Source organism: Manis javanica, chromosome 3 (genome assembly GCF_040802235.1).
Source record: "Manis javanica isolate MJ-LG chromosome 3, MJ_LKY, whole genome shotgun sequence".
Classification (NCBI taxonomy): Eukaryota; Metazoa; Chordata; class Mammalia; order Pholidota; family Manidae; genus Manis; species Manis javanica.
Genome location: NC_133158.1, coordinates 141,058,170 through 141,202,348, shown reverse-complemented (window position 1 = coordinate 141,202,348; position 144,179 = coordinate 141,058,170). Strand labels below are relative to the sequence as shown.

The following is a 144,179-nucleotide window of genomic DNA, read 5'->3' as shown; positions in this document are numbered from 1 at the left end:
TATCTATTCCAGTGAGAGGTATTTTGAACTTCATAAAGTACTGCTACCTCTATGCTGAAATGATCCGATCTGCTACCCAGTGTCTGACTGATTTTTCTACAGGAAGGTGCATATCCAGGAATGAGTGTTGATCTCTGCTGATTCAGCAGGGGTTGTAGCCAGAGAGCTTTCATCAATGGGCTTGGTTATTCCATGGAAAAACTCCATCCTTACCACTATAGCTCCTTCATTCATAAACCCATTGGACAAGGATGAGGTAGGCTGGGAAAGAAATGGACTGATAACCAAGAATGGATATCTTTCCTTATCTTTTTTATCTGGTTATGAAGATTCAAGCTAAAAGGTCTTGGCTATTGTAAGATATGTACTTGCTTTTTGCTATCCCTCTGGAGTTTCACAATATGTATGCACCACTTAAGATTCAAGGTGACCCCTGTGCAGATTTCCGGAGCTCTTTGTCTGCAGAGCTTTCTCCTCTCATGTACTCTTATTCACAAACCCTAGTACCTCCAATTGCTTGAACTCTGACCTCTGTCCCTATAGTGTGTTAGTGTATTCTTGAAAATGCTCACAGGCACAAAAGCTGGTATGGCTCACTTTTTTCCCCTTTCTGTAAAGGATTCAGGGTCACAGTAGGCATATATTACTCATAGAAGAGGAAGTCCCAAATACTGCAAATTTTATACATTTTAAACAATTCCCAATAGCAAATGCATCAGTCATATTTCTATAGTGGTCAAGATGATTAATTTTATGTAGCATTAAGTATACAACTGCACTTATTCACATTTATAAAGTGATACAGATAGTGCCAAGACCTATAAATTATTTTTGAAGTTTTCATTTACAACCAATATCATTAATTCATTAAAACCTTAAACATTTAAAACCTTTCCCCTGGAGTACACATCAAAAAGAAAATAAAACCATGCCCACCAGTTATTTCATGTTAAAAAAAATACCTAATAATAAAGCTGAAAGAGAACTGGAGTTGATCTTGAGTGAATGTTTACATGAGATACAAATATACTGCCTTATCACCAGTTTTCTAATTATCCTCCTTGCAAGTCTCACCATCCAACACAATCCTAGCCATGCCTATGAAAGACAGTGGATTTGAACCTTTTAGTATCTCTTTTTTTCCTGGAAAAATTAATGATCAGGTAAACTATTTAAATTTCCTCCTACTGGTAGAATTTTGTCTCACTGTTGTGCTTCAATGCTCCCCAGAAAAAGGACTGTAATACAGCTATGTATAAACAAGACTGAAATGATTTTCTTTCTTGGTCAAGTGGCAATAGGGAAATCCATATGAGGCCATAAGTCAGGCTTGACAGAAAAGAGCCAATCTAGCATCAGTAGGGGTCATGACATTGGTAACCACTTACTTGTGCAACTTAATGGTGTGTTCAGGTCCTGATTGAGGCCCGTTTTGCGTGTATCATTTTCATATTATTATCACGTATTGCTGTGCATTCCCATCTTTATGACTTGGTGAGTCAGGCAATACCTAGTATGCTTCTGGTAGTTCTGGTTACATGATAGCTTGCCAGTTCATGGTCAAGAATTCAGTCTTTACTAGAGCTCAATGACAAGCCAGAAGTTGTTCACAAAAGAGTATCGAAAAAGCTGAATCTCCAGAATTCTAAAAGAGCTGCATTATGAATCACCTCCAGAGACTAACAGAGGAAAAGTTTAATGCAATGTGATTTAGTGATATGGCATTATCTGAAATTGTATATGATTATAAAGCTCAATTATGCACAGTGTAGTTAATGTCCTATTGTGAGAGTAGTAGAATTCTTAAAAAGTAAAGTAATAGATACAAATAAGTATTTTTAATCATCTCACCAAAGACTTCAAGAGAGCTATTCTGTTAATTTTAACCTGAGTATATTTTAACATAATCAAATTATAAAAATGGATATATTTGGAAAAGCCAGAAGTACCTTTGGGATAAATGAAAAGGTTGATGTTATTTGAACAACTTTGTGATGTTTTCTGTTGTAAGAGTATGTTATGCAAACCTCAATAGTAGTCCATCTGGCAAATTAACACTAGAAATGGAAAATAATATTTGCAGGTCAAAATAAGAGGTAATATATGTCAATATATAAACTCCATTTTGGCACAGTAGGTAAGGGCAAAGCTGTCTGAAGTGTCTGTCATCCTCATGTGTTATTACATATTTCCACTTTTCATAATGTGTTATATATGCAAAATAACCCATGTATTTCTCTAACAGGGTATTCTTGGTTTGATACTACATTCTGATTCCTTAACAACTCCACTGTTGCAGCTGACAAAATATATATGATGAAACACGTTTAGATTCATTAAACATGGTCCTCTCTTGGAGAATTAAAAAGAGACTACAATTTATCCTTTTTGAGGTAAAGGAAATAGAACCAAAGACCATATAGCCAAATAGGTCCATTATATTGTAACTTAACCTGAGAGGTGTGGATGTGTGTCATGTCATATATATATATGATTAGGCCCAAGTCACATTAAAATAAAGTGGTTATTTCAGGTTATTTTTTAATTTCTATGTCTACAAGTGCTACATTCACAAGAAAAACAAGCAGACTTCTATGCACACTAGAGAAATATATTATTTTAAATAGTGTCTATATTTATTAAGAATTTTAAAATTAGAGATACTCAGTTTTCATTGTCAGACAGGCATGTTTTCTTAACATTTAATGTTCTATTTTCTGTGATGACTTGCCTATTTCTTACCCTTTTTATTCTTTCCCCAAATAAAGAGGTTCTTTATTTTTTTATCCACACCACACTCCTAACACTGTTGTTGATAGCAAGAAAAAATTACACACAAAAAAGATATAGTTGATGAGAGAATTATTTTAATTTCAAAATATAGCAATTTAAGACTTTTGTTAATTGTGATATGCAGTTATTATTATTTTTTTATTATGGTATCATTAATATACAATCACATGAGCAACATTGTGGTTACTAGATTCTCCCCATTATCAGGTCCCACACAGTTATTATTTTAAATAATATATTCTTCTAGTGTGCATAGTCTGTTTGTTTTTCTTTTGAATGTAACACTTGTAGGCACAGATATTTTTTAAAATATCCTAAATATGAGAAATACTTGAGAATTAAAGCTTGCTTTATACCAGGCCTGTTTTCCAGTTGGTGTCTGTATCAGTTTTTGGAAACCCATGTCAATATTCCAATACTTTGGTGAAAATGGTGTGTGACTTCAACTGTTCTCATTTTGTGCCTTAATTTAGTGATAGGGATCATATACTGTTTTTGTGAATAAACCTCAGATCAGGAGATGAGATTTGAGAATTACTCTTTCTCTCAGAAAATTAGGCCCTTATCTTTATCCCATGAGAAATATTTAACACTTCATAATCATCAAAAGTCACATCACTTTGGATGTTTGATGTATAGGATGAACTATATTTCTGATGTCAGAAAAAAAATGAAAGTTCAAAATAAGAGTCAATGCATTCTTTCTTCTCTGTTATTCTTTCTCTGAGTCTTTCTGATATCAAAATGGATCTTAAGCCTGCTAACTTACTAGGTTGCAAGCAGTGTAATATCTCTAACTTTCAGAGTCTTGACAAGACATAGTTATAATAACATAAAATATCTAAAATATAGGAAAACATCTTTGTAACCCTGGGTTAAGCAAACAATTTTTTAGATACTGTACATAAAAACAAAATAAAATTTACAATGTCTATATGTATTGATACATTGTTGTATACCTTAAAAAATATAATTTTTTGTGACTATACACCAATGGAGCAGTTTTAAAAAGCATAATAAATTTAAAAATACAATTATTTTAAATTTATCAAAATTAAAAACTTTTGCTCTTGAAAGTCACCATTAAGGAAATGAAAAAACAAACCTCTACTAGACAAAAGTATTTACACAGCATATACTGGTATAAAGATTTGAATCCACAATTCATTTTTTAAAAATCTCAAGACAAATAAAAATAAGCATAGATTCGGAATAAGCAAATGAAAAATAAGCATATGAAAAATCCTTAATGTATTTTAGGAGCACAGTGATATAAATTAATTCATTGCAGTTATGTAGGTTATGCACATTAAAAACATGGACAAAAGCTTAAAGAATAGAAGATGAATGTCTAAGTTGTAAGCTAGTAGAATTGAAAAGAGGAATTAGGAAAAAATAAAACAGACCAAATAAATGCAGGAACTACAAAAAAAATAAAAGGGTGAAAAGTATTCTTTAATGCATACTGTTTGTTCCAACAACAAACAAATAATCTTCATCTTGAATACCCTATTCACTTACAAAATTTTGCTGTCAAATATTTAAGTACTTTCTAAAAAACTAAATACTGTTATTTTTATATTGAATTTGAGAGCCTTTATCTTGATGGTAAACCACTTCAGGTTTGATTTTAAATGTTTAATTTCAATTTTATTTTAGGATAATGATTTTGTAATACTGATATATTTTATTAATTGGGAAAGTGATCAGCCATTACCTCTTCAAATATTGCTTGTATTTCTATTTCTCTAGGTCCTTTATGGGATGGGAATACAAACAATCTATTTTATTACTTTTGCCAGAGACCAACATATTTTTATCGTCTGATATATTTTTTCTTCTTGTTTCTCTCTGTCTTTGGGTTCTCTAACCTCTAATCTTTGGTGTTCTGCTCTATACAGTGTGTTTTGCTGTTACACACAACTTCAGACACTTTTATTTCAGGTATGGTATTTTATTTTCTATTTTAAAGTATATATTTGATTCTTTATGTAGATTCAGGTTTTCTGTTGAAATAATCTTTTTGTCTCTATTGTGCATTTTCCTCTACTTTCACAAAACATTAATCATATGTGAATGTGAAAAATTCCAATATCTAAATCTCCTGTGAATCCATTTATACTTATTGGCTTTCCCTTTGGTTTTTTTTGGTCATAAAGTCCCATTCAATGTCACTAATATTTTTCTAGGAAACCAGAGAATATGAAAGAAAAATAGTAGAGAATATAGATAAGGTTTTTTTTCTTTTCTAAAGCTCAGTTTTCTTCTGGGAGACAAATAGAATACCAGTGATATACTTTGATTTTTTTTGAGACTTCACTGTGGCATTTTGGGGATATGTCTATTTCAACTCTGTGTTTAGTCTTAGGATATATATATAATACTTTCCTATAGAGCATGGTCTATGTTCAATGCCCTATTGCATCATGTTTAAGAAATCTTTGCCTATTCAAAGTCATGAAGACACTACTCTATGGTTTCTTACAAAATATTTAATATTTATTTTTACATGTAGAACTGCAGTTCATCTGGAATTTATTTTGTTTATAGTGATACATCAAGAACTCTAGAAATCAAGAGATCTCTGAAATAAAAGGGTTTATGGAGACTTTACAGATGCTAGCTAGGAAAAGGACTGAGTTCTGGAACAGGAAATTTCTGCCTCATCAGTAGCAAAGCCAGATAACATAAATAAATTGTCCACCAGACTCATGAAACAGGAGACATTTATGAGGGGTCTCAAGGAAAGAATGTTCTTTAAATCCACATTGATTATAGGTAAGAAAGGTGGGTTAATGTTAAGTGGGGAAGTATAGGGATAGGTGGTGAGTCTGTAGAGAAGGCTTGTACATTGTTTGTAGATGATGGTCAGACATTGGTCATGTGCGAGGGGGATCTGGTGGTTCTGGGGACCCTCTAGGTGGTTGTTGAAATAACTTCATTCAGGAACATAGAGTTTCTGGTTAGCTCTGTCTAGGGACTATTGAACAATGACCTTCCTTTTTTCTTTCCCTCTTTCTCTGGCTCCATGTCACTTAATTTAGAACATTTCATTTTTCTTTATCAGTAGTATGAGGGAAGGGCCAAAATACAGTATATTTCTCTTTGGTTATTAGATTGACCCTGCACAATGTTTTGAGAAGAATGTTCTTATTCACTACACTGTGGTGTCCCCTTTATCATATATTAAGTTACCATGTACGTGTGGGTCCTTTAGTGAATGACAGTAAAAGTATGACTATTTCACTGGCTCTTTAACTATCCCTTCTTTTTTGGGGAGAAAAAAATCTATCATGATTCCTTCAGAAAATCAACTGAGTCTCAATGTAACACAATTTTTGAAATGCCTTTTTAAACACTGCATGCACAGCAAACATTATAGTGAACATTAATATTTTTATAACTTCAAGTTCTGACAATTGGGAATTAACTCCATAATCGAATGGCAGTTGACTCAAGGATTACTTTATAAAGTTATTATGTTGTTTGCTCTAAGGAATATCATTATTAACATGTCTTAAACTTGCATTGTCTTTTTGACATACACATTACATTGTTGTCTCAATCAACCTGCAGTCAAGCCAAGTCCCTAAATGATTGCAGGCATTGCTATTACAGGACTTTACCTTTATGTCAATTATGTTTATTTAATTATTTAAATTCTTATGATCTAGCACATCAAGATATTATAAAATGTCAGTTTTGTTTCTGACTCACTGCACTCATTAAAGACAATGACAAAAAATATATTTGCTGTATGTTTACTTTGTAACTTATTTAAATATTGAATAATATGGGACAAATGATAGATTACTATGTTATACCTCAATAATTTGAAACTAGCATTTTTCCATAAAAAGACAATGGTGTCAATACGTTCATCATTATAATAATTTATTTTTCTGTGTTCCAGTTCTCTTCGAAGCATTAGTTAAGGGTTTTTCATTTGTTTATCTTGGTCATTTTTTCCTCAATACTGCATCAATTCTTGAGTATTTCCTCTTTTTTCAGAACCCTGGAATATCACCTCAAGAATTTGATCCACTGCAATAACTAAGACAATGGCAAAAATTTTTGTGATCTTCTTTTTAAATGTTCTGAAGACATTAGATTGAAATTCATGTGGTCATGACATCATGGCCAGACTTAAATTTTCTTTTTCCTTATCTTCACACATATCTTGTTTCAGATGATTTTTAACTTTTCTACTTTTAGATGGTGTGCGTAAAACTGCAGTATTTCCAGAATCTTGCACCTGAACTTAGTGCATCTCCATATCAGTAGGTGTTTCCAAGGGATGGAGATGAGTAGTCCATCTCCATATCAATAGGTGATTACAAAGTGGGTGGAGAGCAAGCAGGCACCTGGACCAGTGAGGTATTTTTGGATTCCTTTTGCAGGTGGGTCAAAAGAAACACAGGTGAGCCGAAGTAGATGACTGCTTATAGGAAATAAGTGGGTTTCTCTCACTTTATTTCTCCCTTTGACTGATTTTGGCTTCAAAGGTTACTTCCCTAGGCTGGGAACATATTTTCCCTCCTGGAGTTAAACCTGGTGGCAGTTGGCAGAACCTCTGAACCTGAGATCTGCCTTCATGGGTGTGACACTTGGGCAGGCTTCCCCTAGCAATGGTGGGGGAAATACCTGGAAACTCCCCATGTGGACGCTGGGGAGACCCCAGTGGCTGCTGCATTAGGGGGTGACAACTTACCCTTACCTCCAGCAGTGGTGGAGGGTGAAGCTTCACCCAAGAACATGCTATCTATGGGACTTCCACTTGGGGAGCCTCTAGTGGGGAATTGGTCTAGGGTAAAGTACCTCCTAGACAGGTGGCCCGTTCCCCAGAATTGGGAAGGGTGGAGACACTGTAAGCTGTGGAATTAGCCCTCCATGAGAAAGAAGACTGCTTAGAGGCCTGGAGTGGCCACATGACAGCCAGGATTATGGGATGTTTGTTTCTCAAGATAGTGGAAAGGGTTACTGAGCAGAGAAACACACTTCAGCTTTGCTTGGAGGAGCTAGGCTATGACCTATGGGAAGCCCTTGAGAAAGAAAGACAGTTATTGAGAAGACAGGTCATGCTCTTGGAAGGTATGTTAGCAGCAAGGGAAGAGGAAGCAGGAGAATCTGTGTTTCAGGAGGCCATAGGGGAGGCAGAGGAAAGAGTGGTGCCTTCAGCTCCAGAGATGGTAGAGGAGATGTTGGGAGAGGATGAGGGGGTGGGGCCAAAGGCCAAGCTGTTGCTGAGGCCCCCTGCCCAAGATACCAGACCCTCCTGTGTTAAGGGCCCACCTGGTTGTAATTAAGAAAATAAAAATGCAATAACCGGGGGCTCTCCTTAGGGAGAGAGCAATCCCTTCCCCAGTTGGTGGAGCTCTCCATGCTCCACCCCTATAATAAGCTGGTGGACATGAGCATCTGGTTTCGGCAGAAGCTGTCAGAACCTCTGCCTACATAGCTTTTGTGTCTTTGGGATATAAGAGTGGAAAACATTGTTATGTTGGGTTCTGAAATGAGTAGACTGGCTTCTCTGATGGATGACTCACCCTTCCCTCCAGATGTGGCTGCAAAGTGCCTGTCCCACCTCAGGGAATCAGGCACTTTTGGATTGGCTGACAGCAGCCATCAGGGCAGTTTGGCCTTATCAGGGTGATTTACCATACTTGCCTAATAGCTGAAACATGTATGCAGAGCTCCGGCAGGTGTTACAGAGCTGGGCATGAAAAATATCATCTATAATATGGACTCAAAGAACCCTGAAAAGGAGCTTTGAGCCCTGTGGATGTACTAATACACACTGCTACCTTTCCTATACAATTGTTTATGCAAACCAGAAAGGAGCCATTAAAATCAGGATATGGCCAACAGAGCATCATCCTACTGCCAGCCCCAGCTGTGTTAAACCCTGGAGACTCTGTTGAGTAGATGTGGCCCTGGAAATTTTGACACATGGACAAGCAATTCCTGGCCCTGCTGGCACCTTGGGGAGAAGGCCTGGAAGCTGGCCTCCTATGTATTTCTAGAGTAACAGCAGAATGGTAAGAATGATCACAGTAGTGTACCCAAACGTCCAGGAGGTAAGGGCATCTTATGGGGAAGTTTTGTTTTATCTTTATGGCCAGTTCATGTACCTCTTGTAGCCCTATATATTAACCCATCTGTAACTCCCACCGAGAGCGAGGTGAAGGTCTGGATGTACTAGACCAAGATGAGATCCCATTCCTGCCACTGTCCTACCACAGGACCACTCTCTTGCATGCATCCTACCTGATGGACAAGATTTGCCTATGCTGGTGTCATTAAAACATGTATCTTATTGCCATTAAGGTTATTTTCTTCTATAGTCCCTGTGGCCTGGACATGCTCCCTGGCTGCAGTTGCCATGTGATGATTGCTCTGAACTCCCTATGGGTTTAGTTGCTAGCCTTTTGTGGAGTGGGCAACCTATGGACTTAATCTGCATAGGACTTTGAACCTAGCTGAATCCTCCAGTTTGGGGCTTATCATGGTTTTATTGCTGTTGCTCTTATCTATTATTAGTGTGGTTACAGTGCTCCAGTTTCTCACACAGGTACCATTGCAGAAGATGGGGAACAAGTAAATTGTGAGGTGAGATTTCTGGAGGGGTGGGCTGTGGGTAAAATTGCAATATTTCCAGAATCTTTCACTTAGACTTAGTGAATCTACATATCAATATGTGTTTCCAAGGGGTGGAGAAAAGTAGTCCATCTCCATATCAATAGGTGATTACAAAGTGGGTAGAGAGCAAGTGGGCACCTGGACCTGAGAGGTATTTTTAGGGTTCTTTTGCAGCTTGGTTGAGAGAGACACGGGGGAGCAGAAGTAGATGTCTCTTTGTAAGCAATAAATGGGTTTCTCCCAGTTTATTTCTCCCTTTGATGATTTGGATTCAAAGGTTATTTGCCCCAGTCTGGGAACATATTTTTCCTCCAGATTTACAGATGGTTGCTTTTGATTAAAAGTATGAAAGGAAAATGACATTTGAGTACTATTTTCTCTGTGTGATATTTTAGTATAATTCTATGAGCTATAGCTGATAGTTTATTTAATGTAATGTCTCTTGGAACTTCTCTAAATCATATAAAATGTTTTGTGGCATTGTTATATGATTCTTTTATTATTGCATTAACTAAAAAGATCCAGTATTTGTATTTTTTTCCAAGTATGAAAAGAGAAGCAACTCTTTGAATTGCAGTTATTTTTAGTAAAGACCTTAAAATATTATAATAACATTATAATCTTGATTATAAAAACATACTTTTATGGATAAAAATAGAAAAATTATATTAGATGAAATACATACATTCTCAAAAGCTTAACCTGATAAGGTCACTGTTAACCATAACTAATACAAAATGCTAATAAACTGTATATTAAAATTTTATAGTGCCAAGGATAAAGAAAATCCTAATGTGTACAGAAGTAGAAACAATTCAGCTTTAAATAATTTTTAATGACTGGAATCTGACATTCTAGAGACTGGATTACTGGAGGATAGTACGGCAATACTTTCAGAATTCTAAAGTAAAGGTACTTTCATTTAAGATTTCTTTAACAAGCCAAATTGCCAATGTGACTTCAGAATTAAAATATTTTGACACATTTCAAAATAAGTTTTATTAGTCAACTTTTGGAACATAACTCAACATAAAGCTACCCCCAAACTGAGAATTGTTCACAAAGTAAGTGTTAAACTCCTAAGCCCTTAGACTTTGTTCCAAGCTACTAACTGTGAACTTCTTGAGGTAATTTGACTGCATAATTATAAATCAGGGTCCATGTTGAAGAGCCTTTACTGGCCATGGCATCTTCTTGTGTTGAAGACTGGAAGCTCCCAGAGACAAGCAGGGATATAATGGCTTTTATGGCTCATATGCAAAAAGCATACTTTCATTTCCACTCACATTCCCATGGTCAAAGCAAGTCACATGGCCAGTCTCAACATCAGTGGAATACAGAAGTAATATCTTTCTATCAGGTTAGTGAAAGAGAAAAAAATCTGTGGGCAAAATTGTTTCCAACAAAGTGTTGCCTTTAGTGAATTTGTTCTACTGAGGAAGTGATAGAGCAAAAGCTGATTGTGAACCAAAATGATAGACTTCATGAATTAGGCATCAGCAGATACAGTCCAAGAGGAGAGTGAATGGAATGAATGCATGAGATTATCTGTATAAACATAGAGACAAAACCATCCAGATTGGAGCAGGAGAATGGAAGACTTCATAGAAAAGGGGTACTTGGTGAAATAAATTTTCTTGGAAATTTCAATGAAAAATATGATACTAGAAAAAGTATAAAATAAAGAAATTAAAATGACAGATAAACAAAAAAACTTAAAAGCTGGGTAAAAAGGCTTAGTGAAATATTTTATTTAGACATACTTTAGTTTATATAGATATGTATGAATATATGTATGAATATATTTATATATAACTACATATAGTTATGTATAAATATATTTAACTTATTTATAGTTATATATAAATATATTTATGTGTATTATTTATACATATGTTCTTTATAGACCCATATATGTAAAGTAAGTCTTTATACATACATATATAAAATCTTTGAATTAACCAAAAGTTTTTGTTTCCAATCCACTGATATTAAATATAAATACTACATCAGTATTTGCATTTTTACTGAATGATACTAATACAGAAAATTTATTTATGTTTCAAATTTTTATTATTACAGTCAATTTGTGGACAAAGTAAAGAATGATGACTTGTGACTGAAGAAGTAATATAAATATCAAGAATGGAGGAAGTTATAGAATTTAGAACATAATGATGAATATGCAGGAATAATGATCAACACTTCTTGTAATATGACTTTCTGCAGAAAAAAGAACTCACTCAGTGAGCACTAAAAAGCATGCAGATCACATTGACTTTGAAATAAAATAATAAATTACTTGTATTAGTAAAAACCAGATGTTAAAATGTGTGTGGAAATAATTTTATTATTGTGAAATAAATAACAATTTTATTCGCAAAAATAATACAAATTTTATTATATACAAAGACCAAAGTTGTTAGTAAACTCAAAATTGAGTATTTGTGTTTGAAACATTTTATTTTTTTAATGTTTGTCCTTATTTTAAAGAAGAATCTCATTAACAGGTGTCATAAAAATTACATAAACTATATAGTCACAATTTCTCATTTTTATATAATTAGAGAAAATTGCTTATAAAAGAAAAATAATTTAGATAGATTCTTAAAAATGTGCATAACATCTAGAAAAATGATTTGGTTTTAGAATGGTCCTTACACTTTTAGTCCAAATTAATGCTCATTTACAAATCTGTGAATAATAAGGAAAACAATAAAATAAAAAATCATCTACTAAGCTCTGGCTGACTGCTGAGATATATAAGTAATCCTACTACATTTTATCACTTAATGTCACTTTACATATAGTCTAGATGTCAGATGTGATTATCATGCTTAATAATAAATCAGAAAAGAGTTAGAGAAAGGTGTAAGACTTAGACAAAATTAAGACCTTTTTAAGTAAAACTATGTTTTCAAACGAAAGATTCTAATCTCATTTTTCTGAGATGCGAACTTGTGTTCTTAATCATAGCAGTCCATTTTCTCTTATTGATTGATTGATTTAGTATTATCTGGACTTTAGACTTGGACTGGAATCTTCACCAATGGCTCTTTGCTCTGAGGTCTTTGAAATTCAACCATCAGCCTTCTGGAATCTCTGGCTTGCAGATGGCAGATCATGGGACTTTCAGACTCAATAATCAGGTGAGCTGATACCTTATAATAAATGTCTTTTATTAGATAATAATATTAATATAATTATAACAATAATTATATAAGAGGATTATATGTAGAAGATCTGTATCTTTTTCTCTGGAGAACCCTGATACATGTTCTTTGCTAATTTAGTCTGGGAGACATGAACACATACATAACTGTAACACAAACAACAATAATTAATAGAGAATATTTATCATCTTTCTTGCTCAATATCACTCTTCTGCCCAAACACACACTTCCACACACACACACACGTGTGTGCATATACTCATGCATTCTTCAAAAAATGGTTTCTTCTTTGTTGAGTTGCCTCTTCGGTTTTACAAAAACAAAGAATAAGGATAATGGATAATCACTGAGAGAAAAAATTGTGATTGAGATACCAGTCTATAGTTTTCTGGGAGCAACACAGCAGAAATGAAATGGTGTGTGTGTATGCTGTGTTTGAAGGAGAAATGTAGAGAAAAGAGATTTAGTCAGAGGTAAGGTGTACAAAAGAGGTATAGAGGTAGAATTTAATGAAAAATTTTGAGGAAGATACAAAGGGATTTTGGGGAGAAGCTTGGAAGGAACGATGCTTGAAGCTACTGTATGTGTGTGAGCCACTATTTACATGTATATCTGCTTAAACTGATTTAAAGATATTTTTCTGTGCAGTTATTCTCCACTTTCTCAATTCCTATGTTGAATGTTTGTTGTTTCACAGTTTGATTATATTGGGTCTCAGAAAGATTCCAGTATATCACAGTTATATGGCAATAATACCTTGTAATTATGAGGTGAGAGGTATAGGCAAATTGAGAAGAATCACAGTGGAGAAAACTGTATGGTAACAAAAGTGTCTGGAACCAAGCCTTTGCACAGATTTTCTGGCTGAGCTGTCCATCTCTTAGGAAATTGCAAGAACCCTTCATTGTGCTAGAGAAAATCTCTCTCTGCATTAAAAGTTGTGAATTTTCCCTATTTCATTTGCTCTTGCTTTATATCAATATTATTACATACATTTTTCATTTTAACCTTGTCAAGTCCACCAATCTTTCCTTGTTTTTAAATTTTCTACCTGAGTTTTTTTCTTCAATTGGTTAACACTCTCCCTCAAATGTTGTTTATATTTGTACTGGGATTTCATTAAATGTAAAGATGAAGATAGGGCAAACAGACATTTTATAGATCTTAATCTTTAAATTCATGGCATTGATATTCCTTTTTAATTGTTCCAGCATTTGTATGTCCCTTGACACTGTAATACAGCTCTTCTCATATACACAGATCTTCCATCTTACTTGATAAAGTTATTTACTTCTAACAACTTTGGTATTTTTGGAAATAGGTTTCTAAATGTGTTTCTTCCAGAATTATATGAGATAATTTGTGTCAAAGATTAGAAGTCAGGAAATCAGCTAGGTGTTTAATGAAATGGTCCAAGAGAAAAATCAGCTACAGAGTGAACAAAAGGGCTTATGTAGGGCACTGACTTGAAAGATAAGTAGTAGTTTCTGTTAGATTAAATTGTTGGCAAATAATTTGGTGTATGAATTGCAGACAGCACATTCAAGGTTGGTGTAAAGCATGGTTTCAGATGCTTAGCCTGGAGGTGAATTCTTCAGCATCTCCTGTGATTCCATGACCTAAGCAAAGTATCTTCATTTTCTGATTGTATTAGTGAGTTATCTTCTATTAATTACAACTAAAAACTCCAACAAATACCCACAATGATAAAGGAAAAATGGGATTGGGATAGGATGAAGGACTGACTCCATGGTAAAGAGACAAAATTCTGAATGAAATTGTCTCATGTATCCTTGACTTTTATTTTTATTTTTATTGGAAGCATTCTTTTTTTTTTTTTTTTGAGAGGGCATCTCTCATATTTATTGATCAAATGGTTGTTAACAACAATAAAATTCTGTATAGGGGAGTCAAAGCTCAATGAACAATCATTAATCCACCCCCAGCCTAATTCTCATCAGTCTCTAATCTTCTGAAGCATAATGAACAAGTTCTTATATGGTGAACAAATTCTTACATAGTGAATAAGTTCTTACATGGTGAACAGTACAAGGGCAGTCATCACAAAAACTTTCGGTTTTGATCACTCATTATGAACTATAAACAATCAGGTCAAATATGAATATTCATTTGATATTTATACTTGATTTATATGTGAATCCCACATTTCTCCCATTATTATTATTATTTTTTTTTAAATAAAATGCTGAAGTGGTAGGTAGAAAACATAGTTTAGTGTTCTAAGAGAGCAAATGTAGATGATCAGGTGTGGGCCTGTAGACTATGTGTTAATCCAAGCTAGAAAAGGGCAATAAAATATCCACGGATGCAGAAGATTTCTCTCAAAACAGGGGGGTGAGGTTCTAAGCCTCACCTCTATTGATCTCCAATTTCTCACCTGATAGCCTCCCTGTGACTGTGCCTGTCTTAGGTTGTTCCTCCCTTGAGGAATCTTACCTGTCTCTGGCTAACCAGTCATGTTCTGGGGCCATACAGGGAAATGTAAATTTGGTGAGAGAGAAGCCATATTGTTTGAAAAGCTTAGCTTTTTACTTCTTTGCATATTTATGCCCTGTGGCTTTTATGCTCAGCATTTGTCTTGAGGTATCTTTACCACTTGGAGGAATTATGATACTCGGTGAATTCGATGTGAGGCACGAATTCTACTTAAGGGTTGTAATTAGGAAGGAATAAGAAAAGCTATAGAGGTAGCAGATGGAAGAAAACATGGGAAGATTGATTATTTCTTTGACATATCTTCTTGTAGAGTAACTTAAGCATGTATAGGTTTTAAACTACTAATTAAATTGCGAACACACATTAACACAATAGAAATACAGTTACATAATCAAAGCAGACCTACAAGTACCAGCCATCTCTAGTGAAGCCAAGAAAACCAGTTAGGTGCCCCAGGCATTTGTGAAAATTTGTCTATGAGATAATAGACATTGTCCAACTGTACTTGAACAGTCTGGAAGAAATCAGACAAATTAAAACAACCCATTCCTTGGAACTGTTCACATCCCATATGTTCTTTTAACAGTAGTCTGTAGTTGTAAGATTTTGGTGTGCTACAACTTGCACTTCTCCTAATTCTTGGTTGAGTTCCAACAGTATAGATCCAGTCAAATTTGTTGTTTTAGTGTACGCACAGGCCAGCTTAGATATCTCCTTCTTCATTCCAATTGCAAGTCCAGGAACCAGTGAGATGAATGCAGCTACAACTGCAGCATCGTCTGGATTCTTGTTGAGGTTTTTTGATGATCATCTTCTGGTATGACTCTTCCAGAGAATGCTGATGTTGGAAGTTCTTCTTCATATTGTATCTTAGTTCATTTTCTGGGTAGCCAAATTAGGCTTTGATCCTCTGTATAAACACAAACAGACCCTTTTCCCACACTTTGATATGCCCTTTACACCATTGTGTAGAACTCATTGGAGGTCACCACACAGGAACTGCTTTTTTTTCTTTTTTTTTAAGAGAAAGGAATATTATCAGAAAAGTATACCTCCATAGCCAATCATCTGACACACTTTAAGTGATCAAAATTAAGGATATTTAAAGCATACAATAATCATTGATTTACAGTTAGTTTGATCCTATCAGGGAGTAATCCCCTTACTCTTTCTTTTTTTTTTGTTATCATTAATCTACACTTACATGAAGAATATTATGTTTACTAGTCTCTCCCTTATACCAGGTCCCCCATATAAACCCCTTTACAGTCACTGTCCATCAGCATAGCAAAATGTTTTAGAATTACTACTTGTCTTCTCCGTGTTGTACAGCCTACCCCTTTCTCCCACCCCCCACATGCATGCTACTCCTAATACCCCTATTTTCTCCCCCAGCTTATCCCTCCCTACCCAACCATCCTCTCCAGTCTCTTTCCCTTTCATACCTGTTAGTCCATTCTTGGGTTCTGTGATTCTGCTGCTGTTTTGTTCCTTCAGTTTTTCCTTTGTTCTTATACTCCACAGATGAGTGAAATCATTTGGTATTTCTCTTTCTCTGCTTGGGTTATTTCACTGAGCATAATACCCTCCAGCTCCATACATGTTGCTGCAAATGGTAGGATTTGCGCTTTTCTTATGGCTGAGTAGTATTCCATTGTGTATATGTACCACATCTTCTTTATCCATTCATCTATCGATGGACATTTAGGTTGCTTCCAATTCTTGGCTATTGTACATAGTGCTGCGATAAACTTAGGGGTGCATCTGTCTTTCTCAAACTTGATTGCTGCATTCTTAGGGTAAACTCCTAGGAGTGGAACTCCTGGGTCAAATGGTAGGTCTGTTTTGAGCATTTTGATGAACCTCCATACTGCTTTCCACAATGGTTGGACTAATTTACATTCCCACCAGCAGTGTAGGAGGGTTCCCCTTTCTCCACAGCCTCGCCAACATTTGTTGTTGTTTCTCTTTTGGATGGCAGCCATCCTTACTGGTGTGCGGTGATACCTTATTGTAGTTTTAATTTGCATTTCTCTGATAATTAGTGATGTGGAGCATCTTTTCAGGTGTCTATTGGTCATCTGTATTTCTTTTTTGGAGAACTGTCTGTTCAGGTCCTCTGCCCAATTTTTAATTGGGTTATATGTTTTTTGTTTGTTGAGGCATGTGAGCTGTTTATATATTCTGGGTGTCAAGCCTTTATCGGATCTGTCATTTTCAAATATATTCTCATACTGTAGGGTTCCTTTTTGTTCTACTGATGGTATCTTTTGCTGTACAGAAGCTTTTTAACTTAATATAGTCCCACTTGTTCATTTTTGCTGTTGTTTTCCTTGCCTGGGGAAATATTTTCAAGAAGAGGTCACTCATGTTTATGTCTAAGATATTTTTGCCTATGTATTTTTCCAAGAGTTTAATGGTTTCATTACTTACATTAAGGTCATTGATCCATTTTGAATTTACTTTTGTATATGGGGTTAGACAATGGTCCAGTTTCATTCTCCTACATGTAGCTGTCCAGTTTTGCCAGCACCATCTGTTGAAGAGACTGTCATTATGCCACTGTATGTCCATGGCTCCTTTATCAAACATTAATTGACCATATATGTCTGGGTTAATGTCTGGAGTCTCTAGTCTGTTCCATTGGTCTGTGGCTCTGTTCTTGTGCCAGTACCAAATTGTCTTGATTACTATGGCTTTGAAGTAGAGCTTGAAGTTGGGGAGTGAGATCCCCCCTACTTTATTCTTCTTTCTCAGGATTGCTTTGGCTATTCGGGGTCTTTGGTGTTTCCATATGAATTTTTGAATTATTTGTTCCAGTTCATTGAAGAATGTTGCTGGTAATTTGGTAAGGATTGCATCAAATCTGTATATTGCTTTGGGCAGGATGGCCATTTTGACGATATTGATTCTTCCTAGCCACGAGCATGGGATGAGTTTCCATTTGTTAGTGTCCCCTTTAATTTCTCTTAAGAGTGACTTGTAGTTTTCAGAGTATAGGTCATTCACTTCTTTGGTTAGATTTATTCCTAGGTATTTTATTCTTTTTGATGCAATTGTGAATGGAATGGTTTTCCTGATTTCTTTTTCTATTGGTTTATTGTTAGTGTATAGGAAAGCTACAGATTTCTGTGTGTTAATTTTGTATCCTGAAACTTTGCTGTATTCTGATATCAGTTCCAGTAGTATTGCAGTGGAGTCTTTAGGGTTTTTTATGTACAATATCATGTCATCTGCAAATAGTGACAGTTTAACTTTTTCTTTACCAATCTGGATTCCTTGTATTTCTTTGTTTGTTTTGTCTGATTGCTGTGGCTAGGACCTCCAGGACTATGTTACAGAACAGTGGGGAGAGTGGGCATCCCTGTCTAGTTCCTGATCTCAGAGGAAAAGCTTTTCAGCTTCTCGCTGTTCAGTATAATGTTGGCTGTGGGTTTATGATATATGGCCTTTATTATGTTGAAGTACTTGCCCTCTATACTTATATTGCTGAGAGTTTTTATCATGAGTGGATGTTGAATTTCTTCAAATGTTTTTTCAACATCTATGCAGATGTTCATGTGGTATTTGACTTTCTTTTTGTCGATGTGGTGGATGATGTTGATGGATTTTCTAATGTTGTTCCATCCTTACATCCCTGGGATGAATCCCACTTGGTCATGGTGTTTGATCCTTTGACATATTTTTGAAATTGGTTTGCTAGTATTTTATTAAGTATTCTTGCATCTACATTCATCAGGGATATTGGTCTGTAATTTTATGTTTTGGTGGGGTCTTTGCCTGGTTTTGGTATTAGGGTGATGTTGGCTTCATAGAATGAGTTTGGGAGTATTCCCTCCTCTTCTACTTTTTGGAAAACTTTAAGGAGAATGTTTAATATGTCTTCCCTGTGTGTCTGATAGAATTCCGAGGTAAGTCCGTCCGGCTCAGGTGCTTTGTTCTTGGGTAATTTTTTGATTACCGTTTCAATTTCTTTGCTCGTAATTGGTTTGTTTAACTTTTGTGTTTATTCCTTGGTCAGTCTTGGAAGGTTGTATTTTTCTAGGAAGTTGTCCTTTTCTTCTAGGTTTTCCAGCTTGTTGGCATATAGGTTTTCATAGTAATCTTTAATAATTCTTTGTATTTCTGTGGAGTCTGTCGTGATTTTTTCATTCTCATTTCTGATTCTGTTGATTTGTGTTAATAAGTTTGGCTAAGGGCCTATGTATTTTGTTTATTTTCTCGAAGAACCTGTTCTTGGTTTCATTGATTTTTGCTATTGTTTTATTCTCAATTTTGTTTATTTCTTCTATGATCTTTATTATGTCCCTCCTTCTGCTGACTTTAGACCTCAATTGATCTTCTTTTTCCAATTTCGATAATTGTGATGTTTGACTATTCATTTCGGATTCTTCTTCCTTCTTCATTTGTGCCTGGATCGCTATATACTTTCCTCTTAGGACTGCTTTTGCTGCGTCCTACAGAATTTGGGACATTGTGTTGTTGTTGTCATTTGTTTCTATATATTCCTTGATCTCTATTTTAATTTCTTCATGATCCATTGATTATTTAGGAGCATATTGTTAAGCCTCCATGTGTTTGTGAGCCTTTTTGTTTTCTTTGTAGAATTTATTTCTACTTTTATACCGTTGTGGTCTGAAATATTGGTTGGTAGAATTTCAATGTTTTGGATTTTTCTCAGGCTCTTTTTGTGGGCTAGTATGTGGTCTATTCTGGAGAATGTTCCATGTGCACTTGAGAAGAATGTATATCCTGTTGCTTTTGGATATATAGTTCTATATGATGTCTATTAGGTCCATCTGTTCTACTGTGTTGTTCAGTGCTTCCTTGTTCTTACTTATTTTTTGCCCGGTGGATCTATCATTTGGGGTGAGTGGCATGTTGACGTCTCCTAAAATGAATGCATTGCAGTCTATTTCCCCCTTTAGTTCTGTTAGTATTTGTTTCACATATGCTGGTGCTCCTGTGTTGGGTGCATATATATTTAGAATGGTTATATCCTCTTGTTGGACTGAGCCCTTTATCATTATGTAGTGTCCTTCTTTATGTCTTGTTACTTTCTTTGTTTTGAAGTCTATTTTGTCTGATATTAGTACTGCAACCCCTGCTTTCTTCTCTCTGTTGTTTGCCTGAAATATGTTTTTCCATCCCTTGACTTTTAGTCTGTGCATGTCTTTGGGTTTGAGGTGAGTTTCTTGTAGCAACATATAGACGGGTCTTGCTTTTTTATCCATTCTATTACTCTATGTCTTTTGATTGGTGCATTCAGTTCATTTACATTTAGGGTGACTATTGAAAGATATGTACTTATTGCCATTGCAGGCTTTAAATTCATGGTTACAAAAGTTTCAAAGTTAGCCTCTTTAGTATCTTACCACTTAACTCAGCTCGCTTATTGAGCTGTTATATAAACTGTCTGTAGATTCTTATTTTCTCTCCCTTCTTATTCCTCCTCCTCCATTCTTCGTATGTTGGGTGTTTTGTTCTGTGCTTTTTGTAGGAGTGCTTCCATCTAGAGCAGTCCCTTTAAGATGCCCTGTAGAGGTGGTTTGTGGGAAGCAAATTCCCTCAGCTTTTGTTTGTCTGGGAATTGTTTAATCCTGCCATCATATTTAAATGATAGTCGTGCTGGATACAGTATCCTTGGTTCAATGCCCTTCTCTTTCATTGCATTAAATATATCATGCCATTCTCTTCTGGCCTGTAGGGTTTCTGTAGAGAAGTCTGGTGTTAGCCTGATTGGTTTTCCTTTATAGGTGACCTTTTTTTCTCTAGCTGCCTTTAAAACTCTTTCCTTGTCCTTGATCCTTGCCATTTTAATTATTATGTGTCTTGGTGTTGTCCTCCTTGGATCCTTTCTGTTGGGTGTTCTGTGTATTTCTGTGGTCTGTTTGATTATTTCCTCCCTGAGTTTGGGGAAGTTTTCAGCAATTATTTCTTCCAAGATACTTTCCATCTCTTTTCCTCTCTCTTCTTCTTCTGGTGCCCCTATAATATGGATATTGTTCCTTTTGGATTGGTCACACAGTTCTCTTAATATTGTTTCATTCCTGGAGATCCTTTTAAGTCTCTCTATGTCAGCTTCTATGCGTTCTTGTTCTCTGGTTTCAATTCCATCAATGACCTATTGCATCTTATCCATTCTGCTTGTAAATCCTTCCAGAGTTTGTTTCCCTTCTGTAATCTCCTTCCGGATTTCTGTAATTTCCCTCCGGACTTCATCCCATTTCTCTTGAGTATTTCTCTGCAGCTCTGTCAGCATGTTTATGATTTTTATTTTGAATTCTTTTTCAGGAATACTCATTAGGTCTGTCTCCTTCTCTGTTATCTCTGTGATCTTGGTTTGCCTGTAATTTTCTCTTTTCATGGTGATAGGAATTGTTTGCAGAGCTGGGACGAGTGATGACTGGAAGAACTTCCCTTCTTGTTTGTTTGTGGCCTTCCTCTCCTGGAAGAATAGCGACCTCTAGTGCCTTGTGCTGGGCAGCTGAGTGCAGACAGGGCTTCTGCTTCCTGCCTGGCTGCTATGGAGTTTATCCCCGCTGTAGCTTTGGGAGTCTCCTGGCACAGGCTGCTGCACCAAATTGGTGGATTTTCTTTGGAGGGGGAGCTGCCGGGAGGCTATTTATCTCCGTAAGGGGCATCCTTGCTCCCTGCAGCCCAGGGGATTAGTGTGCCCAGAGATCCCCAGATTCCCTACCTCTGAACTAAGTGTCCTGGCCTGCCCCTTTAAGACTTCCAAAAAGCACCCCCAAAACAAAACAATGACCACAAAAAAAAATGGCTAATTATTTTTCTTTATTCTCCATCAGCAGCCTCGGGCACCCGCTCTCCGGTCTTGCTGCCCTGTTTCCCATACTTTGTCTTTCAGTTTTTAGGTCACTGATCTGGTTGTGGTTTGCTGTATACACTTCATACTTCACATGTTATGTTATACACTTGAGCCTTTATTCATGCTATTCTATCTTTCAGAAAAACATTCTTTGCCTGTACATTTGAGTACCTTTAGTAAGTCATGTCAGGGACATTTCTCTCAGGTAGATAATCCCCAGGTGGGAATAAGTGCCTTGGTAATCTTCCTACAACACCATATAAAACCTATCATTAATTCCACATTTTGTTATGTACTTTTCATGTGCAAAATATTGGTTTCTTTGATTCCCCAGAATCTGAATGTTTCTGAAGGCAGGAACTGAATCTTATTCATGCCTGGTCTCTAGTGTCTATTAACATTAACATTATGTGGCACATAATAATGCTTAAGAAATGATTATTCTGTAATTGTTGTCAGTGTAGGATACTGATTGGAATATGAAGGTGTAATTAGAAAATGTATTTGAAAGCACATCACGAATTCCAAAGTGTCATCCATACTTTAATTATCATTGTGGTTATCCTTAGGGTACTTTCAATTGTAAAGGGGAGTTACTATTAAAACATACATATTTTTAGGGTTTAATTGTCTATTTTCCACAGTGTAGAAATAAATCTAGTGATTTTACTTACAAAATAATGTACAGTAAAGTTTTATGGAATTTGGCAACTTAATATAGTTATATAATGTATTTAAAATATGAATTTTTTCTTACTTTTTAGTTTATTTTGCTGTAGAAAGAAAAATCATTACAGGATTATTATTTCTTGTTTTTGTCAATTCCCATTACATTTCCATTCAACTTAATAATATTGGAGAGTTTTATTAGAGTTCTATATGTAATAATCATAGTGCAGAAAATATTAAACTTACCAGAATTACAATAGTTTTTGGAAGAATATAATTTTTTGTATGTGTGAATATAAGACACTAAAATAAAACCATACCTCTAAGTTCATATTATATGTCCCCTGGTTTAAACATGAAGAATTGTAAAATCATCTTTTGGCCCATTTTATTAATTGAGAGAAATTAATTACAACACTGATACTCATAATTATAAGTTCATATTTGAATCTCCCACACATAAACACTAATAATTATGTTCTAATACAGGAATTCACAAGGTATAAATTGCAGGAAGTTAAAAGGTACAAATCACTTCTCAGATAATTTTAAGAAAACTGTGTTTTTTATATATATATATATATATATGTATGTATATATATGTAAATATACATATGTATATATTCCCTCATTTCACAGGAAATAATAGCATGCCTATTTTAAACTGTACTTAGTATAACTATGTTATACATTCTTTATTGCATCATAGAAAATTTCATTTTAAGAAATAAATATGGATTTTCTCCATTATTGCAGAAATGTATTCACTTCATTTATGTTAGTACATAATCAACAAATACTATAAATTTTTTAACTTTCATTTAAACAAATGCATCTGGGGTGTGTGCATATTTTGTCATATATTCAATATTGGAAATGGAAATTTAAAATTTTTCAGAGAGTAGATACGTACATACTTATATTGCACATACATAACTACCTAAGAATATGGGAAAAATGCTTCTCTTTATGTAGCTAATATGTTTGATGTATATTTTGTATATAATAGCAGATGGCATTTGAAATAGATATAGATCAAATTAGGCCTTATGCCTCTCTAGTCACTTGTGTTCTATTTTTTCTGACCTTGAATAGTACAAGACTTCCTACTGCTTTACTTAGTTTCCACCCCCTTTTTCTTATTTCAATTTTCTTTGAAACCAAGGTCAGACCTTCTATATCAGTTCCCTACAGTGTAAGAAATGGCTTATGAGAAAGCACAGAAGCTATTTGGGGTTAGAGAGAGAGCTTAAAGGGAAACATCTAAAGACAGAAAAGTTGGAAAGAACCAAAGGTTTCATGTGCAACCCATAAAGGAATAAAAAAAGAAAGGAAGGTCACACAGATACAAAAACTATATGTGAGTTGATTCCAACTTTGATGGAAAGTTCTTTGAGAGCCTGAGTAGAAGAATGATAAGTCATTGCAATTTTAAGAGAGTTCTTGCTTATTGTTACATTGGAACTGTATTATATATTTTACAATATGTAACATTATTGCTTCAGCTGTCCAAGAGTCCAAAATCTGTTTATTTCAACTCTCAGAGAGTCAATGATAACAATTCAATTTGTAAACTTTATTGTTTTTATATGTAGATGAATAAAGGAATGAGAAACAAATCAGTGTTTTTTTGCTTCTGATGACTAATTCTAAAATGAAACATGTTTAAAATACACACACTTTTATAGTTGCACAATTTGACAGTGAAATTAATGGTATGAGAAAAGCAGAAATTGAACATTGTGTCACATGATATTGAAAAAACATATACCAAAATACATCAATGTCTTAGGACTGCCGTAACAAAATGGATGGTTTTAAACTGCAGAAATTTATTTTCACCATTCTGGAGGATAGAAGTCTGTAATGAACATCTCAGTAGGGCCATGCTCTCCCTGCAGTCTCTAGGAAAGAATCTTTCCTTGCCTCTTCCTAGTTTCTGGTTCTTGCTGACAGTCCTTGGCATTCTGAGGCTATTTGCTGCATCACTCCAATGTCTGCCTTTGTCTTCACAAGGCTATTTTCCTGTGTGTGTGTGTGTGTGTGTGTGTGTATCCATGTACACATTTCTGTCTTCTTATAAAGAAATAGGTCATTAGATTTAGGGCTCCCAAGATCCAATATAACTTAATGTTAATTTGATTATATTTGCAAAGACCCAATTTCCAATCAAGTGTATATTCACAGGTTTTGGGGATTAAGATTTGACCATAGGTTTTAGGGAGGAATTCAGCTCAGGACACAGAACCTTACAAGTTTTCTTTCCATTCCATGTATCATCCTTCAATCCCTTCCTTCCCTCTGTAAATATTTGTCTACTATTACATGGACTAACAACTATTTGAAGTTATGATAGAATAAAACAATGCTTTTGCCCTTGAAGAAAATGCAACCTAATTGCAAAAAAGGAGGTGGAGGGGAGGAGATGAAGTAAAATTTCTGTGTAGTTTGTAAGATTTGTGGTAAAAAAAAAAACACCTGAATGTCACGAGAATACAGAGCAAGTGCATTTTAGATAATGAGATGGAGGTCTTCCAATAGGAGGTGATAACTTCCTAGACAAGTTGAGTTTAGAAAAGAAAGGGCAAACAAGTGCCAAGTTATGGTTCAGTTGACTTAAAGCACTAGCTGTATAATCCACTGGTGTAGCCACATCAGCTCCTGTTTCTAGTTTTTACCCTCACCTGAAATTTCTGTATCCTTTATTTTTGACTGTTCATATTCTACTTATTTCAGAACCTCTAACTGTTGTTTTTAAGTGAACTATATTTTATAATAGTTTTACATTTATAGAAGAACTTTCAAAGATAGTCCAAGACAGTTCCCATACACCCTACCACTAGCTTCCCTATATCTTACAATAGTATATTTGTTACAACTAAGGAACCAATGTTGTTACATTTTCATTAGGCAAAGTCCACAAAAAGCAGATTAGCTTATTTTTATCTAGTGCCTTTCTATTCTAGCATCCACTTCAGTATACCACATTGAATTTATTTGTCTTGTCTCCTTAAGCTTCTTGGCTGCTGTGACAGTTTCTCAGACTTTCCTTGTGATGACCTCAGCAGTTTTGAGGAGTACTGGTGAAGCATTTTGCTACATGTCCCTTGATTGGAGTACATCTGAATTTTAAAATCTTATTTCTTAGAGTTAGACTAGAGTTATGTGCTTTGGGGAGGTAAAAATGCCTTTTATGGCATGTCAACATGATGGTACTGGCTCTCAACATGTAATCAATCACTGTTAACCAATCACTGATGTTAACCATGATTACCTGGCTGAGTTAATGGCTGTCAGTGTAACCATGGGAAAGGTGTTATTTTTCCTCTGTTACATACTATATTCATTGAAAACTTATCACTATAAGCAGCTTATCCTTAAATAGTGGGGAATTATATTCCATGAGGGCAAAGTACACAAATTATATGGAATTCTTCAAGAGGGATTTGTCTCTTTTCTCCCATTGATTTATTATCCAATAATTTGTTTATTACAGTATTGACTCTCAGATATTTATTTTGTACTTTGGTATATGATTCTGTATTACTTTATTTATTTTGTTATTCAAACAATTCCATCTTTGGCCATTCAGAATTCTGTCAGCTGGTTCCCGTATGTCTTAGACATATCCTTATCCATCTTCATTTTAGTTTGTCTTTATTTTTGAGCATGATTTATATATTCTGCTGCAGTGCTGGAATCAGCTACCTTTAGGTAGCTATCATGCTTGTTTCTTTTGAGGTGTCTTTGCTTATAGGCCCTCTCAGTTGGCAAAGCCAGTGACATATGTGTGTTTGTGTGTGTGTGTATATGTATAAGGTTATACATATGTATCTACAAATATGTGCAACCATCTCTGTATATATTTAGGTAAACATGAGTTCATATTGATATTTCCAACCCTAGTGCATCAGCGCATGGATCTGTCTAGTTTCCTCGGCTTACTTTTCAATAAAACCCTGCTGCAGCAGTGAGAAAACTGGCTCCCATCATCTGCCATCCATTTACTTAATTGTCCAATTCTAGTACACATCATGCAGTAGTGTCAGAATTGTAGGTATATACCCCATGAGAAAAAATTTTATCAACTAGAACACAGTGCTTATATACAATTTCTTTTGCATTTTGTCATGTGAATATACTCATTTTCCAAGTTAATCAGATCAGCACATCTCCCCACTCCATTTAGTAAAACTGTTTAAAACATTAATAATATAGTTTGTGTTATTCATATTCTTCATTTGATTCTGGACTCATCTGAACTCTTAAAACTATTTTTTAAATGTGCATACTTTAAAGTTTACCCTTTGATCTGTAAAGTTTATGGAATTTTAAAAAATGCATAGTTATGTATCCATCATTATATTACTCCCCTGTAATTGACCTATTTCATCACATACCCCACTTTAAAGCCCTGTGAACTATTGATCCTTTTTCTCTAGAATTTTGTCTTTTCTAGGAGGTCATACAGTTGGAATTATAGCATATGTCAACTTTTCAGACTGGCCTCTTTCACTTATTAATATGCATTTAATATTTATCCATTCTTTTACTTTGCTTAAGAGATCATTTATCTTTATTGCTGAATAATATCCCCTGACTTATATATAACATAGTTTGTATATCCATTCACCCATTGAGGGGTATCTTTTAATCCCAGTTTTTGGCAATTGTAAATAAAACTTCTATAAGTGTTCATGTATAGATTTTTGAGGGAACATAACTTTTCAAAGAAATTGGGTGAATACCAGAGAGTAGAAATGTTATTTTCTTATACAGTTCTTATTGTTAAGACTATGTTTAGCTTTGCAAGAAATACCCAAAGTGTCTTCCATAGTGGCCGTATCATTTTGCATTCTCCTCAGCAATGAATGAGTATTCTTGTTGCTCTTTTTTCTTTTTTTACCCCTCCTCCCCTCCCCTCCCTTCTCCTCTGCTCCCTCCCTCCTTCCCTCCCTTCCTTCCTTCCTTTCTTTATGTATGTGGCTAACCATTATTCCAACACAATTTGTTAAAAAGACTACACTTTCTCCATTGAATTGCCTTTACACCTTTGTTAACGGTGTGTTGTGGGTCTACGTTTAAGCTATCTATTTTGTTTCATTGATCTATATCTACGATCTTGCCTATACCACACTGTCTTGATTATGACAGTTATTGTAAGAATAGCATCTTATAGTGTGGGTTTTTTAACTTAATCCTTCCACAATATTGTGCTATTATAGACCCTTTGCCATCTCATTAAAACTTTAGAATCATATTTTTCAATATTTATTATGGAGAATTTTGAGATATTTTTTATATCTTTGAATGTATAGATCGTTAGGAAAAATTGATATCCTAACATATTGACTTTTCCAATTCAGAATATCTCTTCATGTATTCAGATCCTCACTTATTCTTTTCATATTCATCTCTTATCAGATTTACATTTTGAAAATATTTTCTCCTCTTCTGTGGTTGTTTTTTCACTCTCTTGATAGTGCCTTTGATACACAAAACTTTTTAATTGTGATGCAGTCCAACTTACCTGTTTTTAATTTTGTTCCAGGTGCTTTTAGGGTTTTATTTAAGTAATAATCAAATCCAAAAAGCTTGTCCCCTATGTTTTCTTACTAAGAGTTCTATGGTTTTTAGCTCTGATGTGTAGGTCTTGATCCATTTTGAGTTAATTTTGGTATACTGTAGTCCACCCTTAGCTGTTTTGCTTTCCATAGTTCCAGTGACCTGTGATCAACTGTGGTCCAGAAGCAGATGACACTCCTTCTGAATCTCAGGCCATTAGTAGCCTAATGCTATGTCACAATGCTTATCATTCACCTCACTTCATCTCATCACAAAAGGACATCACATAGGCATTTTTTCATCTCATGTTATCACAAGGAGGAATAGAGTCCAATAAAGTATTTTGAGAGAGAGAGAGAGAAAGAGAAAGAGTGATTTTAATTATACTTTCATAGTTGTTCTATTTTATTATGGGTTATTTTTGTTAGTTTCTTACTATACCTAATTTACAAATTAAAATTTATCATCGGTATGCAGGTATAGGAAAAACCATAGAAATATATAGGGTTTGGTGCTATTTTCAGTCTCAGGCTTCCACTAGGATAGAGTTCTTGTAACATATTCTCTGTGCATTTATCTAGGAATTTATCTGTTTCTTCTAGGTCAGTCAATTTTGTTGGCATATAATTATCCATAGTGGTATTTTATATTTATTTTTATTTTTGCAGCCTCAGTTGTAATATCTCTTTTTCATTTTAGATTTTTGCTATTTAAGTCTCTGCTATTTTTCCTTGGTGTAGTAAAGGTTTTGCTAATTTTGTTGATCCTATCAAAAACCAACTTTGTTAATTTTTTTCTATTCTCTATTTTGTTTATTTCTGCTCAAATATTTATTATTTTCTTCCTTCTCTTAACTTCAGGAAGTTTGTTCATCTTTCTTGTTCCTTTAGGTATAACTTTAGGTTGTTTGAGGTTCTTATTTCTAATGTAGACATTTACCACTATAAACTTCTCTTTAGTACTGCTTCTGCTGCATACTAAAATTTGGTATGTTGTATTTTTGTTTTCATTTGTCTCAAGATATTTTCTAATTTCTCTTGCAATTTCATCCTTGACCAACTGAATATTCAAGCATGTAGTGATTTTCACATGTATGTGAATTTTAGTTTTCTTTTCACTATTGATTTTTCATTTCATTGAGCTTCTTTAAGATGGACATTTTCAATTCTTCGTCAGTTAATTCATTGATCTCTATTTCTTTAGGACCAGTTTCTGATGATTAATTTTTCTTCTTCATTGGGCCACATTTGTCTGTTTCTTCACAGGCCTTGTTATTCTTTGCTGGGATTTGAAGAAAACAGCCCCCCTTCCCCAGTCTTTACAGACTGACTTCACACAGGAGATCTTTGCCAATTAGCATGGGTAAAGATTCTAGGGGCTTCTCAAACCTTTTCTGGAGATGTTTCCTCTGGCCTTTGTTTGCAATTTTCCCAATGAGGAGAGAACTTCTGGTTTCTTTTCCAGGAGCTCATATTCTCTTCCTCCCTCTGGTGTTTGTCTGCGGTACTGCAGTCTGTGGTGACGCAACAAGGGGCTTTCACGCCTGCTGGGCTTCGTAGGTCCACAGGCTTCCCATGAGCACTTGAGCTCGGGCGGGTCGCCCCTGGAAAGCGGAGTACTGGGCTCAGGTCTGCTGTTCTCCTTCCCTCCTGTCGGAGTTGCCGCAAGTTAGTGTTTTCACCAAACGTGCTGAGCTGTGCGATGTTCAGGTAGGAGCCATTTTGGGTAAAATACAACAGCTTTTTTTTTTTTTTTAATGTTTCAGTGCGGCTTTTCTTAAGCTTCCGGGAGGCTTGCACTTGCCTGAGGTACTTGGTGTTCTGAACTAGCTCTGCGGTTCTCATAAGGGCTTTTGGAGTCACGTACAGTTGTCAGGTCAGGTTCTCTGTGGAGGAAGGAGGTCTGGGGCTTCCTGTGCAGCCCCCCTAGCCTCTCCGGCTCGCAGATTGTTTCCTTGCCGCGGCCTCAGGTGGTCCTCGCGCGTCTCTGTTGTGGGTCCTCATCTCCTAAGGTTGTTGGTCATACTGAAGTCACCGTATGACTGCATCTCACCTCAGTTACTTATTTTAAGGGCTTATCTCCAAATAGAGTTCCATTGTGAGAGACTGGCAGTTAGAACTTCCACGTACAGACTGTGGGGGAGCACAATTCAGCCCATAACAAGGAAGAATATAGTTTGAAACAATATGTCTTTGGTAAATGTAAAAATAAGGGGACCAATCACTTGAAGTCTAGTAATCGCCAATAATAAAATATAGGCTTCTGTAACAAATGAAAATAAACATAAGATAGTTAAAAAAGGCAGGTCTCATATCTTATTTAATGTTAAATATACATTAAAATTAATTTTAATGCATGATATATTTTTGAGCTGTGTGACTAACCACAATGCTGTGAAATATTAGCAAAACAAGTAAATTGATCAACTAGAAAAGCTATTTGGAAATGGAAACTCAGGGCCTGCAATTTTGTTTTTGACGTTTGAACCAGGAAGACGTAGCTCTGTAAACATTAGAGCATGTGTTCGCTTTTGATGTCTACTTTAAATCTATAGTTTGATAGAGTATGAGCTTTGAACTAGTGTAACATAGACCCTTCTCATTACTTTAAAGAGAATTTCTCCTTAATATGTTTTATTTAATAGTTGCAGTAAAACTAGAGAATGTAAACATTTTATACTACAGATTATTTGATTTTTAAATGCTCCAGCTTTTTTATTCTTTTTGTTGAACACGAAGTCATTATACAATAAATGATAGAGGAAAATTTCAGGGTTAAATAACAGCGAAACTCAAAAGTCATAAAGCTTAGAAGAAATGAAAGTGGCATTGATGGGCTGGAATAATAATGTTGGACCTTTGGTGAAATTTGAATGAACTATATATCGTATTCCTGAAAATAGAAAATTCCTGAAAAAATTCCCCAGTGACTTAAAAGCATAAACCTCAGTGTGTGTTGCTGTTAGCCAGTTATGACTCTAGCATCTCCCTTTGCAAAGCAGATATGACTATTAAATATTACTCTGGCTAGTGTTGAGCTTTAATCAATTAGTAATATTCCCATTTTAGGGGAAGAACACAGAATAAAGTGCTTTTAGGGTAGATTTGAACTCTTGTACTTACCTTTCCATCTTCAGTCCAGACTTGGATAACATTAATTTCAGTGCACAAATATTTCATTAATGATGAGAAAAGTAATCTGAATTTTAGTTTGAGAGACTCCTTTCCGTTGTTGCATATTGAAAGCAGTCACTCATCTTTAAATAGCAGCTGCGGACTCTAGGGAAGAATTTAGAAAATTTTATTTAGAAACATATGATCAACTTATGTAGGTTGTTTACCTCATTCTTCATTGGGGAGGATATCTGCATAAAAAAGGAGTCCTTTCTCCAGAATTCTTCTGTGATAGTGTTTTGCCACCTGTAATGGTAATTTTCTTTCTGTAGCATCAAAACTGGTGGCTTTGGAAAAACTGGAACTTGCAAAAGTGCTTTCATTTCTGCACAAATAACACATTCTATTTCATCATAGCTACTTTTACGCTCTTCTTTATATTAGTATTTTTATGACACGGTTATAAGATTTTTCAATAATGTTTGAGACACTTTCATATATTTGTTTATTCTCAGTATTCACTAGTGATAGTTTATGCCCATTGTCATTGATGTTTATGATGTATTATCCAATTTTTAACAATATTAAAAAATATATTTGCCATATATCATCTCCTTTGATCTTCTCAGCAACTTTATAAGATTGGTGTTATTTTCATTAGTGATGAAGAGATTAAGGCATTGACATCCAAACCTTGACCTTCTGATAATAAAGTTCAAAATCTGCCAGACATTGCCTCTTCAGGCATTATAGTCAGAAAAATTAAAGAAATGTAATAAAATAAGAGGAGCAATGAAAAAAGGAAAGACTCCTCTCTAGTCATTTTTTTGAGAGAGACTGTTGCATGCTTACTAATGTATCCCCAGCATCAAGCATGCTATTTTTCATTAAATATATATGCAGTAGTTTTCCTACTAGTAATATTTTATTCTAAGTTGAAAATTCAACTTTGAATAAAATAATATTGCTAAATATAAGCTAAACTGAAAATTGTTCTGAAAACTTTGTGACAGATCAGGGCGTATGAATCTATAAAAGTAATTACATTTAACCCAAATGTTGCATCTGATTTTTTCATTTTGTGTAACCTGTTAGGTAACTTATGAGAAAACTGTAATTGTAAAATCATAACAATCTTGTTTTAAAAAACATCTTTAATGGAGATATCCTTAAAAGCAAAAACTAGATGTGTTCTTTTAATCTATGAAATTTGAAAACTTGGATGGTGCTTAGCACAAAGAGCTGGACACACAGAGCAGGTGCTGAGTAACTGTACCGAAGCGGCTGTGTGGTCTTAGACGTCTCTCTGGGATAATGATGCACACAAGGGGGGCACTTCCTTAGTTCTGCTAATGATCTATTTCTTGATTTGGGCGCAGTTTTATTGTGTTAAACTTGTGAAAATTATATGTCCTGTATATTTAGGACTTTGAACATATATGTTGTACATCAATCAAAAATGTGATAAATAAGAATATGTAGAATTTTAAATATTTTCATAGTACTCACATTTGTACCCATTTTTAAAAGCTTCAATAAATAACATGAAAACAACAGAGACATATATCAGATCTATCCCTTAAATCTCTGCAGCATGTCTATGAATTTCTCATTTTTCCCACTTTTTTAACCCAGTCTCCATTAGTGTAAATAATAATATAAAACTAAAGTTAATATACTTATTTGTGAAATGTATTACATTAGCTTCTAATTCTTAATTTAAAAGGCAGATTTATGAATATTTTCCTTTGCTTTAGTTTGTTTCCCTTTTGTAGTCTTGATCTAAATTCTGGAAAGTAGTATATAAAGGGACTCTGGTATAAAGAGAAATAATAGAATTACTCTATCCATTTATGTTGCAATGTAATGAGTGAAACAGGACTGAGGTTGAAGTTTAAACAGGAACATTTTAATTTATTTTCTTGTAAAATGTGTTATTTTATTGGTCTTCTTCATTATGGTCACTTTTAAGGCCTGGTCTGTTTGGTTACATTGAATGAATTAACTTGATGCGCATCATTATAAAAACGTCAGAAATGTCTTTGAGCTGAATATTTCCATGTTAAGCTATTTTTCAGCGTTTAGTGTTCAAACAAAACAAAATGTAAATTAGTTGTCCTTATTTAAAAGTCAAAGGACTTCATATAAATTACTAGATTTATTTTCCCTTAAATACCTGAACCTATATGGATACAATTGCAAAATTTGCTTAACCTTAATTGTGTTTTCTTTGTTCAGTTGCACTGTTCGTCTCTAGTCCATTATAGTGCTCAACCCCTGCACCAGTACCTATTCTATTAACCTCATATTTCCCTTTACTCAATTATATTGCCTCCTTACCTCTAAGCATTTGATGTTGTTTAATGTCATAGGCTATATTGGTAATTGTATGAGTCTGTGAGGGCTGCTGTAGTAAAATACCACACAGACTGGGTGGCTTAAACACAAAAACTGATTTTCTCAGAGTTTTGGCAGCTAGAAATTTATGATCTAGGTGCTGCCCTATTCAGTTTCTGGAGAGATTTCTGCTCCTGGCTTGTAGAAGCCATGTTCTTACTTTGTCCTTATCTAGCCTTTCCCCTGTGTGTGTGAAGGACAGATTTCTGGTGACTCCTCCATTTTATAAAGATGCCAGTTTTATTGGATGCCATATTTATCTTAGGATCTATTTATCCTAATTACTTTGACAAAGCCCTATCTCTAAATGTAATCACATTGGGGATTGAAACTTCATCATAAGAATTTGAAGGGGGCCTCAATTCAGTTAATAATAATACTAATATTTCATTATATATATTATAACAGAACTGATATGCTCACTAACAGTCCTTTTAGCATTGCTTTCCCAGTAATTTCTGTTTAGTAAATTCAATGTTCACTAGCATTTTTATCCTGAATTATCTAGTCATTTTTTAGTCAAATATTTATTGCATTGTTCTATGTCCAAATATTATTCTATGAGTTGGATAAGCCCCTGAATTAGAAAGAAAGAGAGAAAAAAAAGCCTACTGTCAGAGATCTTATGTTCCAATGAGGAGGTGAGACATAATGGACAAAGAAAATAAAATAAATAACATGTCAAAAGGTAGTAAATACTATGGTAATAAGTATATGGAAGAAAAGAAGGAAAAAAGGATAGAGAATAACAATGGCAAAGTTATAGTACAATTTAAAATAGAGTAGTCAGTTATCTTTGGAAAGGTGACATTAAAGAAGATTGAAAGAGGTGAGGCACTGAGTCATGTAGATATTTGAAGGAAGAATATTCTAGACAGGAAACTGCAATGGCAAAAGCTGTAATGCTGGAGCATGCCTGGCATATTCAAAGAACAGAGTTCAGTGTGGCAAGAGGGGAGTGGCTGAGAGAAAGGCAGAGATGTAAGAGGGGCGTCACGGGCCTCATAGGTCGTGTGGACTTTGTCTAAGTTCAGCAGGTCATCTTGCCTTGGAAAGACCTGGGGAAGGTGGTCAGTGGTTCTTGGGTGGTCAAAAAGTCTTTGCCTTGATAATTTTAAAAAAATAATTTTGCCTTGATAATTGACCAAAAAATGTCTGGGTGTAAAATTATTTGGTCACACGTAAGGATGTTTGCCAATGTTCTTAGGTTACATTCCACTGTGGAATTTTTCTATGGAATAGTTTGATCAGTCTCATTTTTCCCCCATTTTTTGAGTGATAGCTTATTTTCCCAATTATTTCTTTTCTTGTGAAACTCATGAACTTTTAAAATACATATAAAATACCAAGTGGTATTTTAAAATATATTAATTGACATTTTGTTAAACTTGGGTAATTAAAAAATTATGTTTAAGTTTATTTTATATTGTTTAGTTTACCTCTTTGGACTATCTCTCATGCATATAATGCATACAGTGGAGCTTCATTTATAAGTTACTGTTGTCTTTCTAATTCTTTTTAACTCCTTATTATATTTTATTTTGTTTAATTTGCCCATTCTCATCTTCTGTATCTTCTCTGTTTGAAGTGGTGCAAGTTATGATTTTACTTCTGTCTAATGACTATAATGCTCTTTTGGAACACTTCTAGTTCACATTTGATTTCCTCTGTTTTTGCCATAGTTTTTGCCAAATGAGCTATCGTAACTCAGCTTTGTATTTGTGCTTCAGAGGCAACTGTGCATATGTGTGCATGTGGGAACAAGGTGTGTAGGTGTGTTTATTATTTTATTTGTGGAGAATTGCTTGGCCATGATTTTCTCAGTCTCCATCTAATTATTTCTCTAGTGATTGTCTTTTCTCTCAAATATTTATATATATTTTTTGCCATTTTTCTTGTTACTATCTTTTATAGGTTCTAATCTGCTTTGCTTTTCCAGAAGAGTTATAGGTAGAATATATTATGTGTAGGTGCCTATAGTAGTAGTTGAGAGCTGTGCAAGATATTCACAGTTATGTAGGAAATTTTCTAAAGCCTCAGAGGTTTGAGTCAGTTTTACCTATTAATTCCTCAACCAAGCATTCAGAGATGTGGGACATTCACAATAAAAAAGTACATCTTATTGTCTCAGCCAACAACTAAGACTCAGCTAACTTTCTGAAAATATGGCTTAGTTCATTATTTACTGAACTCTGAATCCTGTAGTCTTTAGAACAAGGATATTCATTTCCCTCACGTGCAAGTAAGTGATTTTGCTTTGTACTCCTGCAGATGCGAGTTAATTTTGAGATACGTACCTTAGACTTTGATATCTGTAGCTAGCCATGAGTTCTTCTTTATTCTTCTTCCTGAGTTTTCTCCTACTCTGTTTTTATTGCTTTGAGAATTCTGTTTTATAGTTTTCAGTTTAATCTATCAATTTTTCTGTTTTTCTCCTTTTTTGCCAAATATGAAATATTTTTGTTTCTTGTTCTTTCTTGCTTTTGGGTAGTTTTTTTTTTTTTTTTTTTTTTCAGAAGAGAAAGTAAGTGTGGAATGCAATTTCTGATCAGTTAATTTTTTGAAACATTTCTTACTCAATTTTTTACTGTAGTTTCTCCATTCCTCTTTGGGTAATAGAGTTTTGTTCATTACCAGTTTTTTTCTGGAGAGGCACATTATAACAATATTTTCTGAACAATTGCTTTTATTTATTTTATTTATATTTATACTTCCTAAAATATATTTTCTATAAAGTATATTTATCTGTTGCCTTTATATATGAAAAAAGTAAAGGGTTGATAGGAATTTGAAATCTTGAACCTTGATTTTTTTCCCCTAACGACATGGTAGACCTTGCTCCAATATCTCTATACAGTGCATGTCACCATGAAGATGTTTTCCCTAGATTATTGCTGTGTCCTATTCAAGAGCATATCTTTTAATGGATTATATGTCTCATTTTAACCATAAGATACTTGATAGCCCAGAAAAATTAATATGCACAGTCACATGTGGGATAAGTTTAGAAAGCAGAGCTTTAATTTATTGCCAATAACAAAATTCTAAAAATCAACTCCAGAAGGTATCATAATTTATACTATATTATTAAACTAATGGTGTTAGTGCTCAACACTAACAGTGTTTAGCAATAAATGGAGATGGTCCACATTTCATTTAATGGTTGCTTCCACTGTTAAAAAAGAGGAGTTTTCCATAAGAACTCAATGAATGAATTTATCAAGAAGACCATGCTCCTTTTTCAAGGGCTCTCCTTTTCTCAGTTTAGATAAGGAGAGGAAGCAAGGTGGTATATTTGCCTAGTCTCACCAGTATTCTATTAGTAAATAAATTCAAGGACTTAAATGACGGAATCCTGTTAGCCTTTAGCACCAGAAATCACGAAAGGATTGAAGACTAATCTCTTGATTTGTGTGATACATAAACAGTAACCCTAGGAATATCAAATTGATGAAATAAAAAAGAGACATAAAATGTCTCATTGATATTTCCTTTAGCTGTAAATGTCATCTTAAATGGAGTCTACTTCATCAAATGATGGACAAATATGAAAAAAAATAGTCTGCTTTGGCTGGCAGCAATTCAAAGTTTATCACATTCTTCATCCCACACCACCAAGAAAAATTTTGAAAAGCCAATCTACATAAATGCATTTAAAAACACATTTACTAAAAGACATAAAATCTTCCATAAAACAAACATTGACCTGAATGCTATCAGATTAAACAGCAACTTCCTTTTCTGTTTGTTCTTTATTGTTTACTATATGATACTAGACAATACTATGGGCTTTATATGTATTTTGCCCTTTAATTTTTACAATCAAGAGTAAGAATTTGATTATGTTTCACACATATTTTTAAACGTTATTTTTGTAATAATGTGTTACATAGGGTCTTCCTCTGAATATAAAATATGTAACATTAACAAGGTATATTAGTTTTGATGATAAGAAAACTTATAACTTTACTTCAGGCAAAAAGGGAGTAAACCCTTGTTCTGTGATAATGCCTAAAGCAATTTTGATGATACTGAGTACATTTTACATGGCTGGAAAAATGTCTGATAATGCACACAGGATCCATTGTTAGAAATTAGATATTTTCATCCAAAGTACCTGACAATGAGTAAAAAGCTAAAATCATTGTACAGACTAGTGAAATAAAGAAAATGGAAAGCTCAAATCATTGCACAAATTGATGAAATAGAAAAGAAAACAAAAAGCTAAAATTATTGTACACTAAAACATGCTTTCCCATACTGTGCAAACCAAACAAAAATTTCTCTAATTATATATCAAATATTTTGAACATCTGTATTAAACATTATACTACTCTATAATTGATGTATTAATACATTTTAAGTAAAGACATTTTTCATATAGTCCTAAAATTTAAAAGTTTTCTGACCTCTACTTATTTATACCCCATACCCTTATACCATGTAGAAATTCTATTTAGGGTTAAATCATAAATCAAGCTATTATGTTATGTTTTGGCAGATTTCATGTTTACAATTCAGTGGGCATGCACTATGAGAAATCCCAAAATCCAAACATTGAGATTATGCAGCCAGAAAGAATAATTAATAGGGTAAATCATTTAGATACTTCATATCTATCCATTATTTAATCTATTTTCATCTCAGATATCAGTACAGAAGTGTCACTTCTTAACAGAGGATATGAAACATAGTACTCATCATTGCTGAGACAATAGATCAGAAAATATTTATCATTGAACAGGAAGATAGATAAAAAAACAGTCTATGCCATTGGAATGAAGAAGGAGATATCTAAGCTGGCCTGTGCATACAGTAAAACAACAAATTTGACTGGATCTATACTGTTGGAACTCAACCAAGAATTAGGAGAAGTGCAAGTTGTAGTGCTCCAAAATCTTACAACTACAGACGATCTACGGTTAAAAGAACATATGGGATGTGAACAGTTTCCAGAAATGGGTTTTTTTAATGTGTCTGATTTCTCTCAGACTGTTCAAGTACAGTTGGACAATATCCATCATATCATAGACAAATTTTCACAAATGCCTAGGGCGCCTAACTGGTTTTCTTGGCTTCACTGGAGATGGCTGGTAATTGTAGGTCTGCTTTGGTTATGTAACTGTATTCCTATTATGTTAATGTGTGTGTGCAATTTAGTTAGTAGTTTAAAACCTATACATGCTTATGTTACTCTACAAGAAGATATGTCAAAGAAATAATCAATCCTCCCATGTTTTCTTCCATCTGCTACCTCTATAGCTTTTCTTCTTTCTTCCTAATTACAACCGTTAAATAGAATTCATGCCTCATATCGAATTTACCGAGTATCATAATTCCTCCAAGTGGTAAAGATACCTCAAGACAAATGCTGGGCATAGAAGCCACAGGGCATAAATCTGAAAAGAAGTAAAAAGCTAACCTTTTCATACAATATGGCTTCTCTCTCACTTACCAACTTTACATCTCCCTGTATGGCCCCGGAAGATGACTGGTTAGCCAGAGACGGGTAAGATTCCTCAAGGGAGGAACAACCTAAGACAGGCACAGTCGCAGGGGGGCCATCAGGTGAGAAATTGGGGATCAACAGTGGTGAAGCTTAGAACCTCACCACCCCCCTGTTTTGAGAGAAATCTTCTGCATCTGTGGATGTTTTAATGTTTTAATGTCCTTTTCTAGCTTGGATTAACACATAGTCTACAGGCACACACCTGATCATCTACAATTGCTCTCTTACAACACTAAACTATGTTTTCTACCTTTATCTTGCATCTGCCTACCACTTCAGCATTTTATTAAAAATAAAAATAATAATAAAAGGAGAAATGTGGGATCCACATATAAATCAAGTATAAAAATCAAACGATTATTCATATTTGACTTGATTGTTTATATTTCATAATGCGTGATCAAAACTGAAAGTTTCTGTGATGACTGTCCTTGTACTGTTGACCATGTAAGAACTTATTCACTATGCAAGAATTTGTTTACCATATAAGAACTTGTTCGTTATGCTTCAGAAGATTGGAGACTGACAAGAATTAGGCTTGAGGTGGATTAATGATTGTGCATTGAGCATTGACTCCCCTATACAGAATATTATTGTAGTTAACAACCATTTGATCAATAAATATGAGAGATGTCCTCTCAAAAAAAAAAAACAGTCTAAAAGATGTTATTTACAGAGCAGTTCCTAATACCTAAGAGAAAGTAATTCTACAAAGTACACAGGAAAGAAAGAACAACCATCTAAATCAAATATGATCAAAGATACTTTTTATTTAAGAGCTAAAATACAAACAATTGCAGAATATATTAAGAAATTTCTTACAATTTTCATGACACAGGAAAATGAGATGGTGGGAGAGCTAAGCACTGGTTAAAAACCTCATGGAGTATCAGGTGGGAAACAGTAACTTGGACAACATAAAGAGAGGAGAATTTCCAACCTAATTGAATCTAATGTTATTGTGGCTGTTTTTCACCACTTCCTTAGTAATAAGTAACTATATGTATAAAAATATATTTCTAAAACTATTAGTCTTTTTTAAGCAAATTTACTCAGCAAAATTCTCATTCTATGAGATGAGTTTAGTCATCTTCAGAGAATGTTTTAATCTTTATAAAAAATCCTTTCATGGATTCTTTTTTTAAAATTAATTAATTTATTTTTAGTATCATTCATATGCACTTGCATGAACAATATTGTGGTTACTAGATTCTGCCCATTATCAAGTACCCACCACATACCCCATTATAGTCACTGTCCATCAGCATAGTAAGATGCTATAGAATCACTATTGGTCTTCTCTGTAACTTCCCTGTGTCCCCTCCACCCCCCATATTATGTGTACTAAGCATAGTGCCCCTTTTTCCCCTTGTCTTTCCCTTCCCACCCATCCTCCTCAGTCCCTTTTCCTTTGGTAACTGTTACTCCATTTTTGGGTTCTGTGAGTATGCTGCTGTTTTCTTTCTTCAGTTTTTTCTTTGTTCCTTTAGTCCACAGATGAGTGAAATCATTTGATACTTGTCTTTCTCCACCTGGCTTATTTCACTGAGCATAATACCCTCTAGCTCCATCCATGTTGTTGCAAATGGTAGGATTTGTTTTCTTCTTATGGCTGAGTAATATTCCATTGTGTATATGTACCACATATTCTTTATCCATTCATCTACTGATGGACACTTAGGTTGCTTCCAATTCTTTGCTATTGTAAATAGTGGGGCGATAAACATAGGGGTGTGTCTGTCTTTTTCAAACTTGAGTGCTGCATTCTTAGGGTAAATTCCTAGGAGTGGAATTCCTGGGTCAAATGGTAAGTTTATTTTGAGCATTTTGAGGAACCTCCATACTGCTTTCCACAATGGTTGAACTAATTTACATTCCCACCAGCAATGTAGGAGGGTTCCCCTTTCTCCACAGCCTCGCCAACATTTGTTGTTGTTTGTCTTTTGGATGGTAGCCATCCTTACTGGTGTGAGGTGATACCTCATTGTAGTTTTAATTTGCATTTCTCTGATAATTAGCGATGTGGAGCATCTTTGCATGTGTCTTTTGGACTATTTCTTTTTTGGAGAACTGTCTGTTCAGTTCCTCTGCCCATTTTTTAATTGGATTGTTTTTTGTTTGTTGAGGTGGGTGAGCTCTTTATATATTTGGACGTCAGGCCTTTGTCGGAACTGTCATTTTCAAATATATTCTCCCATACTATAGGGTTCCTTTTTGTTCTATTGATGGTGTCTTTTGCTGTACAGAAGCTTTTCAGCTTAATATAGTCCCACTTGTTCATTTTTGCTATTGTTTTGCTTGCCCGGGGAGATATGTTCAAGAAGAGGTCACTCATGTTTATGTCTAAAAGGCTTTTGCCTATGTTTTTTTCTAAGAGTTTTATGCTTTCATGACTTACATTCAGGTCTTTGATCCATTTTGAATTTGCTTTCATGTATGGGGCTAGACAATGGTTCAGTTTCATTCTCCTACATGTAGCTGTCCAGTTTTGCCAGCACCATCTGTTGCAGAGACTGTCATTTACCCATTGTATGTCCATGGCTCCTTTATCAAATATTAATTGACCATATATGTTTGGGTTAATGTCTGGAGTCTCTAATCTGGTCCACTGGTCTGTGGCTCTGTTCTTTTGCCAGTACCAAATTGTCTTGATTACTATGGCTTTGTAGTATAGCTTGAATTTGGGGAGTGAGATCCCCCCTACTTTATTCTTCTTTCTCAGGATTGCTTTGGCTATTCGGGATCTTTGGTGTTTCCATATGAATTTCTGAATTATTTGTTCCAGTTCATTGAAGAATGTTGCTGGTAATTTGATAGGGATTGTGTCAAATCTGTATATTGCTTTGGGCAGGATGGCCATTTTGATGATATTAATTCTTCCTAGCCACGAGCATCGGATGAGTTTCCATTTGTTAGTGTCCCCTTTAATTTCTCTTAAGAGTGACTTGTAGTTTTCAGGGTATAGGTATTTCACTTCTTTGGTTAGGTTTATTCCTAGGTATTTTATTCTTTGTTTTCCTGATTTCTCTTTCTATTGGTTCATTGTTAGTGTATAGGAAAGCCACAGATTTCTGTGTGTTAATTTTGTATCCTACAACTTTGCTGTATTTCGATATCAGTTCTAGTAGTTTTGAAGTGGAGTCTTTAGGGTTTTTTATGTACAATATCATGTCATCTGCAAATAGTGACAGTTTAACTTCTTCTTTACAAATCTGAATTCCTTGTATTTCTTTGTTTTGTCTGATTGCCATGGTTAGGACCTCCAGTACTATGTTAAAGAACAGTGAGGAGAATGGGCATCCCGACCTCAGAGGAAGAGCTTTCAGCTTCTCGCTGTTCAGTATGATGTTGGCTGTGGGTTTATCGCATATGGCCCTTATTATGTTGAAGTACTTGCACTCTATTCCCATTTTTCTGAGAGTTTTTATCATGAATTGATGTTGAATTTTGTCAAATGCTTTTTCAGCATCTATTGAGATGATCATGTGGTTTTTGTCTTTCTTTTTGTTGATGTGATAGATGATGTTGATGGATTTTCGAATGTTGTACCATCCTTGCATCCCTGGGATGAATTCCACTTGGTTATGGTGTATGATCCTTCTGATATATATATTTGAATTCGATTTGCTAATATTTTATTGAGTATTTTTGCTTCTACATTCATAAGGGATATTGGTCTGTAATTTTCTTTTTGGTGGGGTCTTTGCCTGGTTTTGGTATTAGGGTGATGTTGGCTTTATAGAATGAGTTTGGGAGTATTCCCTCCTCTTCTATTTTTTGGAATACTTTAAGGAGAATGGGTATTATGTCTTCTATGTATGTCTGATAAAATTCTGAGTTAAATCCGTCTGGCCCGGGGATTTTGATCTTGGGTAGTTTTTTGATTACCGTTTCAATTTCTTTGCTCGTACTTGGTTTGTTTAACTTTTGTGTTTCTTCGTTGGTCAGTCTTGGAAGGTTGTATTTTTCTAGGAAGTTGTCCATTTCTTCTAGGTTTTCCACCTTGTTAGCATAAAGGTTTTCATAGTAGTCTTTAATAATACTTTGTATTTCTGTGGAGTCTGTCGTGATTTTTCCATTCTCATTTCTGATTCTGTTGATTTGTGTTGATTCTCTTTTTCACTTAGTTTGGCTAGAGGCTTATCTATTTTGTTTATTTTCTCAAAAAACCAGCTCTTGGTTTCATTGATTTTCTCTATTGTTTTATTCTTCTCAATTTTGTTTATTATTTCTCTGTTCTTTATTATGTCCCTCCTTCTGCTGACTTTAGGCCTCATTTGTTCTTCTTTTTCCAGGTTCGATAATTGTGATGTTAGACTATTCATTTGGGATTGTTCTTCCTTCTTTAAGTGCCTGGATCACTATATACTTTCCTCTTAAGGCTGCTTTCGTTGCGTCCCACCGACGTTGGGCCTTTGTGTTGTTGTTGTCATTTGTTTCCATATATTCCTTGATCTCTCTTTTAATTTGTTCGTGATCCATTGATTATTTAGGAGCATATTGTTAAGCCTCCATGTGTTTGTGAGCCTTTTTTTTTCTTTGTAGAATTTATTTCTAGTTTTATACCTTTGCGGTCTGAAAAATTGTTTGGTAGAATTTCAATCTGTTGGAATTTACTGAGGCTCTTTTTGTGACCTAGTATGTGGTCTATTCTGGAGAATGTTTCATGTGCAGTTGAGAAGAATGTATATCCTGTTGCTTTTGGATGTAGAGTTCTATAGATGTCTATTAGGTCCATCTGTTCTAGTGTGTTGTTCAGTGCTTCCATGTCCTTACTTATTTTCTACCCAGTGGTTTTATCCTTTGGGGTGAGTGGCGTGTTGAATTCTCATAAAATGAATGCATTGCATTCCTTTTCCCCCTTTAGTTCTGTTAGTATTTGTTTCACATATGCTGGTGCTCCTGTGTTGGGTGCATATATATTTAGAATGTTTATATCCTCTTGTTGGACTGAGCCCTTTATCATTATGTAATGTCCTTCTTTATTTCTTGTTACTTTCTTTGTTTTGAAGTCTATTTCGTCTCATACTAGTACTGCAACCCCTGCTTTCTTCTCCGTGTTGTTTGCCTGAAATATGCTTTTCCATCCCTTGACTTTTAGTCTGTGTATATCTTTGGGTTTGAGGGGAGTTTCTTGTAAGCAGCATATAGATGGGTCTTGCTTTTTTATTCATTCTATTTCTCTGTGTCTGTTGATTGGTGCATTCAGTCCGTTTATATTTAGGGTGGCTATTGAAAGATATGTACTTATTGCCATTGCAGGCTTTAGATCTGTGGTTACCAAAGGTTCAAGGTTAGCTTCTTTATTATCTTACTGCCTATCTTAGCTCGTTTATTGAGCTGTTATATATACACTGTCTGGACATTCTTTTCTTCTCTCCCTTCTTATTCCTCCTCCTCCATTCTTTATATGTTGGTTGTTTTATTCTGTTCTCTTTCATGTTTCCTTTAACTGCTTTTAGTGGGTAGTTGATTTTATTTTTTGCCTTTAGTTAGTATTTGGTTCATCTGCTTTCTTTGCTATGATTTTATTTTCTCTGGTGACATCTGTTTAGTCTTAGCAGTGCTCCTGTCTAGAACAGTCCTTCTAAGGTACCCTGTAGAGGTGGTTTGTGGGAGGCAAATTCCCTCAACTTTTGCTTGTCTGGGAATTGTTTAATACTTCTGTTGTATTTAAATTGTAATCGTGCTGGTTACAGTATTCTTGCTTCAAGGCCCTTCTGTTTCACTGCATTAAATATATCTTGCCATTATCTTCTGGGCTGTAAGGTTTTTGTTGAGAAGTCTGATGATAGCCTGATTGGTTTTCCTTTATAGGTGACCTTTTTCTCTCTAGCTGCCTTTAAAACTCTTTCCTTGTCCTTGATCTTTGCCATTTTAATTATTACGTGTCTTGGTGTTGTCCTCCTTGGGTCCTTACTGTTGGGAGTTCTGTATATTTCCATGGTCTATTCGATTATTACTTCCCCCAGTTTGGGGAAGTTTTCAGCAATTATTTCTTCAAAGACACTTTTTATGCCTTTTTCTCTCTCTTCTTCTTCTGGTACCCCTATAATATAGTTTTTTTTCCTTTTGGATTGGTCACACAGTTCTCTTAATATTGTTTCATTCCTGGAGATCCTTTTATCTCTCTCTATGTCAGCTTCTATGCGTTCCTGTTCTCTGGTTTCTATTCCACCAATGGCCTCTTGCATATTATCCATTCTGCTTATAAATCCTTCCAGAGTTTGTTTCACTTCTGGAATTTCCTTCCGGACGTCTGTAATCTCCCTCCAGACGTCTGTAATCTCCCTCAGGACTTCATCCCTTAGCTCTTGTATATTTCTCTGCATGTCCGTCAACATGTTTATGATTTTTATTTTGAATTCTTTTTCAGGAATACTCATTAGGTCTGTTTCCTCTGGTGTTGCCTCTGTGATCTTGGTTTGTCTGTAATTTTGCCTTTTCATGGTGATAGTAATAGTTTGCAGAGCTGGGACGAGTGAAGGGTGGAAGAACTTCCCTTCTTTTTGGTTTCTGGCCTTCTTCTCCTGGGAGAACAGCAGCCTCTAGTGGCTTGTGCTTGGCAGCTGTGTGCAGATGGGGCTTCTGATTCTTACCTGGCATCTCTTGAGTTTATCTCCGCTGTTGCTGTGGGTGTGGCCTGCCTTGCACTGCTGCTCTGACATGGTGGAGCCGTGTTCGAGGGGTTACAGCCGGGAGGCTATTTATCTCCATGAGGGTCCTCTGTGCTCCCTGCTGCCTAGGGGGTTAGAGTGCCTAGAGTTCCCCAGATTCCCTGCTGCTGGACTAAGTGTCCCAGGACACTTCCGTCTGGCAGTGGTGTCCCTGTCCCTTTAAGACTTCCAAAAAGCACTCGCCTTTCTTTGTCCCCAGGGTGCTGGCCACAGGGACCCGCTCACAGGTCTTACTGTCCTGTTTCCCTAGTATCCAGGACCCCACGCATGCACTGTGTGTGTCCTTTGGTGCGGATGGCTAGGGCTGGCTATTTAGCAGTCCTGGGCTCCCTCTCCCTCCCCACTCTGACTCCTCTCCTCCCCCCTGGAGCTGGGTTGTGGGGCGCTTGGGTCCCGCCGGGCCGGGGCTTCTTTCTTACCCCCTTCATTAGGCGCTGGGTTCTCGCAGGTGTGGATGTGGTCTGGCTATTGTCCTGTGTCTTCTGGTCTCTCTTTTAGGAAGAGTTGTCTTTGTTGTATTTTCAAAAATATATGTGATTTTGGGAGGAGATTTCCGCTGCTCTATTCATGCCGCCATCTTGGCTCTGCCTCCCAATTTGTAGTTTTTGAGGAACCTCCATACTGCTTTCCACATATGGTTGAACTAATTTACATTACCTCCAGTAGTGTAGGAGGGTTCCCCTTTCTCCTCATCCTTGCCAACACTTGTTTGCGTTTTGGATGGTGGCCATCCATACTGGTGTGAGGTGATATCTCATTGTGGTTTTAATTTGTATTTCTCTGATTAGCAATGTGGAGCATCTTTTCATGTGCCTGTTGGCCATTTGAATTTCTTCTTTGGAGAAATATCTGTTCAGATTCTGTGCCCGTTTTTTAATTGGCTTATTTGCTTTTTGTTTGTTGAGGTGCATGAGCTCTTTGTATATTTTGGATGTCAACCCTGTATTCGATATGTCATTTATGAATATATTCACCTATACTGTAGTATGTCTTTTATTCTACTCATGGTGTCCTTTGCTGTACAGAATCTTTTTAGTTTGATATAGTCCCACTTGCTCATTTTTGCTTTTGTTTCCCTTGCCTGGGGAGATATATTCATGAAGAAGTTGGTCATGTTTATGTCCAAGATATTTTTGCCTATGTTTTTCTCTATGAGTTGTATGGTTTCATGACTTACATTCAGGTCTTTCATCCACTTCGAGTTTACTTTTCTATATGGGGTTAGACAATAATCCAGTTTCATTCTCTTACATGTAGCTGTCCAGTTTTGCCAGCACCAGCTGTTGAAGAGGCTGTCATTTCCCCATTGTATATTCATGGCTCCTTTATCATATATTAATTGACCATATATGCATCGGTTTATATCTGGGCTCTCTAGTCTGTTCCATTGGTCTAGGGGTCTGTTTTTGTGCCAGTACCAAATTGTTTTGATTACTGTAGCTTTGTAGTAGAGCTTGAAGTCAGGGTGCATAATTATCCCTGCTTTATTCTTCCTTCTCAGGATTGCTTTGGCTATTTGGGGATTTTGTGGTTCCATATGAATTTTAGAACTATTTGTTCCAGTTCATTAAAGAATGCTGTTGGTAATTTGATAGGGATTGCATTGAATCTGTAGATTGCTTTCAGCAGGATGGCCATTTTGACAATAGTAATTCTTCCTAGCCAAGAGCATGGGATGAGTTTCCATTTGTTAGTGTCCTCTTTATTTCTCTTAAGAGTGTCTTGTAGTTTTCAGGGTATAGGTCTTTCACTTCCTTGGTTAAGTTTATTTCTAGATATTTTATTCTTCTTGATGCAATTGTGCATGGAATTGTTTTCCTGATTTCTCTTTCTGCTTGTTCATCATTAGTGTATAGGAATGCAACAGATTTCTGTGTATTAATTTTGTATCCTATAATTTTGCTGAATTCAGATATTAATTCTAGTAGTTTTGGAGTGGATTCTTTAAGGTTTTTTATGTACAATATCATGCCATCTGCAAACAGGGACAGTTTGACTTCTTCCTTACCAGTCTGAATGTCTTTTATTTCTTTGTGTTTTATGATTGCCATGGCCCAGGACCTCCAGTACTATGTTGTATAAAAATGGGGAGAGTGGGCATCCTTGTCTTGTTCCAGTTCTTAGATGGAAGCTTTCAGCTTCTCACTGTTAAGTATGATGTTGGCTGTGGGTTTGTCATATATGGCCTTTATTATGTTGAGGTACTTGCCCTCTATACCCATTTTGTTGTTGAGAGTTTTTATCATATAAGGATATTGAATTTTGTTGAATACTTTTCAGCATCTATGGAGATGATCATGTGATTTTTGTCCTTTTTTGTTGATGTGGTGGATGATGTTGATGGATTTTTGAATGTTGTACCATCCTTGCATCTCTGAGATGAATCCCACTTGATCATGGCGTATGATCCTCTTGATGTATTTTTGAATTTGATTTGCTAATATTTTGTTATGTGTTTTGGCATTGAAGTACATTTTGGGTATTGGTCTGTACTTTTCTCTTTTTGTGGGGTCATTGCCTTGTTGTGGTATTAGAGTGATGCTGGCTTCATAGAATATGTTTGGAAGTATTCCCTCCTCTTCTGTTTCTTTGGAAAGCTTTAAGGAGAGTGGGTATTATGTCTTCTCTAAATGTCTGATAAAATTCAGCAGTGAATCCATCTCATCCAGGGGTTTTGTTCTTGAATAGTTTTTTGATTACTGATTCAATTTCATTGCTGGTATTTGATCTGTTTAGATTTTGTTTCTTCCTCTGTCAGTCTTGGAAAGTGTATTTTTCTAGAAAGTTATCCATTTCTTCTAGGTTATCCAGTTTGTTAGTATATAGATTTTCATAGTATTCTCTAATAATTCTTTGTATTTCTGTACTGTCATGATTTTTCCTTTCTCATTTCTGATTCTGTTTGTGCATATAAATTCTCTTTTTCTCTTAATAAGTCTGGCTAGGGGTTTATCTATTTTGTTTATTTTGTCAAAGAACCAGCTCTTGGTTTCATTAATTTTTTCTTTTTCTTTCTTTTTCTTAATTTTTGTTTATTTCTTCCTGTGTTGCATGCATAGAAATTTATAATCATTATATCCTCTTCTGGGACTGACCCCTTTATTATTACATAATGTCCTTCTTTGTTGTGATTTTCTTTGTTTTGTAGTCTATTTTGTCTGATAGGAGTACTGAAACACCTGCTTTTTTCTCCCTATTAGTTGCATGAAATATTTTTTTTCCATCCATTCACTTTTTGTCTGTGTATGTCTTTGGGTTTGAAGTGAGTCTCTTGTAGTCCACGTAAAGGTAAGTCTTGTACTTTTATCCATTTATTGAATCTATGTCTTTTGATTGGTGCATTCAGACCATTTACATGTAGGGTGATTATCGATAGGTACCTACTTATTTCCATTGCAGGCTTTAGATTTGTGGTTACCAAAGGTTCAGGGGTAACTTCCTTACTATGTAAGAGTCTAACTTAACTCACTTAGTATGCTATTACAAACACAATCTAAAGGTCATCTTTTTTTTTTCCTCCTTTTTCTTCCTCCTCCATTCTTGGGTCTATCCCTTGGGTGACATCTCTTTAGCCTTAGGAATACTTCCGTCTATAGGAGTCCCTCCAAAATGCACTGTAGAGGTGGTTTGTGGGAGGTAAATTCTCTCAACTTTTGCTTATTAAATGATAACCTTGCCAGGTAGAATATTCTTGGTTCAAGGCCCTTCTGCTTCATTGCATTAAATATATCATGCCACTCCCTTCTGGCCTGTAAGGTTTCTGCTGAGCAGTGTGATGATAGACTGATGGATTTTCCTTTGTATGTGATCATATTTCTCTCTCTGGCTGCTTTTAATAGTCTGTCCTTACCTTGATCTTTGCCATTTAAATTACTATATGTCTTGTAGTTGTCCTCCTTGGGTTCCTTGTGTTAGGAGATGTGTGCACCTCCATATACTGAGAGACTATCTCCTTCCCCAGATTGGGGAAGTTTTCAGTAATTAGTTCCTCAAAGACACTTCCTATCCCTTTTTCTCTCTCTTCTTCTTCTGGTATGCCTATAATATGAATATTGTTCCATTTGGATTGGTACACAATTCTTTCAGTATTCTTTCATTCTTAGAGATCCTTTTTTCTCTCTGTTCCTCAACTTCTTTGTGTTCCTCTTCCCTAATTTCTATTTCATTTATTATCTCCTCCACCATTTCTAATCTGCTAATACCCTCCATTGTGCTCTTCAACAATTGGATCTCCATCCTAAATTCATTCCTGAGTTCTTGAATATTTTTCTGTACCTCTGTGAGCATGTTAATGATTTTTTTTGAAATCTCTTTCAGGAAGATTCATGAGGTCAATTTCATTTGAATATTTCTCAGGTGTATTCATAATTTTGCTATGAAACAGGTTCCTTTGATGTTTCATAATTTGTCTGTGATGTCTGCTAGTGCTCAGAAGCTCTGCTCTCTGGAGCTGCTCATCCCCTGGAGCAATGTTGGGGTCACAGGGGAGCAGTGTTGGTGCCTGGGGGGAGGAAAGTGCTGTTTCCTGCTTCCAGGCTGCTATGCCTGTCTCCACTGCCAGAACCAGTGGGCCAAACACATAGGTGTAAGCCTCTATGCTTTGTGTTTGTAGCTGCCATTGGTGGGGCTTCCCTCTGGCAGGCCTAACACCAGGGCAAGGGTTGCCCGTCTGTGAGCCTGAGCCATATACATGCTAACTGGGAGGAAGACACAGCAGGCTGCCTATCACGGTGGGGGTCCTTGGAGCTGCATAGACAGCCAGGTGGATGGAATGCCTAAATATCATTTAATTTCCCAAGCTGCTGGGCAGAGTGTACCTGGACAATTTTGTCTACCTGTCCTTTATCATGAACAGTAAGCTCTGTGCAATTCTTGCTGCTTTATCAGCCCTCTTGCTTTTAGGAAGTCTCTCAGACTGCCCACTGTGGTCAGCCAGATATGAATCCCTGTTTTCCACAAGCACCTGGAATCTCCATCTCTCCAGGTATTATTTAGCTTTCCAACCATACTAAATCCCCAGAGCACCATGCAATGTAGGTTCATGCTCTCAGAGCAGATCTCCAGGGCTAGGTGTTCAGCCATCCCAGGCCTCCACTGCCTCCCCGGTCTGTTACTCTTCCTCCTGCTTGGTGAGCTAGGGTGGAGGAAAGGCTTGGGCCCCACAGGATCACAGCTTTGGTACATCACCCTGTTCTGTGAAGTCTGCTCTTTTCTCCAGGTATATGCAGTCTTGTGCAGCTTTCTTTCCTGTTGCTTTTTCAGGATTAGTTGTATTAAATTATATTTTCTTATGATGTGGTTTTATGAGGAGGTCTCTCTCTCACCTCTCATGCCCCCATCTTTAATCCAGTCCTCTAAGGGATACCTGCTTCATGGATTCTTAATGCATGTGTATTTAAATTGGTGGTGATTCTGGGTTTAAAAATGGAAAAATAATTAGGCCAACAGCCTTTCCCAGCATATTTCTAAGATCTATTTAGGGGGGGTGTTGATAGATATATGTAATTTTGGTGAATCAATGTGTTTTTCTTTTCATATTTTAACATAGATACTTAAAAGGGACATATTCTACATATTCACTTTGAAATAATAAAAAACATGTAAAAGCATGAAAACAATGTGAACTCTCAAAATATAAACTGTTAAAATATAAAAATATAGAAACATAAGCAAAAAAGAAATCTGTAATTTACATTTTAATGGCATTTGAACACACACAGAAGCACATGGCATAAGCATTGTATTAATTGTAAAGTGTTGAGGCACATACGTATTTGAATATTCTTTCAAAATTGTGTATATTTCTGAATTTGAGGCTTAGACTACTATTTACTTACAACTAAAAGATCACATTAATATTCTGGTGGCTGCTGAATATCAGTGTGAGACAGACAAAATTCCATCAATTAAGGTTTTGAAAATGTGTAGCAGTTTCTTGTTGAGAATGAGAGGAAATTAATATTTCTAAGTTTTCCACTCTATTCTTTATATCTTTAGAAATCTATGTTGATCACATTTTTCAGTTTTGTTTAATCTCCATTCATCTCTTTACAGGAAAATATATAAAGCCACCAAACAAATACCTGAATTGATTTTTCACCCAGTGGTTTTATAGAAATTTCATGATAGAAAGGCTCACTTGCAGCGTGGAAAGATGTTGGTTGGAAAAGTCAGGATGACTTATTCCAAGGAGAAACATTACAGAGCAGCACATTTGGATTTCCTTGAAATAGACTATGTTACACACTCAAAATTGATTAATTTCATAGGTCATGTTCACTTTAAGCAGGATTGAAAGGTTGAAGGTAACAACAAAATACCAGTCTAGGAGTTTATGATGAGAAATGGTACTATGTTGTAAAGAATATTCAGGTTAATATGACTAGTACATTTTTTGCCTAAAGGGTGATTTATTTAGGGTGCCGAAACATAACATAGAGATTACTCTAGATTACTCTGTAAAGTAATCTGAAAATTATCTGTGTAATTTTATGAATAAATTCTAGATCTACTGTATAATATAGTGCCTGTCATTAGGTATTGTGTACTACAGAATTTGAGAGGGTAGATCTCATGGGTTAAGTGTTCTTGCTGCACAGAAACCCACATAAAGGATACAAGGATACTCTGGGAGGTGTTTGCTATTTCTATTACATTGATCATAGTGATAGTATCATAACTGTTTACAAATGTGCACTTATATTGTATACATTAAATATGTGAAGTTCTTTATATATTAATTACACCTCAACAAAGCTGTTAAACGTTAAAAAAATTACAAGCAAAAAAAAAAATTCTGTGTAATCTACATTTTAGTGGCATTTAACTAGGTGTTTGACTTATTTCTCCCTTGTCAGTGGAAGCAAATTTCTCCAAGCTCTTTCCACTGGATTCCTGTTTTATGATATGACTGGAATGAAAACAGCAGGTTTCTGCCTCATCATTTCATGTTTTTTTCTTGGTGTTTTATTTATTGAAATATAGTTTGTATACAATATTACATTGGTTTTAGATGAACAACTTGGTGGTTCATCAATTATGTACCTTACTAAATGTTCACCATAGGTGCAGTTACTATCTTTCACCATACAAAGATAGTACAATATTATGGGCTGTATTCCCTATGCTATACTTCCATCCCTGTGGCTGAATTATTTTATAATTTGAAGTACTTCTTTATCCCCTTCACCAATTTCAACCATCCTCCCCCAACCATCGCAAGTAATCAACCCTCCCTTCTCTGTTTATAGCTATACTTTCAGGGATATAGTTTCTTACATTAAGGTCTTAACCTTTAATAACTTACACAGTTAATGTGTTTATTCTGGTTAGAATCAAGATTTGAAAATCATTTGGCTTCTGGAGATGATTTTGCCGGTTACTGCCCTTACTCATTTCTGCTGTAGATTTTCAAGTTTATTTTTTGCAGCATTCATGTTTTTCCTACCTTTGTTTTATTGTGGTATGCTCTCCACTGCCAAATGTGGCAATAATTATTCCCAATTAAATACAATCAGAAAAATAAAACTTGAGAGAGCTTCCACTAATGAGTAATTACACCATAGATAAAAATCTCTGATAGAGAGCTATTTAATGGAGTCCTCAAAATCATCAGGTACTGTATTGACAAACTGAAGATTGTGAGAGTTAGCTATATAGATACTGCTACCATTCTCAGTAATACAACTCTAATTAGTTACTCGTCACAAGGGTCACAACACACAACTATTCATTGCTAAATGATGTCTAATCACATTTTGTTGAATCAGCAGTGAGGAATATTAATGTAAATACAAGAGAGGCCACCAATCCCCTATTTCTGTTCATAATGTGGCAAGTGTGAAAACAAATAGCTAAGATTTACTAGTCTTTTATGACATATCATGGAAGGTTTAAATGAAGTGTTCAGTGTAAAAAAAATTATAATTAATGTAAAACAATTAGCGGTTTTAGTAACACTAAATAAGCTGTACCACATACTCAAATGGTTTCTGTCTGTATTTATTTTTCTGAGATTGTTAATCATGTGAGTGGATGTTGAGTTTTTATTAGGCAGTTCTTCTGCTAACACTGGACTGATCCTATGGGTCTTTTTTTTTTTTTTTTAATTTGTTAAGATGGTAAATTATATTAGTTAATTTTCTAATGTTAAACTAACACTGCATTCCTAAGAAAAATTTCAAATGCTTTAATAAAATCTTATTAAATATGTTGAATTGGTTTGCTCATTTTGTTAAGGATATTTATATTTAAATTTTAGTAGAGATTGATCCTTTTCTCCCAGAATCCTTTCTCCCTTCAATGTGCTGCTCTGCCCACATGATGTCCAACCTGATGGAGCTTCAGTGGTGCACTTGGCTACTGAGATAGAAAGCCATGTATTTCAGCCTCCTTTGAAGTTAGAAGTTATCAGTAGAATGTGAACCAAATGATTGTCATTTTCCATGACCCATTCCTAAAGGGAATCTTCTTAATTTATACATTGTTTCCTTTCCTGTGGGCTGTAATAGGAAGATAGGTGTGAGGCCAGTAAGCTCGGTCTATCTGTACTCATGAGATAAGCTTCCTAGGAAGACGGGAGTCTGGGTCCCTGCATCATCTGGAAGGAAAGCTCCTCTTCTATCCACTGCTATAAGATTACATGAGAGACAGATGAAATTCTGTCTTAATGATACCACTGCATTTTAGGGTCTTCTTATAGTACTAGTTTAGTCTTTGTCTTAACTAATACATATTTTATCACATGAGATTAATTTAAAATTTTCTTTTTTCTTATCAGGTAAGTCTAGTTTAGTATCAAGGTTATACTAGCCTCATAAAATAAAACGAAGAGTTACCATCATTTCTATTCTATTCAAGAGTTTAGTTAAGACTGGTATTCCTTTAATATTTGCTTGCATTCACCATTTGAGCTCTCTGGCCCTAGCAATGTAGAGATACTTTTGATTATTATTTCATTTTATTTTATGGTTATAAGATTATTCAGGTAGTTGCTAATTTTGATATGTTTTTAATATAGAAATTTATTTTCTTAGCTAAGTTTTCAAAATATTTTCTTTATTATATCTCTTAATGACTAGACAATCTCTTGCAGTATTAGTACTTATGTAACAGTATCTTTTACTAATGTTCAGTTTTTATCTTCTGCTTTTTTCTTCAAGATTAATCATGCTGCTGAAGGGTTTTCAGTATTACTAATTTTTTAAAAAAATGTTGCATTTTCCTTCAACCCATTTTAGTGGGTATATTTTTTCGTGAATTGACTTCTGTTATTGTTTCTTTATACTTTCTGGTTTATTTGCCTATATTCTTAAATATGATGCTTGGCTGTATATTTTGAACAATTTATCATTGTTAATATAAGCACTTGGAATTATAAATATCAATCCTTTATCACTAGTTGAATCTTGAAGCTTTTAATATCTGAAATAAGTATTTCTTCTTTTATACATTACATGATTTAACATGTGAATTTACATTTTCTTGTGTATAGAGGATGTTTACATTGTCATTAATTTCTAATTTATATTTTGATCTGAGAAAGTAGTATGTATGAAATAAAGTTTTTTGAAATTTTTATGCATAGCGTCTGACCACTTTTGCATAAACCTTACTTTTCTGTTAACAATGAAGATGTTTCCCATTATGGAAACAATTTTACACACGTCTGTTCTTTTGTCATTACACCTTATTCATCAAATTCCTGATCTTTCATTTACTGAGAGATGTATATAAAGTTACCAATTAGCCATATTGTTTTCTATTTTTTATAGTTCTCTCAATTTTTGTGATAAATATTTTTAGTCTCTGTTTACCCTGGAAATGGTATTTCTCCTATGAAATAAATGCTCAATTTTGTTAGGGGTTTTAGAATTAAATACATACTTAGAATGTGTGTATGTGTGTGTATTTTCCTGTTAAACTGCATATTTTATACTTATTTAGTAACCCTTTTTATTCCTGTAATAGTTTAAGAATGTTTGTCAGAAACTATTGTAACTATATCAACATTATATTGCTTAGTATTTGAAAAGTGCATCTTTAAAAAATGCCTTTACTTTCAACACTTCTATGTCCTTATACTTTAGGAATTTCTCTTATAAACATTATATAGCTGGAATTTTGTAATCTAGTCTGATAGTCTTTGTCCTACAACTACAAGTTTTAGTTCTTTACATTTATTGACATTGCTGAATAATTGGACTTATTTCTATCATCTCATTAGGTGCTTTGTTCTCCCAGCTTATAACTTCTGTGAATGTTTTCTTATACTCTAGTAAATGTATATGAAACTGAAAATTTTTTCCTGGAGAGATATTTTTATTGTTGATGGACCATCTTAATCATTAAAAGACTATTAGCTATTGTTTTAGTTGAGCCCATTTTGGCAAATAATATTATTTTCTAGGACAAGGAAGGTATTCATAAAAATTTCATATTTATTTGCCTGATTTTATTTTAAATCTCTTCTTTTTTGTCTTTAATATCTTTGATATTTTCTTTCTAATTTCTGATACTAGTTATTGTTATTTCTCTTCCTCTTTTTCTTTGGATTAGTCTTTCTATTTTATAGCTTAAAAATATAATCTACCTTCTCTAATCCTGCATATTGTATATATGTTAATTCTTAATTATTCTTTTAATTCTCATTAGTTCTTTGGTTCCCTATTCTCATTTTATTATTGTGTTTTTCAACCTTCAGATAACCAGTTACTACAGTGTTTTTATAAGTACTTCAGCTACATTCAAAATAGTATATCTAATGTAACACAAGATATTTAATATAGTGTTTTTATTAAATTAAATATCCTAATCTCTATTACTATTTTTGATCTGCGTGTTATTAAAATAATTTCTTTATTTCAAAAATTATAAGGTATTTGTAGTTATTATTTTATTGTTGATATTTAGCTTATTTCCGTTGGGATTAGGTAATTACTTTATGTTATTTCAGTTCTTTCAAAAGTTTTAAAACTTCTTTAATTAGTTTTAGGGTAAATACTACCTTGTCTGCTAGGAAAGAATGTTTATTGTTCCACTGAAATAGTATTATTAATTTATGGCCATTGGGTCAAATTTGTTTGACCCAGTTTCTTCTATCCTTACTTATCTCACCTATTTCTCTCTCTATGTTCATGATGAAGCAACAATTTCTAGTAATCTATTTAGTTTGAAATTGACATAGCTTTCTGAACATTTTTTGTTTTGGTTTGAATATGTAAGCTATACCTTTTTATTTTATCTATTCTTAAGTTTTTATAATAAATCTTTTATAGCAGACCACCATAGTTGTATTTTTCCCCATTTCAGTTTGACAATTCTTTATTTGTAACTAGATCACATAATATAATTACACTTTTATTAGGATTTAAATTTATAATCCAATTTTGTGTCTTCTAGTTTTCTATATATATTTTTTCTTTGCTTTCTTACCTTCTGCATTTATTTTCTTATTCTATTCCATGTTTTCCTATTATGATTTTAGGAGTTACATCCACTTTTAACTCTTTTATTATTACCATTGAAATAACATTATTAATTATATTCTGCAAATCTAAAATTAATAAAACCTTAGCTCTCCATATGAGTACAAGGATCTCAGCATAGCATAATTAGTTTTATTAGTAATATGATAATAAAATATATACATTATTATAATTGTTTTACATAGTGTTAATTTATAGTTTTCTACTTATTTTTAAAGTTCTTGTTAGTCAGACCTTATATTTGACATAATTTTAATTGTGCTTGAGGTACTTTAAATACTTAAGTACTTTAATGCTTTAATATGTATGTATTCATAGTGAAGTCTCTCAATTTTTCTTCTTTTATCACCCTCCTCCTCCCCCTACACTCCCCTTCTCCCTTCCCCCTTCCCTTTCTTCTTTCTCCTCTTCCTCCTCCATCTTTCTCATGCTTATTGTCATTCTTATTCCTCTTTTCCTAGTTGGTCTGAATATGTCTTCATTTTTAAAGCTATTTTCTCTGGATATAGCATTCTAGATTGGCAGTCAATTTTCTTTTTGAAATTAATATAATTCTATACTCTTCTCTCCATGTTACTGTGAATAATTTAACTGGACACATAAATGCCAGTCTTTAAGGTAATCTGTCTTTTCTCCACATGTGAGAACAGTTGATCCTTGAACAATTTGAGGCTAGGGGCTCAAACCCCATACAGTTGAAAATCCATGTAAAGCTTCTGACTCTCCAAAAACTTAACCACCGATAGCTTACTGTTGACCAGAAACCTTACTGATAGTAAGTCAGCTAACATAGATTTTGTATTTTATATATGTTAGATAGTTCAGTAAACTAGGGAAAAGAAAATCTTTTTTCAAAGTGTTGCAAATCTCCAAAATATTTTCCAACATATTTATTGAAAAAAAATCTACAGATAAGTGGGCCCATGCAGTTCAAACATATTGTTCAAGAATCAACTGTACTTTTAAAATTTCCTCCAATTCCTTGGTTTTTTGAATTCTAACTATAATATTTTACAGTCATCCTGTTCTCAATTAATATGAATTTATGTCTTTCATCATTTAAAAAAATTAACCAATATATCTCCAGATATTTCTGCTCACTCATTAATATCTTGTGTTTTATCTTAGAAATTCTATTAATTGTATGATAAATATACTCAATCTATCTCATATCTCTTGCCCTCTCTTTTTCATCTTCCATCTAGTTTCATCTTTATGTATTCCAGGTAATCTTTTATTTTCTGGTTCACTAATATTCTCTTTAACTATATCTAATTTGCTGTTAAACATATAAACTCAGTTCTTAATTTTTTTATTTCTGTGTTTTATTTCTAGAGATTGTCCAAGTATTTTGTGTTACTATTGATAGTTTCCTATTCTTTTAAAATGTACATTTCAAACTTGGTCTTTCTTTTTTTAAGCATAGTAAGTCAAACTGTTTTGTAGTCTATGTTGAATTATAGAAATTTTACTAGTCTTTTGTTGTTTGTTTTTGACATATCCTTATATATCAGGTTATATTTGATAATGTATTAGTTAAAATAATTAAAATACTACTTTTTAGAAATAATCTGAGATCTAGCATATATACATTTTTATTGAGAGAATATTTTCTTCTGCTCTTAGACAATTAGGATTACTTAAATGTAAGTTCAAATTTTAAGGTAACATGAGCCATCCAGCTGATGTGACTAATAGGTGAAAATTCCTCAGAACAACTCTTTTGCGTTTGGTCTTTCCATCCCTGAGTTTGTAGAACTTTATATTCTCATCTCAGTTTTGAAGGAGAGTGTTTTATTATATTTCCACATCTTGCAGGGTCCTATGCTTTGTTTTCTAAACTCCTTGCATTGATGGGGCTATCAAAATAAATTTAAAGTTGGCAGGAATGGCAAATGTTCTCAAAATAAAAGTGATTAATGCTTCATTTAACTCTCTGAGTTAATTTTCCCTTCATTATTGGCCAAATATTCCATGAATGTCTTTTAATCTAAATATGTTCAAAAACATATTAAGAACAAATATTTCATTAAATATTTTTACATTTTCATTAGAGAAATTTTTTTCTGAATAACCTATTACTAGAAACCAGATATTTCATAGCCTGTTTATTCTGACCTTTCCTCCCTTTCCTTATCTTTAGTGTCTTCTGTAATCTTATTAAGAGTAAATATTACATCTTAATTATCTCCACTTTTGGGAGAATCACTTTATGTGTTCATATAGAAAGACTTACTCGATTTCTCAGTTTGAACATCTTCTAAAATATACATACATACATTAGGATTAGATTTGGTTCCATAAATCTGAAAACCCCAAACTTCAGTATCATAAACCACATACAGATTTATTTTCTCTTAAGTTAAAAAAAAATAGATATTAGTAGCCCAGAGCTATTATGATGCTAAATATATTAACAATAGGCTTTTTTACTTTTTGATGCTCTATATAATGCATATTTATTCATGGAATTATTTCATGATACAAGGTTCCTGGAGTTTCTGCTATCATGTGGGTTTATTGGAAATCAAGTATAACAGACATGGGAAGAGAAAAATGGTAGTATTAGTCTCCATTCCTATATTTCATGAAAGTCCATCACATAAATACTGTCTTGAACTTAATCACCTCGTCATATGGCCTGTGCCAACTATGAAGAATATTAGAAAACAGTAATTAATTGGGTTCACTTCAGCCTCAGTGATACAGTGCTGTTGTTAGAAAATAGGAAAGGAGGACTTAAGGTTGGATAGGTGGCTGGTCATCTCTGCTATCTATGGTCTAGTGAAAATTTTCTGCTTTTCCTAAAAGTAGTGGTGAAAGACTTCAACATTTTGAAATATATTATATATCAGTATTTTTATACAAAATATTTTGAACTATTTATAGGAAGACTTCATGAATAATTAGATTTAATGATTATAGATTAAGGAATTGTGGAGTTAAAAAATGATGGTTAAATTAAAAATCTTCAAACCAGTTTAGATTTTTCACCAAAAGCTCTAATTTGAAATTACTTGCCTTGATAAGTAATGAATAAAATTTTGTTGGAAGCAAATCAGGTGCTGCACTTCTGCATTATTCTGATCTGAACCCTCTCTTTTCCATTAATAATATTATTTCCAAAATGCATCATGGAGTCCTGACAATTTAAAAGGCATTATGTGAGAAAACATCATTCTGCAGCTGAAGAAGCATAATTGCTGTCTTGACTGCAGTGACATTCTCATCAGTGAGGTAATGGTCTGAGTCATGAAAGAAGTTCTTCCTGTTTGCATCATTTTTACTCGCTTTGTTAAAAAAGTCAGTGAGATACAGAAACATCTTAAAAGTAATAGTTGTCTCTTTAACTCCTTTATATTTGTCTTTGATCTAATAACACACCTTAATTGAACATTAAAAGAAGTATAAAAAATTAAATCCCTTCACTGATTATAACTCAGAGCAAACAATTAAACATTCTGGCAGAACTGATCTAACCTTTTGGTGAAGTCATGTTTTATCTTTCTTTTTCTGGTTTTACTGAGATATGACCAACATGTAACATTGTATAAGTTTAAGGTGTGCAACATAATAATTAAACATATGTATTTATTGCAAAATAATTACTGCTGTAAGTTTAGTTAACATCACAACCTCACATAGTTACAATATTTTATCTTTTGTGATGAGAACTTTAAAGATCTACTATCTTAGCAACTTGAAAATATGAGATAGAGTACTGTTAACTATAATCGCCATGCTGAACATTACATTTCTGGAACCTATTTCTTATAACTGGAAATTTTTAACTTTTGACTGCCTTCCCCTGTTTTTCCCATCCCCCACCCCCACCTCTGGCAACCATCAGTTTGTTCCTATGAGTTGGATTTTCTTTCTTTTAGATTACACATGTGAGATCGTATAATATTTGTCTGTCTTTGTCTGACTTATTTTACTTAACATAAACCAAATTTAAGTAAATGTGGAGATCAGGCTAGAGGAGGTAGTAATTCTACTTTCAGGGGAGGCTAAAATCAGGAGGACCATAGGTAAGCATGTCAGGAGCCAGGAGAGATGAGAAAGCAATGAGATAGCTAGGTCTAAAGCAGTTTGAATGTCATAGCAATTTTCAGTAGACAATCTGTGGGTGCATACCTTGCTTTGTTTTGGACTTGTGATCTTTAAGGAAATAGTGGGAGATGGCACTTATTTGATTCAAAACACCTGGACAATTATTTTTTCAAAAGATATTTCTTTATTCCTTTGAATTTAAAGGCCCACAGTGGGGTCTAGGCATTCCAATAACTACTATATCTCATATCTCCCTTTATTTGTTGTATTAAAAGAGATTTAAGGAAGAAAAACAAAAGGAAGCTATGTAGAATTAGCTTTTTTCTTCAGTGAAAAATTGGTTTTAAGTGATAATTCCTGTGTTAACTATGAATCCTATCCAGAAAATACATAGTGGTCTCTATATTTGACCTCAGTGGGGCTAAATCATTGATGACTACTGTAGTACAGGAGCTCAGCTTCTGGCAGGTTCATATACAGGATTCGGTGAGACAGAAAAATGTCCAAGGCCATAGGGTACATCCCAAGTTTTATTCTCCTGTTTGGTGTTCGTATTATATCTGCTGCATCCTCATACAGCAAGCCTATAATCCACAATCCGCATAGAACACTGAGTGGAGGTCCTTATATAGTGATATAGACAATTGTGACCCACTGCTGATAAGTCACCTGAGCCTGCATGTGCTCAATAGACAGGCCTGAGGTCGCTATGCATGCTCACTGTGAGGAGGCATGAGACAGCATAGCATGTGCCAAATGGGCAAGCAGGTCACAGTCAGGGGAGCACCCTGGTGTGGGAACTTCAGTTTTCCCTACAGCTACTTATGGTGACCAGGCATTATGCTTACATTCAGTCCTTGCAGTATCTCTTTGTGTAATAGCCCGTTTTAGCAAATGACCAAGTGAACATAAAAGTTAAGTAACATGATCATAGTCACACAGATGGTAATTGTCAGAATCTGGAGTTGAACATAGTCTGATAGGCTCTACAGTTCATCCTGCTATACAAGATTGAAAAATAAAAATCTTTTAGTACCCAGAGATCTTTAGTTAATATTAGCTTAATTATGATCAAAGCCCATTTAAAACATGGGGTGAAGAAGAAGGAAGTGCGGAAGAGAGAGAAGAGTGAGTCCATTATAATTAAACATGATTTTATTGTTTCACCAAGTCCTTGTAGAACCTAAATTGATAAATTACTTACCTTATATATGACTTGGCACCAAGTGATAGCTTCAAAGGATAAAAAAGTTAAAGGTGTAGAAATTGCCTCATAGGTGTATACAATAATCTCAAAACAAGCCTCAAAACTATTGAAGTAATGGCTTCTTGGTGCTTTCAATTGTGCCGTACCTCACCTTTATATGACTGATAGAGAAAACCCTGTTTTAAATCTGTTGGAAGCATCTTAATTATTATTTAATGTTAACCTATAGATTTACTCTATATGAAATAGATACATAATATATATAATTTATATATATGTGTGTTTTATGTATGTGTTTAATTTATGTATGTATGTGTTTCTCCATCTTAAAATAGATCTCATAATAATACTTAACACAAAATTTACTATGATGATAAAATGAGTAAATATATAAAAACTTAAAACAAGGAGCCAAGATGGTGGCATGAGTAGGGCAGTGAAAATCTCCTCACAAAACCATATATATTTTTGAAAATCCAACAAATACAACTATTCCTAAAGGAGAAATTAGTGGATACAGTACAACAGCCAGGCTACATCTACATCTGCGAGAACTCAGTGCCTCATGAAGGGGGTAAGATACGAGCCATGGGCCAATGGGACCCAAGCATCCCCCACCCCAGCTCCCCGACAGGAGGAAAGGAGTCAGAGTGGGGAGGGAGTGGAAGCCTGGGACTGCTAAATAACCAGCTCTAATAATCTGCACTGGGAGCACAAACACACATTCCATGGTGTTCTGGATATTAGGGAAACAAAAGTAAAATCTGTGAGCAGATCCCTGCAGCAGGCTCCTCTGTGACAAAAGAAAAGCGAGTGCTTTTTGAAAGTCTTAAAAGTACAGGAGGCTCACAGCTGGACTAAAACATCCCGGCACATTCAACCCAGTGGACTGGGAATTCTGAGGAATGTCGGGCGCCTCAGCCACCTGGGTGGCAGTGCACCCCTGAAGCCCCTCACAGCAATAGGTAGCCTTCCAGTCATTCCCCTGGCCAGCACAGCTCAGATACAGCAGCCAAGCAGCCGGAGAGTGGCGCATGTGCCCACGGTAGTGAAGCAGCTAGAGAGTGGCCATGCCCACCCACAGAGGTGGAGCAGTCGGAGAGTGACAGCACCCACAGAAACCACCCAGAATCTCCCCCCAGCGCACAGCCACCCGGGCCAGACCCAGAGGCTGCCGCTGGTGCACGGCTCCCACAGGGCTCTGGGCTACCCTGATGGAGACCCTGCCCACGGCAGCTTAGGGGATTAATTTGGAGGCTGCTTCTGGTGAGCACGTAACCAACTCAGGCAGCGGAGAAGGGCAAACTGACCAACAAGCAGGAAAGGACTTCTTCCCAGCTGATACAAGTGCTACCTGCCTACAGCTACCTCTATCACCATGAAAAGGCAGAAGAATTTGGTCCAGTACAGAATTACCCAGACAACCCCCAAGGGGGGGCATGGGGAGATAGATTTAACCAATCGTCCTGAAAAAGAATTCAAAATAAAGGTCATAACCATTCTGATGGACCTGCAGAGTAATGTGCAAGAGCAAAAGGATCAAGTTGGGAGGAAGAATACAGAAATAAAACAATCTCTGGAAGGACTTAAGAGCAGATTGGATGAGGTGCAAGAGGCCATTAATGGAATAGAAATCAGAGAACAAGAACCCAGAGAAGCTGAAGAATAGAGAGATAAAAGGATCTCCAGGAATGAAAGAATATTAAGAGAACTGTGTGATCAATCCAAACAGAACAATATTCATATTATAGGAGTACCAGAAGAAGAAGAGAGAGAAAAAGGGATAGAAAGTGTTTTTGAAGAAATAATTGCTGAAAACTTCCCCAAACTGGGGGAGGAAATAGCCACTCAGATCACAGAAGCCCACAGAACACCCAACAGAAGGAACCCAAGGAGGACTACACCAAGACACATAATAATTAAAATGGCAAAGATCAAGGACAAGGACAGAGTATTAAAGGCAGCCAGAGAGAGAAAAAAGGTCACCTACAAAGGAAAACCCATCAGGCTATCATCAGACTTCTCATCAGAAGCCTTACAAACCTGAAGAGAATGGCATGATATATTTAATGCAATGAAGCAGAAGGGCCTTGAACCAAGGATACTGTATCCAGCACGATTATCATTTAAATATGAAGGAGGGATTAGACAGTTCCCAGACAAGCAAAAGTTGAGGGAATTTGCCTCCTACAAACCACCTCTACAGGATATTTTAAAGGAACTGCTCTAGATGGAAGCACTCCTAAGGCTAAAAAGATGTTAATAGAGAAAATAAAATCACAACAAAGAAAACAGATGAACCAAATTCTAACTAAAGCCAAAAAATAAAATCAACTACTCACAAAAGCAGTAAAAGGAAGCACAAAAGAGTACAGAATAAAACACAATATATAAAGAATGGAGGAGGAATAAGAAGGGAGAAAAATAAATAATCATCAGACGGTGTTTATAATAGCTTAATAAGATAGTTAAGTTAGATAGTTAGATACTAAAGAACTTACCCTTGAACCTTTCGTAACCACAAATCTAAAGCCTGTAATCGCAATAAGTACATATCTTTCAATAATCACCCTAAATGTAAATGGACTGAATGCACCAATCAAAAGACACAGAGTAATAGAATGGATAAAAAGCAAGACCCATCTATATGCAGCTTACAAGAGGCACACCTCAAACCCAAAGACATGCACAGACTAAAAGTCAAGGGATGGAAAAAGATATTTCATGCAAATAATAGGGAGAAAAAAGCAGGTGTTGCAGTACTAGTATCACACAAAATAGACTTCATAACAAAGAAAGTAACAAGAGATAAAGGACATTACATAATGATAAAGGAGTCAGCCCAACAAGAGGATATAACCATTCTTAATATATATGCACCCAACACAGAAGCACCAGAATATGTGAAACAAATACTAACAGAATTAAAGGAGGAAATAGAATGCAATGCATTCGTTCTAGGAGACATCAACACAGCACTTACTCTAAAGGACAGATCCACCAGACAGAATATAAGTAAGGACACAGAGGCACTGAACAACACACTAGAACAGATGGACTTAACATATCTATAGAACTCTACACCCAAAAGCAGCAGGATACACATTCTTCTCAAGTGCACATGGAACATTTTCCAGAATAGACCACATACTAGGCCACAAAAAGAGCCTCAGTAAATTCAAAAAGATTGAAATTCTACCAACCAACTTCTCAGACCACAAAGGCATAAAATTAGAAATAAATTGTATGAAGAAAACAAGAAAGCTCAAACACACAGAGGCTTAACAACATGCTCCTAAATAATCAGTGGATCAATGACAAAATTAAAACTGAGATCAAGCAATATATGGAGACAAATAACAACAGCACAAAGCCCCAACTTGTGTGGGACACAGCAAAGGCAGTTCTAAGAGGAAAGTGTATAGCAATCCAGGCCTATTTAAAGAAAGAACAATCCAGAATGAATAGTCTAAAGTCAGAATTATTGAAACTGGAAAAAGAAGAACAAATGAGGCCCAAAGTCACCAGAAGGATGAACATAATAAAGATCATAGAAGAAATAAATAAAATAGAGAAGAATAGAACAATAGAAAAAATCCATGAAAGAAAGAGCTGGTTCTTTGACAAAATAAACAAAATAGACAAGCCCCTAGCCAGAGTTATTAGGAGAAAAAGAGAATCTATGCACATCAGCAGAATCAGAAATGAGAAAGGAAGAAATATGATGGACCCCACAGAAATATAAAAAATTATTAGTGTATACTATGAAAATCTATATGCTAACAAGCTGGAAAATGTAGAAGAAACAGACAACTTCCTAGAAAAATACAACCTTCAAAGACCAAGGAAGAAATAGAAAATCTAAACAAACCAATTATGAGCAATGTCATTGAATTGGTAATCAAAAAACTACCCAAGGACAAAGTCCCTGGGCCAGATGGATTCACTGCTGAATTTTATCAGACATATAGAGAAAACATGATACCCATTATTCTTAAAGTTTTCCAAAAAATAAAAGAGTAAGGAATACTTCCAGACTCAATCAATGAAGCCAGCATCACCCTAATACCAAAACCAGGCAAAGACCTCACCAGAAAAGAATATTACATTCCAATAACCCTGATGAACATAGATGCAAAAATACTCAATAAAATATTAGCAAACCGAATATAAAAATATATCAGAAGGATCATACACTGTGACCAAGTGGGATTCATCCCAGGGATGCAAGGATGGTACAACATTCGAAAATCCATCAACATCATCCACCACATCAACAAAAAGAAAGACAAAAACCACATGATCATCTCCATTAGATGGTGAAAAAGCATTCCACAAAATTCAACATCTATTATTGATAAAAACCCTGAACAAAATGGATATAGAGGGCAAGTACCTCAACATAATAAAGGCCATATACAACAAACCCACAGCCAACATAATGCTTAACAGAGAGAAGCTGAAAGCTTTTCCTCTAAGATTGGGAACAGGACAGGGATGCTTACTCTCTCCACTGTTATTCAAAATAGTGCTGAAGGTCTTGGTGGCAGACAAAACAAAGAAATACAAGGAATCCAGATTGGTAAAGAAGTCAAACTGTCACTATTTGCAGATGACATGATATTGTACATAAAAATCCCTAAAGACTCCACTCCAAAACTACTAGAACTAATATCTGAATTCAGCAAAGTTTCAGGATACAAACTTAATACACAGAAATCTGTTGCTTTCCTATACACTAATGATGAACTAGCAGAAAGAGAAATCAGGAAAACAATTCCACTCACAACTGCATCAAAAAGAATAAAATACCTAGGAATAAACCTAACCAATGAAGTGAAAGACCTATACCCTGAAAACTATAAGCCACTCTTAAGAGAAATTAAAGAGGACACTAACAAATGGAAACTCATCCCATGCTCTTGGCTAGAAAGAATTAGTATTGTCAAAATGGCCATCCTGTCTAAAGCAATCTACAAATTCAATGCAATCTTTATCAAAATACCTGCAGCATTCTTCAAGGAACTAGTGCAAATAATTGTAAAATTCATATGGAACCACAAAAGACCCCGAATAGCCAAAGCAATCCTGAGAAGGAAGAATAAATTAGGGGGTATCTCGCCTCCCAACTTCAAACTCTACTACAAAGCCACAGTTATCAAGACAGTTTGGTACTGGCACAAGAACAGACCCACAGACCATTGGAACAGAATAGAGTGTCCAAATATTAACCCAAACATATATGGTCAATTAATATATGATAAAGAAGCCATTTATATACAATGGGGAAATGACGGCCTCTTCAATAGCTGGTGTTGGCAAAACTGGACAGCTACATGTAAGAGAATGAAACTGTCTAACACCACACATAAAAGTAAATTCAAAATGGATCAAAGACCTGTATATAAGTTATGAAACCATAAAACTCTTAGAAAAAAAATAGGCAAAAATCTCTTGGACGTAAACATGAGTGACTTATTCATGAACGTATCTTCCCGGGCAAGGAAAACAAAAGTAAAAATAAACAAGTGGGATTACATCAAGCTGAAAACCTTCTGTACAGCAAAGGTCACCACCGTTAGAACAAAAAGGCATCCTACAGTATGGGAGAATATATTCATAAATGATAGATCTGATAAAGAGTTGAGAGCCAAAATATATAAAAAGCTCATACACCTCAATAAACAAAAAGGAAATAATCCAATCAAAAAATGGTCAGAGGAACTGAACAGACAGTTCTCCAGAGAAGAAATTCAGATGGCCAGCAGACACATGAAAAGATGCTCCACATCACTAGTCATCAGAGAAATGCAAATTAAAACCACAGTGAGGTATCACCTCACTCCAGTAAGTATCACCACCATCCAAAAGACAAACAACAAATATTGGTGAGGATATGGAGAAAGGGGAACTCTCCTACACTGCTGGTGGGAATGTAAGTTAGTTCAACCATTGTGGAAAGCAGTATGGAGGTTCCTCAAAAATCTCAAAATAGAGATACCATTTGACCCAGGAATTCCACTCTTAGGAATTTACCTTAAGAATTCAGCTGCCCAGTTTGAAAAGACATGCATTCCTATGTTTATCGCAGCAGTATTCACAATAGCCAAGAAATGGAAGCAGCCTAATTGTCCATCAGTAGATGAATGGATAAAGAAGATGTGGTTCATATACACAATGGAATATTATTCAGCCATAAGAAGAAAACAAATCCTACCATTTGCAAGAACATGTATGGAGCTAGAGGGTATTATGCTAAGTGAAATAAGCCAAGCAGAGAAAGACAAATACCAAATGATTTTATTTGCACTGTTCTTTGACTTTACTCTTTGAAATTATAGAAATTGTTTGATATATAGAAAATTATAAAGAGATAGATACAACTTTTAAAAACCCAAGACTTTTCAACTGTTTAAATATAAGACAAAAAAACACTATTTACAGTATTGAAATTCCATTTTACAATTCTGCTTATCTTCCACATATATACAGCATATTGAAGACACTTGGTCGAAAGTCTTTTTTGATGCTTTTTCTCCCTGCAACATCCCACACTGAATTTTATCCATAAGTGATATTCACCATATATTTTTGAATTGAATGTAAGAATATCCAGGTAAAATCAGATAGTAATTAAAAATATATCTTTTAGGAACTGAAAAATAAGGCATATGTATCTTTGCTTTTCAAGTTTTTTGTGTAATTTACTGTAACAGTTGATCCTTGGACACCATAGATTTGAACTGCACAGGTCTACTTATACATAGATTATTTTTTGATAAAGATATTGGAAAAATTTTTGGAGATTTTTGGCTGTTTAAGAAAACTTTTCTCTAGCTTACTTTATTGTAAGAGTATAGCATATAGTACACATAACATGCATAATATGTGTTAATCAACTTAATGTTATCAGTAAGGCTTCTTGTCAGTACACTATTCATAGTTGAGCTTTTGGGGAGTCAAAAGTTATATGAGCATTTTTGATTGTGTTGGGGACAGTAGGTCACTGCTACTAACCCCCATGTTCAAAAGTCAACTGTACATCAAATTTCAAATGCTGATAGGTCAGCAGAAAACTTAGGAAAAGCACCTTAATGACAATGAGATGAAAGTATTTAAGCAATTGATGGAAATAATTCCACCTTTTTCATTTAAAGTTTTAAGCCACACATATTCTAATATGTGATTCTAAAGCAGGGAGGTAAGAATGTTAAGAGTTATAAATGCAATTATTAGTAAAGGATAGGCATGGAATTGCTGGTCCTTTTTATGTTGGTTTGGTCATTATTTGAGATATGAAACCCTTTCCATTTGAAAGTCCATGTTATTCTCTGCCCCCTCCACCTTTTCCTTCCTCATCTTTCTCCCCTCTTTTTTTTCTCCTCAGGTTATTCTTTATTGTCAAGGCAGAGCCACTAGAAAGAGAAAAGTAGTTGCTCATAGTTATTAACATATCCTTTCCATCCACAATTAATTAGTGGAGGTATTTTTCTTTTTGTTTTTGTTTTAACTCAGAATTTATAATGCCAGCAGCAAGTTTAATTAAAAATAATTGATTCAGTTTAAGGAAATAGAGAATAATTACATGTTATCACTCATTACAAGAATAATTCCAAACTGTTCTTGTGCTAAGTAAGTTTCCTCAGAAATGCTGTATCTTATATTAGGATCCTGGCTTTATTTCTTTAAAAAAAATTTTCAGTATCTTCATAAAATTAATACATTTGCATAGATTATTATATCAAATAATTTGGCAATTTTACACTAACAGCAACAACAATAATAATAAAAGTGCAGCCTACTATCTGGCTGTCATTGCCACTGCTGAGATACTGGCTTTTTTTAAGCCAGACATTTTTCCTATTTATGGCTGCATAGTGTGGTGTATGGTATGCTTTCATAGCAGTATCTATTGATATGACTGTATGGAATTTGAGGATTTTTACTACTCTAGCCTCATTTTCCCTCCCTCTGCTCTTGGCTTCCTAATAGTGATATAACATTATTTGGTTTAACTTGTGGACTTTGTATTTTACTCTGAATACAAAATGATAAACCAAATTTGTATCATTTTTGTATTATTTTTATTTGTATTTTATAGACTTAATGATCACCTCCTTAATTTATACATTTTATTACTAATTTTCATGCTTAGTAGGTGTACCAAATCCCCAGTGACAAATTTTCAATCTTAAGACACATAATTCTATTTTATTTTTTCTGGTAACCTCCCATGCATCTAGCTTTTTACCATTCTTCTCAGTTCTGTATTGATTGCTGCCTAGACAATTCAAATGTTATAACATCTACCTGCCACTTCTTCAGTGTATACCATTTCTTTTTGTTCCCATGTTATTTTGCTAACATGCATCTTCTGTTAGTGGAAAAAGAAAAAGAAAAAAGGCACATGGTTCTGCCTTCATAGCTTGGTGATCAAGCTGTGTAAGTAGAAAATAAAATATATATAGTCAGAAATATGAAGGCTTGATCTACTGTTTTCTTAAGTTCGATTGCTACTGCTAAGAAGTCTGATACTATAGCATCTCATTCAAGTGCCTATGTGTCTTTTCTCCACCTCTGAAAAATCTTAGCATCTACCTGGAATACATGGGCTTTTTCAGTCTTTTTTATTTATTCTGAAAAAATTTTGGTTCTTCAAATAAAAAATCAATGATCCTTATCCTCTCTCTTGCCTTTTCCTATTATCAAAAACTTTTCATGACAAAATCACTGATTCAAAAGAATATATGTACTTCTATACTTATTACAGCATTATTACAATAGCCAAGATATGGAAGCAACCAGTGTCCATCAGTAGATGAATGCATAAAACTATAATACATGTATACAATGAAATATTCAGTAATGAATAAGAAAGAAATATTGCTATTTGCAACAACATTGTTGCACCTAGAAGTTATTGTTCTAAGTGAAATAAGCCTGGGCAGAGAAGGACAAATACCATTTATTTGATAACACAGATGGAGAAGGACAAATACCGTGTGATTTCACTTATATGTGGAATATAAATAAAACAAAACAAATGAACAAAACAGAAATAGACTCGGACACTGAGAAGTAACTGATGGATACCATGGGGGAGGGTCTGGGATGGTTTTGGCAAAATAGGTGAAGGGGATAAAGAGGCACAAAATCAACCATATGTGAATTAGTTCTGGGGATGAAAGTAGAGCACAGTGAATATTGTCAGTAGTTCTGTAACATCATTCTGTATTCACAGTAACTACATGAGTTAGGGTGAGCATTTAATGATGTACATCACTGTCACATCACTATGTTGTATAGTTGAAAGCAATGTAATAGTGTTTATCAACTATCCTTCAAAAAAAAAAAAAACGAATAGAGTGAGAGAGCCAAAGTGAAAACTGTGGTGGGTCAAATTTTCTTCTGTAATGAAATTACATAAATGGTAAAAATAAATAAATAAATAAATTCATGAGTATTGGGCTCACTGATCATTTAATTTTCTATGTCTTTTACAAAATTTTATATTATTTATCACCTCTTCTCCCCTCTGTATGTTTTCCTTTATTTCCTCTTCTAGTCCACCTGTTGAATTTTTTCAATGTCTTTATCATACTTATACTCCAGATTCTCTTGTTTTTACATTATTTCCATTTCATTGTGACCTGATCTATTTTCTTTTTTCTTGGACACAAACATTCCTTCTTGTTTATTTTTATTGTAGGTTCTATGAAAAAGGAATGTGGCTCTTTCATGTGTATTATTTAAATGTAAGTCTCCTTAATTTTAGTAGATTCATGTTGTTCACCTTCTTGTTAGTCAAAGATCAACTTTGAAATAGCAGGTCTTTCGTGTTGCCTTGTTACCAGAAATATACCTCCTGTGATGTTCTTTGTAAAGTTGTCTGCTATTATGCAACTATTCCAGGAATTATGTGAGCATGGGCAACCTAAAGCTTAATTATTTTTACATACATAATCCTAATTCCAATTATGAAAGGATGGGTGGCCCTTATTTTATTTTTTAAGTCTCTCATTCCCTTTCTCACTCTCTTTTTCTCCTTTCTCTAACTGAAAAAAATAACTTCATAGTTATTTTGATTTTTGTCTTTCTCCTGGATAGAATAGGATTTCAATGTGTAAAAACATGTATTTGGTACAAAAACATCAATAAGAATGACCTTGCCTCTTGTAGGCTGTATATCTTGTTTTGTGAAGCACTTATTAAATTATTTTTATTTTTTATTCATTAATATAGTTTATGACATATTATTTTATAACTAATGTCTGATGTGTGAATCAAATATATTACTTAAACTTTGAATTAGTAGAAGGAGTGTGATTTTTTGGCATAAAACAATATAAATTGAATATGAACATCATAAATTTGTAAAGAAAAATAAATTTTCATTATAGTGTGTCATTTATTTCATCCACAAAGCTGGGTTCTTTTGTTTTATTTCTTTATTTCATTTGTTTTTAGATAATATTTAAAGATAAAATTCCATAAGAATTAGAATTAGAAAAGGAATGGTAATAGATGTTTTAATTTTTTAATTTCTTCATCATTGAATTTTTTTAAATTACAAGATTTGCTTACATTTTGTGTTGTTTTTGCTTTTAAAAAATCTACAAACCATGGCTTGCATCATTCCTGTATCTTCACATCTTGTTTCTTTATTGTTAGTTTCTTTAAAATTTTTTGAGTCAATAGAAAAGAACTTCAAGATCACCAAAAGCCTAGTTGTATCTATATATCTTTTCATAAGAAAGCAGACAGAATTCTGGCTCTTTGAATTTTTTGCCTTTAATGGTCTACTTTATAATCAATGCCTAATTTGGGTTAAAAGTCTCTGGGCATTGTCTTTATGCCCTACATGAGTCATTATCTAAAAATGATCTGCTTAGACCAGATTTCCAGAGAAGATGGTCCTAACATTCTGAATGGATCCTGGACTGGTGAAATGGAAAAATGAGGGAGAGATGCCAACCTGAGTGGAGATTTGATTCTGGGATTAAATTAACTGTGATAGAGAAGATCTTTAGATTGACATCCCTCTGGTATTTAAGGAAGTTATTTTATTGAAAAGGAATTTAAAGAAAAAGTTGAACATTTGCTATGTAAGTGGAAATTATCAATAACTGTATAAGATTTAAAAGGATGGATGGTTACTCTGTGGTAAATAAATAAACTTGGGTTTGAAATTTGGTTTCAACAATACCAGAAATGTGAAAATCACAATTTACTCTAAGCACCTACTTCCCTTTTTATCAGTTAAAAGGGACTCTTGATAGGTATCATGCGTGGTTGTTTTAAATATTAAAGAGACAATAAGTGCAAAAGGATATGGTATGTCTGGCTTAGTAAATTGTAGCTGCTAATGTTTTCTGATCAATGAAAAAAATTATCATGCACAAATGAAACCACATGATGAGATTTTATATTCCGAAAGAGGAGAATGGCAATGTCAGACAACATTTAAAAGATAACACTGAAGGACATGTATTTTTGGTTCTTTTCCTTGACTTACTAGAACTAAGGAGAAGAGTTTCTGGGCCTGTGGACCTACTTAGATACAATCTGGAAATAAATTCCTCTCAGAAAGTATACTGCCTGCCAACAGAAAGAAGTTAGAGAGGAATCATTTGATTTACTTCCTTCAGTGTTGGATTTAAATTGAGACTACTCTTTTTTTTAATTTAGTTTTAAAAATTAATAGTTTACTTAAAAATATGAACATTTAATTCCTCATTCTTTTAGGATCATTATTTATTTTGTTCTAGCAATTTTGAATGATTGCTCTTAAGGATCTATGATTAATAATATTTCCTACTTTCAAGGTTGGGTAAATAAATAATACCTTCAAGTATTTAAAACTGCATTTATCATTTTAGTTGTATTGATTTAGTTTTTAAGTACTTCAGTGATCAAACTGACAGAACTTCTAAGTACCTAACAATTCTATCAAATAATTTAAGTTCATAAATATGGGAATTGACATTCCAATCCTGTATGTAAGCTGAGCAGGCTTAAATGTACTTGTCCTTTTTTAAGTTTGAATTTTAAACTGGAATTGCCAGACTTGAAATAATAGTCCATATTTTCTGAATCTTTACAAATAAATATTCAAATTGGTGTGTTTCTTCACAAATATATTAACACCATGTGATTTGATTCTCTTAAATGTTTCCCTATGGTGGGGTGGAATTCCAGCTTCTTTCTCTGGTCCTGCTGGTATCTTGCTATAGAAAGTAGAGTACTGATGTCTGCCGTTTCCTAATGTGAGTATTCAGGTCACTCATCTCCAAGTTCACTGACAGCTGAGTGGGGAAACCTCACTGGGTCCCTCTTGCATCAGCATAGAGTGCAAGGAAAAGCTGATTGTCATCTAGCTCACATAGCATGATGATGCCAGACAGTAGTGGAGGCTCAGCTCCCTACTGAGCATCATTGACACCAAAGGAAAAGTAGAAATCAAGCATCACTTAGCCTCATGTTCATCTGGCTTGTTATATTTTATTGATTCTGGATAAGGGTAGAGGCTTAGTATGACTCTGAGACCTGCTGACACAGTAGAGAAGGGGAAATGAGAATGCCAAGTACTCTGCTTCCCACTGCCTGATTCACGCTTTTTCCTGCCAATGTTTTGTAGAGGTTGGGCTCTCCACTCTGCTGATACGGAGGTAGGGAGACAGTGGAGTGCTGGCTAACACCAACTGACACACTTTTTTGAATCTTGTTGCTGCTGATCCCTGATGACACTATGCAGGCTTGGGAATCAGAACACTGCCTTGTTCAATCAAGGTGGGGTGGAACATCAGCTTCCCATTGGGTCCTTCCAACACCATGCAACAGAAAATCAAAAATCCATGTTGGGTCCTGAGAGTGAGATGGAAGATCATGGCAAGTGAGGTGGACACATTAGATGGAGAAAGGGAAATACTTCCTCCACTCATATTTGGCTGGAGTAGGATAAGTATTGCTATAATGATTTTATGTTCTGTTAGGCTGCTTTCTGATCCTGTGACTTGTTGCTCTCTGCAACAATGGTGGAAAGGAGATGAACAGGACCAGCCTGTTGCTCCCTGTTGACGACTTGATCCTCCCCCTCCTTCTGAGGCAGGGGGAACACAAACCACACCAAGCCAGGAGATGTGTCAGCCTTGGAGGTGCAGCAAAACTCAGCTTTATTGCATCAGAGGCCCAGTTATATAGGGGAAGATAAGGAATTAGAAAAAACCAATGGGAATTGATTATCTCATCTGTCACTAGGGTCTTATGCAGGTTTTGGGTTAGGTGGGGAGGTGGAGTTAGGGCCAAGAGTGCATGCAGGAAGCTAGTTAGGCCATGAACGCAGAAGAAATGAGGGAGGATAGAAACCTCCCGTCTGCGGCCATCACAGGCCTAAAAGAGGCAAAAGGTCCCAACAATTCCCCCTTTTTGTTTTATAAATACTGTGGGATGTCCCAGCGGGCAAGGCCCCTGTCTTAGGTTGTCCCCCTCTGGGGATTTTACCCATCACTGGGTACCTTGCAGCTCCTCGGTTGTTCCAAGCTTACTCATCCGCCGGGGCCTGTCTTAGGTTGTCTTCACTTTGGAGATCTTACCCATCTTTGGCACACGGGGAGATAGTCAGGGGGAATCAATGGGCATGGCCTCATCATAAGGCTCACAGCGACTGCAGGGGTCACTGGCTTCTGTGGCAAGCCTCTGTTATTGTACTTGCACATTCATCAACTGAATTGATTCAATTCTTTTTTGGAAAAACTGGACAATTTTGTTAATGATGCAGGGCCCAAAAGTGAACAGTAGGAGCAAAAGAAGGATAGGACCAAGGAGGGTCAGAATATAGGGCAACCACCCATGTAACCCTGTCCAAAGAAAATTGGCTTGTAATTCATGTCTGCGTCTCTCGAGGTCTTCTTGAAGTTGTTTGACTTTATTTTGGACTATGCCGGAGCGGTTTGCATAGAAGCAGCATTCTTCTTGTAAAAAGAGACATAAGCCTCCTTTTTCAGCAGTGAGGAGGTCAAGCCCCTTACGGTTCTGTAGGACTACTGCCGCGAGGGAATCTAACTGTGCTTGGAGGTCAAGAATTGTGCTGGCCACAGCTCGTAGGTCAACAATCATCTGTTAAGAAAGGGCTTTATAATATTGTAGGGAGGTCCCTAATCCTGCTGCCTCTGTGGCAGCTCTGGTGGCCACCCCAAGGCCTAAAAGCAGGGGGATAACCTGAATAGCCCTTTTTGATCTACCTCCGATGTGGTCTAAAGCAGGAATAGGAGGCTGTGATTATTAGGGACCACTCCAATGACAGGGAAAATTATAGCTGGAGCACAAAGTCCCACCCAGCCTGTCGGGAGAAAGCCAAACGTGTCTCCCCGACAAATGAAGACTGTTCCATTAGGGAGACAGAGAAGAGTATTGTTCACAGTAATATTTTGTTGGCAAAAGGAATAGCAGATTCTACCTACATCTATCCCACTAGTATTATCAGAATGGGGGTCAGCTTTGAAGCATGGGCCTTTAGGGGAGACAGGGTCTAGATAGACCCCAGAGCTTGAGGGCAATAGTGGGCACTGGGGCTCGGTCTGTGACAGGTTAACAAGAAGAGCATTGACTCGTAATGGTCCTGGCTTCAGACACAGCCAGAAATCTTTAGCTATATCAGGATTGGTTGTGTTGAGTAAGGTAAAAGCAGCCTATATGATTGATTGTGTCTCAGGATCAAGAAGCAATTCTCCCCTGATCTCCTGGAGGCTAAGAGGGTGGTAAATCAGGGGATTTTGGTCTTCAATCAGCCTGTCTATCAGTTTTTTAATTTGGTGCTGTTGAACCTGATTTTGGACTCCACCCCCATCAGAGATGCCTATAGGGGCAACTTGATTCCAGAAGGCATGAGCTCCCCTATTCTCTCGACAGTCAGCATGTTCAGTCTTGCCTTCTGTCACAATTGCATACTAGTATGTTTTGTTCTGTTTAGTGCAGGGGCTAACTTCCTTATAGCATCGAGCCTGAATGGAGGCATGAAAAGTGGTGCAAGGACACTCAAGAGGGGAGTTTCCCTTGGGTGGGTGGATATATTTTTGGGCCCGGCCAACACTTGTGAGTGAGAACTCTTCCAGGGCATCCTTTATGAGTGTGGCTACCCATTGCCCATTAGGGCAGATTTTGATAGAAGTGTAACAGGTTTTGGGAGGAGGAGTTTGGGTGAAAGAGTAGGCCGTGCAGGGGTCTCTGATGGTCTTTCATAGTATGGCTCTTGCTTGACCGGGATCTCCAAATCCTGTCTTAGCTAATGGGAGATTCATCGCTATTAGCAGGAAGACCAGCATCATTGGGTTCACTGTGGACTCTGAAAGAGAGAGAAAAGAGAGAGATCCTCAGGAGGCAAGGGGCCTTCTGGGTCATCACTGACATTAGTGAACTCCCCCTCCATAGGAGGGTAATACTTGAGATCTCTTGCGGGGACCCAGATTGGCCTTTTTTCATTGGTTGGAAAGACACAGCCGAATCCCCTTCCAGCTGTAATGAGGGGGTCTGGGCCTCTCCATTCTCCAGTAAGGGGGTCCTTCCATCTGACTCTAACCATCTGATAAGGAACAGTTGTTGTTCAGTGCTTTTGGAAGGGCAAGAAGTGTTCGCTTTTGGCAAAATTCAAAATATTTAGAGTAAATAATGCCATCTTTAGTTGATCATGGGGGGGGAGTGTTCCCCTTTTTGTTTTATTAATTGACATTTGAGGATATGATTGTGTTTTTCTACAATTGCTTGTCCTTTAGGGTTATAAGGAATTCCAGTGGCATGAGATATTTGCCATTTACTCAAGAATTCAGTAAAAGACCTACTGATAAAGCAGGGACGATTATAGGTTTTGATTTGGTCTGGCAAGCCAAGGACAGCAAAGCACTGGAGAAAATGGCTTATGGCATGTTTGGATTTTTCTCCCATATGGGCTGTGGCTCAACAAGCATGGGAGAAGGTATCAACTGTTAGAAATATGTATTTAAGCTTCCCGAAAGGGGCAAAATGTGTGACATCAGTCTGCCAGAGGTTATTGGGCCTCAGGCCTCTAGGGTTCACTCCGTTCTTTTGAAGCAGAGGAACTTGTAGAAAGGGCTGGCATGACTTACATGTCCTAATGATCTTTTTTAAGTCTTTGATGGGGACTTGAGGGAACTGATGGTGTAGTCCCCTCCAATTAGCATGTGTAAGTTGATGAAAAGAGATGGCTTCCTGTACTGTGTAGGCTGAAGCTAGTCGGTCTGCAAGAGCATTGCCCCTTGACAAAAAGCTTGGCAAGTCCTAATGTCCTCTCAAATGTTGTACAAAAAGGCGAACGAGTCTCTGTTTTAACAAATGGCAGCCTTGAACCATTAAATGAGTGATGGGATTATTGTCAAGTCTGATGTGTGCACCCACAAGATTGGGCAGTAGATTGACAATGTAAAGGCTATCAGAAAACAGATTAAGAGGGCCTTGGATCTCAGACAGAGCTAAAACAACAGCATAAAGCTCTTTAAACTGGGAAGAGCCCTGCACCTCATAAAAGGGGGTTACAGCCAGAGGGCATTCACTTGTGCCCCGGGGGAACATTACTACAGAGGCTCCCTGCTTACCCCCATTGGTAAAAACAGAGGGGAAAGAGGGGTCTGCCTCAGAGAGGAACATTTTAGGCAGCTGCCATGCTAAGTGGCTAAAAGAACTCATCCACTTATAGGGACCATAGTGACAGTCCACTATCCCCCAGAAAGCCTTCCATGGCTATTGCCATTCTGGAATTATTTCTCTGTAGTCATGAGAAATCATTGACCCGAAAAGGGATGATCAAAGAGTGGGGTTCACACCCAAAAAGACGGACAGAAAGATCTCATCCCTTGACAGTGCAGTCGGCCATTTGATCCACTATAGAGTACACTCGGGGTGCCCCTCCCACAAATAGATGTATCCAATGTATGGGATCTCCCTTCTGAGCCAAAAGGGCAGTGAGGAGGGTCTCTCCTGCCATAATATAGAGGATCAGTGGCAAGTTTGGATCATATCTTTTTAAAGCAGTGTTATCAATGGCATGTTGGTCATAGGCACTGACCAACACACTAGAACAGATGGACTTAACAGACATCTACAGAACTCTACACCCAAGCAGCAGGATACCCATTCTTCTCAAGTGCACATGGAACATTTTCCAGAATAGACCACATACTAGGCCACAAAAAGAGCCTCAGTAAATTAAAAAAGATTGAAATTTTACCAACCAACTTCTCAGATCACGAAGGTATAAAATGATAAATAAATTGTGTAAAGAAAACAAAAAGGTTCACACACATATGGAGGCTTAACAACATTCTCCTAAATAATCAATGGATCAATTACCAAATTAAAACAGAGTTCAAGCAATATATGGAGACAAATGAAAACAATGGCACAAATCCCCAACTTCTGTGGGATGCAGTTAAGGCAGTTCTAAGAGGAAAGTGTATAGTAATCAAGGCCTATTTAGAGAAGGAAGAACAATTCCAAGTGAATAGTCTTAAGTCACAATTACTGAAACTGGAAAAAGAAGAACACATGAGGCCAAGGTCAGCAGAAGGAGGGACATAATAAAGATCTGAGAAGAAATAAATAAAATTGAGAAGTATAAACAATAGAAAAAAATCAAAGAAACAAAGAGCTGGTTCTTTGACAAAATAAACAAAATAGATAACCCCCTAGCCAGAACTTATCAAGAGAAAAAGAGAATCTACACACATAAACAATCAGAAATGAGAAAGGAAAAATAATGACGGACCCCCATGAAATGCAAAGAATTATTAGAGAATACTATGAAAATCCATATGCTAAAAAACTGGAAAACCTAGAAGAAATGGATAAATTTATTAGGAAAATAGAACCTTCCAAGATTGACCAAGGAAGAAGTAGAAAATCTGATCAGACCAATTACCAGCAATGGAATTGAATCAGTAATCAAAAAACTACCCAAGAACAAAACCCTGAACCAGATGGATTCAGCACTGAATTTCATGAGACATTTAGAGAAGACATAATATCCATTCTTCTTAAAGTTTTCCAAAGAATAGAAGAGTAGGGAATACTTCCAAACTCATTCTATGAAGCCACCTTCACTTTAATAACAAAAATAGGCAAAGACCCCACAAAAAAAATAGAAAATTACAGACCAATATCCTTGATGAACGTAAATGAAAAATACTAAACAAAATTTTAGCAAACCAAATTCAAAAATACATCAAGAGGAGCATATACCATGATCAAGTGGGATTCATCTCAGGGATGCAAGGATAGTACAACATTTGAAAATGCATTAACATCATCCACCACACCAACAAAAAGGAGGACAAAAAACACATGATCATTTCCATAGATGCTGAAAAAATATTCAACAAATTTCAACATCCATTCATGATAAAACCTCTCAACAAAATGGGTATAGAGGGCAAATACCTCAACATAATAAAGGCCATATATGATAAACCCACAGCCAACATTATACTTAACAGCAAGAAGCTGAATGCCTTTCCTTTAAGATTGGGAACAAGGCAAGGATGCTCACTCTCCCCACTTTTATTCATCATAATTCTGGAGGTCCTAGCCATGGCAATCAGACAAAACAAAGAAAGAAAAAGCATCCAGATTGGTAAGAAAGAAGTCAACCTGTCACTGTTTGCAGATGTACAGATATTGTACGTAAAAATCCCTAAAGAATCCACTCCAAAACTGCTAGAACTAATATCTGAATTCAGCAGAGTTGCAGGATGCAAAATTAATACACAGAAATCTGTTGCATTCCTATACACTAAAGATGAACTAGCAGAAAGAGAAATCAGGAAAACAATTCCATTCACAACTGCATCAGAAAGAATAAAATACCTAGGAATAAGCCTAACCAAGGAAGTGAAAGACCTATTCCCTGAAAACTTGCAAGATGCTCCTAAGAGAAATTAACGAGGATACTAATAAATGGAAATTCATCCCATGCTCTTGGGTAGGAAGAATTAATATTGTTAAAATGGCCATCCTGCCTCAAGCAATCTACAGCTTCAATACAATCCCTATCAAAATATCAACAGCATTCTTCAATGAACTGGAAAAAATAGTTCCATAATTCATAAGGAACCACAAAAAAAACCAAATAGCCAAAGCAATCCTGAGAAGGAAGAATAAAGCACAGGGAATCTTGCTTCCCAACTTCAAGCTCTACTACAAAGCCACAGTAATCAAGACAATTTGATACTGCCACAAGAACAGACCCATAAACCAGTGGAACAGAATAGAGAGTCCATATATTAACCCAAGCATATATGGCCAATTAATATATGGTGAAGGAGCCATGGATATTCAATGGGGTAATGACAGCCTCTTCAACAGCTGGTGTTGGCAATACTGGAGAGCTACATGTAAGAGAATGAAACTGGATTATTGTCTAACCACATACAGAAAAGTAAACTCAGAATGGATCAAAGACCTGAATGTAAGTCATGAAATCATAAAACTCTTAGAGAAAACATAGGCAAAAATCTCTTGGACATAAACATGAGCAACTTCTTCATGATATCTCCCCAGGCAAGGGAAACAAAAGCAATAATGAACAAGTGGGACTATATCCAGCTGAAAAGATTTTGTACAGCAAAGGACACCATCAATACAACAAAAAAGCATTCTACCATATGGGAGAATATATTCATTAATTACAGATCCGATAAAGGGTTGACATCCAAAATATATAAAGAGGTCACACAAACAAAAAAGCAAATAATCCAATTAAAAAATGGGCAGAGGATTTCAACAGACACTTCTCCAAAGAAGAAATTCAGATGGCCAACAGGCACATGAAAAGATGCTTCACATCGCTAATCATCAGAGAAATGCAAATTAAAACCACAATGAGATATCACCTCACACCAGTAAGGAGGGCCACCATCCAAACACAAACAAAAATAAATTTTGGCGAGGATGTGGAAAAAGGGGAACCCTCCTGCACTGCTGGTGGGAATGTAAATTAGTTCAACCATTATAAAAAGCAGTATGGCGATTCCTCAAAAAAGAAAATAGACATACCATTTGACCCAGAAATTCCACTCCTAGGAATTGACCCTAAGAATGCAGGAGCCCAGTTTGGAAAAGACATATGCACCCCTATGTTTATCACAGTGCTATTCATAATAGCCAAGAAATGGAAGCTACCTAAGTATCCATCAGTAGATGAATGGATAAAGAATAGGTGGTACATATACACAATGGAAATTTTATTCAGCCGTAAGAAGAAAACAAATCCTACTATTTGCAACAACATGGATGGAGCTAGAGGGTATTATACTCATGAAATAAGCTATGTAGAGAAACTCAAGTGTCAGATGATTTCACTCATCTGTGGATTATAAGAACAAAGAGAAAACTTAAGGAGCAAAACAGCAGCAGACTCACAGAACCCAAAAATGGACTAACAGTTACCAAAGGGACAGGGACTGTGGAGGAAGGGTGGGAAGGAGGGATAAGGGGGAAAGAGGGGCATTACTATTAGCACACATAATGTGGCGGGGGGGGGGCATGTGTAGAGCAGTATAACACAAAGAAGACAAGTAGTGATTCTATAGCATCTTACTATGCTGCTGGACAGTGACTGAAATGAGGTAGGTGGTGGGGTCTTATTAATGGGGGGAGTCTAGTAACCATAATGTTGCTCATGTAATTGTACATTAATGATACCAAAATAACAAAAAAATGAAATAGATTATTACTATCTCAAAAATTATTTTAATATAGGTAAAATTTAATATGTAATATAGGTAAAAAGTAAAAGCGTTTTTTTTCACTTACTGAAATGGGTATTTCATTTATTGCAATTCACATGTCTAACTAGACCTTAATATTGAAAATGTGAATAATATAATTTTAGCAAGATTACATAAGCATAAAATAACAACAAATTTCAGTCCAGGTTTTGGCACTGAGGTTTTAAGATTTAATTTCTCATTGTTTATATTTTCACATTTTTTTTCAGTAGGTATCTTTTCCTCTCTCTAGACTGCATCTGGGGTGAATTTGTTAGAATTGTACAATTGATCAATTTTATTTTCAACGTGTTAGGTTAGAATTTGTGCAATTTATAATTTTTTAAATTTAAGTAACTTTAAAATTTTTAGTATTTATGACCAAATTTCTTCATGATTTTTCCTTATTAATATTTGTTTTGTTTCATGATATTTGATGTATTTAAACATCCTAAACATAGGTATTATAAAGTTTTCAGAAGATTATTCAAGCAAATCATTGTTATCAAGTGGTATTTAAAAAAATTTCATTGCCTGGTCATATAAATTCTTTATATTTTTTATGACTTTAAAGTCCCATTTTGCACGAGAAGCTTCCCCTCTCTCCCTCCTCCCCTCCCCTCCCCTCCCTTCCCATTTTCTCCCCTCCCTCCTTTCCCCTTGCTTCTCTACCCACCTCACCTCCCATTTCTCTTCTCCCACCCCCATCCCCTCTCCTCTCTTCTTTTTGTGATGACAACCGTAAGTTGTTTTGTGCTGATCTGGTGAAGCTTGGGATGTTGTAGTTCCAGTCACAGAATCTGTTGACTGGTGGACTCAGCTCCTGAATATAAGGTTGGGCCTAGCCCTCCACCTCTGTATTCTGTATTTTCTAGAGACTGTAGAGATTTTATAATTTTCCAGGAAATTTTCAGAGCTTTAGTTTTCAACAACAAAGAGGAGTTGTCAGGGGAGAGTATAATGGGATGTCCCAGCTCCGAATGGCTTATAGAGCTGAGGCCAACTCTCAGATTGAAACATCAGTTTGTCACATGTAGAGTACCACAGAATTTCACCCCTGCTACCAGTTCCAATTCTGGAGACTTACATGTACATGGCTTTAGTTTCTGGTTAAAATACACACACACACACACACACACACACACACATATGCATACAAACACACATATATAAATTAGGTAAATAAGTGTATTTATCTTTATTTGACCTGTTATATATTCATGGTTCTCATAAATTTTATCCATTACATGTGGTAAAGAAGAATAATTTATCAAAGCATAAATTCACTAAACCATCTTAATCTGGAAACATACTTCTTTTTTAATAAGAACCCAGTATGTATATAAAATTACATACATTAAAATTTAAGTATAGATGTTTTAAGATCTCTTAACATTTTATTTGCCATCATATTCTATCTATTCTTAGACATACTTTATGAAGCAAGAAATTCATTGTTTACTTTGGTTGTATAAAAAGTAATTATGTAAATCATCACAGATCTGATAGTTACTCTTAACACATTTGAAGACTCACTTTAACGTTGTATCAAATTATCTACTAAGTCAAAGGATTACATAATATTATTACTATAAATAATATTTTTAGACAATGCTGTGTAAAATCTAAATTTGATAGTCTTGCTATAAAATTTTATTCAATTGAAATATATAAAATGTAACATGAAATTAATTTCATCACAGGATATTTTCCATTAACAGTTAAATTCTGTATAGTATTTCTTCAGCAATAAATATCAAGGAAAAAACCAACATTAGTTTAAATGTAACTATGGTTTTGAAAGTCATACTTTACAGAGTCCAGAACTCAATGAAATAATAGATACTTTAACTTTATTATGAGGACAGTGATTTTTTTTTGCTTTTTGCTCTATTCACTTTAGCATGTTGATTTTTCATTTTCTTGTTTTTTACCCTCATGTACAGAAGTTGGGCTGTTCCATCTTCTAGTGTCAAGGTCAAGTTCATGGATGGCAGAAATGGGAGTAGGTAACCTCTCCGGTTTTCTTTTATCTTGTTTGTCCCATTTATGAAGCACCAAAAGTTAAAATTTGTTTTAGAACACCCTGATTCTTATTCATCAGTACTGTCAAATATCTATATTTGGCTACAAGGGAGACTGAGTTGAGAAATAGCTGGCATTTTCAATTACTATAATAGGAGTATGGTAGAGAAAAAGTAGTTGGGATTTTTCTTTCTTTAGACAACCAAAAATGTATGCCCTAATTCCCACATTAGGTATATGTGAGTCTTCCTTGAGGTAAATATAAAGTGCTCATAAGTGTATTTACGGAGAAAATTTAACTTCGTATTTCCCTTTGCCCTTATATAGTGTCAGGGGAAACTCAAGAGTATTTTAGTTGGTTGATTTTAATCAGGTATTTATTGGGAATGGCCTTATGGAAATTGATATAAAATTGGATTTTTAGAAAACTTTGGTGGAGATTTGTTTCTGTGTACCACAGGTAGCAGAACAGTAAAAATGTCAGCGATTCTGGTCATGAAGGTACGTTAAAGAGTTAATGTGAAATCTTTCAGACATATCTAAATCTCCCTAGTTCAGATACACATTGCCTTATTTTCAAGTTACATATTTGGAGAAACAAGACAGACCAATGACTGAATTGGTAAATAACAAATCAATAAATTCCACATAAGTATGACCTTGGGAAAATATCCAAAGTGTGCACAAAGGATGATATGAGTCATTGTTAACCAGATTTCTGCAGATGTGAAATATAAACTTATTGTGAGAATCAGATTTCTATCCAATAGAAATGGCTCCTCCAACTAATGATTGTCAGAGTCTTGTGGATCATTTGAGAGGCCAGTATCTTCTGGAATTATGCAAACTTTTTTTTAACACTTCAAATATGGTTTTGTGATTTTAACAAATTTTTGGGATTGAAAAGAATACAAATTTTCCAAGCAAACTGATGAAAGATATATAAAGGAATGAAGAGGTTTTTTTAAAATCCCCTTCAGATAGATTGTCAATGACTGTCGGAAAAATAAAAGTAATTTAACTTCTCAAACCCATTGATAAGAGCTTATCAGTGCTATTAATCAGATCATTAAAGTATAAAGTCAAAATTTTAAATTATTCCTTTATAAATAAGATGTAAGATCACATTTCTGAGAGAAAAATTTAAAAACTAGCAATATTGACATATGGATACAATGCTGTATAAGGCATTGAAGATTCAGTGATAATTTTTACCTGATTATGAGATAAATTGGTCAGGATTTTTGGATGATACATTAATAGTGTTTTGAAGTATAGTAGAATTATGATTTTACTACACAAGTATTCATCAGATGGAGCACTGAAGATATGAATCAAATCTAGAGCAAGCAAATTACTAAAAAGATAGCATTTTGTAAACACATACCCAGTTGGGTGCTGATAGTTATTTAGAAATAAACACTAGAAAAAGAAAGGAGGAAAGAAAGAAAAAAGAGAGATATTTTTAAAAGCACTTATACTGACTCCAGTACTTTACATAAGTCATTTGTACATGAAACATACATAAAACATATAAATAAAACACATTAAAAGTTCAATAACAAAAATGAAAATTACTCTAGATATTTTCAGCAGAAAGATAGAGAAGTAAGTGGTTACAAAATTTTTACAAGTGCTTGAGAAACACAAGTTAAGAAAGGATACAGCCTACAAATCTGAAAACTTGAGGAGACTGCAGATGAACCTAGAACTGTCTACATTTCTGGAACTGGAGAATAGAATGGAACATGCAAGCTGAGGAAAATGTGTTTATCCCAGGGAAGCCTGCAACAGTATCTTCAGACCTCACTTAAGTACTTCTTAATTGTGGAATGTAGAGCAGAGCTCTTCTGAGAAGGGATTGCAGAAGATATATTTCAGAATCTTTCTGTCACCTGAATACTACTGGGGATGGAGATGGGGATGGAAATAGGGAACCTTAAGGGCAGTGGGCCATAACTGTTACAAAATCACATCATATTTAAATTCATCAAGATACTGTATGACTTAAAGATCTGCCATGGTATATTATTTTGTATTTTATGAGCTAATTATTCTATTCTAAATTGCTCTATAAAATATTGTTTGGAGTTATAATGCAGAATAGCAAAACAAATGAGTCAAAATAGCTTGAAAAATGTGTACATTTTCTTAAAATGTGTAGCTTATTAATATTATAATTATAGAAATATAACACCTTAAACCTCAGACTTGAAGTAGGATTCATATGTAGGGAATATAATATATTAAGTTGGATTCTAGATGCATGAATTTATCCTTTAATTTTCCAGTTTTATTGATGTATGATTGACAAATGGAATTGTAAAATATTTAAGGTATACAATGTGATGATTTGTTATATGTATTCAGTGTGAAAGAATTCCCACCATTAAGTTAGTTAATTAACATATCCATCACCTCATATACATACCTTTTTTTATGGTGAGAAAACAAGTTCTACTCTCAGCTAATTCAACTATGTTATACTATATATTATATAATACAAATATATAAATATTGTACTGTGTATATTATAATATATATTAAAATGCAATATATATTGTTAATACATATTTTAATAATAATTGTAATAATAAATATCAACTATAGTCACCATATTACATACACATGAGTGAATTCGTCTTATAACTGAAAGTGTGTGCCCTTTTACCAGCCTTTTCTGTTTTCCCCCACCCCTCGGCCACTGGAAACCACCATTCTACTTTATTTTCCTAAGATTTGACTTTTGTTTTTTAGATTGTTCATATAAATGATACTACACAGTATTTATCTTTTCCTGGCTTATTGCAGGTAGCTTAATGCCCTTCAGGTTCATCCATGTTGTTGTAAATGGCAGGGTTTGCCATTTTTAAGGCTGAAAAATATTACATAGTACTTGTACCATGTTTTCTTGAGGCATTTATCTGCTGATGGACACTTAGGTTGTTTCCATGCTTTGGGTATTGTGAAAACTGCTTCAGTGGGAGTACAGATATCTCTTCTAGGTAGTGATTTTATTCCCTCTGGACATACACCAAAAAATGGAATTGCTAGATGATATAGAAATTCTATTTTTGATTTCTTGATGAATCTGCATATTATTATTCTTACAAATTGTACTAATTTACATTCCCACCAACAGTACAAAAAGGTTCACTTTCTACGGATCCTTACCAACACTTACTAATGTCTTTTTGATAATAGATATCCCAACGTGTGAGGCAATATCTCATTGTGGTTTGATTTGCATTTCTCTTATGATTGGTGATGTTGAACACCTTTTTATACACCGCTTGGCCATTTGTATGTTGTCTTTCGAAAATGTTTATTCAGGCTCTTTGCCTGTTTTTTTTTTTGTTGTTGTTTTTTTTTTTGAGAGGGCATCTCATGTTTATTGATCAAATGGTTGCTAACAACAATAAAATTCTGTATAGGGGACTCAATGTAGAATCATTAATCAACCCCAAGCCTAACTTTCAACAGTCTCCAATCTTCTGAAGCATAACAAACAAGTTCTTACATGGTGAACAAGTTCTTACATAGTGAATAAATTCTTACATGGTGAACAGTGCAAGGGCAGTCATATCACAGAAACTTTCGGTTTTGATCACGCATCATGAACTATAAACAATCAAGTCAGATATGATTATTCATTTGATTTTCATACTTGATTTATATGTGAATCCCACATTTCTCCCTTATTTATTTATTTGTTATTTTTTACTTTTTTTAAATAAAATGCTCAAGTGGTAGGTAGATGCAAGATAAAGGTAGAAAACATAATTAAGTGCTGAAAGAGGACAAATGTAGATGATCAGGTCTGTGCCTATAGACTAAGTATTAATCCAAGCTAGACAAGTCTTTGCCTGTTTTTAAAATTGGGTTCTTTGGTTTCTTTGCTGTTGAGTTGCATTAGGTCGTTGTATATTATGGATATAATCCCCTATTAGATACATAGTTTACTAATATTTTCTCTAATCCATAAACTGTCTTTTCATTTTGTTGGTGTTTTCCTTTGCTATACAGAGGCTTTTCAGTTTGATGTAGTCCCACTTGTTTATTTTTGCTTTTGGTTCAAATCAATAAACTCATTGCCAAGATCAAAGTCTAGGAATTTACCCTGCATACATTTTTCTAGGAGTTTTATAATTTCAGGTCTTACTTTCAAATACTTAATTAATTTTGAGTGTTTTTTTTTTGTTATGGTATGAATTGGGCATCCAGTTTCATTCTTTTTCATGTGAATATATGGTTTTCCCAAAACCATTTATTGAAAAGCCTGTCCTTTTCCCATTGTATATCTGGGGCTCCTTTGTCATACATTAATTGGCCCATATACATTAGCTTATTTCTGGGCTCTATTCTGTTCTATTGAGCTATCTATTTTTATTCCAGTATCATACAATTTTAATTACTATAGCTTTTTAATATAGTTTGAAAACAAGAAGTATGATGTGTCTAGCTTAGTTCTTTCAATAATTTTGGCTCTATGCAACTTTAGGTTTTTTTCTTTGAAAAGTATCATTGGAATTTTGATAGAGATATTGCATTGGCTGTGTAGATTGCTTAGAATAGTATGGGCATTTTAATATATTAATTATTCCAATCCATGAACATGGGATATCTTTCTATGTATTTGTGTCTTCTTCAATTTCTTTCAGCCATATCTTACAGTTTTTTAGTGTACAAACCTTTCACCTCCTTGGTTAAATTTATTCCTAATTTTTTAATTGTTTGATGCAATGGTGAATGAGATTGTTTTCTTAATTTCTCTTTCTTATAGATTACGGTTAGTGTATAGAAACACAACTGATTTTGTATTGGTTTCCTATCCTGCAACTTTACTAAAAGTTTTTATTCCAAGAGTTTTATGATGGAGTCTTTAGGGTTATCTATGTTATATTAAATCATATCATCTGCAAATAGAGACAATTTTACTTCTTCCTTTCTTATTTGGATGCATTTTATTTTTTTTCTTGCCTAATTGCTCTGGCTGGGATATGCAACACTGTTTTTATTAAAAATGACCAGAGTGGGCATTCTTGTCTCTTTCCTGATCTTAGAGAAAAAGCATTTCACTGAGTATAATGTTTACTGTGGGCTTATCATATCTGACCTTTATTAAGTTAAGGTATGTTCTCTCTAAACACAGTTGAGTTTTTATGACTAAGGGATGTTGGATTTTGTTGGAGAAATGTTTTTTCTACATCTATTGAGATGATTATATGATTTTTATCCTTCAGTTTGTTAATATGGTGTATCACATTGATTGGTTTATGGGTGATGGCCTATCTTTACATCCCAGGGACAAATTGCACTTGATCATGGTGTATGATCTTTCAAATGCACTGTTGAATTTGGTTTGTTAATATTCTGTTGAGGAGTTGTGTATTTTCATCAGTGATATTAACATGTAACTGTCTTTTTTGTAGTGTTCTTATCTGGCTTTGCCATGAGGGTAAGGCTGGCCTTGTAAAATGAGTTTGGATATATTTCCTCTTCTACTTTTTGGAAGAGTATGAGAAGGATTGGTATTAATTCTTTAATATTTGATAGATTTCACAAGTGATGGCATCTAGTCCTCGGATTTTTATAGTTAATGGGAATTTATTGATTATTGATTTGATTTCCTTACTAGTAATTGATCCATTCAGATTTTCTATTTCTTTATGATTCAGCTTTTGTAGAATGCATATTTATAGGAATTTGTCCATTTCTCTAGGTTATCTAGTTTGTTGGATATAATTATTCACATTAGTTTCTTATTATCGTAGTATTTCTGTGTTATAAGTTGTCTTCTCTTTCTTTTCTGATTTTATTTGAATCTTCTCTTTTTTTTGGTGGTTAGTCTGGCTTAATTGTCCATTTTATTTATCTTTGCAAAAAACAGCTCTTAGGTTCATTGGCCTTTTTCTGTTTTCTTTTATTCTCTAGTTCATTTATTTCCCCTCTGATCTTTATTTCCTTTCTTTACAAATTTTGTGCTCAGTTTGTTCTTTTTTTTAGTGAATTGAGATGTAAATTTAAATTGTTTATTAGAGATCTTTTTTTCTTAATGTAGGTATTTTGCACTATAACCTTGCATTTTAGAAATTCTTTTGCTTCATCTCATAAGTTTTGACATGTATTTCCAAGTCAGTTTTTGATTTTTCTGTTTTGATTTATTTTTTGATCCACTGGTTGTTCAGAAGCATGCTGTTTAGTCTCTACATATTTATGAATTTTTCCATTTTCTTCTTGTAATTAATTTCTCATTTCATACTATTGTAATTGAAAAGATGCTTACTATTATTTCAATCTCAAATTTATTAAGACTTTCTTGGCTGATATATGCTCTAACCTGGAGAATGTTCTATATGCACTTAAGAAGAATATATGTTCTGCTGTTGTGGGATGGAATATTTTGTATATGTCTTTAGATCCATGTGGTCTAACTTGTAGTGCATACATTTTAAGTATAATGTAATTAAGAAGGAGCCTTCTGCAGCTTCAGTACAAAATAATTTTGCCCTGAATTCCTAAGCCCTGTGGAGTTTACCATAAAATGGCTAGGAGCTTGCCCAATGTGAAGTTTTATATTGTTGGGGAAGATAGATGCTATTCCATTAGCCTTGGTCCTTAGTTTTCATTCAAGACTTACTCTCTGTTGAAAGTATATCTCGTCAACCTTAAGAAGGGACATTTGTATTGACTCTCTTTTCAGTGTCAGAAATATTTGAATAATACTGTATACCTTGTAGGGAACATTTTCCCCAGTATTCCGTGTTGAACTGGACACTAATTTAGATGTGAAAGGACAGCTGTGCCAGCAGTTTGGCCATGTGAGCTGTACATCACCAATCCTGATAATGTATCAGCAACCCAACCTAAGAATCCAAGATGCATGAATAAGTAACCATTAAAGTGGAAAATACAGACATTTGCCAAAGAGAGTATTTATTCTCCTATTGCTGTAGATTTTGCATCTTATTCATAAATATTCTTTACAGTCTAATTTATACCCAACTCCCAGAAATTTTATGATCTAGCAATTATGTCAGAAACGCTATGGCCCAGAAATATGCATCCTAGCCATCCTGATTTTGTAGGCATTATTGTAGCTTTTGGTAGAAAATGAGGGGCTTGTGCTCATTTTTATTTACATCTGCGAGATGTATTAATGGTATTATGTTGTTTTCTGGAATGAGACCACACAGACCTGGTTCTACTGTTGCATGCTTGCTACTAGTATAAAAAAGGGTTATTATAAGCCCCTACCAAAAAATCTCACAGAGATGTTTTTCTTAGAAGAAGTCACATGTCCTGACCTTCCCATAACCAAAATGTGTATGCTTCCTACTGAGCATTAGCCAGAAGATCCTAATTTTTAATACCTGCCACACTCACTGGTCATACAAGCAATTATACCACTGTCTCATTAGAACCTGTAATCCTGGGAGCACATGAATATAACTGATTTGAAGCTTCAATGCACTACAGCTAGATAGCCAGTCAATTCCTTTTTCTTCAAAGACTTGAATTTCTTTTTTTTATTGCACTTGGACAAAGAACAAATCTTCTAATTTTTCAGCATCATTAAAATACATGATACACATGAGAGTACATATTCTGGTTTTATAAGGGTCATAATTACATTTTTATACCACAGCAACTCTACTTCTAAAAATAACTGAAGAAAATAATAATGAACATAAAGAATACAAGAGAATATTCAAAAGGGCATTATCTATAATAACATAAAACTACCTAAACCTAAATATTTGATATGTGTAAATGAATTTTTTACTATGATATATAAGCTCAGTGGAAAAAGGCTCAGCAATAAATTATTCTGAAGACTAAAAAATTTCAAAAATTGCCTTACCATTTTAAGTAGAAGCCTTAAGATAAATACTAGCCTTATGTTATTATAAACCTCATGCTTCTTTCAAGTTATATAATCTTATATATTCATATAGACAAAAACTTATTTGTATTACAAGTGGATATGAGTGTGCTAGTTTTGAAAGATTCAGTATGAATTTGTTATCACTATGTTTCTTAATGTGATCTATTATTATTAGGATAAAAGTGAATTTTCAATGTGTGTTTGCTGAAGAAACCAGGTAGACACATTGGTATTATAATCTATCACTAATTCTGATCAAGTTATATTTAATGGTAGATTACCTGTGTTTTAATATTCATTGCTTAAAAAGCAGCATATGAAGTAGGTTCTACATGTTAAGGAATTTAGCATTGGCCACGCACATTGTTAATTCTGGGTGCTTAGGCATATTCATTATTCTTCCCTTTAATTTTAACAAATGTAAAATAAATCTCACTTCCTTCTAGTATTATAGAACATATATATTTGAATATGTGTGGTGTGTATTCGAATATACATATTATGTGTATGTATTTATATATGTGTACATACAGACATGAATCACATGAATTTGCAATTCATTTCACATTTTGCTAGGTATGAAAAATATGTTTACATATGAAAGTTCTACAGATGCATTTGAAGCATTTCTTTTTTTTTATTCAAGGGTAGTTGACACACAGTACTACATTAGTTTCAGGTGTACAACACAGTGATTCAACATTTATGTACATGATAGTTCTAGCTACCAGCTATCACCATACAAAGTTCTTACAATATTTTGACTATATTCCTTATGCTATACATTACATCCCAGTTATTTATTTATTTATTTATTTATTTATTTATTTTTTTTTTTTTTGAGAGGGCATCTCTCATATTTATTGATCAAATGGTTGTTAACAACAATAAAATTCAGTATAGGGGGGTCAATGCTCAATGTACAATCATTAATCCATCTCAAGCCTAATTCTCGTCAGTCTCCAATCTTCTGAAGCATAACGAACAAGTTCTTACATGGTGAACAAATTCTTACAGAGTGAATAAATTCTTACATGGTGAACAGTACAAGGGCATTCATCACAGAAACTTTCGGTTTTGATCATGCAATATGACCTATAAACCATCAGGTCAAATATGAATATTCATTTGATTTTTGTACTTGATTTATATGTTGATCCCACATTTCTCCTATTATTATTATTATTTTTATTTTTAATAAAATGCTGAAGTGGTAGGTAGATGCAAGATATTTATTTATTTTACAATTGGAAGTCTGTACTTTTTTTTTTGTTGTTTGTTTTTTGTTTCTTGAGAGAGCATCTCTCATATTTATTTATCAAATGGTTGTTAACAAGAATAAAATTCTGTATAGGGGGGTCAATGCTCAATGCACAATCATTAATCCACCCCAAGCCTAATTTTCGTCAGTCTCCAATCTTCTGAAGCATAACAAACAAGTTCATACATGGAGAACAAATTCTTACATAGTGAATAAGTTACATGGTGAACAGTACAAGGGCAGTCATCACAGAAACTTTTGGTTTTGATCATGCATTATGAACTATAAACAATCAGTTCAAATATGAATATTCGTTTGATTTTTATACTTGATTTATATGTGGATACCACATTTCTCTCTTTATTATTATTATTTTTAATAAAATGCTGAAGTGGTAGGTAGACGCAAGATAAAGGTAGAAAACATAGTTTAGTGTTGTAAGAGAGCAAATGTAGATGATCAGGTGTGTGCCTGTAGACTAAGTGTTAATCCAAGCTAGACAAGGACAATAAAACATCCACAGATGCAGAAGATTTCTCTCAAAACAGGGGGGGTGAGGTTCTGAGCCTCACCTCTGTTGATCCCCAATTTCTCACCTGATGGCTCCCCTGCAACTGTGCCTGCTTAGGTTGTTCCTCACTTGAGGAATCTTACCCGTCTCTGGCTAACCAGTCATCTTCCGGGGCCATACAGGGAAATGTAAATTGGTAAGTGAGAGAGAAGCCTTATTGTTTGAAAAGATTAGCTTTTTACTTCTTTGCATATTTATGCCCTGTGGCTTCTATGCCCAGCATTTGTGTTGAGGTATCTTTACCACTTGGAAGAATTATGATACTCTGTAAATTCGATAGCATTTGAAGCATTTTTAGATAGAGTTTCTTTTAGTGTGCTGCAGGTAGTCTCAGGAAGCCCAAATGTTCCTATAATGCAGAATAAGCAAACTGAAGTTAATGCTTCCATTTATTTACTCAAAACCGTTGTCTACCAGCTGCATGCCAGTAGTCTCCTAAATACAGGGGACATAAAAAGTTATAAAGCATAATTCCTATCCCTGAGAAGCTTACTGTGTGAAGAAGGAAGAACAAAAAGAGAAATCTTGGTCTGCAAAGTACAGAGCTAAAGAAAAGGCATTAACAGAGTGCTGTGGAAGACTTTAGGACATGAACTGGTTGTTGAAGGAAATGCAGATTTCAAATTAGAGCCTAGAAGAAAAACTCTTAGGAATTAGAAAGCACTCAAAATAACTTGATTTATTCTTCATGATTTTTTGCAAAATATGTATTCTTTTAATCTAATCTTTTATGCTTGCAACACAAAATTTTAACATTATGAAAATACAGTATCAAAACATGTCAAAAGATGCATTTTAGCAAGAAAATTCAATTAAATGGGAAGCTATTACAACTGAATAGGGGAGGAAAGAAAGTTACACAGATCCTGAATTTTTAAAACAATTCCAAATAACGTAAAGAAGAATACTGAGATTCTTACTTATTTCAATAAAACAATGAGATTTTGGGACACATGATTGTCATATGTTAACTCTGCTCTCCCTAGTGTCCGTATTTGAAAGGGTTGGAGATTATATCCCAAAGGATTCTCAGCCTATTGTTCCTAGGGCAAGAGTTGTATTATTCAGCTCAGGGTGCTGTAACAAAATACTACAGAGAGTCTTAAACATGAAAATTTATTTTCTCACAGTTCTGGAGGCTAGAAGTCCAAGATCAGGATGTAGGCATGTTGGGTTTCTCTTGAGGCTTCTCTTCTCTATTTGTAGATCGATGGCAACCTCCTCACTGTGTCCTCATGTGGTCTTTACTCTTTGTGTGTGCACCCTTAATGTCTTCCTTTTGTGTCCAAATTTCCTGTTCTTAGAAGGAAATTTGGAAATTCTTACCATTCATATTTGGTTAGGGCCCCCTCTAAAGGCCTCATTTTAACCTAATCTCCTTATTTTAAGGGGATTATTTAAAGACCCTTATTTAAAGATCCTTATTTAAAAACCCTCTCTCCAAGTACACATTCTGTAGTGCTTGGAGTTAATACTTCAATATACGAATTTTGGGGAGACACAACGCAGCTCATAAAAGCAGATAATATGAAAACTTCCTTACAAGCCAGGTTGTGGGTTGTTCAAGATTCAAGACCAAGATATAGACTTGAGAAAAGGTTACATGGAATCATATTTGAGACAGAGAAGGAAGTGAACCGTCATTATGCGAGTTCTCTCTCTATACACCTTCATTATATTCTTCCCTACAAGTCGCCCTCAATCAATATACCTATCAGTCTAATAATGGTTAATAATATTCCCTTCCACTTACTCTTCTTAATTATAAATCTGTAGTTCCTTACACCTTGATTTTTCCTGCTCAGCACTAAAATAAAAAATATTCAGTATCTGTATATACATGTATCATAGCTTAATGACAGACTTTTGTTTTGTTTTTAAAAATTAGTGAAGAGAAAAGATGGCAGACAATCATTACTATTTAACTTGCCAAATTTTTAAAAACCAGGAATCAAGGTTTTTTTTTTGAATCAAGGAAATGTTTTATTTTCCTCAGGAATTATAGAGTCTTAGTAATATCGTGGGTTTTACCTCAATTTCCTTATAATAAAGAACACTGGAGATGACAAACCCACAGATGGATAGTTCTGGATTATGCTGAGTCATCAAGTTTATTTTGTAGAAAGAATCTTACTAAGTTTTTAAGAAATGGGAGTCAAGTTAGTGGGATAACCCTGGAAGCAAAACATCTTACCAACCTATAAAACATGCGTGGAGTTCTTAAAAGTATTATTAAAATAGCCTTCAAAGATTTAGTCTTAGTGGGTTATGGAGAGAAAATGTAGAATGCAAATAGGTCAACCTTTTGCCATGACAACCTGCAATACAGCTAAAAGAAGAAAGCTTTTGCAAGGCGTTCATTCTATAAGGGATGATGCTTATCAAATTCTTTCCTACTTTCCACCATATTGTAATTGAAATTAACAATTGGAGGAAGACAGTCTCAGTTAACTTTAAAACTGTTTGGAAGAGGTACTTACTTTGAGAATTTCCGAAACTTGTATGTAAAGATGCCTAAACATGCATGCATTCACAATATTAACCACTTACAGTTTGATGTACAATCTCTTCAACATTTGTAATTCTGTTATGGTCCAGTCATCAGCATGCTTTTTAAAAAATATTTTCTATGTCCTTTTTTGGAAGATTATATTCTTGGAATGGGTTACATTAATGCCAATTTAAGTATAGAAAAGGTTTAATTTCCTGTTTTCCTAGTTCATACTCCTAAAAGAGAAATGCTTTGTTTCACTTGCTATTCAGAAAAATGTCAAAGACTCCCTTATTTCTATTGAGTAGTCCTACCTTTATTGCTCTGACTTTTTGCTCAGCTTTATTTATTTAGATTTTGAGATTGAGATGATTTTGTTGATGTCCAGGTTTTTGCCAGGAAAAGACTGATTCTGAATTCAAAGTCTTTAGCCATTCTGGTAGTTGTGTAGTATTACATCATTGTTGTTATTTGGATTTCCCTGATGCCATGTATGAGGCATCTTTCCATATGCTTATTTGCCACTTACATATCTTCTATGGGGCACTTTTAATTGGGTTGTTTTCTTCTTGTTGAGTTTTAAGAGTTCTTTGTATATTTTGGCTAATAGTCCTTTACCAAACATATATTTTGAAAATATTTCTCCCAGTGTGTGTTTTATCCACTCATTCTCCTGACATTGTCCTTCACAGAGCATAAGTCTTTACTTTTTACTGAAGTTCATTTTATCAATTACTTCTTTCATATATCATACCTTTGGTTTTGTATCAAAAAGGCATCACAGCACCAAGAACATCTAGGTTTTTCTCCTAGGGTATCTTTTAGGAGATTTTTAGTTTTACCTTTTACAGTTAGGTCTAGGATACATTTTGAGTTCATTTTTCTACAGGGCATAAGGTCAGTATTTAGATCCACTTTTCTGCATGTGAATGTACAATTGGGTGAAAAAGCTGTATTTGTTCTGTTGTATTGCCTTGCTTCCTTGTCAAATTAGTTGACCCATATTTATGTTGGTCTATTTCTGGACTCTCTGTTCTGTTTCATTGGTCTATTTGTCAGTGTATCTTTTTGCCATTCACACACTGTCATGACTATTGTAACTTAATAGACAGTTTTAAAGTGGGGTAGCATTAGCCATTTAATTTTGTTCTCCTTTAGTATTGTGTTGGCTATACTGGGTCTTTTGTGTATAAACTTAAGAATCAGTTTGTTGATCCTTTCTTCATTCGTCCTTTTCATCTCAAGATGGTGGCATTCCGGGCAGTTGGCAGCCTCAGCCACTTCAATGAGTCCAGGGCACTGAGTTCTTCGGAATTCAGAATAACAGTCATAACCATGCTCATGGACCTGCAGAGAAGTATGCAAGAGCTAAGAGATGAAGTTAGAAGGGAATTTGGAGAACTAAAACAATCTCTGGCAGGACTTAAAAGCAGTCTGAATGAGGTGAAAGAGACCATTAATGGAACAGAAATAAGACAACAGGAAGACAGAAGCTGAGGCACAGAGAGATAAAAGGATATCCAGGAATTAAAGAAAATTAAGAGAACTGTGTGACCAATCCAGACACAACAATATTCACATTATAGGGGTACCAGAAGGAGAAGAGAGAGAAAAAGGGATAAAAAGTGTCTTTGGAGAAATAATTGCTGAAAACTTCCCCACACTGGGGGAGGAAATAGTCTCTCAGACATGAAGCCCACAGATCTCCCAACACAAGGGACCCCAAGAGGACAACACCAAGACATAATAATTAAAATGGCAAAGATCAAAGACAAGGACAGAATGTTAAAGGCAGCCAGAGAGAGAAAAAAAGGTCACATACAAAGGAAAACCCATCAGGCTATCATCAGACTTCTCAGAGGAAACCTTACAGGCCAGAAGAGAATGGCATGATATATTTAATGCAATGAAACAGAAGGGCCTTGAACCAAGAATACTGTATCCAGCATGATTATCATTTAAATATGAAGGAGGGATTAAACAATTCCCAGACAAGCAAAAGTTGAGGGAATTTGCCTCCTACAAACTACCTCTAGAGGATATTTTAAAGGGACTGGTCTAGGTGGAAGCACTCCTAAGGCTAAACAGATGTCACCAGAGAACATAAAATCACAGCAAAGAAAGCAGACCAACCAAATACTAACTAAAGACAAAAAATAAACTATTCACAAAAGCAGGGAAAGGAAACACAAAAGAGTACAGAATAAAACACCTAACATATAAAGAATAAAACACCTAACATATTAAGAAGGGAAAAAAATAGAGAATAATCAGACTGTATTTATAATAGCTTAATAAGTGAGTTAAGTTAGACAATTAGTGAAGAAGCTACCATTGAACCTTTGGTAACTACAGATCTAAAGCCAGCAATGGCAATAAGTACGTATCTTTCAATAATCACCCTAAACGTGAATGGACTGAATGCACCAATCAAAAGACACAGAGTAATAGAATGGATAAAAAAGCAAGACCCATCTATATGCTGCTTACAAGAGACTCACCTCAAACCCAAAGACACACACAGACTAAAAGAAAGGAGTCAGTCCAATAAGAGGATATAACCATTATAAATATATACGCACCCAATACAGGAGCACCGACGTATGTGAAAGAAATACACAATTAAAGGAGGAAATAGAATGCAATGCATTCATTTTAGGAGACTTGAACACAACACTCGCTCCAAGGGACAGATCCAGCAGACAGAAAATCAGTAAGGACACAGAGGCACTGAACAACATACTAGAACAGATGGACCTAACAGACATCTATAGAACTCTACACCCAAAAGCAGCAGGATACACATTCATCTCAAGTGCACATGGAACATTTCCCAGAGTAGACCAGATACTAGGCCACAAAAAAGGCCTCAGTAAATTCAAAAGGATTGAAATTCTTCCAACCAACTTCTCACACCACAAAGGTAGAAAACTAGAAATAAATTGTACACAGAAAATAAAAAGGCTCACAAACATATGGAGGCAAAACAACATGCTCCTAAATAATCAACCAATGTATCAATGACCAATTAAAATAGAGATCAAGCAATATATGGAGACAAATGACAACAGCACAAAGCCCCAACTTCTGTGGGATGCACTGAAGGCAGTTCTAGGAGGAAAGTACATAGCAATCCAGCCTATTTATTGAAGGAAGAACAATCCCAAATGAATAGGCTAAAGTCACAGTTATTGAAACTGGGAAAAGAAGAACCAATGCCCAAAGTCATCAGAAGGAGGGACATAATAAAGATTGGAGAAGAAGTAAAATTGAAAGGAATAAAACAATAGAAAAAATCAATGAAACCAAGAGCTGGTTCTTTGAGAAAATAAACAAAATAGATAAACTGCTAGCCAGACTTATTAAGAGAAAAAGAGAATTTACACATATCAACAGAATCAGAAATGAGAAAGGAAAAATCACAACAGACTACACAGACATACAAAGACTTCCTAGAGAATACTATGAAAACATATATGCTAACAAGCTTGAAAACCTAGAAGAAATGGACAACTTCCTAGAAAAATACAACCTTCCAACACTGACCAAGGAAAAAACAGAAAATCTGATCAGACCAAATAACAGCAATGAAATTGAATCAGTAATCAAAAAACTACTGAAGAACAAAACTCCCAGGCCAGATTGATACACCTCTGAATTTTATCATGCATATAGAGAAGACATAATACCCATTCTCCTTAAAGTTTTCCAAAAACTAGAAGAGGAGGCAGTACTTCCAAACTCATTCTCTGAAGCCAGCATCACTCTAATACCAAAACTAGGAAGAGACCCCACCAAAAAAGAAAATTACAGACCAATATCCCAGAAGAACATAGATGCAAAAATACTCAACAAAATATTAGCAAACCGAATTCAAAAGTACATCAAGGGAATCATACAACATGATCAAGTGGGATTCATCTCAGAGATGCAAGGATGGTACAACATTCGAAAGTCTATCAACAAAAAGAAGGACAAAAACCACATGATCATCTCCATAGGTGCTGAAAAAGCATTCGACAAAATTCAACATTCATTCATGATTGAAACTCTCAAGAAAATGGGTATAAAGGGCAAGTACCACAACATAATAAAGGCTATATACGAGAAACTGACAGCAAGAAGCTGAAAGCTTTTCCTCTAAGATCGGGAACAAGACAGGGATGCCCACTCTCCACACTGTTATTCAACATAGTACTGGAGGTCGTAGCCACAGCAATCGGGCCAAACAAAGAAATACAAGTTATCCATATTGGTAAAGAAGAAGTCAAACTGTCACTATTTGCAGACGACATGATATTCTACATAAAAAACCCAAACGACTTCATTCCAAAACTACTAGAACTAATATCTGAGTTCATCAAGTTGCAGGATACAAAATTAACACACAGAAATCTGTTGCTTTCCTGTACACTAACGAACTCAGAAAGGGAAATCAGGGAAACAATTCAATTCACAGTTGCATCAAAAAGAATAAAATACCTAGGAATAAACCTAACCAAGGAAGTGGAAGGCCTATACACTGACAACTACAAGACAGTCATAAGAGAAATTAAAGAGGACGCTAACATATGGAAACTCATTCCATGCTCTTGGCTAGGAATAATTAATATTGTCAAAATGGACATCCTGCCTAAAGCAATCTACAGATGCAATGCAATACCGATCAAAATGCCAACAACATTCTACAACAAACTGGAACAAATAATTTTAAAATTGTTATGGAACCACAAAAGACCCTGAATAGTGAAAGCAATCCTGAGAAGGGAGACTAAATCAGGGGGCATCTCACTTTCCAAATTCAAGCTCTACTACAATTCCACAGTAATCAAGACAATTTGGTGCTGGCACAAGAACAGACCCACAAACGAATAGAACAGAATAGAGAGTCCAGATATTACCCCAAACATATATAGTCAATTAATATATGATAAAGGAGCCATAGACATACAGTGGGGAAATGACAGCCTCTTTAACAGTTGGTGTTGGCAAAACTCGGTAGCTACATGTAAGAGAATGAAACTGGATCATTATCTAACCCCATACACAAATGTAAATTTGGAATGGATCAAACACCTGAATGTAAGCCATGGAACCATAAAACTCTTAGAAAAATACATAGGCAAAAATCTCTTGGACATAAACATGAGCGACTTCTTCATGAACATATCTCCCCAGGCAAGGTAAACAAAAGCAAAAATGAACAACTGGGACTACGTAAAACTGAAAAGCTTCTGTGCAACAAAGGACACCAGGAGTAGAATGAAAAGGGTTCCTACAGTAAGGGAGAATGTATTCATAAATGACAGATCCAATAAATGGTTCACATCCAAAATATATAAAGAGCTCATGCATTAAACAAAAAGCAAATAATCCAATCAAAAAATGGTTGAAGGAACTGAACAGTTCTCCAAAGAAGAAATTCAGATGGCCAACAGACACAGGAAAAGAATCTCCACATCACTAGTAATCACAGAAATGCAAATTAAAATCACAATGATATATGACCTCACACCATTCAGGATGGCCAGCATCCAAAAGATAAACAACAACAAATGTTGGCAAAGATGTGGAGAAAGGGGAACCCTCTTACACGGCTGGTAGGAATGTAAATTAGTTTAACCATTGAGGAAAGCAGTATCGAGGTTCCTCAAAACATTCAAAGTAGAAATACCATTTGACCCAGGAATTCCAATGCTGGGAATTTACCCTAAGAATGCAGCAGCCCAGTTTGAAAAAGACATATGCACCCCTATGTTTATTGCAGCACTATTTACGATAGCCAAGAATTGGAAGCAACATAAGTGTCCATCAGTAGATGAATGGATAAAGAAGTGGTACATATACACAATGGAACATTATTCATCCATAAAAAGTGAACAAATCCTGCCATTTACAACAACATGGATGGATCTAGAGGGTATTATGCTCAGTGAAATAAGCCAGGCAGAGAAAGACAAGTATCATGATTTCACTCATCTGTGGAGTATAAGAACAAAGAAAAAACTGAAGGAACAAAACAGCAGCAGACTTATAGAATCCCAGAATGGACTAACAGTTACCAAAGGGAAAGGGACCAGGAAGGATGGATGCGAAGGGAGGGATAAGGGGGGTGGGGGAAGAAAGGGGGCATTATGATTAGCATGTATAATGTCTGGGGGGTGTATGCGGAAGGCTGTCTATGGCATCTTACTACACTTATGAACAGTGACTGCAATGGGTATGTGGGGGGATCTTGGTGTTGGGGAGAGTCTAGTAAACATAATATTCCTCATGTAATTGTAGATTAATAATACCAAAATAAAATAAATTAAACATAAAAATAAAATCAGTTTGTTGATATAAATTACTTGCTGGGAATTTTTTTTTTTTGAGAGGGCATCTCTCATATTTATTGATCAAATGGTTGTTAACAACAATAAAATTCTGTATAGGGGAGTCAACGCTAAATGCACAATCATTAACCCACCCCCAGCCTAATTCTCATGAATCTCCAATCTTCTGAAGCATAATTAACAAGTTCTTACATGGTGAACAAATTCTTACATAGTGAAAAAGTTCTTACATGGTGAACAGTACAAGGGCAGTCATCACAGAAAACTTCGGTTTTGATCACGCATTATGAACTATAAACAATCAGGTCAAATATGAATATTCATTTGATTTTTATACTTGATTTATATGTGCATCCCACATTTCTCCCCTTATTATTATTATTATTTTTAATAAAATACTGAAGTGGTAGGTAGATGCAAGATAAAGGTAGAAAATATAGTTTAGTGTTGTAAGAGAGCAATTGTAGATGATCAGGTGTGTTCCTGTAGACTATGTGCTAATCCAAGCTAGACAAGGGCATTAAAACATCCACAGATGCAGAAGATTTCTCTCAAAACAGGAGGGTAGAGGTTCTAAGCCTCACCACTGTTGATCCCCAATTTCTCACCTGATGGCCCCCCTGTGACTGTGCCTGTCTTAGGTTGTTCCTCCCTTGAGGAATCTTACCCGTCTCTGGCTAACCAGTCATCTTCCGGGGGCCATACAGGGAGATGTAAAGTTGGTAAGTGAGAGAGAAGCCATATTGTTTGAAAAGGTTAGCTTTTTACTTCTTTGCAGATTTATGCCCTGTGACTTCTATGCCCAGCACTTGTCTTGAGGTATCTTTACCACCTGGAGGAATTATGATACTCGGTAAATTCGATATGAGGCACGAATTCTATTTAAGGGTTGTAATTAGGAAGGAAGAAGAAAAGCTATAAAGGTAGCAGATGGAAGAAAACATGGGAAGATTGATTATTTCTTTGACATATCTTCTTGTAGAGTAACTTAAGCATGTATAGTTTTAAAACTATTAACTAAATTGCGCACACACATTAACATAATAGGAATATAGTTACATAACCAAAGCAGATCTATAATTACCAGCCATCTCCAGTGAAGCCAAGAAAACCAGTTAGGCACCCGAGGCATTTGTGAAAATTTGTCTGTGATATGATGGATATTGTCCAACTGTACTTGAACATTCTGAGAGAAATCAGACAAATTAAAACAACCTATTCCTGGGGACTGTTCACATCCCATATGTTCTTTTAACTGTAGATAATCTATAGTCGTAAGATTTTGGAGCACTACAACTTGCACTTCTCCTAACTCTTGGTTGAGTTCCAACAGTATAGATCCAGTCAAATTTGTTGTTTTACTGTATGGACAGGAAGGCTTAGATATCTCCTTCTTCAATCCAATGGCAAGTCCAGGAACTGGAAGGATGGATGCAGCCGCAACTGCAGCATCGCCTGAATTTTTTTTGAGGTGTTTTGATGATCATCTTCTGGTATGAATCTTCCAGAGAGTGCTGATGTTGGAAGTTCTTCTTCATATCATGTCTTAGTTCATTTTCTGGGTAGCCAAATTAGGCTTTGATCCTCTGTATAAACACAAACAGACCCTTTGCCCACACTTTGCTATGCCCTTTGCACCATTGTGTAGAACACATTGGAGGTCACCACAAAGGAACCGCTTTTTTTTTTATAAGAGAAAGGAATATTATCAGAAAAGTGGACCTCCATAGCCAATCATCTGACACCCTTTAAGTGAACAAAATTAAGGATATTTAAAGCATGCATTAATCATTGATTTACATTAGTTTTATCCTATCAAGGAGTAATGCCCCTTTTCTTTCTTTCTTTTTTTTTTAAATCTTTAATCTACACTTACATGAAGAATATTACGTTTACTAGGCTCTCCCCTATACCAGGTCCCCCTATAAACCACTTTACAGTCACTCTCCATCAGCATAGGAAAATGTTGTTGAATCACTACTTGTCTTCTCTGTGTTGTACAGCCCTCCCATTTCTCCCTCCCCCACTATGCATGCTAATCTTAATACCCCCTATCTTCTTCCCCCCCTTTTTCCCTCCCTACCCACCCATCCTCCCCAGTCCCTTTCCCTTTGGTACCTGTTAGTCCATTTTTGGGTTCTGTAATTCCACTGCTGTTTTTTTCCTTCAGTTTTTCCTTTCTTCTTATACTCCACAGATGAGTGAAATCATTTGGTATTTCTCTTTCTCCACTTGGCTTATTTAACTGAGCATAATACTCTCCAGCTCCATCCATGTTGCTGCAAATGGTAGGATTTGCCCTCTTATTATGGCTGAGTAGTATTCCATTGTGTATATGTACCACATCTTTATCCATTCATCTACCGATGGACATTTAGGTTGCTTCCAATTCTTGGCTATTGTAAATAGTGCTGCGATAAACATAGGGGTGCATCTGTCTTTCCCAAACTTGATTGCTGTGTTCTTAGGGTAAATTCCTAGGAGTGGAATTCCTGGGTCAAATGGTAAGAATATTTTGAGCATTTTGATGAACCTCCATACTGCTTTCCACAATGGTTGAACTAATTTACATTCCCACCAGCAGTGTAGGAGCGTTCCCCTTTCTCCACAGCCTCGCCAACATTTGTTGTTTGTCTTTTGGATGGCAGCCATCCTTTCTGGTGTGAGGTGATATCTCATTGTAGTTTTAATTTGCATTTCTCTGATAATTAGCGATGTGGAGCAACTTTTCATGTGTCTGTTGGCCATCTGTATTTCTTTTTTGGAGAACTATCTGTTCAGTTCCTCTGCCCATTTTTTAATTGGATTATTTATTTTTTGTTTGTTGAGGCATGTGAGCTCCTTATATATTCTGGACATCAAGACTTTATCGGATCTGTCATTTACAAATATGTTCTCCCATACTGTAGGGTTCCTTTTTGTTCTATTGATGGTGTCTTTTCTTGTACAGAAGCTTTTCAGCTTAATATAGTCCCACTTGTTCATTTTTGCTGTTGTTTTCCTTGCCTGGGGAGATATGTTCAAGAAGAGGTCACTCATGTTTATGTCTAAGAGGTTTTTGCCTATGTATTTTTCTAAGAGTTTTATGGTTTCATGACTTACATTCAGGTCTTTGATCCATTTTGAATTTAATTTTGTATATGGGGTTAGACAATGGTCCAGTTTCATTCTCTTACATGTAGCTGTCCAGTTTTGCCAGCACCATCTGTTGAAGAGACTGTCATTTCACTATTGTATGTCCATGGCTCTTTTATCAAATATGAATTGACCATATATGTTTGAGTTAATGTCTGGAGTCTCTAGACTGTTCCACTGGTCTGTGGCTCTGTTCTTGTGCCAGTACCAAATTGTCTTGATTACTATGGCTTTGTAGTAGAGCTTGAAGTTGAGGAGTAAGATCCCCCCTACTTTATTCTTCTTTTTCAGTATTGCTTTGGCTATTTGGGGTCTTTGGTGTTTCCATATGAATTTTTGAATTATTTGCTTCAGTTCATTGAAGAATGTTGCTGGTAATTTGATAGGGATTGCATCAAATCTGTATATTGCTTTGGGCAGGATGGCCATTTTGACGATGTTAATTCTTCCTAGCCATGAGCATGGGATGAGTTTCCATTTTTTAGTGTCCCCTTTAATTTCTCTTAAGAGTGACTTGTAGTTTTCAGGGTATAGGTCTTTCACTTCATTGGTTTGGTTTATTCCTAGGTATTTTATTCTTTTTGATGCAATTGTGAATGGAATTGTTTTCCTGATTTCTCTTCCTATTGGTTCATTGTTAGTGTATAGGAAAGCTACAGATTTCTGTGTGTTAATTTTATATCCTGCAACTTTGCTACATTCCAGTATCAGTTCTAGTAGTTTTGGATTGGAGTTTTTAGGGTTTTTTATGTACAATATCATATCATCTGCAAATAGTGACAGTTTAACTTCTTCTTTACCGATCTGGATTCCTTGTATTTCTGTTTTGTCTGATTGCCGTGGCTTGGACCTCCAGTGCTATGTTAAATAACAGTGGGGAGAGTGAGCATCCCTGTCCAGTTCCGGATCTCAGAGGAAAAGCTTTCAGCTTCTTGCTGTTCAGTATAATGTTGGTTGTGGGTTTATCATATATGGCCTTTATTATGTTGAGGTACTTCGCCTCTATTCCCATTTTACTGAGAGTTTTTATCATGAATGGATGTTGAATTTTGTCAAATGCTTTTTCAGCATCTATGGAGATGATCATGTGGTTTTTGTCTTTCTTTTTGTTGATGTGGTGGATGATGTTGATGGATATCCGAATGTTGTACCATCCTTGCATCCCTGGGATGAATCCCACTTGGTCATTGTGTATGATCCTTTTGATATGCTGTTGATTCTGTTTGCTAATATTTTATTGAGCATTTTTGCATCTACGTTCATCAGAGATATTGGTCTGTAATTTTCTTTTTTGGTGAGGTCTTTGCCTGGTTTTGGTATTAGGGTGATGTTGGCTTCATAGAATGAGTTTGGGAGTATTCCCTCCTCTTCTATTTTTTGGAGAACTTTAAGGAGAATGGGTATTATGTTTTCCCTGTGTGTCTGATAAAATTCCGAGGTATGTCCGCGTGGCCCAGGGGTTTTGTTCTTTTGTATTTTTTTGATTACCATTTCAATTTCTTTGCTCGTAATTGGTTTGTTTAACTTTGGTGTTTCTTCCTTGGTCAGTCTTGGAAGGTTGTATTTTTCTAGGAAGTTGTCCATTTCTTCTAGGTTTTCCAGCTTGTTGGCATATAGGTTTTCATAGTAGTCTTTAATAATTCTTTGTATTTCTGTGGAGTCTGTCATGATTTTTCCATTCTCATTTCTGATTCTGTTGATCTGTGTTGGTTCTCTTTTTCTCTTAATAAGTTTGGCTAGAGGCTTATCTATTTTGTTTATTTTCTCAAAGAACTAGCTCTTGGTTTTGTTGATTTTTGCTATTGTTTTATTCTTCTCAATTTTGTTTATTTCTTCTCTGATCTTTATTATGTCCCTCCTTCTGCTGACTTTAGTCCTCATTTGTTCTTCTTTTTCCAGTTTCGATAATGATGATGTTAGACTATTCATTTGGGATTGTTCTTTCTTCTTCAAGTGTGCCTGGATTGCTATATACTTTCCTCTTAAGACTGCTTTCGCTGCATCCCACTGAAGTTGGGGCTTTGTGTTGTTGTTGTCATTTGTTTATATATATTCCTTTATCTCTATTTTGAGTTGTTCATTGATCCATTTATTATTTAGAAGCATGTTGTTAAGCCTCCATGTGTTTTTGAGCCTTTTTGTTTTCTTTGTAGAATTTATTTCTAGTTTTATACCTTTGTGGTCTGAAACATTGGTTGGTAGAATTTCAATATTTTGGAATTTACTGAGGCTCTTTTTTGTGAGCTTGCATGTGGTCTATTGTGGGGAATGTTCCATGTGCACTTGAGAAGAATGTATATCCTGCTGCTTTTGGTTGTAGAGTTCTATAGATGTCTGTTAGGTCCATCTGTTCTAGTGTGTTGTTAAGTGCCTGTGTGTCCTTACTTATTTTATGCCCGGTGGATCTATCCTTTGGGGTGAGTGGTGTGTTGAAGTTTCCTAAAATGAATGCATTGCAGTCTATTTCCCTCTTTAGTTCTTTTAGTATTTGTTTCACAAATGGTGGTGCTCCGGTGTTGGGTGCATATATATTTAGAATGGATATATACTCTTGTTGGACTCAGCCCTTTATCATTATGTAGTGTCCTTCTTTATCTCTTGTTACTTTCTTTGCTTTGATGTCTATTTTGTCTCATATTAGTACTGCAACCCCTGCTTTCTTCTCACTGTTGTTTGCCTGAAATATGTTTTTCCATCCCTTGACTTTTAGTCTGTATATGTCTTTGGGTTTAAGGTGAGTTTCTTGTAAGCAGCATGTAGATGGGTCATGCTTTCTTATCCATTCTATTACTCTGGGTCTCTTGATTAGTGCATTCAATCCATTTACATTTAGGGTGACTATTTGGAGATATGTACTTATTGCCATTGCAGGCTTTAGATTCGTGGTTCCCAAAGGTTCAAGGTTGGCTTCTTTAGTATCTTACTGCCTAACTTAGCTCACTTATTGAGCTGTTATATACACTGTCTGGGAATTCTTTTCTTTTCTCCCTTCTTATTCCTCTTCCTCCATTCTTCATATGTTGGGTGTTTTGTTCTGTGCTCTTTCTAGGAGTTCTCCCATCTAGAGCAGTCCCTGTAAGATGCCCTGTAGAGGTGGTTTGTGGGAAGCAAATTCCCTCAGGTTTTGCTTGTCTGGGTATTGTTTAATCCCACCATCATATTTAAATGATAGTCATGCTGGATACAGTGTCCTTGGTTCAAGGCCCTTCTGTTTCATTGCATTAAATATATCATGCCATTCTCTTCTGGCCTGTAGGGTTTCTGTCAAGAAGTCTGATGTTAGCCTGATGGGTTTTCCTTTATAGGTGACCTTTTTCTCTCTAGCTGCCTTTAAAACTCTTTCCTTGTCCTTGATCCTTGCCATTTTAATTATTATGTGTCTTGGTGTTGTTCTCCTTGGATACTTTCTGTTGGGGGTTCTGTGTATTTCCATGGTCTGTTCGATTATTTCCTCCTCCGGTTTGGGGAAGTTTTCAGTAACTATTTCTTCAAAGAGACTTTCTATCCATTTTCCTCTTTCTTCTTCTTCTGGTACCCCTATAATACGAATATTATTCCTTTTGGATTAGTCACATAATTCTCTTAGTGTTGTTTCATTCCTGGTGATCCTTTTATCTCTCTCTATGTCAGCTTCTATATGTTCCTGTTCTCTGGTTTCTATTCCTTCTATGGCCTCTTGCATCTTATCCATTCTGCTTATAAATCTTTCCAGGGTTTATTTCACTTCTGTGATCTCCTTCCTGACATCTGTGATCTACCTCCGGACTTCATCCCTTAGCTCTTGTATATTTCTCTGCATCTCCATCAGCATGTTTATGATTTTTATTTTGTATTCTTTTTTAGGAAGACTGGTTATGTCTGTCTCCTCAGGTGTTGTCTCTGTGATTTTGTCTGCCTGTAGTTTTGCCTTTTCATGGTGATAGAGATAGTTTGCAGAGCTGGTACGAGTGACAGCTGGAAGAGCTTTCCTTTTTGTTGGTTTTTGGCCTTCCTCTCCTGGGAGTATAGAGACCTCTAGTGTCTTGTGCTGGGCAGCTGTGCTCAGACAGGGCTTCTTCTTCCTGCCCAGCTGCGTTTAGTTTATCTATGCTGTTGCTCTGGGCGTCACCTGGCTCGGGCCACTGCTCCAAAATGGTGGAGCCTCTTTGGAGGGGGAGCGGCTGGATGGCTTTTTATCTCCATAAGGGGCCTCTGTACTCCCTGCTGCCCAGGATTTAGTGTGCCCAGAGATCCCCAGATTCCCTGCCTCTGGACTAAGTGTCCTGTCCTGTCCCCTTAAGCCTTCCAAAAAGCACTCTCCAAGCCAAAACTGCAAGAGCAAGAACAAAAGAAGAAAAAACAAGTTAAATAAATAATTTAAAAAAAAATACACCATTTTCTTTGTCCTCAGGCACCGGTCTCAGGCATCTGCTCACCGTTCTTGCTTCCCTGTTTCCCTAGTTTTGGGGTCCCTGTCCCTTAAAGACTTCAAAAAAGCACTTGCAAGAAAAAAAGAAAAAAAAATAGAGGGAAAAAAAAAATGGTCGCTCCTGTTTCTTTGTTCTCCGGCATCTGCCTCAGGCACCCACTCACTGGTCCTGCCTCCCTGTTTCCCTAGTATCCAGGACCCCGCGCATGCACTGTGTCTGCATTCTGGTCTGGATGGCTGGGGCTGGGTGTTCAGCAGTCTCTCCCTCCCTGCTGTCACTTCTCCACCCACTGGGAGCTGGGGGTGGGGTGCTTGGGTCCCGCCGGGCCTCTGCTTGTATCTTACCCCTTTCAGGAAGTGCTGGGTTCTCGCATGTATGGATGTGGTATGGATGTCCTGTGTCCTCTGGTCTCTATTTTAGGAAGAGTTGTCTTTGTTATATTTTCATAGATATATGTGGTTTTGGGAGGAGATTTCTGCTGCTCTACTCATGCCGCCATCTTGGCTCCACCTCAACTTGCTGGGATTTTGAATGGAGTTGGCATTGTCTGCTGTAGAAGTCCTTTTCTGTGGATTCATTAGCTATAACACACATTCACTGACACATAGGCCATCAACTGAAGCCTTAATCTGGATGATTACACAATGTACTCAGTTTGTTAAAATTCTTCAAGCTGTATCTTCAGGAGTTTTGCATGCTTTCTCTATATATTTTAGTGAAAAGTTTGCTTAATGCATTCTTGCATTGTCGAATTTAATTGATGGATTAGTTTAAGCTAGAGTTATTTCCCTACTTAGGTTGTTGGGGATTTGTGAGGAAGAACAGATCAGATATGGAAAATAAACAAGTTAACTTTGTGTAGTGATACGTATAGTTTCATTACCATATATTTGCATATTCATATGTAACTGAGATGTGGGAATAGAATTTGGTATTAAGTCTGAATTTATTGTATATTCAGTTTTATCAGTCAAAATCTTGTGACTTGGGTCAGTGGTTACTTGAGTATATACATATGTCATATTTATCTGGCTGTACACTAAGATTTGTGTATTTTATTTCATATACCTCCATATAAAATTTTTTTTAAATCATGTGACTTGGGAGTAAGCTTTCAGAGTTCCATTTCTTTATCTGTAAAAGAAGGTAATCTTTTACTCTCTGTGGATGTGTGTGAGATTTTACTGAAATAGTATGAGACTAGATACATAATATGCACTCAATAAATGATATTTCCCTTCTCTGTTGTTTTTTTAAACTTTATTTATAAAAAACTTTATTATGTTAGAACAGATTTAAGTCCATAACAAAATTGAGAGAGAGGCACACAGATTTTTTGTTTAAAGGATTTGAGGTTGCTCATATTTCTGTTAAAACTCTATTCCTATACTTTCATCCCTGTAACTTGTTAAAATATTCATTACCAAATGTATTTAAATCATTAAAATTGCCCATTATATAATAGAAAAAAGAAAAGTTCTCTCTAATTGTGTTGGCTACCAAGGCACTATTAATCAGCAGGTTTGCCTAGATGTCTCTGCCAGTGGAAGCAGTAGTGGTGTGACAACTGGGTCACCTTCTTAACAGCTTTATTATACAGTAGTTCGTGTATTTTCTTGTTGACAGATTTAGAGCACTTTGTGAAAGCAATAATTGTACTGGGACTAAAGCTGGAAGGCTTCTGTAGTAAAAAATAGTTGAATGAAGTTGCTATAATATTTTTAACTGTTAGAAGGCAAAGGAAGCAGCATGTGAAGTTTCATTAAGAAATTATGCTAACACTGGAACTAATTAAAATTGTTTTGAAAGGACAATAGTGAATTGCTGAGCTAAATCTTCCCAAGTATAAGATTCCTTATGACAATGTTTTTTTTGATTATCTATACCAGAGGGATGCTGTGAACACAACAAAAACAGGAGCCATACAATGAATCATTGGAGAGTGTTAAATTAATTGGAATTCATCTTTTGAGTGGAATGGATATTCCTAATGCTAATATTCCTAATCCTTTAGTAAAGGGCTCAAGGAGATGATAGACTTGGTGTTACATTTTGTTTTTCCTTACTATAATATATTCTAAGTTGGTCCTTCTTGTTAAATAGAAATCATGTGTTCATAGGTACAATGACTCTTCTATACAAATGTAGCTGGCCATGTTTTGTGATGGAATAACTCCTTATTTTGTATGAAAATTATTTCTCACCTGATCAAAAAATATTCATCCTCCATTTGGGGAAAATCTTATACTGTATAATTCAGGATTTAGCTCTCTATGTCTACTTCCTATGAGGAGAAAACTTTTTTGTTATGTGCTAAGGTATAAATGTTTGAAACTGTATTATTTTTCTGAGAGGGTAGTGATAGAAAAGTCTCTGTATCCTTTAGAAGTGACAAGGGAGAGTATAGAAATGACAGGTTTGGTAGAGGAAGGTTGACTGATTTCAGAAGAAGGGCAGCAAATATCAATTTTCTAAATACTGATGTTATAATAATATTTAATTTAAGCATGCAGTAGAGATCATTTGATATTTACTAACCATACTATATGTGTTGAAATGTGTAAAGTCACTGTTTTAAAATCATATAGCATTGTATAATCTCAGTGAAACATCTTTAAAAGGAATCCTATGAAAGCACGGTATTCTGTAAGATTTATTATAAATATATAAATGAAAAATAAAATTCAAAAATTCACAAAAATTTGTGACTTTATTGAACATTAAGACTTGTGCAATATTTTCTGATATTTTTATTGAAATGTAGTTTACATACAATATTATATTGGTTTCAAATATAAAACAAAGCAATTTGACAGTTATCTATATTATTAAATGGTCACATCAATTGTGTACTTACTATTTGTCAACATAGAAATATGCTGCAGAGCTATTAACTATATTCTCTATGCTGTACTTTTATCCCCCCATGACTAATTTATATTATGATTAAGATTTTATGCCTCTTTATTCCCTTCACCTATTTCACCCATGTGTCCCAATCCCTCCCCATGGTAAACACAGTCACTTCTCACTGTTTCAGAGTCTATTGCTGTTTTGTTTATTTTGTTTTGTTTTTAAATTAAACATAAGTGAAATTGTTTGGTATTTGATATTTGTCTCTCTCTGCCTGGCTTATTTCACTTAGCATAATATCTTCTAACTCCATCCATATTATCACAAATGGCAGGATTTCTTTCTTTTTTATGGCTGCATAATATTCCACTGTATATCTTCTTTATACATTCATCCATTAATGGGGTTCTTCCATAATTTGGCTATTTTAAACAATGAAGCAGTAAATGTAGGGCTGCACATATTTCAAATCATACATTTTGTTTTCTTCAGGTAAATTCCTAGGAATTACTAGGTCATATGGTATTACTGTTTTTAGTTCTTTGAGGAACTTCCATACTGCTTTCCACAGTGGGTACACCAATTTATAGTCTCACTGACAGTGTAAGAGTAATCCCCTTTTCTCCACATCCTCACCAGTGCTCGTTGATTCTTGTCTTTTAGATAGTGGCCATTCTGACTGGTGTGAGATTCTATCTCATTGCAATTTTGATTTGCATTTCCCTGATGATTAGTGATGTGGAGCATCTTTCATGTGCCTGTTGACCATCTTTACTTCTTTGTAAAAATGTCTATTCAGGTCCTCTGCCCATTTTTTAAGGCTTGTGCAATAATGAAGTGTTCAGTGGATTTAGGCTTACATATGAGATGTAACTTATATTGTCATATCGTTTTGCATTATCAGTATCCTTTCAGTTTTAAGGTTCTTTGAAAGTAGCAAGAACATTAGGTGTATCTCCAATGTCAAATTATGAAATAGTATATTATTATTTATATGATTATGTTAATACAATTCCTAATCCCCTTTAAAATGGTTCCTATTTGTCTCAGAAATCTAGTATTATTAAAGCAATATAATTTTCATTCATGTTTTTTTCAGTCTCATGTTTTCTAACATGAGAACACAAGAAAAAATGAGTTAATGAGTTCCTGGTAAATTTAATTTGCTAAATATAGGCTCTTTCAGCTTTTTGGTGATTATGGAAGTTTGCATAAATATGAGATTTTGAATACATATTGAGTCACTGCTATATTTTATAGACTATCTGGACATCTGGCTTAGTTAGGTAAAAGATACTGTCCAACTCTAAAGTAGTTTTCTTCCATTAGCCAATATATGTCTATAGTAGATTTTTATATTTGTATCTTTTTATAAAAATGCAAAGCTTTTTAGAATATTATTGCAGAAATATTCCTAGAAACATATGGTGATGAAACTGAAGAAAAATAAGAGGAAAGTTTCTCCATATGTCCATCACCATTGACATTTAATTGTCAAAAAAACATAGAAAACTTATATTCTGGTAAAAAAAAATTAGGCTTTGAAATGCAGAAAATACTACAAATAACTGTATTGTTTAATATACTTGTCAAAATTAATGTGCTATTGATAATTCACATACAAATTTGTAGAACTTACTGCTCGACTGCAATTAATGATCAGAATATATTAATATATATTTCTATAATGATAATGTATTAATGGTAAGAATATCTCTAATATATTAATGAGTATGATTCATGAAAATGGATGCAGACAGAAATAATCTCTAATATCATTAATATGAATAGATTTATCAATATTGATTTCAGTAACAGAATTTATAATAATTCACTCATTAAAATTTTTAAACTTACTATTATTTAGCTAAAAAAATTAAGAAAGGAAATTTCTCTTTCTGCTGAAAATTGACAGGATCAGTATTTTCTCCCTTGTCTACAGACAAAATACTTAAATGTTAATCTTCAAGACACTAAAATCTGGAAATGGACAGTGATCCAGGAAAGAAAAAGAAATACATAAAAACCAAAGTGATCCTTATTACTAACCCAGCTTAGTGCCTTGAGAGAGTTTTCCACTTGTAATATAAGGAGAGGGAACAGAGCACAGTAGATACAGTTTCAAAGGCAGTGAAGTTCTCAATACAGAATATTGGAGAAGAGAGAGTGTCAAGAGGGAAGAAACAAGGGATACATGGAGTCCCTCTTTTTAAATGTTACACATTCTTCCTCAGACCAGGAATAAGACAAGAATGTCCTGGTGTGCCACTTATATTCATCATTGTATTGAAGGTTCCAGCTGAAGAAATAAAATGCCTTCATACTGGAGAGGAATTAAAAAATGTCTTTAGTCAAAAATGACATGATGGCCTATGGAGAAAAATCCAATAGAAATCTTTAGAAAAGTACTAGAACCAGTAAGTGAGGTTACCAAGGTTACAATATATAATCAATGTAGAATAAATATTGTTTCTATCTACTGGTAACAAACACTAAGAAATGGAAATTAAAAAGACTGTTTATCCTAGCATCAAAAAGCATGAAATATTTAGAGATAAATCTGACAAAAGTGAGACCTATATGTCCAAATCAACAAAACTTTGGTGAAATAAAGAAAAATTAAATGTATTGAGACATATCCCTTATTACTGGGTAGGAATATTCAATACTATTAAGATGCTTATTTGTCTAAGTTGATTTTATATTTAAAAATTTGCAATCAAAATATAGCAGTTTTCTTGGAAGAAATTGGAAATGTGATTCTAAAATTCATAAAGAAATGCAAAACTCAGAGTAACTAAAAATGTTGAAAGCAAGTTTGGAAGATTAACACTAAAGATTTTAAGGCTTACTGTAATCCAAACCATTTGATATTGGTGTGAAGACAGATAAATAGATCAGTGCAACAGGGAGTTGAGAAATAGACCTACACATACACGGGCAACAAATTTCTATCAAAATTGCTGAAGATGAGTGAAGAAAGGATAGTCTTTTCAACAGCAGTGTAGGAACAGTTGAATATTCATATGCAAATAAATGAACTTCCATCCATACATAACACCATATGTGAAAATTAACTCAAAATGGATTATAGAATTATATGTAACTACAATAACTAAAAATCTTCCAGAAGGTAACATGAGAAAAAATCTTGATGGCTTTGGTTCAAGCTTAGATAGAATGTCAACAGAATGATCAATGACAGAAAAATTATAAATTGGGCATCATCAAAATTAAAAACATCATCTCTTCAAAGATGAGAATACTTTTTTTTTTTGAGATGTGTCAATTCTGGCATTTTTATTTTGCTTAAATGAAAAAAAAAAACAAGAAACCTCATTTTTTTATCTCAGCCAATTCGTTTTTTTTAAATTTTGTTATCATTAATCTACAGTTGCATGAAGAAAAATATGTTTACTAGGCTCCCCCCTTCACCAAGTCCTCCCACATACCCCTTCACAGTCACTAAGAGAATAAAAAAAAACGCCACCGACTGGGAGAAATTACTTACAAAGCATACACTTGGTGGAAGGATTGCATCTATGCTATATAAAGAACTGTTACATGAAGGGAGAGAGAGAAAGCAACCATATAAAAATAAGCAAAATATTTTAATAGGAACTTTACTATAGAGAATATATAGATAGATGCCAAATAAGTTTATGAGTAGATTCTTAACATCATTAAATAGTAGTAAAGTAAAAGCTAAAACAATGACATACCTTGATACACGTATTGGATAGCTAAAATTAAAATGATGAACCATACCAAGTATTAGCAAGGATATGGATAAACTTGAATTTTCATACATTTTTGGTGTTATGAATGAATATCAGCTCATATAACCACTTCAAATAACTCTTGCAGTTTCTTAAAAGTATAAACATATCAATTATATGATCTAGCCATTTCACTCCTAGGTATTTGCACAAGAGAAAAGGAAATACAAATTTTTACAAAGATTTGTGTATGGTTGTTTATAGCAGCTTTCTTTGTAAGGGCTAAAAACTGCAAACCATCCAAATATCAATTAATAGATAAATGGAGACAGGAATTATGTACGTCCATACAATACAATACTATTCAGTAAAAAGAGAAATGAACTTTTTTTTTTTTGAGAGGTCATCTCTCATATTTATTGATCAAATGGTGGTTAACAACAAAAAATTCTGTATAGGGGACTCAATGCTCAATGCACAATCATTAATCCACCCCAAGCCAAATTCTCATCAGTCTCCAATTTTCTGGAGCATAGTGAACAAGTTCTTACATGGTGAACAAGTTCTTACATAGTGAATAAGTTCTTACAAGGGCAGTCATCACAGAAAATTTTGGTTTTGATCACGCATTATGAACTATAAACAATCAGGTCAAATATGAATATTCGTTTGATTTTTATATTTGATTTATATGTGGATCCCACATTTTTCCCTTATTATTATTATTATTATTATTATTATTATTATTATTTTTAATAAAATGCTGAAGTGGTAGGTAGATGCAAGATAAAGGTAGAAAACACAGTTTAGTGTTGTAAGAGAACAAATATAGATGATCAGGTGTGTGCCTGTAGACTAAGTGTTAATCCAAGCTAGACAAGGGCAATAAAACATCCACGGATGCAGAAGATTTCTCTCAAAACAGGGGGGTTGAGGTTCTAAGCCTCCCCTCTGTTGATCCCTAATTTCTCACCTGATGGCCCCCTGCGACTGTGCCTGTCTTAGGTTGTTCCTCCCTTGAGGAATCTTACCCGTCTCTGGGTAACCAGTCATCTTCTGGGGCCATACAGGGAAATGTAAAGTTGGTAAGTGAGAGAGAAGCCATATTGTTTGAAAAGGTTAGCTTTTTACTTCTTTGCAGATTTATGCCCTGTGACTTCTATGCCCAGCACTTGTCTCGAGGTATCTTTACCACCTGGAGGAATTATGATGCTCAGTAAATTCGATATGAGGCACGAATTCTATTTAAGCGTTGTAATTAGGAAGGAAGAAGAAAAGCTATAGAGGTAGCATATGGAAGAAAACATGGGAGGATTGATTATTTCTTTGACATATCTTCTTGTAGAGTAACTTAAGCATGTATAGGTTTTAAACTACTAATTAAATTTCATACACACATTAAAATAATAGGAATACAGTTACATAACCAAAGCAGACCTATAATTACCATCCATCTCCAGCGAAACCAAGAAAACCAGTTAGGTACACTAGGTATTTGTGAAAATTTATCTATGATATGACAGATATTATTCAACTGAACTTGAACAGTCTGAGAGAAATCAGACAAATTAAAACAACCCATTCCTGGGAACTGTTCACATCCCATATGTTCTTTTAACAGTAGATAGTCTGTAGTTGTAAGATTTTGGAGCGTTACAACTTGCACTTCTCCTAATTCTAAGTTGAGTTCCAACAGTCAAATTTGTTGTTTTACTGTATACACAGTCCAGCTTAGATATCTCCTTCTTCATTCCAATGACAAGTCCAGGAAACGATGGGATGAATGCAGCTACAACTGTAGCATTGCCTGGATCATTGTTGAGGTTTTTTGATGATCATCTTCTGGTATAACTCTTCCAGAGAGTGCTGATGTTGGAAGTTCTTCTTCATATCATATCTTAGTTCATTTTCTGGGTAGCCAAATTAGGCTTTGATCCTCTGTATAAACACAAACAGACCCTTTTCCCACACTTTGATATGCCCTTTACACCATTGTGTAGAACTCATTGGAGGTCACCACACAGAAACTGCTTTTTTTTTTCTTAAGAGAAAGGAATATTATCAGAAAAATGTACCTCCATAGCCGGTCATCTGACACACTTTAAGTGTTCAAAATTAAGGATATTTAAAGCACGCATTAATTGTTGATTTACAGTTAGTTTTATCCTATCAGGGTGTAATCCCCCTTTTCTTTCTTTCTTTTCTTTTTTTTTTTTTTGTTATCATTAGTCTACACTTACATGAAGAACACTATGTCTACTAGGCTCTCCCCTATACCAGGTACCCCGTAAAATCCCCCTACAGTCACCGTCCATCAGCATAGCAAAATGCCGCAGAATCACCACTTGTCCTATCTGTGCTATACAGCCCTCCCCTTTCTCCCAACCCCCATTATGCATGCCAATCTTAATACCCCCTTTTATTCCCCCCCCATTATCCCTCCCTACCCACCCATCCTCCCCAGTCCATTTCCTTTTGCTACCTGTTAGTCCATTCTTGGGTTCTGTGATTCCGCTGCTGTTTTGTTCCTTCAGTTTTTCCTTTGTTCTTATACTCCAAAGATGAGTGAAATCATTTGGTATTTCTCTTTCTCTGCTTGGCTTGTTTCACTGAGCATAATACCCTCCAGCTCCATCCATGTTGCTGCAAATGGTAGGATTTGACCTCTTCTATGGCTGAGTAATGTTCCATTGTGTATATGTACCACATCTTCTTTATTCATTCATCTACCAATGGACATTTAGGATGCTTCCAATTCTTGGCTATTGTAAATAGTGCTGCGATAAACATAGGGGTGCATCTCTCTTTTTCAAACTTGATTGCTGTGTTTTTAGGGTAAATTCCTAGTAGTGGAATTCCTGGGTCAAATGGTAAGAATATTTTGAGCATTTTGAGGAACCTCCACACTGCTTTCCACAATGGTTGAACTAATTTACATTCCCACCAGCAGTATAGGAGAGTTCCCCTTTCTCCACAGCCTTGAAAACATTTGTTATTGTTTGTCTTTTGAATGGTAGCCATCCTTACTGGTGTGAGGTGATACCTCATTGTAGTTTTAATTTGCATTTCTCTGATAATTAGCAATGTGGAGCATCTTTTCATGTGTCTGTTGGCCATCTGTATTTCTTTTTTGGAGAACTGTTCAGTTCCTCTGCCCATTTTTTTATTGGATTATTTGTTTTTTGTTTGTTGAGGCATGTGAGCTCTTTATATATTCTGGACGTCAAGCCTTTATCAGATCTGTCATTTACAAATATATTCTCCCATACAGTAGGGTTCCTTTTTGTTCTATTGATGGTGTCTTTTGCTGTACAGAAGCTTTTCAGCTTAATATAGTCCCACTTGTTCATTTTTGCTGTTGTTTTCCTTGCCTGGGGAGATATGTTCAAGAAGAGGTCACTCATGTTTATGTCTAAGAGGTTTTTGCCTATGTTTTTTTCCAAGAGTTTAATGGTTTCATGACTTACATTCAGGTATTTGATCCATTTTGAATTTACTTTTGTATATGGGGTTAGACAATGGTCCAGCTTCATTCTCCTACATGTAGTTGTCCAGTTTTGACAGCACCATCTGTTGAAGAGACTGCCATTTCACCATTGTATTTCCATGGCTACTTTATCAAATATTAATTGACCATATATGTTTGAGTTAATGTCTGGAGTCTCTAGACTGTTCCACTGGTCTGTGGCTCTGTTCTTGTGCCAGTACCAAATTGTCTTGATTACTATGGCTTTGCAGTAGAGCTTGAAAGTGGGGAGTGAAGTCCCCCCTACTTTATTCTTCTTTCTGAGGATTGCTTTGGCTATTCGGGGTCTTTCGTGTTTCCATATGAATTTTTGAATTATTTGTTCCACTTCATTGAAGAATGTTGCTGGTAATTTCATAGGGATTGCATCAAATCTGTATATTGCTTTGCGCAGGATGGCCATTTTGATGATATTGATTCTTCCTAGCCATGAGCATGGGATGAGTTTCAATTTGTTAGTGAGCCCTTTAATTTCTCTTAAGAGTGACTTGTAGTTTTCAGAGTATAGGTCATTCACTTCTTTGGTTAGACTTATTCCTAGGTATTTTATTCTTTTTGATGCAATTGTGAATGGAATTGTTTTCCTGATTTCTCTTTCTATTGGTTCATTGTTAGTGTATAGGAAAGCTACAGATTTCTGTATGTTAATTTTGTATCCTACAACTTTGCTGTATTCCGATATCAGTTCTAGTAATTCTGGGGTGGAGTCTTTAGTGTTTTTTATGTACAATATCATGTCATCTGCAAATAGTGACAGTTTAACTTCTTTACCTATCTGGATTCCTTGTATTTCTTTGTTTTGTCTAATTGCTGTGGCTAGGACCTCCAGTGCTGTGTTAAATAGCAGTGGGGAGAGTGGGCATCCCTGTCTAGTTCCCGATCTCAGAGGAAAAGCTTTCAGCTTCTTGCTGTTCAGCAAAATGTTGGCTGTGGGTTTATGATATATGGGCTTTATTATGTTGAGCTACTTGCCCTCTACACACATTTTGTTGAGAGTTTTTATCATGATTGGACGTTGAGTTTTGTCAAATGCTTTTTCAGCATCTATGGAGATGATCATGTGGTTTTTGTCTTTCTTTTTGTTGATGTGGTGGATGATGTTGATGGACTTTCGAATGTTGTACCATCCTTGCATCCCTGGGATGAATCCCACATGGTCATGGTGTATGATCCTTTTGATGTATTTTCGAATTCGGTTTGCTAACATTTTGTTGATTATTTTTGCATCTATGTTCATCAGGGTTATTGATCTGTAGTTTTCTTTTTTGGTGGGGTCTTTGCCTGGTTTTGATATTAGGGTGATGTTGGTTTCATAGAATGAGTTTGGGATTATCCCCTCCTCTTCTATTTTTTGGTAAACTTTAAGGAGAATGGGTATTATGTCTTCCCTGTTTGTATGATAAAATTCCAAGTTAAATGCATCCTGCCCAGGGGTTTTGTTCTTTGGTAGATTTTTTATTACTGCTTCAATTTCGTTGCTGGTAATTGGTCTGTTTAGATTTTCTGTTTCTTTCTGGGTCAGTCTTGGAAGGTTGTATTTTTCTAGGAAGTTGTCCATTTCTTCTAGGTTTCCCAGCTTGTTAGCATATAGGTTTTCATAGTACTCTCTAATAATTCTTTGTATTTCTGTGGGGTCCATCGTGATTTTTCCTTTCTCGTTTCTGATTCTGTTGATTACTGTTGACTCTCTTTTCCTCTTAACAAGTTTGGCTGGAGGCTTATCTATTTTGTTTATTTTCTCAAAGAACCAGCTCTTGGTTTCATTGATTTTTGCTATTGGTTTATTGTTCTCTATTTGTTTATTTCTTCTCTGATCTTTATTATGTCCCTCCTTCTGCTGACCTTAGGCCTCATTTGTTCTTCTTTTTCCAATTTCGATAATTGTGTCATTAGACCATTCATTTGGGATTGTTCTTCCTTCTTTAAATATTCCTGGATTGCTATATACTTTCCTCTTAAGATTGCTTTTGCTGTATCGCACAGTAGTTGGGGCTTTGTTTTGTTGTTGTCGTTTGTTTCCATATATTGCTTGATCTCCATTTTGATTTGGTCATTGATCCATTGATTATTTAGGAGCGTGTTGTTAAGCCTCCATGTTTTTCTGAGCCTTTTTGCTTTCTTTGTACAGTTTATTTCTAGGTTTATGCCTTTGTGGTCTGAAAAGTTGGTTGGTAGGATTTCAATCTTTTGGATTTTACTGAGGCTCTTTTTGTGGCCTAGTATGTGGTCTATTCTGGAGAATGTTCCATGTGCACTTGAGAAGAATGTATATCCTGTTGCTTTTGGATGTAGAGTTCTATAGATGTCTATTAGGTCCATCTGTTCTACTGTGTTATTCAGTGCCTCCATGTCCTTACTTGTTTTCTGCCCAGTGGATCTATCCTTTTGGGTGAGTGGCATGTTGAATCTCCTAAAATGAATGCATTGCAGTCTATTTCCCCCTTTAGTTCTGTTAGTATTTGTTTCACATATGCTGGTGCTCCTGTGTTGTGTGCAGATATATTTAGAATGGTTATATCCTCTTGTTGGACTGAGCCCTTTATCATTATGTAATGTCCTTCTTTATCTTTTGTTACTTTCTTTATTTTGAATTCTTTTTTGTCTGATAGTAGTATTGCAACACCTGCTTTTTTCTCTCTGTTGTTTGCATGAAATATCTTTTTCCATCCCTTGACTTTAAGTCTGTGCATGTCTTTAGGTTTGTGATGAGTCTCTTATAAGCATCATATGGATGGATCTTGCTTTTTTATCCATTCTATTACTCTGTGTCTTTTGATTGGTGCATTCAGTCCATTTTCATTTAGAGTGATTATTGAAAGGTATGTTCTTATTGCCATTGCAGTCTTTAAGTTTGTGGTTACCAAAGGTTCAGGGTTAGCTTGTTTACTATCTTACTGTCTTACTTAACTTGCTTGTTGAGCTATTATACATTCGGTCTGATGATTCTTTATTTCTCTCCCTTCTTATTCCTCCTCCTCCATTCTTCATATTTTGGCTGTTTTGTTCTGTGCTCTTTTTAGGAGTGCTCCCATCTACAGCAGTCCCTGTAAGATGCCCTGTAGAGGTGGTTTGTGGGAGGCAAATTTCCTCAACTTTTGCTTGCCTTGGAATTGTGTATTCCTCCCATCATATTTAAATGATAGTCATTGTGGATACAGTAGTCTTGGTTTGAGTCCCTTCTGTTTCATTGCATTAAGTATATCATTCCATTCTCTTCTGGCCTGTAGGGAAGTCTGATGATAGCCTGATGGGTTTTCCTTTGTAGGTGACCTTTTTTTTCTCTCTGGCTGCCTTTAATACTTTGTCCTTGTCTTTGATCTTTGCCACTGTAATTATTATGTGTCTTGGTGTTGCCCTCCTTGGATCCCTTTTCATGGGAGTTCTGTGTACCTCTGTGGTCTGAGAGGCCATTTCCTCCCCTAGTTTGGGGAAGTTTTCAGCAATTATTTCTTCATAGACACTTTCTTTCCATTTTTCTCTCTCTTCTTCTTCTGGTACCCCTATAATGTGGATATTGTTCCATTTTGATTGGCGTCTCAGCTCTCTTAGAATTCTTTCATTCCTGGATATCCCTTTATCTCTCTGCATCAGCTTCTCTGCGTTCCGGGTTCTGTTTTCTAGTCCATTAATGGTCTCTTGCATCTCGTCCATTCTGTTTTGGTGTCCTTCCAGAGCTTGTTTTATTTCTGTATTCTCCTTCCTTAGTTCTTGCATATTTCTCTGCAAGTCCATGAGCATGTTTATGACTTTTGTTTTGAATTGTTTTTCAGAAAGACTGGTTAAATCTATCTCCTCAGGTTCTTTCTGAGGGGAAGATGTTGCAGATGCCAAAGCTGTCTGGGTTAGTCTTGTCTGGATCAAATTTTTTTGCCTTTTCATGTTGATATGTGCTATTGACTGTCAGCTGGGAGAGCCAAACTTTCCACTTGCTCCTGGCCTTTCTTTACTGGGACAACTGTGACCCCTAGTGGCTTGTGTTGGGCAATTGTGTGTAGACTGGGTCTTTGTGTCTTGCCCATCTGGTATGGAGGAAGCTCCCTTGCCAAGGGCGTGGCCAGTGTCAGGCTGTTCCTCTGCTATGGCTGCACCCCAGTGGGGTAATGGATGTTGGGCTGTTTGGCTGTTTACCTCCATGAGGGGTCTCAGAGCTATTGCCCAGGGGGTTAGTGTGCCCTGGTTTCCTTGGAATTTCCAGCTGCTGGACTCTGACCTGGGTTGTTTCCATCCAGTTGTTGCATCCCTGTCCCTTTAAGGCTTTCAAAAAGCACTCGGTTTACTTTGTCACAGGGGCATCAGCTTCGGGACCTGCTCAGAGGTCTTGCTGCCCTGTTTCCCTAGTTTCCAACCCTCCACACATGCACTGTGTCTGTGCTCTGGTGCGGGTGGCTGGGCCTGGGTGTTTAGCAGTCCTGGGCTCCCTCTCCCTCCCCGCTCCAACTCCTCTCCTCCCGCTGGGAGCTGGGGTGAGGGGTGCTTGGATCCCACCGGGCTGTGGCTTGTATCTTACCCCTTTCACCAGGCACTGGGCTCTCGCACGTGTGGATGTAGTCTGGCTGTTGTCCTGTGTCTTCTGGTCTCTCTTTTAGGATTAGTTGTATTTGTTGTATTTTCAAAAATATGTATGTTTTTGGGAGGAGAGTCCCACTGTCCTACTCACACTGCCATCTTGGCTCCCCCTCAGAAATGAACTTTTGATACACAAAACAGAATGTACAAATATAAAGAAATATTGATTTAAGTGAAAGAAGTAGACTAAAGAGTAGATATTACATCTCCATTTATATAAAATTACAAATTACAATTGATAGTGACAAAGAATAAAATGGTTGTTGCTTAAGAAAGTAGTTGGAGAAAGTGCAGGAAGGAATGATTAAAAGGGGAATGAGGAAAATTTGGACTTAGGAAATGGGCTCAGTATTATGATTTTGGTGATAGTTTAATTGGTATGTGCATATGTTAAAACTTATCAAATTGTACATTTGAGATAATTGTGTTTTATTATGTGTTAATTATTCCTTAGTAAACCTTTCAATACATGGCTAGGTTAAGCAAGACAGAGGAAAAGCATTTATCTCTATAAGAGGGGTAATTGCTGGTTTCAATCTATTTAGAAGTGCTTATACAAATTGAGGGTCTTTATGGTGTCATCATAAAGGATGAATCAACTTTCAGAAGCTGTAGACACTTAAGTCAAAAGTCTGAATCACTCCAATGGGAAATGCAGTAAAAGCTAACATGATTGTGTCACTGTGGGATTTATGTCTGTCTAAGTGAAGGAAATATCTACAGCCCTGCATTTCAGATCTTAGGTGCCATAAAAGCCTCCCCAATGCTGGGATTAAATGCTCTTTAAATAACCAGTTGAAAATTGGTAGCTCATTCTTTTGAAAGCACTGAATTCATTCAAATTTATGCTGTGATTTTTTTGTTTTTCCACCAAGGGAAACATCTTAACTGAAGTTGCTGTTATTTAATATCACATATTTTTTAACCAAGTTTGAAAATACATGCAAACCTAAGATGTTTTCATAAATTGTATCTCAATCACTAACTCTGTCTGGTCTTGGACACCTTACTTGCTTTCTTCATGTCTGCAGATGTTTGTCACATATGATCATCATTGCCTGTCCTTAGCCAACAATTGTACCTAATTTCTCCATGAGCAATAAGAATTAGTGATGGCCTAAAATAAAAGGCAGGGATAAAGATCAATTTACTAATAGTTCAAGTCTATCTGATGGCTTGTTCCAATCTATAAAACCTTTTACCATCTTCTCATTGAATGACACTTGCTGTTTAACTTGAATCTTGGTTAAGGAATGAATATGGGCCTAAATAATGGCTGACTATCTTTTGCAATCAGTTTTTGCAGGTCAAGTGAAAATTATGTGTGCCCTTCCTGAAGAAGGCCATACTTGCATATTTTATGAGCAGAATGAACCAAAATGCACATACAAAAACTAGAAATGGGCCCAAAGTATTTGTCTCTCTAGTCCCCATTCAATGTGATTCACAGATATTATCTGCTGTGTTCTTGTTTTTTTTTTTTTTTTGGTAATGAAATGTTCAGTAATCTGAGTAGCCCAGGGCTTCACTGCTGATTCAGCCCATTTGGCAAGTGAGCATTAACAGAAGGAATTGTCCACTATTTGTCAGTTGGAACTAATCCTGAACCCAAAGTAAAAAACTATTTTATTTCTTTCTTTGTCTCAGAAATTTATGCTTACTTGAAATATCCAATTATAATTCCTTTATTTCATTTGACACAATGAGATTTCTATTAGTATTTTAGATATGTGAAAAATTAATATTCATAACTTCTAAATAAAGGTTTGTGAGTATAAAATTTGTAGACATTCCATTTTTCTTCCTTTTTTTTAGATATCCTGGAAGTAGGCACAGATAATTTGGTCTACTTAAGAAAAAAAGTAATAAGGTAACAATCCCACTGTTTTGATTCCATTTTATCTCAGAATAAGGTATATTTGATACTAGGTTGAGCCAGAGGTTTTAGACTCCTTATTTCATTTATAAAACAGTAATTTCATGGGGGTGAGTTAGTACATACCTCCTAAGAGCTGGTTGTATCATTATATAAGATAATATCCATGGACAATGTCTGAAACAAATGACAGTTGTTCTACAAATGAAAGCACTGAGAAATGGATATTTGCCCTAGTAACTATGATCTCTAGTTCCAAATGCCTCTCCTGTCTCTCAAAGTGTATTATGCCCATGAGTGGACCTCTTAATAAATAAGGAATGACATCAACATTTATTATTTACTACTAGAACATTTAGGTTTGAGTTTTTGTGCATTAACAATCCTTGGTCCTGTTGCAGAGATACACAAGCAAATTTAAGAATCACAGTGTTTAAGCACTTTATGATATTGATCTATACTTAAGTACCTTTTATAACAGAGAAAGCAGTGATTTCTAGAGCTAGTTGTTGGGAGCAGAAAATATATCATATGGTGCCATAATCTCAAACAGAGATTTCAAGTCTCAGACAATTGCTGGCAAGGATGCAGGGCAATAGGAACTCTAATTCATTGTTGATGATAATGAAATTCTACAGCCAGCCACTTTAGAAGATAGTTTGTTTCTTACAGAGTTAACTATAGTACTACTATAAAATTTAGACAATCATACCTAGGTGTTTACTGAACTGATTTGAAAATATATGTCTGCACAGAAAGCTTCACAAGAATGTTTTTAGCAACTTTATTCTCAAATCACCAAAAACTGGAAAGAATCAAGGTGTCCTTTAAGATGACTAGATAAACAACTTTTAGTATATCCATTCAGTGGAATACTATTTAGGGAAAAAAATTGAATAAACTATAACCTATATAAAGACATGGTTGGATCTTAAGTGAATAGTGGTAAATGAAAGAAGGGAGTCTGAAAGGGCTACATATTCTATGATTCCATATATAAGATATTGTGTTAATGCAAATTTATAGAGATGCTAAATTGATCTCTGGTTGCTAGGGGTTCACCGTAGGCAAGATTGAGGATTGACTATGTGAAGCACAGGGACTTTTTAAACCACTGAAATTATTCTGTATAGTATTGTAATGGTGTAGCATGACACTATATATTTGTCAAAACCAATAGAACTTTACAGCATAGACTAGGTCTTAATTTATAAAAAAAATTTAAGGTCATTTAGAAGGTTGGGGGAACTTAGGATGGAATTCAAATTGTGTCTAGAAATCTAGGTACATTAAAATGAAGGAGGTACATGTGCTACTATGGTGGGGGAGAAGAGTGCTGACCTAAGTAACTGGAGTTAAGTGGAGTCTGTAAGTCTAAAGGCAAAAGAAATTGAACATAAGCATTCTACTCAAGTTGACAAAGTATTTCCTGTGGGGTTATGGATTAATAATTGTGAAACTAGTCTACATGCATAATGGACTGAGCAATTAAGTAAGCGGACAGATATTGGGTTCTATGTTTCTCAGTAGTGCAGTGAGAGGTTACATATAACAAGGAGATAAACCAGAATGATCAATATAGTTATAGATTGTAGTTGGAGACATCAGTATGAATTCATATTTAGCTTAATATAGACAACATGATTACATATATAAATATTTATAGATATATGTGCATACATGAATTAGTATATACACATATCTTTCCTTCCTCTGTCAGCAGAGAAGACCTAGATGTAATGACACTCTGGCAGCAATGAGTGTGCCTAATTCCCAGATCTCGTTTATGTTGCCATTTTCCAATAAAGCAAGCAAGGCTCCTGGGAGAAATGGCTGATTGTAAGAAAGACCAGGGAATGTACACGATGAATCTGAATATCTTGTAGTGGAGGAAAGTAAAGAGGGTCTCAACAACAAAAAAATGAAGTCACATTTATGGGGGTATATTAATTAGACACAGGAACAAACTGAAGGAGCCCTGAGTTGTGAAACCCACAAGAATTTGAGCAAAAAACAATAAAGTAGTAGTCGATTCTAACTCCATGTATAATAAATGTCTTGAATACATGCTTATATAAATAAATGATTGAATAAATAAGTTAGTGGGGGAGGACAGACTAATTTCTCATGAAAAATTCCAAGTTATGTATGTAGTTACCCTACCCTCAAATAGGTGGAGCGTAAGTCCTCATTACTTGAGTGTGGGCTAAACGTAATGACTATCTCCCAAAGACTTCATTATTTGTGTTTTTGTTGAGCAGTGGGAGAAAAGAGTTAAAGAGTGACTTACAGTGGATAAGATACTACCTTAGCCAGGTGATAAAAGTCAATATCAAATAGTCAAATCATTTTAATAATACATACCTCTGATATGAAGTGATGAGATTGGCACTTTACCTCTGCAGTCTTCTTACCCGTTTCAGCATTCTTTCCTCCCTTTCCTTTTCTTAACCCTATATATCCATTTTCTATCCAAACCCCACTCTCTGTTCTCTTGTGCCTAGAGGCAAACATCATAACCTATTTCAGTGTATCTTTTTATTTGCATAACTGCAAAATGTGCATTTTTGTATTGTATACACATAATTTTAAACTTACATAAATGATATCGTCCTGTTCTTCTGTTTCTCATTTTTCTCTTTTAAATATTATGATTTTACAATTCACTTATGTTTGTATGGCTATTATAATCTGTGGCATAAAACTCCACAATGCAGCCCTGTGTTTTTCTTGTTTAATCTCATAATGAGGTACATTATGATGGGTTCTAACACCGCACCACCATAGTGCTGTATTGAGCATCCTGTGCATGGATGCTTGAAGAAAGCATTTGTTAAATTTCTTCTCGATGTCTAACAGGAGTAGAATCATTTAGTTATAAATAGGTTGGACTTTTACTTGATTTTCTAAAATAGGATACATTGGTGAATTAAAGTAAGCTATGCTTCCACTGTCACCCTGATAGTGAGATATGCAGGCCTAGCTTCATGGTAAGACCAGTGCAGTCTCTTAAGTCTTTGCACTTGGGATATAATGCTGTATGGCTAACATCTTGAAATTCTTAATAGTTTTATTTCTGAATTTGTGATTTATAAATTAAGTCCATTAGAAGATGGAGCATTGACAAGGATTTGGGGGAGGGGTCAAGGGACTGGCTTGGAGTCTTTTGTCATTCTACATTCCACCCCTTTACCACCTCTTTGGGATGGGTTCTTGGTTGCCCACTTTCCACCTCCTCCTTTGCCACCGTCCCCCACTCACATTCCTTAGGCCCAGCCCTACTTCACACTCTAGGCTCTTCCCCAAGACCAAAAACACTAACTTCCAGGGGCAGCAACCTAACTGCACCAGTAAAGGGAGTCCCAGGTGCTGCCGTCATGAGATACGCCCAGTGGGAGCTTGGAATCTGGCACAGAGGAGGATGGCAGCCTCAGGGTGGGTCGTTTTCACTTCCCTAGTCTGCCAGTGTCACAGTTTTTGTGACTGACTCTAGAGCCTGACTCTCACCCACTCTTGATCCAGGTAAGAAGAGCATTCTGATACAGAGACAGAGGTTACAATCACTTAGGAGTCACCCATCCTCCATGGGCTAAAGGTAGCAGGCTCATGGAAAGAGATGAATTTCTCTGCCGTCAGTGCAGTATGATGTGTCATTCTGGCTGCTGGCAGGAGGGAAACCTGGACTTCTCCTTGTAAGTTCTCTTTGGCTTTTCTTTAGCTTAGTGTTCCACATTAGTCTTTTGTCTACATGTTTGAAATATTTGTATGATTTTTATCTTTATGTTTAAAGTATTTGTATTATTTGTTGAATTTCTTAATGCAGTATTGAAATTAATCTACATTTTCTGAATGTCAATACATTCCTTGTATGCCTGAGATAAAACTCACTTTTATCAAAAATACTTTAAGAACATCAAATTTATGAAAAGTGTTCAGCATAAGGCCTATATACAAATCGAATGCAGAATGAGCAAAAAGAAATAGAGCACTTTAGATTTTGAATCTATAGCTAAATGTTCTAATAAAATTCAGCAATAAGAAAAATAGTAATTTTTAAAGACAGAGTAGAGGAAGTGATATGCATTTCAACAGCAGGTGGTTCAATGTTAGGAAATTTACTACCAAATATGTTACATTAATAGGGTGATAGAGAAAGGTAAAATGCCAAATAATTACATAAATACAGCTTGCGGATGATAAAATTAATAAAAGTTAATTCACAACCCTGCCTAAAGTTCTTATTGAAATAATAAGATAATTCTTTAAAATGTCCTAATATAGTAATAATCAACAGCTACTCTCAAACTTAATTGTCAAACATTAAAGTTGTAATCATTAAAATTCAGAGGAAGATAACATACAGGGACATTTTACTGTGTTCAAACCAAGCAATAAAAACAAATACATAAATGTAACAATTACCTAGTGGAACAAGATGATGGTATTTTAATCATGCATAGGTTGTTTAAATTTATAACAATATAAATATATCTAAGTCAACTAGAAAAGATAATTATTATTAATAAGAGTGTTTATTAAGATAGCATATTCACAAACCATTAACTTCACTTGGAAATAAAACTACAAGAACTTACCCTGAACAAGTGTGGACAATTTATTCATACTATTCAACTGTGAATTAATGGGACAATATACCTAGTTTCTGACTAGATGAAAATATTTTAATAATATAAAAATAATTAAATGAATACTTTGCTACATGTTCAGAGAAGACAGTATAACAAATTAGTATAATGATGATGAAAGATTATCATAAAAATAAGTAAATGTAACTATTGTTATAGATAAATTTTAAGTGTATGTAAATAGATTGATGTGAAGAATATCATTATTTTAGCCACTTTTTTGCCTATTTATTTGCATAATGATGATATGTCATCTCTATGGAAAAAGTAGGTCTGTCAGTTGATGAGTTTTAAAATTTGTCAACCTTTGGAGAGAAAAAATAGAATCACAACATCACACATTATACTGAAGTAAGTTCTGAATGAATTAAAATTTTCTGCAGATGCATACATAATAAAGGTTGTTTTTGCTTTTTATTACTATGGATGTCTGTATAATCTCTTTTTAAAAATGATATGCTAAAATGCCATATTTACTTGCATTAAAATATACTTAAAATCTGTTTCCAAAGGCATATAAAAGTTATGCCAAAAATAAGAGATAGAGGAGATGGTCAATAGAATAAAAATTAGAGAACAGGAATACAAAGAGGCTGAGGGAGAGAGAGATAAAAGGTTCTCTAGGAATGAAAGAATAATAAGACAACTCAGTGACCAATCCAAACAGAACAATATTCACATTATAGGGGTACCAGAAGAAGAAGAGAGAGAAAAAAGGATAGAAAGTGTCTTTGAGGAAATAATTGCTGAAAATTTCCCAATCTAGTAAAGGAAACAGTTTCTCAGGCCATGGAAGTGCTGAGATCTCCGAACACAAGGGAGATTACATCAATACATATAATAATTCAAATGGCAAAGATCAAGGACAAAGACAAGTATTAAAATCAGTCAGGGAGAGAGAGAAAAAGATCATATACAAAGGAAAACCCATCAGGCTATCATCAGACTTCTCAGCAGAAACTTTACAGGCCAGAAGGAAATGGCATGCTATATTTAATGCAATAAAACAGAAGGGCCTTGAACCAAGAATGCTCTACGCAGAAAGATTATCATTTAAATTTGAAGGCTGGATTAAACAATTTCCAGATAAGCAAAAGTTGAGGGAATTTACCTCCTGCAAACTATCTTTACAGTCTATTTTGGAAGGCCTGCTATATATGGAAGTGCTCCTAAGGCTAAGTAGCTGTCACCATGGAAAATAAAACCACAGTAAAGTAAGTAGACCAATTAATTACTAACCAGATGCAAAATTAAATCAGCTATGCAAGAAGTCAGTCAAGGGATACAGAAAGAATACAAAATATGACACCTAACATATAAAGAGTGGAGGAGGAAGAAAAAGAAGGAGAAAAAAAAAAGAACCTTTAGATTGTGTTTGTAATAGCATAATAAGTGAGTTAAGTTAGACTCTTAAATAGTAAAGAAGCTGTCCTTGAACCTTTGTAACCATGAATCTAAAGCCTGCATTGGCAGGAAGTACATGTCTATTAGTAATTGGTAATGGATTGAATGTACCGATCAAAAGACATAGAGTTACAGAATGGATAAAAAAGCAAGACCCATCTATATACTGTCTACAAGAGACTCACTGAAAACCCAGACATATACAGACTAAAAGTGAAGGGGTGAAGAAAGATATTTCATGCAAATAGGTAGAAAAAAGCAGGAGTAGCAGTACTTGGAGAAAATAGACATCAAAACAAAGAAGGTAACAAGAGACAAGGGCATTACATAATGATAAAGGGGTCAGTCCAACAAGAAGATATAACCATTGTAAATATCTGTGGACCCAACGTAGAAGCACCCAAATATGTGTAACAAATACTAACATAATTAAAGGTGGAAATAGACTGAAATTCATTCATTTTAGGAGACTTCAACATACACCAAAGGACAGATCAACCAGACAGAAAATAAGTAAGGAGACAGAGGTACTGAACAACACACTAGAACAGATGGACCTAACAGAGATCTACAGAACACTCCACCCAAAAGCAGCAGGATACACATTCTTTTCAAGTGCACATGGAACATTTTCAAGAGTAGATCATATACTATACCACAAAAAGAGCCTCAGTAAATTCAAAAAGATTGAAATTGTACCAACTTACTTCTCAGATAACAAAGGTATGAAACTAGAAAAAAATTGTGGAAAGAAAACAAAAAAGCCCACAAACATATGGAGGCTTAACAACATGCTCCTAAATAACCAATGGATCAATGACCAAATTAAAACAGAGATCAAGCAATATATGGAGACAAATGAAAACAACAGCTCAACAACTCATCCTCTGTGGGACACAGTGAAGGCAGTTCTAAGTGGAAAGTATGTAACAATACAGGCTTACCTCAAGAAAGAAGAATCCCAAATGAAAAGTCTAAACTCACAATTAATGAAACTAGAAAAAAAAAGAACAAATGAGGCCAAAAATCAATAGAAGGATGGACATAATAAAGATCAGAGAAGAAATAAAATTGAGAATAAAACAATAGAAAGAGTCAATGAAACCAGGAACTGTTTCTTTGAGAAAATACACAAAAAATAGATAAATCCCTAGCCAGATTTAATAAGAATAAAAATCTATACTCATAAACAGAATCAGAAATGAGAAAGGAAAAATCACTGTGGACACTACAGAAATATAAAGGATATTAGAGAATTAGGTTCCTCAAAAAATAGAAATACCATTTGACCCAGTAATTCCACTTGTAGGAATTTACCTGAAGAAAACAAGATCATGGATTCAGAAAGATATATGCACCCTTATGTTTATCACAGCACTATTTACAATAGCCCAGGTATGGAAGCAACCTAAGTGTCCATCAGTAGATGAATGGATAAAGAAGATGTGGTACACATACACAGTGGAATATTATTCAGACATAAGAAGAAAACAGATCCTACCATTTGAAACAACATGCATGGAGCTAGAGGGTATTATGCTCAGTGAAATAAGCCAGGTGGAGAAAGACAAGTACCAAATGATTTCCCTCATTTGTGGAGTGTAAAAAGAAAGCAAAACTGAAGGAACAAAACAGCAGCACACTCACAGACTTAAAGAAGGGTCTAGTGGTTACCAAAGGGAAAGGAGGTGGGAGGGCATGTGGGGAGGGAAGTAGAAGAATTAAGGGGTATTATGATTAGCACACGTAATGTAAGGGTCCATGGGGAAGGCAATGTACCACAGAGAAGACAAGTAGTGACTCTATAGCATCTTACTATGCTAATGGACAGTGGCTGTAATAGGGTATGTGGGGAGGACTTGATATTTGTGAATGTAGTAATCACAATGTTGCTCATGTAAAATCTTCATATGATTGTGTATCAGTGATACCTTTAAAAAAAGCACATAGCCAGTTCTGAGAAAAAAAAAAAAGTAAAACCCAGAAATAGTGAACTAAAAATTTCATTAAAAATTCCCTCAATATAAATTATTTCTATCATTTACCAAGAATTTCAACTGAGTTCAGTATACTCTTATTAATAATATTTCTCATGTTTACTCTCTTACATCTGTTAGTGTTGAGCTTGGAATTTCTATTGATTCTTTAATTTGTCTTCCTTTAAGTTACCAAAAATTATTTTATTTCTCCAAAATTGTGTTGTACTTTTTGGTTATCCAACAATGTCTCAGGGACTTAGCATCCATTCATTAAGTTGTCATTTTATTCAATATTTTTTGTAAAATAAGCTTCAAAAGTAAAAATATAATTGCTAAAATTCACTTCATTATAAAGAAATGTGAACAGAGTCAATTATATAAAGCTAATTAGAAGTGGTAATACTTGCAGAAATTTTAGAGCACACAAAATCAGCATGAATAAGAATGATAACAGTAAGATCACTTACCTATAACTTAAAAAATTTTATATATCCTAAAGTACAAAACAAAATAATGACATCTTTATGACAATGGCAATTTTTTAGAGATTAGGTCATAAATAATCCTGTTAACCAATTAGCAATTATTAAGTAGTTATAAAGAGTCAGGTGGTATGGTAGATATTCAGGTAGAGATTTACATACCATATACATTTAATATTTAGGTGGAAGAAAAATTATATATATATATTTCTTATATATAAATACTATATAAACTATATTTATGTATTATAATAATCGAGTCAGTGTCTCAGCTTGGTAAACTTTATGAATTGCTCCATATCATTAATATTATAGGTTGTCCTCATCATGATTGAATTTCTCAGACAGTAGAAAACTTTAAAGCATTAAAAAGTTTATTTCCCAAGTAGGCTCACTGACAGCAGATGGACCCTTTCAATTTAGCTGATACCAGCAGAAGCAAAATACAAAGGCTAAACCACTGTACTCCATATGCATTTCTTGCACACATCACTTTTAAACATTCTAGAATTCTACATTCCATCTCCTCTCCCTACATTTTTGTTTCACTACCAATAACCACCCATTACAAAATAAGTTACTCATAGGCCTTCTATTACTCCTCCCCTCTGTTTATTTTGTCTGGTGTAATACACAATTATGGTCACTTATGGTTTACTACACTTTAATCAGTGTCATTAGAGTCTTTCAGTAGACTGTCATGTCTTAGCCATGTCCTGCCCTATTTTATTGCTCATAAAAGTCAGAAAGCATTCCTTATCTATATAGGGCATTCCTGTGCAAACATAAAATGCATCTGTTGATTCTGAACTCAGTAGTAAGCTCGTAAACTTTTGCCTGACACCATCTTTTGTCAGTATAAATGGAAAAAAAAGAAATTTAACATGCACTGAGACACTAAGAAATACAAGAATATATATAATAAATAATTGATATATATAAATAAAATATAAGGGTATAATTTAATCTCAAACAAATTATAATCTATGAAAATGTAATTTAAAAAGTCAATCTCATAATTTAATCACAATTCATGAAATATCACATAAAGCATCTAGAATTGTTTGGCATGTTTACTCTTTTTATCATATATGGAAAGGATAGCTGGGGTTTTCATTAGTACATGTCTAGATATGCACACATAAAACAATGTCAGTAAGAATGCCAACTTGAAAAAAGACAGAAATACTGTATCTTAATATTATTGTGCAACATTGTACATTTTTTCTTACCAGTTCTTATCAATTTTCACTGACTGTCACTTTGTACTCCAGAAGTAGCAGGCCTATGATACAGAGTTCTTTTTGAAATAAACTTATGTTTTAATGAATAGAATGAATCTTATGATATGGTTTCTTCTCTTCGGAAAAATTGTTTTGTAGGGAATAAAAACATTGAAGTAGCATACTGAAGAAACAAAATATGAATGAAGGTCTTCAACTGAGTGTGCTATGGAAGTGTTCAGCAATCAAAATATCTGTATTTGATAGGTACTAATATTATGCAAGTAATTCTGTGCCTTGTATGAGTCTTGATTGTGAATTGGGTTGCTTCTTCAGATAAAGTGCACCTGTTACATTTGCATTTTGAGATTTTACTTTAACACAAGCTATACTATCAACTACTTAGATGATTTTCAATTTCAACAGAGCAATCACTTGAAAAACTCAAAATATACTTTTTCAGCAGTAGCTAATTGATAGCAAATACTATTTACCGTTCAAAAAAATTTTTTTATCCTAAATCTATTTGAATCCTTCTTGAAAGATCTTTACTATATTCCCTGATAAATTGAGCAATTAAAAAAAGTTAATCATCAGGGACTTCAAAGGTTGCCTGGAAAACATTCATCACTGTTTTTCTGAGTGAATAAAAGGAATGTGTATTATGACCTAGATTGTGCTTAGGTGAAGAGGAAAAGTACACTTCCTAGAGGTGCTAAAAAAGTAGTAATGAATTGTGAAAAGGAAGATTATAAAATTTCTCTGAAGAATTCTTATGTGAAGGCCCATTCTGCCTTAGCAAGGAGCTTGGTAGAAAGATGTGAGGTAAATGAGCACCATCAATAAAGTTAATTGCCTGCTGCCTCTGCAGATGTGTGTATGAGAGACAATAGGCGAGGCAGGTTTTACTAAAGCAAGACAGACCCCTGAATCATACAGCCATGAAGGGCAAGCTGTTTTATGGAACTGTTAAAGCTGACTTTATCACTGAGATAGACATGCTACCAAATTAAAATGCAAATCATGCTGTCAATGCTGTCTTGCTAGACAACACTATACTCGAAACAGCAGAGGTGCTCTATGTACAAAGAAGCAAACCTCTAGCCCACAGAATGCTCTGTGCATTTTGGAAACATATGTAGAGAATAATATTGTCAATGATGGAGTACATGCTTAAATAACTGTTTATTTTCCACTTTATCCCACATCAGGACAGATTTCCTGAATGCTTTGCAACAGTCTTTCTAACTTACTTACTACCCAAATAAACCATTTTCGTTGAGTTCAGTGGGAATACAAAGAAGTAATATACTGATTTAGAGAAATACAAACAGTGAATGCATTTAGCTAAAGTATGTCTGTTGCTTCATGCAAAAACTTAACATACAAAAATAAAGAATATAAAAACTGTGAAAGCATCCCATTTTTGGAAGCTACAAAGCAGATAGATGTTTAGTTATTGCATGAGGAGACCAGCAAGAGTTTATCTATCTCTTTATTGCTGTATGTGTTTATTGATACTATATTACTAGTAATGATTACATAAAAAAGTAGTTAGTTAAACACTAGGTTCTTTTCTTAACTCCTGCCCAAGCAAGGCCTCTACAATACATGGCATAAACAGGACATAATCTTTCCAGAGAAAGTACATTAAAAAACACTAATGAAAACAGATATAATTGGGAGTGAGAGATGATGTAATGAAAAGATGAGGATGAAGCAAAAATCTGCACATTGAAGGTGAAGCCCTAGACATTTCAAATTTTGGGTCTGTGGATGCTAGCAGTAACCTCCTAAGCAGAAAACTTGAAAATTTCTCCCTAGTTAAAATGGCTTTTCAAAAAGAAAAGTCTTGTAAAACTCATGTTTGGAGAAGCTTGAATGACAAACAAAATATCATTAATGTCTTTATAACAGGGCAGTGAAACCCACAAGGACTTAGAACACCTCTACCCAAAGTAAATATATAGGTTCTAAACAAAATCTGTTGCTTAATTCATAATAACAGTTTTGAGATGAGGATCAACAGATGTTTGTAGAAATTTCTAACACAGAAAAGAGTATTATCCATGGCTACCATAAAACTATGTAATACACTGCCTCAAAATTCAAGGGAAAGCAACCCGAAGTATTCTTTCTCATTCACCCATCTGAGGATTGGATGAAGTTCTTACTGTTATCATGGAAATGGAAGTACAAGAGGGGCAAAACACAGTGTTTCTTAAGATCTAGTCTCAGAAATAGCACATTGCCACTATCACCTATGTTCCTCCAGTGAAAGCAAGTCAGGTAGCTAAAATTAGAATGAGTGAGGTGGAGAAATAGTTGAGCTATTTTTAATCTACTTCTTATTAATTAAGTTGAGGATTTGTTTTTCATTGTCCCACCCATTATCACTTACCTAATACAGTTGTATACAATCTTGCTGAATCCATATTCAGTTTTTGCACTTTTCTACTATGCACATAGAAGTATTATAGTATACTCAAGTCATGTAACATACTATCAATGTATTTTTTGATGTGTTACTCTTTATCAGCAATTAATAATTGCTTCACTTTACTGAATACTTAGTTTATATGTATCATTACTTTATATTCCCACTCTGCCAGCTCTATAAAAGCTCTCACCCATAAGGTAAAACACATTAATCAACTAGCATTTGAAAATGGCTAAAATGAAAGATAAAAAGAAGACAACATTATGGTATTTAGAAATGTGAGGGTAGGTGGTTGAGGAATCAGAAAAAAGTAGATTCCTCTAAAGACAGAGAATTGGGGATGAGAAAGGATGGAGTCATAAAATGCTCCTTGACATTTAACATTTGTGTTACTATTTGACTATTTAAACTATGTACAATATGTAAACACTATTATCTAATTTAAAAAAGTTAATAGAAATACAATTAATTAAGTAAGTAAATTTAAGGGGAAATATGTCAGTCATAAAGACCAGAATATTAAAAACAAGGAGAAAAGAACCACAGGTGGCTTTTACTTAAACCCATCAAGAAAGAAGAAAGCTAGGCACACATTTGTGATGTGATCAAACTGATCAGAGATTACCTAATATGGAATTGAGCACATGCTAGTTGTAATTATCTTGGCAAATCCATATCACGTTAGTGATATAATATGTTGTCTCTTCCTGTGATGCTTGAAAACAAATATTTACTATAGAAATTAAGTGATGATTTTGCCTATCCAAAATTTTTTACCTGCTTTACCTATTGACATTTACTAAGAAACAACACTGTTTTTGTTTTCTATCTAATTTGGGTAAGACTGGTGATATTCAGCAGTCTCATGCCTAGAGTGCTTTACCAGCACTTACTGTGTGCCAGGTGTATTGAATCTACCCTGAGAGAAGAATTCCAAGTCAATTCATTGTGTGTTTTCACTTAATAACAGTCTATTTTTATGATTTTATTTCCTTTTCCCATTTTCATTTCCTTTTTCTATAACTTCTCTTGCCCTTTACTATGTCTATTTGTCATGACACTTTTGAATGTTTATGCACCGTTTTTCAGGACAAGGCCCTGAAGTTAATTTTATATACTCTTCCTTTCTCTATTCAATATATTTTCTTTTTCCGTTCTTAAACTACTTGACCAAATTAGTTTACTTTTTTTAAATAAGAGAAAGATTCCTTGATTTATCTTTGTGAAGGAAGAACGGAATATCTTGGAGTTCTTTCTCTAAGTGTAAGGTTAACTTCTTAAAAATTAATAGACTGTTGTAGAACAATTTTAGATTTACAGAAAAACTGAGCATATAATACAGAGAGTTCCCATATGCCATCTGTACCCCTTCCCATTTTTCCCTTATTATCAACATCTTGCACTAGTGTGGAGCATCTGTTATAATTAATGAACCAATATCATTATGAGATTATGAGTCAAAGTCCATAGTTCACATAAAGGGTCACTCCTTGTATTGTACAGCTCTATGGGCTTTGACAAATGCAGTAACATCTTTTATCCACCTCTGGAGTATCATACAGAATAGTTTCACCACCCTAAAAGTCCCCTATACCTTGGCTATTTTGACCATCCCTTCCCTGCCTCCCTCAAATCCCTAATACACATTGATCTTTTTACTGTCTGTGTAGTTTTGCCTTTTCCAGAATTCCATGTTGTTGGAAGAGCACAGCACAAATATGGAGGCTTCTCAGACTGGCTTCTGTCATATAACAATATGCATTCAAGATTATGCTGAACCTATTTGTAGTTTGAGAGCCCATGCTTTTTTATTGCAGAACAATAGTGCATTGTATGGTTGTACCATAATTTGTTTATCCATTTACCTACGGAAGGACATCTTGGTTGTTTCCAATTCTGGGCAATTATGAATAAAGCTTCTACATATTTATATGCAGGGTTTTGTGTAGTCATGTTTTCAGTTCATCTTGGTTAATGCCTATAAGTGTGATTACTGAACTGTATACCAAGATTACAATGTCTTGTAATAAATTGCTCAACTGCTTTCCAAAGGGGCTGTACCATTGTACATTCCATGAATAAGAGTTCTGTTGCTCCATATTCTAGCCAGTATTTGATGTGGTCAGTGTTTTAACTGTTGTAGGCATCGTATTGTTTTAATTTGTAATTCCTTAATTCCGTATGGTATTGAGCTCTTGTTCAAATTTTTATTTGTCATTTTTATACCCCCTTTGGTGTGATGTCTATTCAGATTGTTTACCCATTATTTAATAGGATTGTTTTGTTAATGTTGAGTTTAAAGAGTTATGTGTATATTTTGGATACCATTTTGTATTAGGGTTGAGAAACAGAGAAATAGAACCAGTAGATATATGAGGAAATGTATTATAGGAATTGATTCATGTAATTATGGAGGAAAAGAAGTCCCTTGATCTGTCATCAGCAAGTTTGGAGAACCACGAAAGCCAGTGGTGTACTTCAGTCCAGATGTGAAGGCACGAGGACAAGGGGAGTTTATGGTGTAATTCCCGGTCCAAACGTGAAGGCTGAAAATCAGGATGGCCAATGACCAACGCAAGAAGAAGATGGATGTCCTAATTCAAGCAGAGAGATGATTCATACTTTTTCCACCTTTTCGTTTTAATTAGGTCTTCGCGGATTAAGTGAATCCCAAGGCATTGGTGAGGGCAATCTTCTTTACTCAAAATACTAATAATACTCTAATCTCTTTTAGAAAGACTGTCACAAACACACTGAGAAAATAATGTCTGCCACCTCTTTGAGCTTCTATTAGCCCAGTCAACATATGATATCAACTATCACAGTCCTTTATCAGATACATGTTTAACAAATATTTTCTTCCAGTATATGGCTTGCATATTCTTTCTTTTAGCAGTGACTAATCACAGCTGTGATTCTCTTTATTCACTGATCTTTATAGTTTTTAGAAAAGGTGGGAGTTTGCACAGTGATATCAATTCTCTAATTGATCTAGTTGATTTTCTATTTGTCCAGACTTTTCTTGTTTTTATGAGAATATGAGCAATGATTTCCAGTTTTTTTATGTGTGATACTAAAACCAGAATTTGGCTTATTTATTCAAAATATTTTCAAGACTAATTTAAAAAAGCAGACTTCTAACTTAAGGCCACTTGGAATCTCTCCCTAAAATAAAATTGTACAACTCCATAAAATATTATTATTTACTTACAGGAAAATTCTTTTTTTTTTTTCATGGTAAATCCGGGCTTTATTTCTCTTACTCAGATGTTTTTTTTTAAGAGGGCATCTCTCATATTTATTGATCAAATGGTTGTTAACAACAATAAAATTCTGTATAGGGGACTCAATGCACAATCATTAATCAACCCCAAGCCTAATTTTCAACAGTCTCCAATCTTCTGAAGCATAACGAATGAATTCTTACATGGTGAACAAATTCTTACATAGTGAATAAGTTCTTACATGGTGAACAGTGCAAGGGCAGTCATCACAGAAACTTTCGGTTTTAATCACGCACTATGAACTATAAACAATCAGGTCAAATATGAATATTCATTTGATTTTTACACTTAATTTATGTGAATTCCACATTTCTCCATTATTATTATTATTATTATTATTATTATTATTATTATTATTATTTTTAATAAAATGCTGAAGTGGTAGGTAGATGGAAGATAAAGGTAGAAAACATAGTTTAGTGCAGTAAGAGGGCAAATGTAGATGATCAGGTGTGTGCCTGTAGACTATGTGTTAATCCAAGCTAGACAAGGTCAACAAAACATCCACGGATGCAGAAGATTTCTCTCAAAACAGGGGGGGTGGGGTTCTAACCTCTATTGATCCCCAATTTCTCACCTGATGGCCCCCCTGCGACTGTGCCTGTCTTAGGTTGTTCCTCCCTTGAGGAATCTTACCCATTTCTGGCTAACCAGTCATCTTCTAGGACCATACAGGGAAATGCAAAGTTGATAAGTGAGAGAGAAGCAATATTGTTTTAAAAGGT

At 35.1% G+C, this 144,179-nt stretch overlaps 1 long non-coding RNA gene across 1 annotated transcript; it reads left to right on the top strand.

Moving 5' to 3' along the window:
- The first annotated feature begins 29,723 nt into the window (after positions 1–29,723).
- On the top strand, positions 29,724–127,994 carry LOC140848205 (uncharacterized). Its single transcript, XR_012128770.1, has 3 exons — positions 29,724–29,837; positions 85,288–85,346; positions 127,936–127,994. It is a non-coding gene; the product is annotated as an uncharacterized lncRNA (long non-coding RNA).
- Positions 127,995–144,179: the final 16,185 nt, after the last annotated feature.